This window comes from Triturus cristatus, chromosome 4_1, assembly GCF_964204655.1.
Source record: "Triturus cristatus chromosome 4_1, aTriCri1.1, whole genome shotgun sequence".
Lineage (NCBI taxonomy): Eukaryota > Metazoa > Chordata > Amphibia > Caudata > Salamandridae > Triturus > Triturus cristatus.
The window spans coordinates 262,066,817-262,210,995 of record NC_140585.1 but is presented as its reverse complement, the minus strand read 5'-3'; the positions used below and the strand labels follow the sequence as shown (position 1 = coordinate 262,210,995).

The 144,179-nt window shown below is 46.7% G+C and overlaps 1 long non-coding RNA gene across 2 annotated transcripts; it reads left to right on the top strand.

Moving 5' to 3' along the window:
- Positions 1 to 27,949: 27,949 nt before the first annotated feature.
- Positions 27,950 to 29,896, top strand: LOC146854227 (uncharacterized). 2 transcript variants are annotated; one of them, XR_014980749.1, is made up of 4 exons: positions 27,950 to 28,051; positions 28,209 to 28,349; positions 28,438 to 28,555; positions 28,635 to 29,896. It is a non-coding gene; the product is annotated as an uncharacterized LOC146854227 (long non-coding RNA). The 2 variants fall into 2 exon arrangements; XR_014980750.1 differs by having other exon boundaries at positions 27,963 to 28,041.
- Positions 29,897 to 144,179: the final 114,283 nt, after the last annotated feature.

The window sequence follows — 144,179 nt, the reverse complement described above, 5'->3', positions numbered from 1 at the left end:
GGCATGTACGAGTGCTTTATATATCGTTCTAGCTATGAATGCACTGTGTACACGCTATTCTGCTTCACTACGCGGGTTCCATTTTGGAAGCAGTGGCCATCTTGTCATTGCCCTCACATAGGCTATAATGGAGTAAATACGGGCCTCACAGTACATGGGCTTCTCCTCTGACTTCTCTGTGACCTGGGCAGCTGGCTCTGCTGCCCCAGGTCAAACTGGTCTCACGAGCTCCCCTTCCTCCGTCCACCTGTGATTAGCATCAGGGCTTGACCCGTCATAAAACCCTTTCATTCTACACAACCCTCCGGCTAATCTCTTTCACACCTGCTTGTTCCTGCTTTATGACTTGTTTCCCAAAACAGGAGATGCTCATGTTTATTGGGGGGTCTATTGACATCCGATGTGGGATCTGAACCTTACTGTGTAAATCATTGTGGGCTGGCCGAACTGGAATGTGGGATGGTCATCATGACTCTGCTTTTTCGTTTGTAATGTATACTTGTAATGGCCATATCATAAACCTAGGAATGTATGCTTGAGGCAGGGAAAAGTGTATTTAAGGTGAAGTCCATTCCTATGATTTTCAGCAGTCTCCTGAGAACATACACGCTGTTGTACTTCTAGGATACCTGTAATTGGTCTGCAGCCAATAAACGAATCTTTGACTTCACCCAGAAGACTCTGTGTTTCTGTAGGTCTGGAACAGGGTGAACCCAGAAGTCATAGGGTGTGTGCCCCTGCACCGCTGGGTCTAAAATACCCAGTACTTCAGTTTGGCGCCCAACGTGGGGCGATTTCAGCGGTACCAGTCCAAGCCAGAGGTTCGTGAGGAGCTTCGTGTGGAAATTCCGGAGGAAGGCCGCCACTTCATCGACCCCTGCATGTCGACGTGGTCCGAAAGTCTTTTCTGCGAGGTTCTCCGCGTCCCGACGGCTACGAAGGACTGCTGCCCTGATTAATCGACCTGTTTTGGACCCTTGACGAGTTTTGAGAGAGCGAAACAATCGAGAGAGTCTTCTGGTGACGCCATCGATCAGCAATATTCAGTTAAGTATAAGTGGAGCGTCTCCCATTTGTTTTTGGTATCCTTCGGGATCGTTTGATTTGGTAATTTGGTAATTTGGAGATTGCAAACGCCAAAGCCAGAGGACTCGTGTATTCACGAGAATATCGTAATCGATAATCCTTTGACGTTTGGATCTAGACTAGTGAGCAAAGATGCCTGGTTCTGGACTATTTGGTAGATTATTCTGTTTGGGTTGTGGAAAAGATTTCCAGCTGGAGGAATCATGTCCGGTTCCTCCGGTTGGAACTCCAACTTATGAGCTCTATGTAAAACATGGTGTAGGCCCCATTGCATATAACGAAGTGTGGATCCACTACACCAGGAAAGACGGTGTTTTAAAATGGCCCCAAAATGGTAGTTTCGATACCGATATTTTAGATAATTTGGAAATTAAATTGTTCAAAAAGAAAGCCCGGCCGGCGATGTTTGACTCTTTCCGCTTATGGCGAAAGGAAGCCAAACAGAAGGAAATTAAGCTAGCGAAAAAGAATAAGAGAGAGAAAGGTATGACAGTAATGCAAGCAGCTGTACAATTTAAAGACAATGAGGAGGAGCAGATGAGTGAGCAATTGCACAGGCAGCGCAAGTTAGGGATTGACAAATGTTACCCAGCTTTACCACATTCTAAGCAGAATGAGTTAGAAGAAAAGGAGAAAGATCCCCTGATGTCACATTTGTTGAGTTCGCCACCCCCGTATGCTCAAAATGCCACGGCACCTCCCCAGCTTGTGAATGTGCCACCTCCAGTCAATATACTGCAAGCCTTGCCGCAACCGCCAGCTGCTTTGCAGCCGGCTCTTATCCATGTAGCGCAGCCCTCTCAAGGGCCGCCAGTTGTGCTTCCAACTGCCCCCGCACTTCCTGCGACTTTGCCTAATACAGCAGCTGCCTCTTCTGACACTCTTCCTTGCACCACTCCAGTACCTGTTTCTACATCCTCTTTTCTCCCCTCTGTTTATCCCCCTGTTTTCGCCTCAGCTTCTCCTTCAGCGCGACAGCGCTTAGCTAATGTGGTTACTACATTAATGTCTCCTCTCTTTGAGTCATCTGGTGCGACTCCTGGTTTACAGCGTAAGCAACTGCGCAGTCAATTGCCTAACCCCGATGAGAAAAAGGTAATAGATAACATGGCGCGTAGATGGATTGTTTTCCCTTCACTGTATGATGTGGAATCAGTTGTCAACGTTTTCCATCAATGGGATGCCCCAAAACAGAGATATGTGTTTGAGAAAATGTGCGAAATTCTCTGTGAAGAATTGGAGGATAGTGGTAAAAATCCGAGCCCGCAGGAATTGTGTAGAGTGAGGTTTGATTTTGGAACTGGTATAATTGTGGACCGCGAAGTAGATAAAGCAGTTGCGGTTGTATTGTCCTTCAGGAATGATGATTGTCAACAGTCATTGTTTGAACAAGATGTCCTTGTGGGGAAAAAGGTAAAAGCGCGACAATACCCCATGAGAGAAGTTCCCCCGGTATGGAAGGAAGCAATTGCAGCGGATGCTAATGCCGGTATCGCCGCTGTGCCAGCGCATTTCCAGCGTGTTTGGGTGCATGTTCCATGGAAGCGCTCTGAGGTGTTAGCACTTAAGCAGTCCTTACCTGATCCCCGTAAAAACCCAGCAGGTTATTATAAAGAGTTGTCACAGACGGCAGGGTCATGCGTTATGAATCTGGCCGACATAGACATGTTGTTTGGTAATGCTGTTCCACAGCCTCTATGGGGATCAATTCGTAATGTAGATCACGATGCAGAACTAGGGGATATATGGGCTAACATTATTGCTGCTGATGCTAGACAAACTGGTGGCGCGAAACCAGACCCTTTAGTAGCTGAACTGCCTGGTAGAATCATCACGTATATGAAGACAATAATGCCTGCGATGCGCGTAAATTGGGACAAGCTATCTGCATGTAAGCAGAAGAAAGATGAGACAGTGTCAGACTTCTTTACTAGGTTTGAAGAAACGTTTATTGATCACAGTGGGCAGGATATGAGTACTGAGGGTGGCCAACGGTTATTTGTGGATAAGTTTGTGCAGAATCTACTTCCTGACCTGTGTAAAAAGTTAAAAGATTCAGAAAGTTCTTGGGCTGTTTCTTCTTCAGCGCAAATACTGGCTACTGCACAGTATTATGAAAATAGAGATAAAGACGAGAAAGATAGAACAGAAAAGAAAACGAAGGAATTAAAGACAAAGGTCCTTTTACAGCAGGCCTATCCGCCACGTGGAGGTCAGAATAATTATAGGCAACCCCAAGGTGTCTATCACCAACCCCAACAGTTTCAGAACAATCAGCAAATGAATGGGTATTATCAACCACGTGTCCCTGTAGGTCCCAACCAATGTTCATACTGCAAAGAGGAAGGTCATTATAAATATAGTTGCCCTAAATTAATGCAGCGGAACGGTAATGCGTATGGAGCAAGAGGTAGGGGTGGTCAGCAAGCTCCTAGAGGCAGAGGGCGTGGAAATGCTCCCCAGAACGCGCGTCCTCTGCCGCCTCAAAGTACCATCAATAGCTTTGATCAGCAAGCTAACACGACTAGTAATACGGCCCAGTATTATAATAATGATTATTATGCAGGGGACGGTGATGCAGAAAGTAATGATTACTAGGACAGCCATAGACAGAGAGAGGGAGTTGTTTCAGTGCCAGTGGATCAGAGTGGACCGTATGTTGAGGTGACTACAGCAAATGTAACGGAGCCTTTTCTGCTAGACACTGGTGCTGCAAAGAGTTCAATCATGCATTCAAAACTCCCTGGCGCACCTTTGTCTGGCGATATAAATGTTTCAGTAGGTTTTTCTGGCGCCCCGGTTAGGAACCCGATTTCTAGTCCCATGTCACTTTCTGTTGGACCTTGCGAGCTGAAAGCACCCCTGATCCTAACAACAGGTTGTGGTGAGAATTTACTGGGATTGGATTTGTTGAAAAGATTGCATGCTACACTGTATTGTTCTCCTTTAGGAGTACAACTTACATTAGGTAGGAAAGTGATTTCCCCAATGTATTTGTCTAAAAATACAATGCCACCTGAATTATCATCCCTTCCGGATGCCCTTTGGGCTACTGGTCCCAATGATGTGGGCCTCTTGGAGATACCACCATATGTGGTGACTTTAAAGGCTAATGTCAGACTGCCACGTATTCCCCAGTACAAGATCTCTAATGAAGGGCAGAAAGCATTGTTAGACATTGTCAGCGACTTGATTAATGTTAATGTTAATGTTAATGTTAATGTTAATGTTATGGTGATTTGTATAGCGCACGGCTGCCCCAGCCAAGGGGCGTCCCGGCGCTGCGAAAAAACCAAATGCAGAGAGAAAGGGACACAAAGAAAGAGAAGCAATTATTGAAAGAGGTGAGTTTTGATAGCCTTTCTAAAGGTCAAAAGGTCCTGCATGCCACGGATAGATTCCGGAAGACTATTCCATAACTTGGCAGCTAAGAAGCTAAAAGATCGGCCGCCTACTCTGGCCAGTCTGGTGCGAGGGATGATCGCAAGATGTTGTCCCTCTGATCGAAGCGACCTCCTAGGAGTGTACTCCGACAAGAGGAGGCGGTTTTAAGGATTTTAAAGGCTAAACATAGTGCCTTAAACTGTATCCTTTTACCCACCGGGAGCCAGTGTAGTTTTTTCAAGGCTCCGGTCGTCGAGGATTGGCGAGGAAGACCTACCAGCACCCTGGCAGCCGCGTTCTGGACTCTCTGTAGTCTGGAGGTTTCGGCAAGGTTCGCCCCTAGTAAAAGAGAACTGGCATAATCCAATCTCGAAAGAATAGTCGCCTGAACAATTATCTGGCGGGTGTGGCAGTCAAAGAACCTCAGAATAGGTCTGAGGTTACGTAGGATGCCGAAGCAGGTGGCCGCCACCTTTTTAGTATGGTGCGTGAACCTCAGTGCCGAGTCCACCCAGACTCCCAGATTCTTAACGCATTCTTTAGGCTTAGGAGGTTGGCCCAAGACATCAGGCCACCAGCTATCACCCCAGGACGCGGTATTCTTCCCCAGGAGCAGTATCTCTGTTTTCCCCGCGTTAAGTTGGAGAAAGTTCGCCGTCATCCAGTTGGTGATGTCAGTGAGTGTCTGTTTAAAGCGAGAAGCCTCCAGACCACTGTTGTCATTAAGAGCCACCACCAGCTGGGTATCGTCAGCGTAGGATACCAATGCCAGTCCGCTCCTTCTAGCTACCTCTGCAAGGGGGCGGACATAGACATTGAACAGGGTAGGGCTCAGGGAAGAACCCTGCGGCACTCCCTGTCCGATGTTATGCTCCTTCGAGATGTAAGGGGGGGTAGAGACTCTGAAAGACCTGTTGGAAAGAAAGTCTCTAAACCATCCTAAGGCTATCCCTGTGATACCAATTTCCTCCAATCTCATCAGAAGGACCTCGTGCGACACCGTATCGAAGGCAGCACTGAGGTCCAACAGGACCAGTGCTGCCGTTCCGCCGCTGTCAAGAATGGTACGGAGGTCCTCTGTAACACTGAGCAGGGCTGTCTCGGTGCTATGACCAGCTCTAAATCCGTGTTGGGAGTCATCCAGAATGTTATTGGATAGGAGGAAATTGGTCAGAATGTTATTGACGTGTGCCTCGATGATTTTGGCTGGCCAGGGAAGCAGGGAGATGGGCCTGAAATTTTCAGGGAGCATGGGATCTAAAGTGGGTTTTTTTAAGATGGGGGAAACCCATGCCTGCTTCCATTTAGAAGGAATACTGGCAGTAGAGAGAGACAAGTTAATAGTGCCTCGAATATGTTCTGTAATGAGTTCATGGGCATCACAGAAAGTCTCCGGTTTTAAAGGATCCGCCGGGGAGCCAGATTTAATTTTCTTACAGATTTTTTGGAAACTCTCTTGCTCAAGAGTAGGAAAAGAGGAAAGAGAAGGTCTGGTAGAATCCAGAGTAACCGAAAGCTGTGGACATTTAGGGAAAGTGTCATAGATTTCCCTAATCTTATTGGTGAAAAAATTAGCCATATTATTGCAAAGGTCAGGGGAGACAGTGGTAGTGGTTGCAATTTTTTTCGCCGTAAGGTCTTTCAGAATTTTAAAAACAGATTTAGAGGTGTTGGAGCTACTGTTGATTTCATCGGCATAATATGCCGCTCTTGTTCTGCACACCTTTCGGTGATAGGTTTTCTGGAGTAGGGCATAATTCTGTTTAAGGTTGGCATCGTAGTTTTTTCTCCAGCCCCTCTCCGCCTTTTTGCATTCCTTTTTCAAAGTGGCTAGTTCAGAGTTGTACCAGGGACTAGCCGTATGGGTACGGGCCTTGATCCACCTGACAGGGATCAGGGTGTCTAGTGCCTGGGTGATCCAGAGGCAAAACTGGTCATACCTTACGTCAGGGTCCTCACTTAAGGGAGGAGGGTTTAACACCAGGAGTTTCTGCAGATCTTCTAGGCGGAGTTTTCTCCAAGGACGTTTTTGGACTAGCGGAGTGGGCACCAGAACAGGGCTAGAGTTGCAAGAGATAGACAGTGTGACCAGATAATGATCCGTCCAAGTCATAGGAATAGACGGGTATGCGGATCCACTCGTAATATTAGTAAAGATGGGATCAAGGAGGTGTCCCGCTCTATGGGTGGGACCACTTACGAGTTGATTAAGCTGAAAAGCAGCGAGATCCGCAAGAAAGGTGGCAACTTTAGGCTCGGTGACTCTGTCTAGATGTATGTTGAGGTCGCCTATGATCGTGAAATTAGCTGTTTTAGTGATGTTAGTGCCCAGATACTGTAGAAGAGCGTTAATGAAGGGTGCGTCGGCGCCAGGGGGTCTATAAATCACGAGGCCAGTTGCGCAGAACTGTGAGTTGGCTTTAATTGAAAAGCGAGCGCTTTCGCTGCCCTTGATGTCCACTTTAGTTAGTTGGCAGGCAAGGTGAGATTTGACTATAAGTGCTAGCCCGCCCCCTCTTGAGCTCCTGTTCACCGTGTGAGTGGTATAACCCGTAGGAGTAGCTAAGTTGCAAACCGAGTCCATGTCATCTTGGAGCCATGTCTCGGTCATAAACAGGGCATCAAGGGAGTGGTCAATTAAAAGATCATGGATTTCCAGATGATGTTTTTGCATAGATCTAACATTTAGGTGTCCTAACCTAAGGGCCTTGGGCGATTTAGGTTTCAATTTAGTGTTGGAGCAGAGTTTGGAGGGGTGTAGCAGGGGATTTAAAATATGGGCTGGATTCCTCCTAGTACAAGAGCAAGTAGGGTGCTGGAAACTCAGCAACTCGGTCTTAGAGTAGCACATCTTACCGTAAACAGTATAAGAGGGAGAACAATATATCTAGCGCCTAGCGCTGCCTAAGCGCGGACGGGCGCAGACGGGCAGCTCTTTGGCGGGTCTTCGGCGGGGCTGCGCGCGAACGCTGCGTGCTCGTGGTTCTGCGAGGGCTAAATAGCCCCGAGGTAGTCAAATACTAGAGCTCTAACCGCTCTTCGTGCAGGCCGACCGGAAGTGCCTGGAGGCCCCCACGATGATTAGCAGGTAGGCGGCTCCGCCAGAGAAGGCAAATCAGTGATGGCGTGTGGTGCAGGGGGATTTTGAATTTTAAAAAGTACAGAGTAAAAATATCACACAATTTTCCAACATAAAAATACCACTGCACATTAATACAGAAGCTCTATCGAGCTCTTACTGCCCAGGTTTAGATCGCAAAGCGGGTCGGGGACACTGCCACTGTCTCCTTCCCGGGTGTGATTGAAGAGACAAGAGGCAACGTTTGCAATAGTCCGATTTTACCTGTCTTAAAACGAACGGACCCTTCACAGCCACCTGTTTACAGATTTGTGATCGATCTCAGAGAGGTTAATCAGATTGTTGTGCCACAGTTTCCGGTTGTCCCTGATATAACTGCCTTATTAACGATGATTCCAGCCTCTGCTGCATGGTTTTCAGTGATTGATTTAAAGAATGCTTTCTTTAGTATCCCAATTGCAGAAGAGAGCAGAGACATTTTTGGTTTTAGTCTGGGAGGCCGAAGCTTCCGCTTCAAAGGCGCTCCCCAGGGCTACTGTGAAAGTCCATCAATATACAGTCAAGCTTTGAAAGCGCAGCTTGATGCACTTGTTTTACCTAGTGGCGCTTTCCTGATTCAGTACGTGGATGATTTACTAATTGCCGCGGATACTGAGAAGATCTGTAAAGAAGCCACATTGTCACTGTTGCGCCATTTATCCGCTTTCCATCACAAGGTGTCTCTCTCTAAGCTGCAATATTGTCGACAAGAAGTGACCTACTTAGGTCATCTCTTATCGAAGGAGGGAAGGAAACTGACCCCAGAAAGAATTCAAGCCATTGCACAGTTGAGTGTGCCAAAGACACAGAGAGAAGTACGTGCTTTCTTGGGTATCACTTCATACTGTAGGCATTGGATACCAAGTTTTTCCTTGCTGCCAAAACCTTTGGTAGCCTTAACATGCAAAGACACACCGAATCCTATCCCATGGTCTGAAGAGTGCCAGAAAAGTTTTGTGGAATTGCGCAATGCATTATGTTCAGCACCTGTGTTGGGCACTCCTGACTACAGCAAGCCTTTTACATTGTATGTTCACGAGAAAGATGGTTGTGCGTTGTCAGTGTTAACACAGCCTTTTGGCGACAGACCGCGCCCATGCGCATATTTTTCATCAACCTTGGACCCTGTAGCGAGGGCATTGCCAAGCTGTCTGAGAGCGACAGCTGCTGCAGCAATGTCTATCCGACAATCTGCTGGTTTGGTAATGGACAACACATTGATTGTTATGGTTCCACACGCTGTAGACACATTATTAAATAGGACCAAGACACAACACTTGACTAGTGCGCGATTATCAGGCTATGAGCTTACACTGTTAGCAAATCACATACACATAAAGAGATGCAATACGCTGAATCCAGCTACATTGTTGCCAATTCCAGCAGACTCAGATGAGATTGAGCAACATGACTGTCTGTTCAGAACAGAAGAAGAGACGAAAGGGAGAGTAGATCTAAAAGATACTCCCCTGACTGAGTGTGATGGCACTTTATGGGTGGATGGTTCGTGTTTCAAACTCCCTAATGGTGACACGACTGCTGCATATGCTATCACGACTTTACACACGGTCGTGGAAACTGCACGAGTGCCACATAATTCGGCCCAAGCAGCAGAATTAATCGCCCTCACGAGAGCGTGTGTGTTATCTGAAGGAATGAGAGTAAATATATACACAGATAGCCAGTACGCCTTTGGCGTGGCTCATAATTTTGGGCGTTTGTGGAAGGAGCGTGGGTTCCTGACGTCGCATGGGGCTAAAATTCAGAATGGCAAGTTGGTGAATGATCTCCTTGAGTCACTGACCCTACCGTTGCAAGTTGGGATCATGAAATGCAGTGCGCACAGGAAAGTCACAGATGATGTTGGACGTGGGAATGCGTTTGCTGATGAGACGGCGAAAGAAACAGCACAGAATGTGAAGACTAGAATGTATGTTGCAGGCCCCGCAAGATGGGTTGACGATGTTGGGATGTGTGAAAACACAATAGAGAGTGTGAAGTCGCTTCAAGCTGAAGCCACAGAGAAAGAGTTAAGCAAGTGGAGAGAAAGTATGGGTAAGTTGGATGAGAATGGTTGTTGGATTGATCTGACAGAACATAGGCGATGGTTGTTGCCTGATGCATATGTGCTTCCAGTGGTTACTATGGCACATGGAATGGCACATATCAGTACGAAAGGTATATGCAAGTTGTTGGCTCCAGTATGGCAGAATGCTGGGATTCCCAAGTGTGCAGAGAATGTGGTCAAGAATTGCATAGTATGCTTGAAGTACAACCCTGGTAGGGGAACCCCAACTCCAGCTGGTCACTTTGCACCCCCATCATGTCCATTTGAAGTTTTGCAGCTGGACTTTATTCACATGGAAAGATGCAACAACCTGAAATATGTACTGGTGGTTGTTTGTGCTTTCTCAAAATGGATAGAGGCTTATCCTCTGAAAGATAACACTGCCCTATCCACAGCCAAAGCCCTTGTGAAAGAATTTTTCCCTAGGTTTGGAATGCCAAGAATGGTGTGGTGTGATAATGGAAGTGAGTTTGTGGGTAAAGTGATGAAGAATGTATGTGAAGGGCTGGGGATAAAGCAGAAGTTCCATGCTGCAAATCACCCCCAATCAGCTGGATTAGTAGAACGCTACAAAGGAGCCTTAAAGCTCAAGCTGGCCAAAATTCAGGCGAGCACCGGTCTTAAATGGCCTGACGCTCTGCCTTTAGCACTCCTGTCCACCAGAATGACCATACACTCACGAGTGGGACTTAGCCCTTACGAGGTCGTTTTTGGCCGCCCGGCCAACGTATGGGGTGTACCGAGGCCTACGAAGTTTAGTGAGATTGAACATCCAGTACTACTCGATTACCTGTATGATTTGACTGTTAAACTGCGTGTTTTGCACCAACAGGTACATGATACTCTTCCCCAAGCTTCTGAACCTCCTGGACACCTTATCAACCCTGGCTCGTGGGTCCTGATCCGAAATTTCCAGCGTAAGAGCAACGACGAGCCTCGCTGGATCGGCCCTCACCTTGTACTTCTGTCGACAAGGTCAGCGGTGCGAGTAAAAGGGAAGAAGCACTGGATTCATGGTACCCACTGCAAAGTAGTCCCTTTGCCTCTGCCATATGACCAGTGGGTCAAGGAGGGTATCGCCGACTTTGAGGCAGACACTGTACCTCGTTTTGTACCATTCAGTGACGCACGCATAAGAGACACAGTTTCAGACCAAGAGAGTGACAATATTCTGCAGGAAGCTGTGCCACCATCAAATCGACTGGACACCACTGAGCCTGAACTTTTGTTTCAAGACCAAACAGCACCTGGCCGTCTCCGCTATAATTTGAGACCAAGGCCCATGGACAAATAAAGATTTCCTTACTATTTCCTTTTTGACATTTTTGCTCTCCCATCTGAAGGACTTTCTTGATTTTTGTTTTTCGAACCATCATCCGGGTTCTGCCGCAGGGTCGCGGTGCCAAGACTTTGGGGTACAGGCCGAAGACGCTAGGTCAACGGTTCTGGTTGGTCTAGGGCGTTTCCCTGGACTGACAGGCGTGCCCCTTAGCAGAAGACACTCATCCGCCGCGAGCGGCCCGAGTAGAGGATGGAGTTTTTTAAGATGGAGAGACCGATTGAGGAAATGAACTTTAACGCAAGGATGTGTAGAATTGTAAAAAGTAAATGTTTTGTATTTTTGTGCCTTTTTACACTGTGTAGTATCACAATGTTTATCGTAGGATTTGTGTTTTTCTCCGCTCAAAAGCCCATTACACCCACTGAACAGCCTATACCTCTTTCTACCGCCTCCTCTCACTCTTTTCACCCTTTGCCTGAGCACGAACAGACCAGACGATCAGAGTTTGTAAATAACTCGTTTATCCAGCTCTTGCACCAGCACCAACTAGTAATGAATATGACCAATTGCTGGGTGTGCGGGTTAATGCCACATACCATTAACAAGGGTATTCCTTATTTAGTGCTGCCGTATAGTTACAATGGATCGTCATGGGCATTCCAGACCATGTTTCTCTATGCTCTAGATACATACTCCCCTCGCCAACCGCGTTCCATCAGACCTATCACCAATAATAAGGCTTTGATGAAAGGAGTTGCCGATATGAGTAGGGATATTGATGCATACTCATCCATTCCCAAAGAAGAGCTGAGACCTTATGTAGGATGGAACGCGACGGGGTATAGTATTAGTCTGGGTGAAAGACAGCGAAAAATCTCATCTCCAATCTGGGTCGTACCCCACATGGGTCGGTTCTGCTTACAAGGTAATGGTCAGAATCCTAGAGCTCAACTGGGAAGAAGTGACTGTACTGAAACGTACACTTTCCCGTCACAGTTTTCCCGTGCGTTTTTGGCTGCCAAGGGCACATATTTCATCTGTAATGATCGAGCATATACATGGCTGCCCCCTGATTTCTCGGGCACATGTTATATTGCGAACTTGCTACTGCCAACATTTACTGCCGCCTCCGACTATCACAAGACCAGAGTTGTGAGAGGCGTGATTAGTAAGGAGGACACTGCGGGTCAGGAAGCGGGAGACTTCTTCTTGGGTTTCCTGCCGTTTTGGGGACCTATGGTCAATAGTAGGAACCTGAGACAGCTGACTCGTGTGGTTGAATCCACTGTCAATGTAACGGCTGGTGCCCTTGGTAATCTGACAGCTGAGCTCCAAGTGGATCGCCTTATGACTTTGCAGAACCGCATGGTTCTAGACGTTATTCTTGCAGACCGCGGTGGGGTATGCAAGGTCATCCAATCCAGTTGCTGCATTTTCATACCAGATAATGCTCCAACAGTGTATCAAGCCATCTCCAAACTCCATAAAATATCTGAATCCATACACGTGGATAAGGGAGACTGGTCACTGGTGGGGTGGTTCTGGGAATTGATATCCGCCTGGGGTTGGAAAGTTCTGATGGTCATTGGAATGATCTTAGCCATTCTTTTCCTGTTCTGTCTGTGCATACAGTGTGCTCCTGCGATATGTGGTCTCTGTGCTACCTTATGTATAAGGAAACCTGTATCGAGGGACGAGCTAAGTAATAGGATAATGCTACAGCAACATCTCCATGACTTCGTGAACATTGACCTAGACTCGGATTAAGATGAGTATAGTGATTGCCTATGTAAGGGCAAAAGGAGGGTCTGTCGTACTTTAATCTTTGTTACCGCGTAGGGAACAGGGCCCTACCCCTGTCTATCTTGGTATTAGCAAACCGCAAATGGTAAATGCGGCATGTACGAGTGCTTTATATATCGTTCTAGCTATGAATGCACTGTGTACACGCTATTCTGCTTCACTACACGGGTTCCATTTTGGAAGCAGTGGCCATCTTGTCATTGCCCTCACATAGGCTATAATGGAGTAAATACGGGCCTCACAGTACATGGGCTTCTCCTCTGACTTCTCTGTGACCTGGGCAGCTGGCTCTGCTGCCCCAGGTCAAACTGGTCTCACGAGCTCCCCTTCCTCCGTCCACCTGTGATTAGCATCAGGGCTTGACCCGTCATAAAATCCTTTCATTCTACACAACCCTCCGGCTAATCTCTTTCACACCTGCTTGTTCCTGCTTTATGACTTGTTTCCCAAAACAGGAGATGCTCATGTTTATTGGGGGGTCTATTGACATCCGATGTGGGATCTGAACCTTACTGTGTAAATCATTGTGGGCTGGCCAAACTGGAATGTGGGATGGTCATCATGACTCTGCTTTTTCGTTTGTAATGTATACTTGTAATGGCCATATCATAAACCTAGGAATGTATGCTTGAGGCAGGGAAAAGTGTATTTAAGGTGAAGTCCATTCCTATGATTTTCAGCAGTCTCCTGAGAACATACACGCTGTTGTACTTCTAGGATACCTGTAATTGGTCTGCAGCCAATAAACGAATCTTTGACTTCACCCAGAAGACTCTGTGTTTCTGTAGGTCTGGAACAGGGTGAACCCAGAAGTCATAGGGTGTGTGCCCCTGCACCGCTGGGTCTAAAATACCCAGTACTTCAGGAGAGTGGTCTTGGTGCTGTGGTTACTGCGGAATCCAGACTGGGAGACATCTAGGATGGAGTTCTCTTTGATGAAGTCGGTCAGTTGAGCGTTCACGAGTCTTTCAATTACTTTGGCTGTGGACGGGAAGAGAGAGATAGGTCGGTAGTTCTTCAGGTCCGTTGGGTTGGCCGTGGGCTTCTTGAGGAGGGGTTTAACCTCTGCTCGCTTCCAGTTGTCTGGGAAGATGCCGGACGTGAGGGAGGTGTTGATGGTCCGTCCAAGTTCGGGCGCGATGGTGGCTGCGGCCTTGTGGAATATGTGCGGTGGGGAGGGGTCCGTGGGGGCTCCTGCGTGGGTTTTATGCATAGTCGAGGTGATGTGTTCGACAGTTGTCGGTTTCCAGGTCAAAATAGTTGGCTGATCGGCCGCGTGGCGGGGGAGGGTGCTGTCACTAGTCGGTTCGTTGAAGTTGTCATAGAAGTTCTTGATCTTACGGTGGAAGTATGTGCTGAGTTTGTCACAGAGTTGCAGGGAGGGTGTGACGTCAGTGGCTTCGCTGGGTGGCTTTGTGAACTGTTGTACGACGCTGAACAGTTCCTTGGCGTTGATCGTGCTGGCCTGGATTTTGTCCTTTATGAAGGTCCGTTTGGTGTCTCTTATGTGCTGGTGGTATTCCTTCAGGGCACTCCTGTGGTTGTTCCGTGCTTCCGTGGATTTCTGGTTTCACCAGGTTTTCTCTAGGCATCTGCACGAGCGTCCTGGCTTCCTGTAGTTCCGTGGTGAACGAGGCAGCCTTCAGCGGGCGTTGCTTGGCGGGGTGTCGGAGGGGTGCGAGTATGTCAGCGCAGCAGACGATCCAGCGGTGGAGGTCTGTGGCTGCGGAGTTGGTGCCGGTTGTGGCGCTGGGGGGGGTCTTGGCATAGGGTGGTGTTGAGGAGTTCCTCTGTGATCTTGCTCCAGTTTCTTCCTGGGGGTCGCGGGACTGGTTTGGGTGCGGCGGTGGTGTTGAAGGTGAAGTGGACGCAGTGGTGGTCCGTCCAGGGTGGCTGGGTAGTGTGGCTGAACTGGATGTTCGTTCCTTCCGCGAAAATGGGGTCCAGAGTGTGTCCAGCTCTGTGCGTGGGTGTGTCGACCAGCTGCTTCAGTCCGAGGTTGGCGAGGCTGTCGAGGAGAGTGGCGGAGTGGGGGTCGTTGCGGTTGTCAAGGTGGAAGTTGAGGTCCTCTAGGAGGATAGGTACTGTGGTACCAAGCTGATGATGGCATCCAAGAAAGTTGGGGGGGCTGGGATGTAGCTGGCTGTGAGACTCCTCGGACTCTGACGTTTGTTGGTTGGGGGGTACCAGAGGCCAACAGGTGCAGCACAGCCAGCAGCTTTGTGTGGGGTGGGATGTTGGTTGTCCACTGTGTTGGTGCCGTCGGCCTGTTGGCCGATGATGTTCAGGATGCGTAGGATGGTTGTCCTTTTGAGCCTGTGGTGGGCAATGACATCCTCTGGTGTTAAGTCTGTGAGGCTGGAGCGTTTTCTGTGGGTCCACAATCTTAGTCCGTGCTGCCTCTGAGATGGTCCGGGTGAGGATTCCGGGGGGGGGGGGGGGGGGTTGTAGTCCTGGGTGTGGTGGCGGTGGGTGTTGTTGCCCTCTTGGGTGTACGGCACGCATGTTCAGTGGCTCCATGGCATCTGTTGTTCTTCAGGTGTGGCTGTGGGCTGGGCTCCCTTTTCTGTTGCAGGCTGCCGTCCGACTTTGCACCAGGTCTGAGCAGGTGTTAGTTTCCTGGTACTAACATGCCTTAACGCATGTTTTGTGTTCTTATCGCCGAAGTGCCTGGTCGTTGTGAATGCTGTGGAGTGGTGTTGTTGTGGCTTTTTGCTCGGGAACGCCTACTCTGCATCTCATTAGCAATAGTTGTCGGGGTCATCTGTGGCGATGTTGAGGATACTATCGCAGGTATACTGGTGTTATCGGCTGTTAGCACCAGCTTGTGAATGGGGTGGTAAGTTTATCGCAAATTTAGCTGCGTTAAGGTGCCGATAACTCGGCGATAGCTCCTTGAGAATATGGCCCTTAGTCTCTTATTGGTTTGTGGTGAGTTACCGGTTTTGATGTGAATAAAAAGGCTACGCCTTCGACAACATACCCTGATTCTGAGACTTCTTGGGTACAGCGGGGAGGAAAGGGGGCAAAAGTTGGCGAGGAGTGAATGTCACGTTGTGCGCATACTATTCTTCTGGGTTTATGCTATTTATTGAAAAACATCCTGCCTTTTGAGTGACTGTGCCTATGACTGTGCCTATGACTGAATAGAAAATATCAAATTGGATATGGCCACAATCCTTGCAGTACTAGCATTTGCAATTTTGCAAATTGTCATTGTTTTGAGCATAAGGTGATAAACGTGGGTCGCAAATCCTCCTCCTCCTTCGCTTTGGCATGAGTTTCAAACAGTAAAGTAAGACTTGTTGTGTTCTTGCCTTTAGAAGATCTGAATATTTTCTCTAGCTTACATTCATTGACATTCGTGCAACCGCTCAGAAATATCGGCTGTGTCGCCAATGTTAGGCAGGATTCTTCAATAGGTGATTTTAAGAAACGTATCTCTTAATTCCTGCCCAGCCTGAAGTTAATAGGATGCTTCTAGTTTCTCGCTACCAGTAGTGGCCAATAAAAACCAGTCGCTTGCCCAGGGACCTTTTTAGCATGGACAAATGACTTCTTCATAAAAATCGGCTAATTTCTAGCTCTCAGCCTTTTTGCAGTTCTGAAGAGAATTTAAACAAGCGCAGCCTTCGCTAGCTGAGACCTAAAAAGGGCCACCCCAAGAAGGATAGGACTTCAGTGTCCCTGCAGGCCACCTTTCAATCCTCCTTTGCTGATCTTCTTTTCCACTTAAAAGGCCATTATGGTGCTGGAGATGATTGGCCAAGCTCCATCACTGCTAAGGGCCTAATAGCTTCTTTAAGAAATGTGTATCCTCACGAGAGGAGCAGTAACTGGCTCTCGCTGGAGCTGGTGCAATTGAAAAACAAAGGCAATTGAGCCGAACTCTATTTGGGAAAGACTTATTCTGTTAATGACCAAGAAACCTCTCTTGTCGTGGCAAAGCCGACAGCTAAACATCCTCCCTGTAGTTTATCAGAAGAGTCTGAACTTCTTGTATCCTAGAGAGGCTTTCTGTGAAATGGCAGAAAATCAGTATTTAGCAGCAAAGTACACTCACAAAAAAAGAATGGAAATATCTCTGCCGCTATTACCAATCTATGGTTATGATTGTGTAATTAAAAAAAGAGTTTTCACCACAGAGAGTCAGTTTTGTATCTGCACCATGAGTTCCTTCAAAGAGACATGTTTTTACATTGACCCCTGTCCAACACTCAAAGTTTAGAAAGAGTTTCAGAAGGCAGAGTTGGCAATCAGAGGGAATATTGGGGTGCATAGGGAAAGATGTAACCAGAAAAACACATGAATATTTTATAGCGTTGTACATATTAATAGCTAGGCCTCACTTAACTTTTGTGTCTAGTTTTAGAGGCTAGGCTCACATGTTAGTGACTGTTTAGAGGATAGCTACCAATATGGTGCAAACTCTGGATTAGACATTGTTTAATGAGAGATAGTAGGGCTTCAGTGTCTGTATCAGGGAACAGAGGCGATGAGGAGAGTTATGAGAGACATTTTTGTATTTCCGGAGCATGAATAAAGGATATGTTTAAAAATAAAAATATCTCAACAGGTATGTGATGCTAGAAAAAGAGACCTTGGGGAAAAAACCCAAGGACCTGATTGGGAGTTAGGTGTTATTCATCACACTGTTAAGTAACAGCACCATGGGATATTCTATTTATCGGGGGCGATGAATAATACCTATTATGAGTTTGTGGGGAATACTATGTGTAGTTTGGTGTCTAACGCACCAAAATCCACCTGGTACGGTAAGTACCATATGATTTTACCCCGCTAAAGTTTCATAGGTTTGACCTGCTGAAATTTAACAACAGTTGAGGTACTTAACACATCTGATAACTATCGGATGCTTTAAATACAGCCAAACTAGTAATTCCGACCCATGCCTAAAGAGAGGTAGGTCGGAATTAACTGATCCACTCGTAATCAGGCCCTAACTGGTGGGCGAGGGAAGACAATTAGACCGCTGGCACAGACAGCTTTTTTTTGCATAATTCCGAAAATGTGCTTTTTTAATTATTTTCTTCTCATAGTGCCTGTAATTTAGGATATGGCAGGCAGGCCATCTGTTTGAAAAAGGATTGTAAATGCCTGGATCCTTCTCCAGCAAGAACCACTTCTTAAAGTGTGAAAAGCATTTCAATAGCTATATTGCAAGCACAGCAGTGGCGACCCTGCATTCATTTCGCCTGGATACCCTATCGGGTGATTAGCCGCCCTTTATAAATCCTGATTGATTGATTTACAAAACCAAACGGTCTAATCTGAGAACGAGATAAAAAATATATGGCCTATTAATACCCCAGAAGCGGCCAAATAAGAAGTGTCATTACCGCCTTGTCATTCTCTTCCTCGTCCCCTTAATTAGACGATGAGGCCGAAGACAGGGGCTGAGCCACGAGTAATGAGATATTCTGTCCATCAATGGAAATCTGTATATAATTTCTCAGTCATCAGCAACGCTAACGTACCTTTCACTGCTTTCTAAACCAGACACTGAGCCATCATATAAGAACCTGATACAGACCTGTCAACCAAATTATAAAAAATCACACAGCGTAAGAAGGGGACGAAGCCTTTGAGGGGCGGGGCCACGTGCTGCAAAGCACCTAAGGGACACTTGTGCCCTCTCCCGCCTCCAAACCTTCTCCTAATAAAAAACATTGGGGCATATCAACAACAACCGGCGATAATTATCGCTAAGCGCACTTAGCGCTAGGATAATTATCGATAGCGTTGATTTTTATTGCTGAGATAGCGTGCTATTAGCAACGCTTATCTCAATAGCGATAAAAATCCTCACGCTAAGTGGCTAACGTGAGATTATCGCTGGAAACCCAGCGATAATCTCACGTTAGCTTGTTGATAGGGACAGACAAACTTAGCCATGATATCCTCCTTCCATAGGATATCATGGCTAAGTCAGAAAAATACCAGACGTAAAAAAGCAGCATTAACCGCGGTTAGCGCTGCTGTTTTTTTGTCTCTAACAGGGTTAGCGATATTCTTGATAATAGGAGAAATGTCGCTTAGCGACATTTCTCCTATTATTTTAGTCTGGAACGCCCCCTTTGCATCTCATTAGAGATGCAAGGGGAAGCGTAGAGTAAAAGGGTGCTAACATGCGAATTTGCATGTTAGCACCCTGTTGTTGATAGGGTGCTAGTTTTATCTCTGCTCTTTTGGCTTTTAAAGCCAAAAAAGCAGAGATAAAGCCCTTGTTGACATGCCCCTTAATACGCTTGCTAGCTTGCTAAGGCTGATGCCACTCTCCTCGGGTGTTTTCACACCCATTAATGGACATCGGCAGTTCAAAGCCTCCGAATATGAGCTGAAAACCATTGCTTGCAGTGGTTTTCAGCTCTTTTTCCCTGCCTGCCACCGTGTGATATTGGCTCCTCACCGGGTGACTGTATGAAGGGAGTCGATAAAGTGTGTCACACGGTGGCATCGTATGAGTTGGCAGGTCTGCCGATACCTTACAGCCTCTTGAAATCCATTCAACTGTCTGCATTGTGATGTTAATAACTCTTCCATTTTAGCTCTTGTGGGGGGGGCCTTGACATGATTTGGGGTTCAATTGGCTGAGGAGCAGAGAAGTGAGTATGGTGTTAGACTTTGCTAATTTGTGTAACACTGAAAAACAGTTTTCTAAACCACATCTAATCTTGATGAAATTAAGAGCCTTATTATGAGTTCCTCGTAATATTCCAACCCATACATAAACTCCTGTTCACGCATGAGTCTGAATTATGAGTTTGACGGTATTTAACGAATCCGATAATTTTTGTATGCGCTAAATAACTTAACCTTCGTTAAATTTCAGCAGGTCAAGCCTGCCAAAATGTAACAGGGGAAGACATATGGTATTTACGGTATCATGAGGATTTTTGTGTATTAAACACCCAAATCTGCATGTTATAACCCATGAACTTGTATTAGGTGTTATTTATCGCTCCCGATAAATAACATACCCTGTGGAATCATTATCAGTCAGGGGTTATAACTAATGCCTCAGCTCACAATGACTAATCATGCTCTAAATGGAATCAAATTCTCATTTAGCCTCAACTAAACATTTCCCACAACCAGGTTCACTCCAACACCATCTTTAGTCTCAAACATCTGAAATGATAACTAGTTTGCCTGGCCAGAAACTAACCACCTTAGACAAACAGCTCCATACCAGGAGCCAAGATATCTCTAGACTGTAGGCTAAAATGCTCAAGAAGAAAAAAAACAGAAGTCAGGCCTTCTTTCTCCATACCCGCAGGATGTGAAACAACATCTCCACCGACATAGGAGCTGCTCGAACAATCCTGCAAACCATGCACAAACTTGCCCTTATGTAAAGACCTTGGCGCATATTCTCAAGAATGTGTGATAACTACCACAAAATTAGCTTAAGGCAACATCGCAGTCTATCACGGGAAAACACCTCCGTGTTAACGTGGTATTCTCAACTTGGCGGCACCATGCGATAGTCCCACAATAGCGCATTAAATTAACGTGTTAAAAGTAAGATGCCGAAAAAATGTGAAACACGAATGCGAAAATAGTAGCGATGAGGCCTATCGCGATACAAAAATCAGCGATAACCAGCGATAGGCCTGCAATTCCCACACGCCATGCGGGAACATGCACCATAAAAGCAGAGTAAGAAATGGTGAGATGACAATGTATGAGCACAACCCCACATCCGTGACGAAGAACAAATGACCATTGCCTCATATCAAATAGGCATCTCCTCACAGTCACAATGTGCATTGACATGCAGTCTGCATGTAAACTGAGCCAATGCTGAAACATGCATGGAGCGCACTGTGAAACTGCATCTCCCGTTCACATTGTACAGGGACAAGTAACCCCTCCTGCACACAGTCGTGTCATGACCATGATCATCATTTATGAAAGCGTGGACGAATGTAGGGGCAGTGACTCCTGCTTACGTACATGTTGCCCGTGTTGTGGGACTTGAGTCACAGTGGGCATCCCTGCATCATGGTGGTACACATTTGACCCCAAAAGGAGCCCTGTTGTCACCTGTAGGACACAAATGGCAGCCAAAATTGAATGACTTTGGACACATGTGAAACGCCGAAGAGTGGGATTCCCTACTAACTGTGACACACAGAACTGGCAGTTCGAATACGTGACGCCCGAAACAGCCTCTCAGCACAGAGGTTACACACCCACCATCCAAGAACAAATCTTAAAATTGTTAGCAATACATGTCGCAATCACACTTGTCTGAGTGATGTGCCTGTACAGATGAGTGACATGCACTCAGGGAATGTGTTTTTTGAATGCATTTATGTAAATGTAAATGTAAATTGATACTTGTATAGCGCACTACTCACCCGCAAGGCGCTTGTACGAATACCGCTGTGGAACCCATCCTGGCTTTCCCTGTGAGGTGTCCACTCCTGGGCACCCCCAAGGTGGAGGCCAGGCATCCTTAGCATTGTGGGGGACGTTGTGGAGATTAAGCAAGCTATTGCCCAGAGTTGCAGAGTGGGACTCCATGATTGGAATAGGCACCGAGGCGAGAATTGTCAGGTCCGTGGAATTTTGAGCGCAAGACCCGCCGAGGCAGGGAATTGAACCCTGGTCCCAGGCCAGACCTCTGCATCAGGGTCTGCCGCTCTAACCATTGAGCCACACTTCTCCACATCACATTGTGCATGCGGTGCCTGTGGTCATTTTGTACTGTCCCATAATTGCCAAGGACTGTCACAATGTGATGTGCTCATGTGAAGAAATTGTCAATGATGGTGTTCCTACGGGCTATTCCCTCTGCGGCTGCAGTGGGGTGTGGTCCACCTGCCTCATCTTCATCATCATTGTCCGGTGCATCTGGCACTAGTATCCATGGGGCCTTGCTGCGTACACACATGTTGTGCAACACACAACATGCAACGATCATCTTGCAAACGATGTCTGGGCTGTACAGGAGCCTTCCACCTGTGACGTCCAGGCACCTGAAACGTGACCTCAACACGCCAAATGTACGTTCCACGATGCCCCTGGTGCATTTGTGGGCCGCATTGAACTGCCTGGGCCAGTGTGTTCAGGGCTTGGAGGGGTGTCATTGCCCAAGCATAGAGTGCATATCCTTGGTCACCTGTAAAAGTGTAGAGAGACATGAGTCAATAGTTGGTTCTGCATGATGTGTTGGCAGGCTCACTGGTTCGTTGGTGTGTGATATGTGTGACTTTGTGATTCCTGCATGACATGTACTGCTTGTTGCAAACGAGCGGCATCACTGTGTATTACGTAGCCTCACTGCTGCTCCTCCCTCCCCCCGAGTCTATTCACTAGTGTGCACAGCGCAGTTGCATCACTTGCATCCCTACGGCACACCATTGTCATGCCCGTCTGCGCATGTCCACAAGCCTGACAACGACACAGAGATGTTGTGCGCTGAAGCCACTTGTGTGAAGGCCTATGGTAAGGACAGGGCGGACACAGATGTAGAGTTCATGCCTGGCTGAACTCGCCATGCGGTTGAGGGTAGACTTTTGGCTTATGCTGCGGAAATAGCGACACACACTTCAGTTGGCATGTCTGATCCCTGATCCCGAGCATACTTGCTCACCCTCATTTACCCCTCGGCCGAGCCCGCACTCCTGGGGCATGCTACATAGCAACATTGTATATTGCATGTCGGGTGGCGCCGACACTACACCAGAGACACACCCATTCGTTACTTCCATGGCAAGGCCTAAACTTAACCACACCCATAGCCACGTGTTGAACGATCACACCCCTACGCCGTACTGCCGTAAACCGGTCGACTCCCTCCCGCTCATAGGGGGGTCCGACACAGCTACATGTCCCAGGTCTACCCCACTGCCTGAGGTGACAAGGTTGCATCCGCTGTATACAGCACAATGTAATGTGGTATGGCCCGGGGCCCTTATGAATACATAATGACCACGCGGGCACACTGAGATAATTTGTGGAACTGGCTACGGGCATGTGCACCTGGCACCTTTTATTGCCAGGGTCACACGTCTAGTGACGCCTGTGCTGGATGGGTGTTGGGTAGTGTAAGCCACACCTCAGGGGTTGGTTGGTGCTGGCAACAACTACAACAGTGATCAGACAATCAGAAGTTCAAAGTACAAACAGAAAGGGTCCATGACTTGAGCTGCACAGAGTTGGTGGCCCCAGATGCACAGTGGCCAGCACAGGCACACCGCCACGGGACAGTGACTTGCGATGTACTGAGGTAGGGCCACGAGAGCTAAGCGGCTCCTCGTTGATGTCCAAGGAGAATGTCGCAGAGTGTTACGGGGGACAGTGGGAGGTGTCTATCCAGGGCATGATGCACAGAGCAGAAGCAAACAGAAACAGGCAATATGGAGGAGTTGAATGCCACAGTCTCCTTTTTCCCACAATGTCAGTATCAGCTACATGATGATGAAGGCAACCCCCAGGCCATAGACTCAGACGCCACCAAAGTTCGAGGCATAAGTCAGCATGGGCCCACAGACACGTGTGGTCGGAATACTATGCACACAGTTGGTGACACCACATTGAAGGGAGTATAGGGATTTAAACAATTCCATAAATATGTACTCTGCCATTGTGTAATCAAGACTCAGTTCCAAATGTGTGACCTACTTGTCCGCTGTGTCTGCTGGTGGAGTACGTCAACGAGAAAGGAGTACTGCAGGCCATGCTCGCGGAGGCCGTGATGGTCTGAGGAGGCTTTCCAAGTTCACAGGCCTATGGCTTGGAGCTTGCACCGGCACGTGGTGGGCCCTCTTGGAGACACACGCCGGTGTCGGCAGGTGAGCAGTGAGGCCTGGATGCGCCGGGGCGGACGAGAATGGTCCGGGGACCAGCGGCCCGGGCTGTGGCAGGCTCACAGGATCGCAGGCACCGCCGCACATGGCGTCAGCCTTGTGGCGGGGTGAGAGGTGCCGCCCTGGCTACCACGTTGGCCATTCCGGAAGAGAACCACGCCCAGGGCTACGTGCTTTTTATTCACACCCCTACGCTAGCCTGGCATACACTGGGCAAGCCCACTCCGCACACGCTTACAGGGGGGACGTAAGAAGCTACATTTCCGAGATCTCCCCCACTGACTGGGGTGACATGGTTGCGCCTACTGTCCACAACACTCCCACCAGCAGCAGTATATGTCGACATGGATATGTCTATGCTCATAATACGGCAGTCTGTCCAGCACTTCCATGCCACACTTGGTATTGTGTGCATTCACATTCATGGGTAACTTGCCTCCTTCTCACATGCCTGGTTCCCACCTCACCCCACATTCTGCTATTGTGTGGCTGAGGTGCCATGCCGTTGATGGCTCATGTACATGGCTAGCCCAGGTTACCACAGTACGTTGTGCTGTTGTGTTTGGTGGGTGGGCATGTTGTATGTGAGTTTGTAACGTGTGCATTCCCAGAGTTGTGAGTTGCACGATTGTGGAGTTGAGGTTTGGGGTGTACATTTGGTACTTACCAACGAGCGCTGCATTCCCATAGGTGCCAGCCTCAAAGCGCTGGTTTTTGGTGGACTGTCGGAAGATGTATGAATCATGTACACTGCCTGGGTAGTTTGCGACGACATTGGTGAAGAGTCCCCGGTGGGCTACTATTGCCTGCACATTGATGGAAAGCTTTTGGTTGTGGCAATTGTGTGCAGTGTCAGCAGGGGGCACAAGTAGGACATGTGTGCAGTCAGTTGCCCCTAACATGTGCGGAAAGCCTGCTATGGCGTAGAAGCCTTGCTTGGTATCCAGCTGTTCCTGTGCAGTGTGGGGGAAGTATAGGTACTGGGGTACCAAGCTGATGATGGCATCCAGGACAGGTTTGAGGAACTTGGATAGGGCTGGCACTGAGACTCCTCCGACTCTGGCGGTTGTTGGTTGAAATGTCCCAGAGGCAAACAGGTGCAGCACAGCCAGCAGCTTTGTCTGAGGTGGGATGTTGGTTGTCCGCTGTGTTGGTACCGTCAGCCTGTGGGCAATGATGTACGGGATGCGGACGATGGTTGTCCTTTTGAGTCTGTAGTAGGCAATGACATTCTCTGCTGTTAAGTCTGTGAGGCTGGTGTGTTTCCTGAAGGTCTGCTGTCTTTGTCTGCGCTGCCTCTGTGGTGGTCCGGGGGGAGGGTGGGGGGTCCGGAGGGGGTGGCTGGCCTGGGAGTGGTTGCGGTGGGTGTTGTGGCCCTGTTGGGGCCCTGAGCTGCATGATGAGTAGCTCCATGGCATCTGTTTGTCTTCAGGCGTAGATGTGGGCTAGGCTCCCTTTTCTGGTGCAGGTTGTCGTCCGACTTCCATTTCCAACAGGGCAATCACGGGGATATTCAAACCCAACGACAGCACTACAGATGGTAACACATACATCTGACAACCCTGTGGTCAATCTGTCCAACTATTCCTTGAACCCCAATGAGCAGGAAATCTTGGCTAAAGGATTATCCTTTGTTTTCACTGCTATGCCTAATAATTTCAGTCTCAAGGTAGAGCTCCAACAATTTTTTCGCAAAGTCAGGCTCAAACATTATTTTCAAAAAATGTCAGCCCAACCCATTTTTTCTGGTAGTGGATTAAGACCTCCCTCGAAATGTAACCCTCCTTCACATATGATGGCGCACAAAATCCTTGCCTATGAACAGGTAGTCATGCGTGACATTAACAAAACCCTTGCCCAACTGAAATACATAAACTATAACATTACTAAAACTGAACCATTGGCTCTTGAATCTCTAAAAAAGAACAGAGACATAGTCATCAAACCCGCCGATAAAGGCGGGGCCATCGTCATACAGAACACCACAGACTACAAACAGGAGATTATGTTCCAGCTAGATATTGAGGGCAATTACATGAAATTGAGGGCAAATCCCACTAAAGAGATAAGGAAAACTATCCAGCAGATCACCCTTAAGGGATTAGAAAGTGTTTTTTGAATAAGCACGAGCACGAGTATCTCAACAATAACCACCCTAGAATGCCAACCATATACACTCTGCCCAAAATTCATAAGCGCATGCAGGATCCCCCAGGGAGACCCATCATCTCTGGCTGTGGAACCACTATGTAAATACACAGATGTGTTCCTCAGACCCATCGCTGAGAATACTACCACCTATCTGAGGGACACTATGCAGACTATTCAGTTAGTGGATGAACGCCCATACAATTCAAGTACCAACTTACTGGCCACAATGGATATAACTTCGTTATACATGAACATCCCACAAGTACCAGCCTTAGAGTGCATGAGAGCAGCATTAGATAAACGCCCTAGGCCACATCTAGTACCGACTGAATTTATCATCGAACTGCTCGAAATTGCGATGACCAAAATTATTTTCTGTTTTCAGGGCACATTCTACTTGCAAACCAAAGGCCATGGGGGCAAGCTTTGCCCCAAATCTAGCCATAATATTCATGGATGATTTTGAACACTCACATAACAATCCATATAGCGAGTGCATAGAACTATGGCGTCGATATATAGACGACGTGTTGCTCATATGGAAGGGTGATGAGGACCTTTTGAAATCTTTCCACACTTGGCTTAAGACACGGTCTAGTGACATTCAGTTCACTTTGGAATCTAGCAGTTCATCTATACACTTTTTGGACATCACTATAATTGCAGAACAAGAAAGATTATACACTAGCTTGTATAGAAAAGAGAGTGAGCGTAACACGTTACTTAGGTACTCCAACCACCACCCCCGGAATCTCAGGGACAATCTACCCTTTGGGCAGTTTCTGAGAATACAGAGGAATTGCTCCAAACTAGAGGATTACTTTTTGGAATCCACTGATCTGCAAAAACACGCCTCAAAGACAGGGGCTATCCCATCAGACTCCTGAAAAAGGCACGCAAACGTGCGTGGTTTAACCACAGAGAATTCCTCCTGACCCCTAGACAAAAACCACCTGAAGATAAGGAACGCATAGTATGCGTCACGACATTCTCTACTAAGAGCAATGCCATCAAAAAAATTATCAACCAACACTGGCATCTAGTGGCTGACGAGATAGGATGTATACCTGCCCCTTTACATGCATTCAGAAAAGGCAAAATTGTAAGGGAACATTTAGTAAAATCCTTACTACCACTAGCCGACAGACAACAAACAGCTACTCTATGGGGGACCACACCAGTGAAAGGGCACTATACATGTGGCCATTGTAGGGCCTGCCACATGACCAATGAGATTAAACAATTCACCCACAACAATCACACCAGCATATTGCAGGAGTACAGCAATTGCAATACGTCAGGAGTTATATATGCCATCATATGCCCATGCAACTTCATGTACATTGGTCAAACAACCCAGAAAGTAAAGAACCGTATTTTACAACACTGTAGCCGCATCCACTGTAGGGTCCAGGGAGCCCCCTTGGTGGAGCATTTCACAACCCTTGAGCACACCCCTGAGAGCCTTAAATGGTGGGTCATTGAAAGAGTAAAATCCAACCCCAGAGGTGGTGATTTCTCGAACATCTTGAATGTTCGGGAATGCAGATGGATTCATTTCTTTGACACAGTAGCTAGGGGATTGAATGAGTTTGAGGAAATAGGCAGACAAGTAGCAATACTTAACAATGTCTGATATCAGACCTTATCTTTTACATCTGATTAATGACTGTACTCCTTATTACCTTTTCGGTCCAGCTTTGCTACTGTATCCACTGTCAATATGATGCAACCATTGTACTGTACTGTTTTTATCTTAATTTAACTTATGTACATAATTAATTGTCATCTATTGTTTCTTTTTTCTTTTTTTATTTATTGTCGTTGGGCTCTAGCCCCATTGAGCTTCTGGTACACTGTTAATATACTCATTGATACCATGGTACCTGTATAATTACACTCTACTGTCAGTGTGTACTTCCACTTCAAGGTCTCTTCCTACGATAGGCATAGACGAATATTATGATCACCATCGGTATAGAATGGAGTACAAAGCTTGTATAACAATGTCTACTGTCTAGGCCACTGACTGCAATTACAGCAGTACCCACTAACCAATAATGCCAAGTTCTGTTATGCCTTGTCATAATTCTCATACGTGCCATCACCATGTTTTTTAGGGTATTGACAACCATACATGGATTAGTCTTTTTTCTCTTTCTACTATGCTACGCCGACGCGGCTAGCATGAGTCTCACGCCTCCTTAGTGGATGCGCGTTGGTGAACGTCCTCGCTACTCATGAGCACTTGATAAACGGGGGATGATCAACCCCAGTCCCTCGTTACCGGAGTTCGTGGATGACACAAGTAAGTCCAGGTAATGCGGTTCGCGCTGCGCGTTGTCACCGGTTAGTTTTTCCCTTTAGCATCAGGCACTTATGGGCATCTATCATTGATGCTCTAGAATCAGCAGTTGATTAGTAAGTAGCCCTCATCTCTCTGGCTAAACTCTTTCCCTCTGTATTCTTTCACAGTTCCCAGGCATTCATTGCCTTTTCACTGACCTTGTGCGGTTGTAATTTGGATATGGATTATCTATTCCTTTCGGCGGCGAACGATTGTCTCATGCCGTGGCTATAGGTTATCTACCTCGGCGCCTTCGTGTGTAGATTCGGGTAAGCCTCATTCATGGGCCAGCATCGATACGTTGCATTTATGCATGTTGTCACGATTTACCCCTCTTAATTTAATTCCAATCTCCAGACTCCCCTGAACCATTAAACCGACCCTCGAGCGGTCCACGAGCACAGATATTCAGGTGAACGACGGTTCCCTGATACCGGGATTGCCACACTGGTCTTCTCCGCCTAATTAATTGCGGGTAAGCTCCTATATATACTAATTAATTATAGGAGTCTTACAATTGTGCATTCTTATGACAGCCATTATTCTCACTTTAGATCCATCCCCCCTGGTTGCCCCTCCCAGTCTTGAGGAAGACCAACAGCCCAAGGCTCCTACCTTCCTTTGCGCCACAATTCGGGATGAAACGTCGACAATTCTACCCCTGAACCTGGATCCTACAGCCCCCACGTTCCGTGCCCACACAAGATACAATCTGTGATTGCTAAATATTGTAAATAGGCCATGTAAAATAATTCTGGGCTAGGTTACTTTGATTGATATTCCTCTATCAATCCTATGTTTTAACACTTTTTCTAATATTTCCCTCATCCTGTACTTGGGATTCGTCCCACCCACCACTTTTTGAGCACTTATTCCAATGCACGCTTTCTCTTGGCGCAACCTGTTTTTGAAATTTTATTGATTGTTATATATAATTTGTTTCCATTAAAATGTTCTAATATGACGGAATAAATTGATACAATTCCGTAGTAGTTTGGCTGCTGCACATTTGTTTTTCCTCCCTTTTGTTAGATTTATTAATTCTATGAGCGACACGAATTCATGAGCTCAAAAAGTTTGGCTTATTATATTTATTTATACCCACTAAAGGATAGGTTTGAGGACCACTGTCTTCTATATCGTATTTCACCCAGGTCCAAGAACTGTTATTGGGTTACCTCATTTTTTGTAATGTCTTTGCACCAGGTCAGGCCAGGGGTTAATTTCCTGCTGCTAATATGCTGTATTGCCTCTTAACTCACAAATGTTGATTGGTGGTATTTTTAATATACTAGCATAAAGTTTCCATAATTACTGAGATTTGGGTTACTGGTATTTTGTATATTTTTCCTTCTGGTTGTTATGCTTTGAGAACATAAAATTGTATAATCACTTTTGTTTGTATATAGGACTGTGACGTAATTTGTGTACCTTCTTAAAGCTCACTCACTGCACTGTCATTTTCTTATCCCATTTTAGCACAACTATTTTAGTAAGCGTAGCCTCATTCTGAAGTTGGCACAATAAAGTGAGAACTACAGAAACTAGTGAAGTTAGCCATTTAGGTCACAAAGCCTGCATCTAACTTTAAAGGTCTTCTCGCATTCTTCCTACAAGAAGAGCTTGAAACCTGCTCACTCTCGCCCTTCTCTAGTTTCTACACATCATATGTTCTTTCTTCCCTCTGTTTGCATTGAGAAAAAGTGAATAAATGGAGCACTGAAATGTATGGTTTTAATATTAGATGCTCCAGCTTATTACTGAGCGAAGCTCCTCCCATTGATAATACGTTTTGCCCTTCGCTTATTTTTGATGCTTGCTGGTTATTTCGCATTAAACGTATTAGACTTCTATGAGCTATCCGGAGTGTCTGATTTCGTTTATCTAGCCTAGTGCATTGTGTGCCCAGAAACATCTGTACTCAGTGAAGAGAAGGCAGGCACTTGACTACACTCCACAAGACTACTGCAGGGGGCTGAGGTAACAGAGATCTCTCCAGGGTGACTGGGGCGGGCAGGAGCTCAGTACTGAAGCTGGTGATTTGACCGACAAGTGTAAGCATGTTGAACTAAATTTAGGTGAAGTCTAAGTGTGTTGACTGTATTGTACTTACTTGATTTGATGTACAGTTTGGTACTGTTTGTAATGCGTTAAAGTGCACGGATGGTGTTGTCTGGGTAGGAGACTACTGGATAAGAGACTGGTTGGATAGGGAGAAATGGGAGGACTCCTATAGCAAAGATGGAGTGTTCAATCCATGGTCGCCAACCTTTTCTATGATAGTCCTGGGCCACTAATGACATTGATCATGATTCCAGTTGTGATCACATCCGATACAATGAGATCTATGGGGCATATTATCAAGCACGGCGTTAAAATTATCGCTGCTTAGCAGCAGAAAACTGCAGCTAAAGCGGCGATAATGGGCTTGATAATATGCCTCAAAGAATTCCAATAGAAGCCCATGTTGACACTAGAACATGGGCTTCTATGGGAATTCTCAAGGGCATATTATCAAGCCCATTATCGCCGCTTTAGCGGCAGTTTTCTGCCGCTAAGCAGCGATAATTTTAACGCAGTTTCTTGATAATATGCCCCTATGTAACGATATTAAGTGACAATGGGGCATATCAACAACAACCGCCGATAATTATCTCTAAGCGCATTTAGCGCTAGGATAATTATCGCCGGCTAGCGTGAATTTTTATCGCTGAGATAGCGTGCATTAGCAACGCTTATCTCATTAGCGATAAAAATCCTCACGCTAACAGGCTAACGTGAGATTATCGCTGGAAAGCCAGCGATAATCTCACGTTACCTTGTTGATAGGGACAGGCAAACTTAGCCATGATATTCTCCTGCCATAGGATATCATGGCTAAGTCAGAAAAATACCAGACGTAAAAAAGCAGCGTTAACCGTGGTTAGCGCTGCTTTTTTTGTCTCTAACAGGGTTAGCGACATTCTTGATAATAGGAGAAATGTCGCTTAGCGACATTTCTCCTATTATTTTACTCTGGAACGCCCCCTTTGCATCTCATTAGAGATGCAAGGAGAAGCGTGGAGTAAAAGCGTGCTAACATGCAAATTTGCGTGTTAGCACCCTGCTGTTGATAGGGCGCTAGTTTTATCTCTCCTTTTTTGGCTTTTAAAGCCAAAAAAGCAGAGATAAAGCCCTTGTTGATATGCCCCTAAATACTGTCAGACAAAATGTTGTACCTAGAATACTCACTACATAACATCATGAAGGTACTTACACGTAGGTAAGTATAGATTTACTAGTCTGAGCTCTTTTCATGTACCTTGAAGAGATGCATGATAGATAAATACAGAGATGTTATCAAGGTAAATAGATGTGGAGTTAAGAACATAAATATAACTATACTCGCCTGTAAATACATAGATTCATCCTGATATCGTGGTTGTCAATATTCTGGATACAATATTTTGGCAAGACGACATTTAAAATTCAATGTTGTGATAGCACATGGACTACCCCCCAAAAAAAGACAGGGATTTCAAGAGCAATCTTAGGAAAAACTTTATCGATGTAAAAAGCCTCCAGATAAATAATGAAATACCAGCGACAAACAAGTGACCATTGGCTCAAAGGAAATTCTAACAGCTATAAATCTCTCAAACAGACTATGAATTATCCTTCATAGAGCAACTTTAAAAAAAAAAAAATGATTTTCAATCATTTTGTTTTAAAATATCAGCATATCATTTTCTCAAAAAAACTTTTTTCTACTAAATATGCCCTTTTCGTTTTGGATTTAAAAAAAACACTACAAGAACATCTTATTTTTTTCACACCTGCTGTATGACTGATAGAGAGGGCCTTGCAATGTTACAAATCTCCATGTGGCTTTACAAAATTGAAAGTGGAGATAGGTAGTCTTGTTGTAAGTCCCAGATGTTGTCATAGTGTGTGTTTGTGTGTAATTGTGTTGCCCTGTCATTGATTAGGCTCCTTGCCACTCTAGTTGTCCAGAGATGGGAAGTGCTGCCTTATTTAATGTGGCATGGTGCCCTGAATTATATACAGTGCTGGACTGTACTGCTGGGGGTTACAGCTAGGTACTGGCAAGCTTCTAATTGCTCCTGAGTACCCGTGGGGGACCCCTGGTTTAGAGAGAGCGAGCTCTGGAAACAGTCCAAAACCAGGGAAGATAGGCCGGAGCATCAAGACCCAAAGCACAGACTCTTGAAGCATGAATGTGTGTGACAAAAAGGCTCTCTGATCCAGCTGCCCTGGGTGCCCCTCCAGGCACACAACAAAAGGTTGGCCGCACCGAAGGGATCTTGGAGCGTGAGCATATCTTTACTCCCTTCGCTTACCTCCCCGCCCCCCACCCCACCACGAGATCAGTTAAAAACATAACTGAGGGATCCCTTACCCTTCTTTCCATTCCTTTCTCACCTCCTTCCACGCCGGCAGACCCTTCCTTGTTTACTGTGTATGCATGAAGGGGTGGAGGGCTGCCTGTCTGCATTGGAGGCATCAGCAACATGTTGACAATTGAAGCTGAGGTACATAAATCAATGTTGCTACTGACCCTTGCCCTCTTACACCTCCCCCTCTTACAAAGAAGGGTACAACAAAATCGGATATCTCCTGTAAAAGTGTCCCTACACAATCAAATATGAAGATGTGAGACACGTGGTTGCAATTACAACTCGATGGTCTGTTGATAAAGTACAATGATTTGTGGAGCCATTGTTTAGAAATCATTAAAATAGTTGATCTAGTTTAGAAAATGCAATTTATGATTTCCGATCTGACCTCTCACTTACAAAGATTTTTCAAGGTACTTCTATTTCCTCAGGCGTTTTTTGCCTTTTAGTAATGTGCAACCTACAGATAGTCACACCAATGCCTCTAAATCATGAGCTGTCTTGCCCTTGTCTGTCAGGGCATCCAGTAATATACATCAAGGTAATTTACATCCCTCTACTTACCGGCCCTCTGGTTCTATTCAATAATCCCCCAGTCTTTACACATTCCAACTGATGCTACTGCTACCCACTTTTGTAATGGCTCTAATTAAAGTAGCTCCTTTGGCTACTAACATAGGAGAAATAAATGATCAACCTGAGAACAAGGTAGTTTATTGGTTAGATTGTCAAACAAGATGCAAACGCCCACTCTTTAATGAAATCATCATGATACGGTGTACTTGGTGGATTGGTCCACCTCCCAAACTCGACCCTTGTGATTGTGCGCTTTTTAACTTCAGATACCCTTTTATCATTCAAAACCTATTTGGTAGGCTGAACCCTTACGATTTAGGTCCTAAATGGATTCAGGCTCTGCCTCTGAGTTACTTTTATAAGCCAATCAGTTTTCCAAAAAGTAATAAAAAATGGCCCATTATTAACAGACAAAGCTAAGCCCCCAAGAGCTGTACCAACCATATTGACATTTAATCATTCTTGCCAGGCAATAGAGGACATGACTGACTTCTTCGTCAAGATTATGGTTCTGATTTGTTCTACTTGTTCTGGTGATACTAACAGTTTGAATGACCCTTTAGCTACTCATGATGTTGCTAACGTTCCAAGTAATTGCTCCCAATGTTTCAGCCAATAGAAGTTTCTTTCTTGGAATAAACCTGGGCTGTTTTTAAAACTGCAGAATGAGCTCTGGACCCATGGATGGACTGGGAACCCAAAGCAGCCCTGGCAATGTTCTTGGACCAGCCCCTGGGAAAGAACTGCCTGGCCCGGCAGGTTGGAGCTGCTTGCTTGCTGCTTTTGTTACTGGGGGCCAATATTGCAGCATTGCTGTAAAACCTGCCCCGGTAACAAAATAGTACCCCCACTACTGCAAAACCGGCCCCCACCTATCCAGCCTCTCCGGGAAATGCCAGACTGGCCCTGATTGGACCTCACTAATCCAGCAATTTGATGTTGTTCTTTTACAGAAAGCCTGGCTTACCTGTAACATATTTATTGATGGTTTCTCTTCATATGGCGTCTCTGTTATTCCATCCCGCTCAGGGGGCTATAGGAGGGCTTATGGTGAGGCTGCCTGGGCCTTGATGTAACTATTATACTCTCAGACAGTCCCAATTTTTTTAAATGCTGCCAGTTTTTTTATTATCTATCAGCTAGGTCTTAATTCGTTATTGTGCTTGCTTTTAAAAAAAGATAATAGGGGCGGTCCCTGCTTTTACCATCCAATGTTCATATTTATTCAATAGTTGCTGGAAGGGTGATTCTGGATATATTGTTAAGTTGCACCAAAGTTTGATTATAACAGATGTACTATATGGTTTTAGGAGGTCCTGGGAACTATTGAACAATGTTTACATTTGCACATACCTATTGGCAAATATACAACTGCTATGCAAGGTTAATTCATTTAGCCTTGTGGACCATACCTCTGTGTTTGGCTGCATCAACATAACTAAATTATGGTCCATTTTGGCTTCCCTTGGCATTGATCCTTCTCACCTAAATTTCTGCTTAATTTGCACGCAAACCAGAGTAAGGTATGATTCTTAGGTTGAACGTACAGAGCTCTTTAATGTGGCAAGAGGGGTTCTTGCTCCCATTTACTTTTCTTTTATATCTTATTATGTTGAATTCCTCTGTAGTTTCTAATAGACAACATACACCTCATTTGGGAAACTCAGCCTCATCCAGCACGTTGCTGAACCCACCCACACCAAAGCTATCTAGAACTTCAACAGCTGGATAACTGCATGAACTGACACCTGGCTTCCCTCAAGCAAACCCCAAAGGCAAGAACCCGACCACAGGCCATCTGGTCTGTAGAGGAACTTAGGCTGATGAAATCCCACTGCAAGCAACAGGAGCGCAAATGGAGAATAAGTCAAGACACCATGAAAAAAGACATACTCACATCCTAAGATGCTACCACCAACAGTTGGAACACCAAGTGTACAGCTCTTTCAAACCACATCAATGCCGGCACAAACAACAGCAAGGAAATCTTCACCATCATCAAAGATTTCATTGCACCTCATCCTGCCTCCAGCAACACCAACCCCTCACAAGACCTTTGCAACAAGTTCTCGAAATTCTATAATAAAATCACCTCATTTTATGTCAATATCTCCTCGTGGTCGACGAACGAACCTTGACCTCAAGACCTGTATTGACCACCATTAAAACTGTTGTTTCCATGAAGAACATTACTTTGAGGATCCATCTATACCTTGCCCCCCACAATGCAGTCATTAAAGGACTCCTACCAATCAACGAAGCACTAACACCCCTCCTCAACACCTCAATAGACTCAGGCACATTCCTGTACACCTGGAAAGACGACACCATCACACCTGTGCTCAAGAAACCATTGGCTGGCCTAGCTACTCTCTCAAACTATGGATCATCTCCCTCCTACCATACAAGGTCTTAGAGAAACTAATCAACTGACACCTCACCAACCACCTCAGCTCCTTGAAGCCACGTAGTCGGCATTCAAGCCCAACCACAACACAAAAAAAGAACTTATCGCTACCACATTTGACATCCTCATGATCTCTGACAGAGAAGACACAGCAGCCATCATTTTCTTGATTCAACCTCACTGCAGTATTTGACACAGTCTCACACCCTATCCTCCCCAGATGCGTTTACGAGATTGGCATCCAAGGACCTACTCTCCACTGGATCTGCTGCTTCCTAATGGATAGAACACAAGATGTTAGCCCAAAAACACATCTGCGGAGTTCCTCAAGGTTCATCGCTCACCTCAACCCTCTTAAACGCATACATGATCCCTCTTCCAAATGTCATATGTGCACACATCAACATCCTCTCCAATGACACACAACTCAGACTCTTTCTCTCAGACAAGACCCCCAGCGCAAGAAACAGTTGATCGTCTGCATAACCAAAGTCACTTACTGGAGGAAAGCAAACTGTCTCAAGATAATCACTGACAACACACAAGCAGTGATTTTTGGCAAGAACACCTCGCCATGGGACTCCAACTGGTAGCCAGCCGAACGTGGACCAACACCTATATCCAGCACCCAAGCCAGGAACCTCAGAATCATCACTGACATGAAACTGGACATGACCACACAACTCAACGCCATCACTGCATCCTGATTCCACACCCTAAAGATGCTGAGGAAGATCTTCAAATGCCTCTCAAGCAACACCAGAAAAACTGTCACTCACACCCTAGTCAACAACAAGTTGGCCTACAGGAACATCCATTACGCCGGGATCACCAAGCAACTCATAAGACGATTACAAACCATCCAGGCCTCGGCAGCTAGACTCATCCTCCCTCACAGAACTCACATCACACCACACCTCAGGGTGCTCCACTGGCCACAAATGTTCTCATTTCATACTCCACCCCCCCCACACACACCCACCTACACACACATATATATGTAAGGTGCTACACAACTGAGGCCCCACCTACCTGAACAGTCACATCACCTTCCACGAACCACCCAGACCCTACGCTCCACAGGACTCCTATTTGCACACATCCTACACATACACAGAAATAGATCAGGAGAACAGGCATTCTTTTACATTGCTCCAAAGTGTGGATCACCCACATACTCCACACAGAGCCTCCTCCTCTGTTTTTGAATTCTGCAAGAAGCTGAAGACCTGCTTTTTAAATAAACCAACCTACTCTCACAGGGCTAAGCACACACATCTGCTGAGTGCCAAGATATCCATGTGGATGGTAGTGTGCTTAACAAATACACTAACATAACAAGAGAGCAATTTTTGCTTTGCTCTATGTAGACAACGCTGTCTTATTGTCATGCATTACTGATGGCCTTAATAAACATACTGATTCTTTTGTCACTTTTGTGGATGATTTAGCTCTTGCAACAAATATTACCAAAACAGAGGGACCATGTTATACCCACTGAAAAAGTTACATTCTCAAGTGTAGTGTGAAGAGTTCCATTCGCTGTGGAGGAGGCCGCGAGTAGCAGGGAGAGCGTCGCGGACGGTCATCGCTGTAGCTCGAAGAGCAGGTCGGGCATCGCGGACGGTCATTGCTGTAGAGCGAAGATACTGGTGGGTGTTGAGTTTGGTCGTTGCGGTCACTGCAGGCTATTGATTCTCTAGGGCGCAGTGCAGATCTTGCATTGCTGGTGGTCACTAGTGGTTGCTGTAGTCTGAAGAGTCGGGTCCTCTGGAGCTTCACGTTGGAGGGTGGCCCGGGCAGCAAAATCTTGGCATGAACAGGCCTGTATTTGTGATTGTGAAGAGGCCAATGCATTGGGGTTTCTCCTTTACTTCAAGGAAAAGCTCAACAGATGTCACACGAAGAATCCAGGACCTGAGGGACACCTCTTGGTGGTCAGGAACTCACTCAAGCAGAGTCCAAATGGGCTCAGGCAGTTACAGTTGCAGGTCCAGATAACAGGTCAGCTGGACACATGAAGGGAGGCCTTTGGAGATTGTTACGCCCCTGTAGCTCAGAGCAGGAGGCCAGTCAGCTGACCCTTGGAGTCACATCAGACTGAGATGTAGGGTGCAGGTCCAGTCTTCCTTCTCTGCAAGCAGGGCAGGCCTCAAGCAGCAGAGCAGCAGGTGGTCTTCTGTAGTATCCACAGGTTCAGGAGTGTACTGATGAGTGGGTCTGGAGGTCCCGTTTTTACACCTGGTGTCCACTTTGAAGTGGGAATGTTTCTGGAGTTTCCCCTTTAGTGGTGTCTGGAGTTCCCTGCCACTCTGCCCTGGTCCCAGTCTGTCTGGGAGTACAATAGGCTACTGTGAAGTTCTTTGTATGTGAGCTGAGTCAGTGCCTTTGTAGTGCAAGTGTGGGAGGGGACAGTTATTGCCTGCAAAGCAAATCTGTTAAGCTTCTTAAATCATCTATGAGATTTTATATTATGCTGAGGACATGAAATGGGAATTTATTTATTCATAGTGTCCAGTGGCTTAGTGTGATATATGCTAACTCGTTTTTGATTAGAAATTACCTTGCCTAAGGGTTGGGCAGCTACTGATTATATTGCTTGTTTTCCCTGTAATGAAATGTGCTCACTGCATCAAGAGAATTAATTGCTCGGTTTGGTATGTGAAATAATTTGTCAACCTGATACAAGTAATAAAGAAACACCTGAAGACTTAGTCAATTTGCTTTCTCAGGTGCCTTCCATGTTATGATCCACAGGGGCTAATGATTTGGGGCACATTTCTTCTGTGGAGACTGTAAAAATGAAGATCACCTAGATGAAGTGCTTACCAAAAATTCCTTCATATCATATAAAGCTCGAAGCCAAGGCAGGGATGTGATCCATCACTGCTGACTTAATGAAATAGGGAGTTCTGATTACAATTGATAGTAGATCTAATAGGCCTGTTCTTCCGATAGAGAAGGCGGGAAAAGCAGATGTGTGCAGGATCTGCATGCAAATCATATTTTGGTTATTCCTAGTTTCCCTGTGATCCCTAACATTTCTACAATCCTTTCTGGCACCCCTGACAATACCCAATGGTTTACTGTAGTTGATTCATGTTAAACCTTTGTCTCCCTACCTATATACAGAGACAGTTCCTCTTTGTATTTTCTTTGGACGGATGTCAGCCTGCGTGAATAGACATCTTTGGGGCTTCACAGAGTCTCTGTCGATCTCTTTGAAAGATGTAGACACTTTTCCGGGGACTCCACTTTGGTGCAAGGCATTGATGATTTATTGGTGGCGCTGGTATTTAGAGCACTGGAAAGCTGACTCTGTGTACAGTAGTGGTTGCTACCAGACGGGGGTGGTGAGGCGGGGGAGAAGTAAGGGGAAAAACGCACTTACCTCGGAATGGCCAGCCGCCACTTTTCCCCGTCCTCTTCCTTCTTCCTGTCTCCAGTTCCGGCAGCAGGTAAGCATCCGGGTTCAAATTCTCCCCTAAGCCAATCACAACACTGTAATGCAGCCTTGTGATTGGTCTGAGCACCGCGGTTTGGCACTCAGACGGGGACAGGGAGCATGTGTATGTTCCCCACCAGGCTGTGCATCACAGCCTGGTGAGGAACATGCAAAATGCGCATGACTGTTTGGCCGGCCAAGCAGTCATACGCACTTGGGGAGTGAAACCACTCCTCCCTTGGTCTGGCCAGGCCCGTCTGACCTGCATGAAACAGACTGCAATAGGAAAAATACAATGATAATACGATACATTGTCATTTTATTTTTCCTTTTGAGCAGTGAGGCGATGCTCCTCTGCCATAGCGGAGGAGCCTCCACTGACTGTCTACCTTCTCACTGAATTGGCACAGAAAGGCGTAAGGCTTCAAAAACTGCAATTTTGCCTTTCCTGGCTGTATTATTATGTTGGCCATGAGATCTTTGCAGAAGAGAGCGCCACTCGTCAACAGAAGTAATTGTAAGTTGCCTCATCCAGTGACCTTCTCCCCGGTAAGAACTTTCTTCGGTATGGCTACGTACTGTAGACAAATGATCCTTAAGTATGCCCCTATTGCAAAAACTCTACAAAATTATGTCAGAAAAGACACTCCTGAACCTTTGAAATGGTCTAGCAAAGCTGAATATGCATTGGTACACATAAAACAAGCTCTTGACTCTAAACCCACTTTGGGGCTCCCTTACTATCAATCAATCAATCAATCAAATAATTTGCAAAGCGCACTACATACCCGCAAGGGTTTCAAGGCACTGAGGGTTGGAAGAGGGGGGTGCTGTTGCTACTGGTCGACCGGCCAGGTCTTGAGTTGTCTCCTGAAGGTTAGATGGTCTTCAGTTTGTCGTAGGATGAGGGGGAGGGTGTTCCAGGTCTTGGCGGCGCGGTGGGAGAAGGATTTGCCTCCGGCTGTGGTTCTGCGGGTGCGTGGGATGGTAGCCAGGGAGAGGCCTGCGGAGCGGAGTTTCCTGTTGGGTACGTAGAATGAGAGTCAACTGTTGAGATAGGCTGGGCCGGTCTTGTGGAGTGCCTTGTGTGCATGGATCAGGAGCTTGAAGGAGATTCTTTTGTCGACAGGGAGCCAGTGCAGGTTCCTCAGGTAGGGGGTGATGTGGTCGCGGTGCGGGACGTCGAGGATCAGGCGTGCAGAGGCATTCTGGATTCTTTGCAGTCTATTCATGAGCCTGGTCGGGGCTCCTGCGTAGAGGGCGTTTCCGTAGTCGAGTCTGCTGCTGACTAGGGCCTGGGTGACTGTTTTCCTTGTGTCTGTCGAGATCCATCTGTAGATCTTGCGGAGCATACGGAGGGTGTAGAATCAGGTGGGGGAGACAGTGTTGACTTGTTTGGTCATGGTGAGTTTCGAGTTGAGGTTGGTGGGTGAGTGGTTGGTGGGTGCGGATGGTGTCCCCAGCGACGCGGGCCACCAGGAGTCGTCCCATGCTGAGGGGTTGGGCCCGAGGATGAGGATCTCCGTCTTGTCTGTGTTCAGCTTAAGGCGGCTATCCTCCATCCAGTCGGTGACGGCCTTCATTCCCTGTGGAGGTTGGATTTGGCGGTGAGGGGTTCCTTGGTGAGGGAGAGGATCAGTTGCGTGTCGTCGGCGTAGGAGATTATGTTGAGGTTGTGATGTCGGGCGATGCGTGTGAGAGGCGCCATGTAGATGTTGAACAGCATCGGGCTGAGGGCGGATCCCTGCGGGACGCCGCAGATGATCTCGGAGGCTTCGGATCAGAATGGGGAGGCGGAGTCTCTGGGTTCTGCCGGAGAGGAAGGAGGAGGTCCAGTCCAGGGCCTTGTCTTGGATACCTGCGTTGTGGAGTCGTGTGAGTAGTGTGCGGTGGCAGAGAGGTCCAGAAGGATGAGGGCCGCCATCTCGCCGTTGTCCAGTAGAATCCTGATGTCGTCTGTGGCGGCGATGAGGGACGGTCTCGGTGCTGTGGTTGCTGCGGAATCCTGACTGGGAGGGGTCCAGGATGCTGTTGTCTTCGAGGTAGCGGGTGAGCTATGCCAATCATTTTACTCTGTATTGTAATGAACATGATTATTTTTCCCTTGATGTGCTTGTACACGATCATCATACTGTTCTTCTGGATTAGGCCCAGTAGTAGCTGAGTTTCCTTCCTATCTACCGCCTGTAGCTGCTGCCCATCTTGTTGAAGCATCTGAAAACATTGATCTCCAACCTGATTGTCAGTGTCATCCATGCTGTTGTTGCTGATCTCCTCCCCAATAAAACCCAATAACTTTCCACCACCAAGTTGTCCCGATACAATTGTTTTCACTTTCTACCTCTCATATTATTTTTGACCTTTGCCCCACCCGAAACCGAGCATCTCGGTTGGACACCAGTGAGGAGAGAAAACCTCATGATTTTCTTATGGCAAGTAAACATTTAACAAAACCCCATGCTGATCTTATAGATGCACCTCTATCAAACTGAACTAGTGTATTTTGTGGATGGGCCATGCCTTAGAAATAATAAAGGATGGCTGGTTGCAAACTCCTTTGCTGTTGTCCCATAAAATAGTGGTTGTTGCATGTGGTGCACTCGAGCACAAACATGATAAATCATTTACTATCATCCATCAGCACAGGAAGTGACATCAATGGATCTCCCATCATTCACTTGAACAGGAAGCAACATCACTGAATTTCCCACCATCCATCTGGACAGGCAGAGACATTACTGGTTTTCCCACTAAAAAACATTTTTAAAAGAAGAAGCCAAGCAAGAGGACTTAATTTCCCATTAACCATTAGCACATGAAATGACATCACGGCACCCTACAGTCCTCCCCCTCCAAGGACCTACTTAATAGCAGCTGCAACATAGATATGTAGGGAAAACACACAGTGGGTGAGCTGCTAGTGTGACAAAGGCAAAACTATCTCTGCCTGTCTGCACCTGGACTGTGCTCAGCACCAGGATCTCTGGTCCGATCACTGCCCAGCTATACTCTTCAGCACTTCTTAGGTTGCTGGACCTCAGATGCCATTCCATCAACTGCTGCCACGCTGTTTCTCACACCAATCTAGGAGCTTTTACATGCACACACTGCCGGTTCTCCAGCAGCATCCACCCAAACCCCCACGCAAATACTATCATTGCCCTCAACACCCCCTCCCAACACACATGCCATACAAGCACCAATAGCGCTTTACACCACACGCCACAGCAAACCAGCACGTCAAAACCCACTCAAATGCATGCTTCAGCACACGATCACTCAGCAAATAAACAGCCAAAACACGGGACCTGCTGAGCAGTGAAGCACCCGACATCCTCTTCGGCTCCCAAAATCGCCACAGCAATCTTAGAGGATACAAGATTTTCTGACAGTACAGCCTTCACAGGCCAGGTAGAGGGCTTGTTATCATCTACAAGGAATCCATCAAACTTACAACATTCATAGAGAATGCCACCCAATTCATGGGGCACCTACACTTCAAGCTGCAAATCTCTGAAAACTTCGTTCTGAAGGGAACTCTCACGTACTGACAACCCGGACCATGAGCCACCTTTACCAACCTCATCACTGACTTTGTCGCTCCCTTCACCATCAACTCCAGATCTTACATTGTCCTTGGTGACCTCAACGTTCACCTTTAAGACTGAAATGGCCCCTGCTCCATCAGCACTCCTCGAAAACCTGAGCAATGTCAGAATCACCCGGCTCCTCTCAGAAGCAACACACACCACAGGACACACACTGGACCCCATCTTCACCACAAGCGAGATAAACAAATACAACTCCACCACACCGCACATGGATTGACCATTCCATTATCCACTTCCAAATCAACACACCTCAACTCAACACCCCTACCAGGTTCTGAATTCTAAGCCACAGCTGGGGCAAAATCACAGTAGCAGACTGGCTCAGTGCCCTCAGCACAGAGCAACCTATCCCCACAGGCAACCTCGACAAGGACAGCAAAATCTTCAACAACTGGATTAAGAAGTGTGGGAACTTTCTCACACCCATCAAACCCAACAAGCATAGTAGATCTAACAAGCAGTCCAGCTGGTACACAGTAACACCAAACACTATAAACAGCTAGAAAGGAAGTGGAAAGCCAGCCACGACACCACCAACAGTACTACCTACAATGTTGCAGTCAGACGCTATCACCAGCAAATAAAAGACACTAAGAAAAAAGCACTGGTGGACCACATCAAAGCAAGCTCCAACAGCTGCAAGGAGATCTTCTCCATCATCAAGGATTTCACCTAGCCCTCAGCTACTGTCAACAACATTGATGCCTCCCAACAACTCTGCGACAATCTATCTAACTTTTTTAGCAGTAAAATCGCAATCATATACAGCAACTTTGCACACCAACTTAACCCCAGAGAACCCATCTCTAACCAACCTACGACCAACCACAACGAATTAACAACCCTCAAAAGAAACGAGACAGTGCCATTCACGATGACCATCTACTCAGAGGCCCCAATGGACTAATGTCCCCACCACATCTAAAACCTGGAAACATCACCAATCAGCACCACCCTGATCCACATCATCAACACCTACATCACGTCCACAACTTTCCCGGAAGAATGGAAACTTGCAGAAATCAATGCCCTCCTCAAGAAACTCACAGCTGACCCGAATCAATTGAACAACTGTTGATCTATCTCCCTGCTCCCCTGTCTATTCAAAATTATGGAGAAGGCCACCAACAAGTAACTCACAACCCACCTTAAACTTCACCATCTTCTAGACAACATTCAATCCAGACTCTGAAAGAACCACACCACCAAAATAGCAATCATCACACCCACCATCGACATTTAAATCATCCTGGACTGAGGAGAAACAGTGGCCCTGCAGGAGCGAAAAGTTTGCACCTTCAATTACGCCGATGATTTCCAACTTATCTTTTCCATTAGTCACACCCCTGAATCGGTCCACGCATTTCAATCCACCATGCTGTTTATCAGCACTTGGAATCACTTGAAACTTAATCCGGATAAAACGGAAATCCTCTTAACCGGTGGTATTGCTAAAAACCCCTGGGGACCCCACTTCTGACCCATAGAACTGGGTCAGCCTCCCATCCCCTCCCCCACAGCTAAAAGCCTGGGGGTGCTCATCAGTCAAGACCTAACTTTGAAGCCCCAGATTAGCTCTGTGGTATCCACCTGTTTTTTCCAACTCCGGAAAATAAAGAAAATTTGCAAATATCTTACCTATGATGCTCGCATCCAAGTTATCATTGCCATGGTCCTGTCACATATCGACTACGCTAACTCATTGTACTTCGGCATTCCCCTCCATTTATCTAAAAGTCTACAGCTTATACAAAACCAGGCAGCGCGTCTAATCACTCACCAACCTAGGCATCTCCATATTACTCCCATCTTGAAGCATCTTCACTGGTTGCCTGTCGCTCAGCGTAGTGCTTTTAAAATCGGCTGTCTCATTTTCAAATCACTTAATGAATCCAGCCCGAAATTTGTTAATAACATGATCACAAAATATGCCCCTGCGCGCCATCTGCGTTCTGCTCGCAAAAACTTTCTTTTGACTGCCACTTTCAAACTCAAACGCACCGGCGGAGCCAGGTTTTCTACCCTGGCCCCCCCGTTTTGGAATTCTCTCCCTTCTGAAATTCGTCTCTCCTCCACTCTTCCCATCTTCAGTTGCCTTCCAAAGACCTGGCTTTTCCGACAGGCTTTCTAACTCTTCTTTTTAGATCAGATTTCGGCTTAACCATCGCCATGAAACCTTCTCGTTGAACGTGCGCTTTATAAATTCTTATTGACATGACATGACATGACATGACATGCCCTCATACTGCTCGATCTCTCTGTGGCCTCCGACACTGTCTCCCACAACACCACCATCAGAAGGCTCCACGAGATTGGCATGCAAGGATCCGCTCTCAAATGGATCTGTTCCTTCCTCACAGGAACAACCCAAAGGGCTATGCTGCCACCCCTTCACATCAGATACCAAGAAGTCAATATGCAGAGTCCCACAGGGATCGTCACTCAGCCTCACCTTTTTCAACATATACATGACACCGCTACGCAACATCATCCAATCACAAGACATCACTGTCATCTCCTATACCAATGACACCCAACACATCCTCTCCCTGATGGACAAGACAACCCCCACCACCAGAACCAAGTGCATGACTATGGTAGCAGACTGGAGGTGAATTAACTGCATGAAGCTCAACTCTGACAAAATGGAAGTACTGGACTTTGGCAACAGGAACTCTCCATGGGACTCTACGTGGTGGCCGTCGGACCTAAGACCAATGCCCACACCCATAGGCCACACAAGAATTCTAGGGATCATCCTAGACGACAAGCTCAACCTGATGGCTCAAGTCATTGCAGTGGGCACCGCCTGCTTCCACATCCTGTGCATGCTGCAAAAGATCTTCAAATGGTTGTCTCAGAACACTAGTCGGACCGTCACGCAAGCACTCATCGCCAGCAGGCTGGACTACGGCAACACTCTCTATGTAGGAATTTCCAAACAACTCCTACACAGACTCCATGCCATCCAGAACACCGCCACAAGACTCAATCTCGACCTTCCGTGCTGCACCCACATCACACTGCAACTCAGGAAGCTTGACTGGCTCTCCATTCACAAGCGCAGCCAATCCAAACTTCTCATGCACACAAATATAGCCCTACACAACACAGGAACAGAATATACTTCCACCAACCCACCAGACACCTATACTCTGCCTCACTCTCACATACTCACCGCATCTGCAAAAACAAAACTGGAGGTCACTCATCCTCCTACATTGCACCCAAAACATGGAACGACCTCCCTCAACACATCTGAGCCTCCTCCTCATTTCTTGAGTTCCGCAAGAAGCTGAAGACCTGACTCTTTGTTTAAGCACCTAGGGGAGCACACACCAACACACCTGACCTCTCGGGTGATTAGTGGGCTATACAAATCAACAAGTGTCTTACAGAAATGCCCCGTTGATTCTGCTACTAGAATAACTGCCTTGTCACAAAACAAGGACACTGCTAAAGCTGTTGTGCAAACTGAATAAGTTCCTGTACCCTTCCTAAAAGACTTGTACGGGTGCTGTCTCTGTTACAGGAGCTAGACTCTGAAAGCGAAAACAAAGTTGCAAAAAGGATCCATAAGGAGTGTGGAGAGACACCTAAGTGTGTGCATTTGCACCAACATTTCTAAACCCCAACCTTTCATAGTTGTACACAAGCAACTGCAATCCATTGATATGGGCTCTTTCTGCTACTTTCATGAACTATCGCCACTCCTATGTCACTAGTCAGTTCCATAATGCTAGGAAAGAGATGAAGCCCATCCTCGCTGCTCACTTTAATTCAAAGGTGCTTCTTATATGCTCATAATTGTATGTTTTCGGGGCAAGTAGAAGACTATTGTTGTGGAAAAGCGGATGCCATTGCTGTAGCTAATAGCTTACTTATATCTTTATTCCCTATTTTTAGATCCCAGATCTCCCTTCGAGTGACCGAGAAACATACTTCATTTCGTTAAGAATTTGAAAAGTTTTAGGGATCAATTAATAACTTCATTGTGCCTATCACCCAGAGTCAGAAGGTAGAGTTGAACAACAGCGCACTTAAGAATAAGATAGGTAAGTTCTGTTCTGAAACCAAACTGAAATGTCCTGATACATTCCCTCTGTGGTCCTTCAGAACCATACCAACTCAGTGACATGTATGGAGTTCCTATGAGATAGTTATGGGATATCCTATGATATTACCCTCACCTACACCTGTTGTTAAGTTAGATCTGTGATTAAATGATGATGCTGTCCTCCAATACTGCAAAAAATGTATTCACTATCTACAATTGCTGTTCTCGGGTTCAAGCCATCTGAGGTCTGCACACCTTCAAGCCCATGGTCTGGGTGTATGTCCGGGTGCATCAGCGGATGTCAGATATCCACCCTCTATCACGTGTGTACACTAGGCCCAGTTAAGAAACATCATTTTACATGCTCAAGTTCTTAAGTTGCCTTCTCTCCCTAAATACGATCACATTTGACACACATTGATTTGTGTGCACATGCAGGATAATACTCTGCAAACTCGGCTTTGCTTACACTAACACTTTCTAGACTTCCTATAAAAACACCTTGAACATTTTGTACAAGGTCTAAGTTCATCACACAAGATGTTGTTATATGTATTGGCTGCTCGGCAACAGAGCTATCATAATAGAATAAACAATAGCAGCCTGACTGGTGCTTTGGAATGGTAACATAGAGGATGTTATTATATATATGACATCAAGTCTTTGTTTAAACAGAGAAGCATTTCTCTGGCACGGAGTTCGATCAATGCCGGAATTTCAGCTCCGCTAATCACATTATTCTGTGTCCTTCTATTGATCATTGCATCGCAAGTATTTTACTCAAGAATCACAATGCTTTAATATATATTGAAATTCTTTACTGCGTATTTCTTGTTTATCTCTTTGGGTATGCATAAGCAATTAAGTGAAAGGGCTCTAGATCTGTTACCATGATTTCCTTGGGGACCCATCTGGATTGGTTGCTTAAATTGTGGGAGCTTGTGGGTCTGGAGAAGCTGACGGCGAGCATCAGGGTTGTCATGAACTGAGGTTGCACAATCCATTTGTTACCCTGTCAGGTTAGGGGTAGAGATGCCTTGCCATCTGCCACTAGGCTGGATCTCCAGGTCCCACCCTTCTTGTCTGGCCCTCCGCAGCCGCGCAATAATGAGCCTTTCATCCCTCATTGTTACCACCTCCGTCCGAGGTGGATGCTTTCTCCTGGATACTGGGTCCCTCTATAGGTATGGCCTTCCATCTTCATCACTGTCCCCAACCTCTTGACCTTGGTGCTTGGTGACCTTATTGCTGTGGAATGGCAGGGTGTCAGAACACCAAAATGTACTGTGAACGGAGAGGCTTCTCTATGTATGAGGACCATTCTAACTGAGCGCTGATAGAGAATTATCAGCAAATGATAATCGTTCCATGATGTTAGATGTGTATTCACTTGCCTGATGACGTTCTCATAGGTTTGAGAGCCCATCTGCAAAAATGAAACCTGCCATGATCTGTTTACCATTGGCACCAACAGTTATGAAGTATCAGCACCTCACCGGAGTCTTAGTAGGGTTTTGAAGAATATAACAGTCTCATTAGCTATTATCTTTCGATGGCCACCTTGCATATTCTGAACAAAGGGCAGTTTTGTGAGAAACCACTAACAGAAGTATCTTTGTAGGTCAAACTGAATGTGACAATATTGGAGACATCATACATCACTAAGAAATCCCCTTTTAACATCTTCTTCCCACTAACATGTTGTTTCACAAACTTAGATTAAATTCTAAATTTGTACTGTACTGCTGAATCTGAATTATTGTGTGCCTTGAGGGGCTTCCACTTCCTGGTTCCCCCGCTTACCAACGAGAGACACCATTTTGGGGCAGTGCGCTCTCTAGTCTTTGTGCAGAACGTCACTATCAATATGCGTGCTGCGCGGACGCAGGCACCTTGAGGGGTTACTCTGCCCATGTTTTACTGAGCATTACCTATTTTGCGATCCTTGCACATCTTGTTAGCTGCTATTTCCTGCTATGTTTTAATCGTTTTTAGGCCTTTTAAACTGAATTCTATATTTGTACTGTACTGTTGAATCTGAATTATTGTGTGCCTCGAGGGGCTTCCACTTCCTGGTTCCCCCGATTGCCAACGAGAGACGCCATTTTGGGACAGTGCGCTCTCTAATCTTTTTGCAGAACGTCACTATAAATATGCGTGCTACGCGGACGCGCCGCTGGCGCGCCTAAGGCAAGCCCTTCTGCACCCGTCTGCGTCCCAGAAGCAGCCAGCGCCAGCCACGTTGCCAGTCATGGTCCCCAGCAGGATGGCAAGTGGAGTTACAGCTGTGATCAATTGGTGGCACTATGCCCTCACCCATGCCCCTATCCTAGTAGGTGTTCATGTGCCATGATTTCGCTTGTGCATCTGTGATTTTAGGTTGAACTCTGGCTTGGTCGATTTAGTACAACTTAGGTCTCACATCAACAGGGATAAGCAGGGGCCTCTTATTCATGCTGCCTTGATTAATACCCGCTCACTTAGGAAGCATCATCAGGATGTCTATGACCATTTAGTGGATAAACCAGTAGATCTCCTGTTTATTACGGAGACATGGCTGGAGTTTTCCAATCCTACTGTCACGCTGGCCATTCCTGAAGGCTATAAGATCTCTAGGGTCGACCAGTCAGAGGGAAGAGGGGGGCGGGAGGTGGTTATTATATAGAGGGACAAGTGTGTCCTCCAACGGACTGAGGTTTGTCCATGGGGGGAATGCGAAGTCTTGGATTTCAATGTCAGCATTTCGGCACACTTCACTTTGGGTGGCTCCCTGACCTATAGACTGCCGGGCCCAGCAGGGGCTTTTCTAAAAACACTGGAGGATGCTATTGTTCCTTGGGCTCCCCGCTTTTCCCATTACATTATCCTTAGGGACTTAAATATCCACCTTGAACAGACAGCCGCTGGTGATACCCATGTGTTCCTAGACACCCTGAACCTCGCCCAGCTAGGTCCGACACACCTAGGGGGCCATATTCTTGATCCTATCTGCTCCAATTTGAAAGAATTAAAACAGGAATGTAAGAAATTAGAGCGTGACTGGCGTAAGGAATTTTGTCCTCTGGCTCATGCTTAGGAAAAAACAAAAAACGTATTACATTGCCATAGCCCATGCCAAAAGCATCTACTATTCAGCCCGTATTGATCTGGCTAGGAATAATACGAAGGACATTTTCTCCATTGTCCAGAGCTTCCTGGCTCCCAAAGCCCAATTAAGCTCTCTTCCATCCTCATACTCCTGGTGTGACAATCTTTCCAGTTTTTTATGGACAAAATTCATACTCTTCAGGCCACATTTACCCCCTGCAGCATGGACATAGCCGCCCCCTTGCCCCCTGGGGCTCGGCCTGTTGCCTCCCATCACTCACTGTATGCCTTTGAATCCATTGATTTATCCAGCTCTCTTACAATCCTTAAGGGTTTGAAATCAGACTCTTCATCAGACCCCTGCACGGCCAGACTACTGGCACCCATTGCGGAGACCGTGAATCCAGAAATTAATAGACTCATTATTATGTCCCTTCAGGAGGCCCTTGTCCCAGTAGTCTGGAAGCAGGCTAAGATTTTACCTTTACTGAAAAAGCCATCACTTGATCCTCTGAGCCCAGCGAACTACCGCCCTATCTCCCTTCTTTCCTGTGTGGCTAAGGTGTGTAAAAAGGTGGTCACCAAACAGCTAACAGAGTTCATTGAAAGTGCGGGCCTTTTACATCCGGCCCAGTCAGGGTTCAGAGCTTCCTATAGCACTGAGGCAGCCCTGGTGGAAGTTTCTGAGGCCATTCAGGAGTGTTTGGATGCCGGCGAGAGGGCAGCCTTAATTTTCCTTGACCTGACGGCGACGTTTGACACTGTTCCACACTCGCTGCTACTCACTCGATTTGCTGAGATTGGTGTATCTGGCACTGCGTGGGGATGGCTCAGGTCCTTCTTGGAGGGACGTGTGCAACAGGTATGGCTTCCCCCGTCTTCCTCATCTCCACAGAAGGTGTCTACGGGGGTTCCTCAGGGGTCATCCCTGAGCCCCCTTCTTTTTAACATTTATGTCACCCCCTTGGTTCAACTGGCAGAGAATCTGGGCACCAAGGTAATTGCCTTCGCGGATGATACCCAGCTCTTGTTTACATAGGGAAAAAAAGAGTGCTCGACCACAGCTGTAAAGATGTGTCTGACCACAGTTTTTCATTGGTTGGCTGGCACACAACTTAAATGTAATGAGGAGAAGTTGGAAATCCCTCTTTAATGGAAAGTTTCCCCCTCAGTTCAGAGAAGTGCTCTGGCCATCGGGTTTCGCCATGACAGCCTCTACCGGGAAGCCTGCTAAGAATTTGAGGATCTGGTTTGAGGAGAACCTCTCGTTCTCGACTCAGATCAAGAAGCTAGCCGGGAACTGTTTTGGGCTACTCAAAACCCTCAGGAAATGTCTTCCACTTCTCCCGAGGGCTACTAAAGAAATGGTCACCCGAGCCCTTATTTTATCTCGATTGGATTATGCCAATGCCCTGTACGCAGGCATCCCTGGTTATCTGCTTAATAAACTACAAGTAGTTCAAAATGCGGCGGCCATGCTTCTTCTTAACATCTCCTATTGAAGCAGCGTGAGACAACATCTGCGCGCCCTACACTTGCTGTCAGTGGCAGAAAGGGTTACATTTAAATCTCTAGTTATTGTACATAGGGCCCTTCATGCTTTATGTCCAATCTATTTACAAAAGCGTTTTTCCTTCTACACCCCTTCGAGACAGCTGCTCTCCACGTCTCAACTCCTGGCTCTGGTGCCCCGTTTCAGACTGCAAAGTATGGGTGGCAGTTCCCTTGGCCTGAAAGCCGGCCTAGCCTGGAACTCGCTGCCTTTTGCTCTTCGGAGCATTCAGGATCCCTCGCTTTTCAAGAAAAACTTGAAAACATTTCTCTTTGTCTAATCAGGCTCTACTTACTCCTCAAGGTTCATGTCGGGACACTCTTCGGAGTATCTGTGCGTATTATAAATATAAATTACATAACATAACATAGATATCAAAAACAGTATGCACATTTAAGCGGTAGCTAGAAAACTTATCACTGGTTGCCCTGAGACTCGTCCTCCATTGCAGATTATATGGTCCTGGAGATCTGACATTCTGACATTCGCTCTCCCCAACAGCAGTGGATGAAGCACAAAAATCTCCTAAACTAACAGATTATTCGCTATTATATTCGCCAGCTGTGGTGTAGCACAGGCCATCAGAGAGACTATGCACAATGCTCAGATATTGGAAGCATTAGCCAACTCATTAACTGGCACATGTATCAAGCAAAATTCCCCTCACAAAAATTGCGAATCGGTAAAATAGCCCCCAAAGCGACCGCAAAACAACACTTTCCAATGCATCAACCCCAATACCGAAAATTCAAGATAATCGCAAAAAATGCCCCCACAAATTTAACGATTAGCAAAATAGCGATTATATAATAGCAAAAACTAAAACTGCTCCTGCAAATAGCGAATAGCAAATAATGAATCGCAACCCAATGCATCAAAACTCGCAAATAGCGATTTTCAACAAAATCGCTATTTCGCAAGAGTAGAATATGGGGAATCTCAACCAGGAGGTAAAGTTGAGAAAACACACCAAAAAAAAATAATAATAATTTTACAGGTGCTACCAATCTGAACCCCTTTAAAAATGCATCAGGAGACCCCGTAGGCCATTCACAATGGTAGCCCTCTACGTCCTTGCAAGGAGGATGAGGATAAATGCAGCAGCCCAGGAGGAGGATACAGGAGAGGGTATTCCAAGTGCACATAACATTGCTGGGCCAAAATGATGAAGAAATATATGATAAGTACTGTCTGAATGGTGCAATGATAATGCGTCTAATTGCAGATTTGGAACCCCTACTGCAGCACCAGGCCCGTAGGACCAATGCCATTCCTGCACACGTCCAGGTCCTATGTAGCCTGCACCTATTGGCGTCCGGCAGTTTCCAGGGGGTCGTAGCGGTAGCCGGAGGTGTATCCCAAAGCGCACTCTCACGCTTCTTCCGGAAATTCCTTGATGCCATGATGACAATGATCCATACCTACATCACCTTCCCCACAACCCCACAGGAGTTGAATCAGACCAAATTGGAGTTCTACCAGGTGGCTCAATTCCCACATGTCATTAGATGCATTGACTGCACGCATGTCCCCATCTGTCCACCCTCAGCCAATGAGTACATCTTCCGAAGTCTTACCACTCCATCAATGTCCAGGTAGTGTGCAATGCTAAGCATATAATAACAGACATCGTAGCACAATTTCCCGGAAGCACACATGACTCGTATATATTCCGCCACAGTGGCATCCACAGGCGTCTGCTCGGCGGTGAATTTGGAGAGGGACACCTACTTGGTACATACATATACCTATTTGTTACATCATTATACAAAATGTGATTGCATTACTGCGGCTAACCCTTTGCTTCCCACCCTGTAGGTGATAGAGCATACTCCTTGCGCAAATACATCCTGACCCCTAACCTCAACCAAGCAACACCACAGGAACAGCGCTATAACGCGGCACACATTCGCACAAGGAATGTGGTCGAAAGGACATTCGGGATACTAAAAATTCGCTTCAGGATCCTTCATAAGACTGGTGGGGCGTTACAGTACAACCCCGAGACCTGCTGCAGGATTGTGGCTGTATATGCCATGCTGCACAACATTGCCACAAGAAGAGGCATACCCATGGAGATGGACGAGAATGACAATGATGGTGACGACCAACCACCCGCACAACACCGACAGGCATATGTGGCAAACACAGCCGAAGGTCACAGGAGACGTGCACACATCACACAACATCATTTCTGAGGTAGGTAAGAATGAGCCATCACAAGATATCATTTAATGTGAATGTTTTATTAACATGAGCACATGTCAAACAGAAGAATTATGTTTAGAAAATTATGACGGTGATTGCATAGGTTGATTAAGTCAAAATAAACTAGTTAACAGCACTGGAGGGCAATCGCAATGTTGAAATGGACCATGGTTACACCACCATGACCAAAGCGGCGGATATGCATGGCTCACACCTCTTGCCACGTACCCCCAGCCTCCTGTCGCATGACTCTGCAACATCAGCCTGATGTGTGCCTGTGGATGTGGAGCTGCGCAAACTGCGCCTCCTGTTAGTGGTCACTGGCAGAGACACGCTACTCAGGCTCAATGCCTCCTCACTACCCTCCTCCCCTTCCAAGTTGCTGGCAATCACAGTCCCAGACTGGAGGTGTTCCACAGCAGTGGTCACTTGGCCTAAGGCCCTTGAAACATCCCCACAGAAATGGCCCAGATCAATCTGCAATGACACGGAGCACCGTGCCAATACTGCAGTGGTGTTGCTGAGCTTGGTGATGCCCCTTGTATTGGCTGACATACGTAACAAGCTCTGGTGATGCCTCCGACGCTTAGTGCGTTGTCCTGCAAGAACGGCACGGGTGAGCTCCTGTAGGCTCTGGTTTGTCTGTCAATTTCCCTCCGCAAAAACTGTTGTTAGGTCATGCACACGGTCTGACATTGTGCTTATGTTTTTGAGCAGCTTGGAGATCAGCATGTTGATTGTGCCCATGTGTCTCCCCTGCAGGCGCTGCACACGTAGCATCTGCGACTCAACACCGCCATATACATTTGGCGCCTGTTCAACATCGGCCGCAATACGGGTCATGGACCTGCGCCGTTGTACTAGTCGGACCTGTGCTGATGTTGGAGCTGGTGAAGGGTCACATGGCTGGCTGGGGACTGTTGTAGGTGCTGGAGTCGGCTCTGTTAGCATTTCTTGCAGTGCGGGTACATGTGCCCTGTGTTTTGGTGGTGGGGGTGGTGTACATTCATGGTCCACAGGAGTCTCTACATCCGTCTCTGCAGGTATCTCCGAGATGATGAGCCGGTCACTGTTCTCGGAGTCCACCTGAGCTGCATCTGTGTGTGAAACAGTGCAGTGTTAGTCTTGTTTGGTCCTAAATCTGTTTCTCACATAGCCTACTCTGTACATAATAAATCACTGATTTAAACACACCGTATGACATGAAGTGTTGGTATGTTTTATTACGCATTGATGATTATCCATGGCCACTTGGCTAACATGACTACAACTCCCATGATGCTTTTTGTGTATGAGGGAAAATGTGGAATGGACTTCTCCCTGCACACTGTGATTTACCTGGGGGTATGTGCATGGATATACAGTACGCAGAGTATTAGCGCTTGCATGCATCTTACCTTGTTGTGTACTTGCTCCGCCGGATGTGTCCAATTGGGTGACTCCCACGACTGCCTCGGGCTCGATCGTCCCCTCAACAAGGTCCTCCAGCGCTGTGTTTGTGGGTGCTTTCTATGGTTCCCCTCCTGTGCCACCTGCTTCCTTCACCCTTTCGGCTATGCACTCCTTGGCACTTTTTCTGAGGTCGTACCACCTTTTCTTCAGATCATCAATGCTGCGGTGTGTGACTCCCACAGCATTCACTTTCTCCTTGATGCGCAGCCATATTTTGCGCTCTCCGCCTCTGGCATCTTCAGGGACAACTTGCCAAACGGTTTGTCGTGGCTGCTGCTCACCCCCTCAATCAGGTGTTCGAGTACCCTCTCAGAGAACTTCATCTTCCTCTTCCTGGGCGTGGCACTCTTCCCTGCAGCATTTTTGTCCACCCTGGCTATGTGAACTGTAGCTGGATTGTGAATGTGATGTGTCTCTGCTCAGCTTCAGTACTCTGCCTCCTCCTCTGAGCTCCTCAGGGCACTGAATGAAGCATGGACTGGATGACTTCCTGGTTGTGATGTCATCAGCCTGCTTCTAAAGCGAGCCAGTTTTTGCGAATTCGCAAATACCGAAATCGCTAATATCGATTTCGGTATTAGCGGACTAGCTATTTGCTAGTTTGTGGGTTAGCGACTCACAATCATGTATTTTTTTGCGATTTTTAAGGGATCGCTAAAATGTACCGAATCTGTACATGCATCCCAGTTTGCGAGTTTTTATTTGCAATTCCTTATTTTTCGCTAATAAGGAATCGCTCTAGCGATTTTTGATGCATGTGCACCTTAGTCTGCTATTTATTCAACTAGATGCCAAGGAAAATCATGTTGCTCCAATAAAATGGGCTCCAACTATGTCCTCGCCTTGAAAGGAAATTTTGTGTTATAGTAGGGGCAGAATGTTGCACTCGTCTTCCCAACACCTACAGAAGCATCCACGAACAGGCAGATCAGATTAAGAATAATGCACTGAAAATACATGTGTTTACACTGGCTCAGGGCCAGATGTAGAAAACATTTTTCTGGTCGCAAATGGCCCCATTCGATGTGCAAAATACGATTTGGTAACTCGTTACTGAATTGCAATTTGCATTTGTGATTCGGTATTTGAAATGCTATGGTATTTATGCTGTGCTGTGAACTCTGGTCGCAAAAGAGCAATACTTTACCACCATTTTAAAAGTGGTGGTAACCATTTGCAAATGGGCAGAAGTCCCCTTGGGACCTCCACATTTCCCTGAAGACGTTGCCCATGCTTCTCTGCTTGATTCTATTGAGGAGGAGGAGGAGGAGGAGGAGGATGAAAAATGCAATAATGAACAATTCAAAACTGAAGTCATAAGACTTTAAGTTATTTAATTGGTGTAAGGTGAAGAAAAAGGGCCTGAAGGCGCGAAATTGCATATATCACTTTTCTTGCGCCTATTTGTAGTTTTTACTCATTTTGACTTCTTCCTTCAATTTGTTTGCATGGAGAAAAGGTGTCTAAATGTAAGACTGATATGTATGGATTTTAGTCTTATATGGAACAAATTACTTGGGGTAGAAGCTCTAGTGTGTTGATAGGACGTTTTACCCTTAGCTTATTTTACATAAAACATGTGTTAGACGTCTTTGTGCTATCCCAAGTGTCTGTCTTCTTTTACAGATTTTTAGCATCATTTTCTCTTGCAGACGGGTGGTTTGGGCACAAAATGTTTTGCACGTACAGAAAAAATAATGTGTGCTGCATACAAGGCACTTTCTACCCAAACCAATTTCTCACCAACATCTCATGTGAATTGTGTATGCAAGATACACTCTAGCGGAAGATTTTCAAGCAGATAACCACTGAAATGCATTTCACGCAATATGTGTAATTTTTGCAAAAAATAGGTTTATTTCATAAAGAAAACCATTTGCAATTTCACCAGCCCCTAACTAATGTTACACAGGGATTGATGGCACTATTGAACTGAAAAGAAAGAACATACTGACTGTAGCAATTAAGAATTATTCAGAAAAGATGCCGGGTGTATCTTTACATCAATCATTGGATATGTGTATGTGAATATTCCACATTTCTTACTTCCGGAAACCATGCCTTTTCCCCGACTATCCCAAACTCTGTATGCACACCACATATACACAGCTTGCTGTCACACTACGTCAAGGAAAGTCTGCGATGACCTTTAGTTGAACACACAGAGCTTGCTTGGCACCAGAATTCAGGCACAGAACTGGTGCACCTGGGACCTACAGGCCAGCTGCCAAGGACTGGAACTGTGGTGTTCATGCCACCTTGCTGTCAACATGTAAAGGAAAAAGGCTGATGTCGGCTGTGCCCAAATCATTCAACGCTTCAAAATAATTCGTTTTCAGCCGTTCCCTCGAGGATTAAACAAAGTGCATGTACCCATGCTCTCAGATTCAAAATGTGTAACAAAGTACAAGTAGTTGGGCTCTAAAAGAGCACTCAGAAAAACAGCATCTCTCCTGCAGATACTCAGATGGCCCCCCGGAGTCCCTGAATAAAGTTACTTAATGAAGACGTTACGTAATGTCTTGAAGAAGGGATGTTGGGCCAATTGTAATAAGAAGTTTTATGGTCACAAGGCATGATATTAGCAAAATCACAGACTTCCCGAGAGAAAATCGAAAAGTAAGGTACTTTGCTAATCATAAATGCCTTTCCTGTTTGCAAACTGAACTGTCAACTCAGTGTGAAACAGAAGGGGAAGTAGGGGTGAAAGCGGTGTCCCACCTATTTTGATTCACAATGCAATTTATCAAGGCTTCATGACCGCATACCATTATGGGCAGGGGCATAGCTGAACCAGTGAGATTCGGGGGTGTGAGTCTTAGATTTCCCAAACTAAGCAGTGGGCTGCAGGGTAGAGGGATGCGATGGCCAAGGTTTGAGATGGACTGTTTCCACGAGGAACAGATTCAGTACTGACATGCATTAGGCAGGCCTCTGTCTAGAGTGGCGCCGTAGGCCGGGGGCGGGGGGGAACTACTCCAAGTGATTACCACTGGTTAGACTATTCACAAGCATTCATCCCATCACCTTTTGGATGTTGGATTGCCAGCAGCATGGCTGGAAATTTAAGACTGGCACAGCTTCCCAAGACTACTACTGTCAATGTCTGTGAATTCCAAACAGTAGTAATTGTACAGCCATTCAATGAGTGCTTTTGTGGTTATAAAGATTTGCGAGTTTTTTGGTAAACCGGTCACTATGTATATTTAAGATCTTGATCCCAAAATATCAACCAGTTACAGCTTCTTATTGAAATGAGAACACTGAGAAAAACTGGCACATGAATATCAGACCGGCTCAGGGTCCCCAGATCCAACTAGCAAACCAAGAATGTATTAGAGGGTTGTCACACCCCAAATACCCTGCTGAAGCTACACCCTGCACGTCCATTTTGGGCCTCTTAGTTCTCCCTACGAACTCATGACTCTCAGGCTTCGCGTACAACACAACGGTGTGAATTGCCGACCCTAGGATCACGTATTTTAAATGCATTTTCACTGCACACACTCTTCTTCATCCTTGCTACAAGAAGCCTTGATGGTAGAGTTGTAAAATCAGTGCATGTGGGCAGGGCTCCATGTTACTATTCCTCACCGTTTACAAATCAATCTATCAAGTGATCGATAGCCCCATCTACTAAGCCCGAGTCGCAAATAGAGGCGGTAGCGCAGGCAAATAATTAGGGCGTGCTGAGCCATGGGTCTGGATTGGCTCTAAGAGTCTGTGCCCTGAACGACCCATTAAAACGTTCAGCATGTATATAGTGCAACAAACATAACGTAATAATATGATGCAATCGCTTTAAAAAAAAAAAATCTTTAACATGCGGATGCATTTTATCTTGTTACATAAGATTATATCGCTGCATAGATAGACATTTATTAAACTTGATGTTTTTCAGAAACATTAATGGCCGACCTGTCAATGAAGGTGGTACTAATTTACTAAATGGAAGCTGTTCCTGACAGCCAGTTTCCACTTTCCCTGTGAATCACAGCTGGGGCCACTGGATGAGCAGGCACTGTTCAGCAGGACCACTGTCTGCTCCCCCTAATACAATCTGCAGAATGTCTATTTCATTTTTAGATTGAGACATGCTGTCACTGCGCATGCAAGGGTGGAGGTCTGCTGTCCCTCTCAGGCTTCCATCCCTACATTCTCAGCCATTCCCAATGAGTACAAAACAGGAATCTTGCCTCACTCATATGAATGATGGAGGGCATTTTGTTGCTCCTTGAACGCTTTTGTGCTGAGTCTATTTAGTACATCAGGAACAGTGGAAAATGAGGTTGGATTGTCGAGTAGTTGTTTGGTTTGCCACTGCTTTGTGAACTGTCCTTTGCACATCGGACACGTAGTCAGGGAATATTGGAGGAAGGATGCTCTCTGCCCCGCCGTTCAACATCTATGGAAACTGTACCACACCTGCCATTTCCATCCAACAGGAACTGATGTATTTAAATCTATTTTGAGGGTGTCTGAGGTTTTTGCATTAAAAGATATTTATTTTTCATACCAACACCATGTGTGGGGTACTCACAGAAACCCACAAGAGGCACATGGCTTGAAACAAGATTTATATAGACCCCAGCATTATGTCTATGTCTATGTAGGTGATTTATAAAGCACAACTGTAACTCCCAGGAGTGTCCTGGCGCTGCGGCATAGGAACCGTCAGCAGGCAGGGAAAAAGAAAGGGTCTAGATGGAAGAGAAGGGCCAGGTCTTAAGTTTTATCCGGAATACCGGTGTTGTCTTGGTGGCCCTGAGAGTCAGCGGCAGCTTGTTCCAGAGAGGGGCTTCGGGAGCAGAATGATCTCCCCTCGCCCTCGTCTTCCTAATCCGAGGGACTCTGGCCAAACAGAGATTTTCTGAGTTTCTCTGGGGAGTATAAAGCTTGATTTTGTCTCTAAGGTACCCTGGGCTGGTACCGTAAAATGCTTTTTGGGTTAGGAGCAATATTTTAAAAGTGATCCTCTTCCTGACCGGAATACTTAGCATTATATGGGCTGAGTACTGCAAACTGCTGCTGACTATCAAGTGGCAGAGACACAATTTATGCTTACTTGAATTATCATAATTTTTAAAAGTAAACTTGAATGACAATATTCTTCTTTACTTATTTAGGTTACATGTCAGAATATTATATAGTGATATTAATATATAGTGTCTAAAACACTGGGGCATATTTACAAGCCCCTTTCGCCACAGGAATGTCACTGTTAGTGACGTTCCTGTGGAGATATGGGCTTTGCATTATTTGCAAGGCAGTTTTAAGCCACGTAATGTGGATTAACGCTTCACGCTATACTTAGCGTGAAAGGGGCGGGCAATGGGTGTTGTGTAGGGCATTCCACTGCAACACCCACTGATTTTGATGCTGCCCCATAATTACAAGGGCAGTGTAAATATGGGGCAGTGCCAAAATTGAGACCAGGTAGAACCTGGTCTTAAACAGGGGCAACAAGGAGATATGTTTCATTTCTCCTTGTTTTTGCTGTTTCTATGTGTGCTGCATTGTACAGCAAACCTAGAAAAATAAAAAGACCATTGATTGTTTATGTGCAGGAAGGGGATCCTTTGCATTAAGCAGCACACATAGAAGTTTCAAAATGCCATTTCAGATTGTTTATGTGCAGGAAGGGACACCTTCCTGCACATAAACAATATTCCCCTTCAACGCAGACACTATAGTGCAAGGGTGCCTGAGTTGGCAATAGGCAGCTAAAATAAGCGACAGCGCAGGATGAAACGCAGGGCTGCACCGTAAGCTACAAAGCTACTCTAGTACTCAGATCTTATTTATCACAATTTATATTTTTTGATCCCAACATCTCAAAATTCCATTACATTGTCTAGACATGCCCGGGATGGCTAGCTTTGCATAATCATGCATGCAGCGTAACAGCCAGAGCTGCTGACTTTGGAACTGGGGAACCAGGATCGAGTCTCAGCGTGTGCTCAACACCCAGTGATTCTGGGCAAATCACTCAATCTCCCCATGCCTACCAAAAATGAATGTGTCCTTGTGTAATGTTAACTGGTGCGTATGCAAAGTACTCCAATACCTACGGGTCGAGTTTGCGCTATGTAAAACTGCAAAAACACAAAAAAAGTGTGTCGCTACTTCAGGCAAAAAAAAGCTGCATACAAGACTAGTGACAAAAGCAACTGTGCAAATGCCAATAAAATAACAGAATGTACACTGGCAAGGGTATTATAATGTCCTCATAGTGATTGGTAAGAAGAGTTGAGGGCCCTGGAAAAGATCCGCCTCCCCACTTCTGAAGCGGGTGGTCAGATCTTACCTCGCGAGCTCGAGGGTGTTTCTTAATTTTTTTGCTAGAAATATGTAGCGGGAGCCGCGATATTCTGTGAACATAAGACAAGCAGCTTTGAACTAAATCCATTTTGCAACCATTTATTAAATTCTGCAGTCGTTTAAGACTTTTTCAGGGTCGGCTAAGCTAGGCTTTAGGATTGAATTAATGAAGAAGAAGGGAGGGATTCAGTACAGGTGTTTGGCTCCGGTTTTGGGACAGTCACGTTAATTTGGAATATGTGACTGTCAAATTCGTCTCTGAGGTTGGATTTTTTCTGTGAAAAGGTTAGCTAAGTTGTCAAGTAGCTCTCGAGAGGGTGGGACTTTGCTTGTAACGGCTAACAGATATTAGAGTGGGGAGAAAACTGTATTTTCGGACGAACTGGGGGACTTTTGGAATGGAACTGCCTACTAGTTTGTCTGTAAAGACAGTTATACTTACGGTTGTGTGACTTCATACAGAATTCGCAATTATGATGCTCGACCTAGTCGCACCTGATAGGATATGATTACGTCTTTCATGAGGGACCCTTTACTGGACACAGAAAAGAGAGATTCCAAGCCTTCTGCCTCACCCACAGAGATCCAGATGACTGGTGCCTTAAGCTAGCCGACATAGCTTTTCACTTCCTGTCAGCAATCAATAAACCATTGTCCACCAGCCTCAACATACTTATCATCCAGCAGCCAAGACACAAGAAATATGTCGGAGGGCCTCTCTCCATGTTCAAGGCTCCTCCCTGTGAAACGCCACAAGTGACATGATTCACTTACATTAAGGACTTTCTGAAAACTCACGTCTTCTTCCAGGCCTTAGATTAACCCCTCCTAACATGCATGGATGGCTATATAGACGCAGAATAATACTTTATAATGCACTCATACTTGTCAGAGGTCGAACACCTAAAATGTAACTTAAAAAATGAATTCCACAATTAACATAATTATCAACTAAATAATTAATATGAATTAAAAACGAATTATTAATTATAATTTAATGACATCCCACCCTGTATCCCCAAAAATTCATAACTTGCACCTACAAATGTAACTTAAAAAAATGAATTACACAATTAGCATGATTAATTATTAATTACATAATTAATATTATTAAAAACAAATGATTAATTAATTATAATTAAATTACTTCCCACCTTGTGCCCACAACCCACTACAGTACTAAAAATCACAAAAATGTATTGCATTAAATTGAATAACTACTAAAAATGTAACAACAATATTTAAAAATATAAACAATAATTATACAGAAAATGTACAACATATACATTTAAATTATATACTAAAATGCATAACAATTTTTTTTAACGATTTTATAGACTATATATTTGTAAACAATATTAATGACTTAAATATTTGCAAAATCGATATTCCTTACCTTAAATTGATATTCTTGACAATGATTTTCTTGCAGACGATATTTCCATATAAGGATATTTTGGACACAATATTTTGGTAGCATGATATTCTTGGTTTGATATTTTGTCTGAATATCTCACCTGGGGCCAAATGTACAAAGCAGTCTCTGGTCGTAAACGCCCCTATTCACAGAACTGGGCCGTTTGAGACCTGAACAATGCTTTTTTAAACGTAGAAAATGTGAAATAATTGGTAATGAATCGCATTTCGCATTTGTGATTCGGTATTTGGAAGGGGTGTGTTTAGGGCGTCCCTTCCAAATACCGAATAAGTATGGTTTTTATAACTGTTTTGTAACTGAATTCTGGTCGCAAAACAGTAATACTATACCAGCAGTTTAAACTGGTGGTAACCAATTCGTAAAGGGGAAGGGTTCTCCAACTGACCCCTTCCCCTTTGAGAATGTAGGTCCAACGGATCACTACCTACTATTAAAAAATGAAACTGCAAGGTTTTATTATTTTCTTTTAAAACACATCTCCTTTTTCTTTAAGGATGAAGGGTTGCATTAAAAAAAAAAGATAGCTTTATTAAAAAGCAATCACAGACATGGTGGTTTGCTGACCTCAGCCTGTCCCTGTGTTGGCTGTGATTCCTAATAGGTCACACACTGAGACCTACCTCATTAATATTCATGAGGTAGGTGGATTTGTGACCCACAAGGAATCCCTATATGAAACTCAATGAGTTCATATAGGGTTTCATACATTAGGAATACCGATTTCTTCATTACGATTTAAAGAGAATGGCAATTAGGAAATCGGCATTCCCAATGTTTGTACATCTGGCCCCTAGTTTGCTTCCATGTTGCACTGAGGAGGCAGACTGTGTAGCTAGTTTCCGGTAATGGTCAACTACAAAATTTCTGAAATCAAGAGAGAGACCCCTTCAGAGCCAAAGGGATAGGGTACTTTGAACAAGTAGAATATCAATTCCCTCTGGAACAAATCTTAATAATATACCATCACATCAAAACTAATTGAACATAAACAACACATTAAACACATTAAAAACATCCAAATTCAGGAAAACAAAACCAATTCTTGACACAACAACACATGTAATTTAGTAAAAAGGTATTTCTTTAATTAAAATTTCATGAAAATTTAAAATATATCCACAGAGACAAATGTCTCTTGGTACATTCACTCTATTCAATACAAACGGATCACATTGACATAAAAAACCAAATATTTTGTATATAAAAACATAAACATCAATCCATTAACACTCAAGAGAAAACAAAGTTGACAGACTACTCTCATTAGTCTTTCTCAGAACACATCATCTAAGACAGTGAATAAATGGTCTGTTTCAAGCTTTTATTTGTCCAATGACACAACCATATTCCAGTAGAGATTGTGTTACTTAGAATTGCGTCGACGCGTTTCGATGGATTATTTCAACTTTTTCCGTCTTTTTCAAGACAACAAATATATACAGTTTTCTCAGTTGGTTGATTCCTAATTCTGCACGATCCTGCATAGAAATGAATATATAGACAGTATCAATATACTACTACTATTGTTACTATGTGTCATCACCTCTATACATAGTATCCCTTTATTTTACCACCTAAGTGAATTTTCCACACATAATACACATGTATAAAAACTGTTAAAATATAAAACATGTGAAGACTTATTTAGTAGGTCCTTATACCATTGTTCCTTCATACAACAATCATTTTGCACCTAATCATTGACATTATTTAGATCCATCATTGTCATTCTATTGTTCCATGAGATGATTGGTATTCATATCTCTTTGTTCACTACATGTTACCTATTTTAGTATTTAACTCGCACCCCCATAACATCGGAGAGTTGCCTTGTTCTGCTTAATTGAGTAAGATCCTCCCCTATCTAATTAAAACAAATAGAATCCTATTGAGTCGGTCATTGTATCCTCACACTTTCATGTCAGCATTCAATTACACCTGTTCTTTGCCCTCCTCTTATTTGATTTGAATTCTTTCTTTGTGTTTCCACTCTATTCACTAGTCCATGCATATACCGTATATACTCATATCAACCTCTCTTAGAGATTTACTTAGTCTTCTCAACATGATAAAACCCTTATTATCTGATTAGTCGATTTCTATGTATAACCTACTTCGCTTCAAATAGTAACTCATACAGTTATATGTAGCTCACCTACACGTTTGTTACCTTAGTGAGGGAATTTCAGTTTCAATTATGTTTCGTTTTCCAATATCTTCGATTTCATTCAGAGGAGAGGAAAATTATGGAGCTGGCACCTCATTGCAACCTGCAAAAGAAGTAGTGTTTGCCTTTTGTATCTCTCTGCCATTGACAAATGCTATCAATACTTATTATTGCTATTGGTCATAACTGCATTACTACCTTATTCTTGTGTTTGCCTTATTCTTATTGATCATCCGTGTTCGTATCGGTATTTTTATTTATACTGTCCCATATATTTTCCAAAGTATCCTATGTATAAAATAAGAATAACATTTTTTTTAAAAAAAGAGTACAGAAGTCATGTGACATCCAAGGTCCTACACCTGCAACTCGATTTTACTTAAATACTAGCCTCATTAAGCAAGTATAGTCTCATACCTTAAAAGGTTTTTTGCGACTCCACCTCACGTGACTGTATTAGGCGAGCAGCTCGGGGTACAGGAAAATAATTCAACTCGATTCCACTGAATGCTGTTGGGATGAAATATACACCCAGGTCTTACTAATCAGGCTTCGTTAAACTGTCCACTATATTTTTTTTTATTTTTTTATGCAAGTACTCATTTAGTTTAATTATGAATATGTGGACACCAATTATTAGCTTTCTTATCACGGATAGTCGACCCTATTCGAATACCGGTATTATCTTGATAATGGCGCCCCCAGCTGTCGATTATCCTATTTCAAGTTGCCGTCCGTATTTCTATACCGGACACAGATAGTTTACGCTTTCCCCATCCCCCTTTGTTTCCAACTCAGTGAAGCTCCACTTCCTTGGTGTGTGTAGGCCTGCATGGTTGCATGGCTCTGGTTTCAAAGCATCAGACAGTATAATGGGAATAGTGCAGAACACACAGAGTTTCCTGTATTATACTTAGGATGTCCGGTTTTAGGTTTAAACCTATAATTACTGATAAAACCCCACTGAAAGAGAAATAGCCCTCACCAGTGAAAACATATAAACGCTGAAAAAACACCTGCACAACCACAAACTAAATGCCATTCAAAGAAAGGAAAAATAGTGAAAGAGTCATTTGTTTTCTTCCTGAAGGGGCCAATACAATGTATCTTTGTTATACAAGCTAGCAGTAAGAAAGTCTGGGCTAACATTATTCTGCTTGAGTTTTGTTGTTTGGGGATGCCACTAAAATATTGTTTGTTCTTCCTTTGTTTTTTTTCAGTTTTGTGGTCTTTGGTCTAAAGATGCAGGGTTTAGAAGCATGCTTTAGGTCCTGTTTAATATTTTATAAACTATAGAGAATCAGGAAATATCAAAATCATATTTGATATTTTGGCTGTGTTTGATTCTTTCACTGATAGGTAAAATGGCTGGTTTCATGAGAATCTTTCCCAATATGTGTCAGCACATTTACCCACAGAGAATGGGTAAACATCCTTAATACATCAGCCCCCAGTTTCTAGTGAATTAGTATTGATAGTAGGTGAATTGCCAACACCTCAGGCTTTAAACAATCAATGCAAGGTATAGTGACAAGTATATGTGACAAGAGTGCTATCACCAAGCATCTGGGATAGTATTTAAAACATGACACCAGACTTTAGGAAAACACGGAACCCAGTGTCACTTGAAATGCGCCACAAAAACGTTCTTTCCAAGTTCAACAAAGATTGGAGTGGTATTGTTTGTATTTGCAGTGATTCATCTACGTATATGAAAAAGTTGTGTGATGACCTGTCAAAATTGATACCTGAGCTGAGGTTTCTTCCCTGTAAGAGATCCTTGCCACCTGTTAGAAAGCATCTTTACAATCTTCAGAGTTAATGAGAACTGCTACTGACTTTTTAGTCCATCCTGGTGCACTGTTTTCTTATGCACAGGAACTGAAACGCAAATATTTATAATTTCGTGCTTTGTGTGGCAATAAAGAAAGAGTCATCCCAACTGTGTCCCTTAGCTGATGGTTCTCAGTCCAAGGGGCTATGAATGCTATATTATCCATGTGGCAAGTATTTACAGAATGTTTGCTGAGAGATGATGCCAAAGGCAAGAAATGTGTGGATCTTTGGTCACATATTGATAGTGATGTGAAAAAAGTACACTCTACTGCATTCTTAGATTTTTACAAGAAAACATAACTGCTGTAGTGGACATAATAAAAAAACTATAGTCTGAAAACACCCTTGTCTGCCAAGTGTTCAGCATAATTGGTGTAGATGTGAAACATCTCCTTGAGAGTAGGCTGGGCAACACCTTTAGGGAGTTTAGGGACTTTGGCACTGCAACATGTTCCATGATAGAGTGCTTGCCACTTGGTAAGCAAAGCAATGGTGAAGAGTAATTCAGGAAATTTTATTTGACAATTTATGAGAAATGGCTTGCAATGATGCATAGAAATGTCCTTTCACAACCAATGGCGTTTGAAGTCAATGGAACCTAACTGTGGTACTCCGTTCTAGAGCCCTTCCGTAAAGGCAAATTTCTTCCGAAGTTTCGAAAGTGCTGCTTCATTTTTGACCGCTTGAATAACTCTGAGGGCATAACACCCAGATCAGCGCAAATGTTGCAGAACCTGCCCTGAGAATCGCGATCTTCAAGTGAACCAGTATTGGCATGGAAAGCTATGTCAGTGGCCAGAGTTAAATTGTGTACTGGCTGTTTTGGCATTGCCTATCTCAAGTGCCAATGTTGAGATGGCCTTTTCACAGAAGTTTACATGGGAAGGAAAGAGGGAGCGCACAAGACTAAAGACTCACTGAAGAAGTATTGTATGGTGTACTACAATAAGTTTAATTTGCAAAAATCCATTTGGACCTCATATACACTATACCTACACTGTCTATATCCCATGCGCCATCAGTGCAGAAAGCAAGCAATAATACAAGCAAAATGTTCCATAAACACCGGAAAAACACTGTTTCTGTAGTTTTTAATGGCGCGAAAATGTGTAATCACTGATAACCACTGTTTTTTTAAGGTATTGAAATCGCTTGAAAACACTGAAAAAAAACCACCAGAATTTACCAAAAATAGAAACTGAAAACAGGAAAGCCTAATTATACTATTTATGGTCCTGAAGTTGCAATGAGGATTCTTGCCTAGCATTCAGAGTTCTACGCAGCACAAACGTATTTTGGCTTCCATGCTTTGTAAGCGCATTTACACTTAAAATATGACGGTAATGCTATTTCTAGTAATATTAGAATTGTATTTAGAGGAGTGTGTGCCCGCGCCTCCTTCATCTACATGGTTTAAAGGGTGTTGGAATAGGTACACCTGCTACTAGATGTATTTTTTTCATTTTATTTATGTGAAATGTATCAGAGAGAACCATTAAAGGTACTAGTACTACTATTCATGACTACTTGTTTTTTGGACATTTACCGTTGCCAGTGAGGCCCAGGGTGTTATACTGTATCAAAATGCCATTCTATGCCAGATTTAGTATGGAACATGCACATTAATAACACAGTAGTTACCTTGTTCTTTGGAATGTGATAGTGCCAGACAGGTGTCAGCACACTATCAACATGTCTCTTCCTCTGCCTTTGGGAGCTTGCCCATACAAAGATGGACACCCTCTAAAGGTGCTATGCAATGCCAAACCGCATGAGGGCACAGGTGCATCCAGAGAGAGCCATGAGTGATACTGCAACCTTTTTAGTGCGCCAAGGTCCATTACTAGCGCAGTGTACTCAACGTAAGTGCATTCAATGTAAGGCTACCTCAGATGGAGTATGCCTGAGGTTCACAAGTTGGGTGAATTTGGATTTAAGTGTTTTTAAAATGTTCTTCTTGTTAGAAGGTGTAGGTCAACGTGTTGTCTAGAAGCCCCAAATAAGGCGAAAGAAGTACAATTTCCAATTAAATTTATGGGTAAGAAATCCCTGCATCCTTCCACAAGTTCCTACTGAGTCATGACTATCATCGTCGATGGTTGTGAAATATCACCCCTGTTATAGAGAAACATATGTTACCTAAGCCAAATGTTTTATTAACTACAATCTGCTTTTGCATTAGCTAAATGATAAAGAACATTCCCAATGTCATTTATAAGAAGATATGCAAATAATCGTGATAAGTTGTTCATCTAACTAGCACGAACTGTATTCATCCTGCTGCTATTGCCTCAGGTAGTCGATGGACCTCTCTATAACTGCCTGCTCTACATGCTGCCTCTACCTTCAAACTACTCATTATAAACATGTATGCTCTCAAGGGGAAGGACCTAACATTAGTGTAACTCAATATTAAAAGAGAGTGCCTGAGGAGATGGACAGAATTACCTTCCTACAGGAATGAGGGGACTAAATATTAATGAAAGACAAGACTGTGAGGTGGACGAAAGATGCATTAATTTCCGAAAGGATTACAAATGTAATCTGACAACATAAAAATATTGGGCACTAAGGTAACATATTTAGGGCCACATGTACGACCAAATCAATTTACGAGTCTCTAATTGTGATTTGTTGGTGACTCGCAATTAAGAACTCTCAAAATGCAATATATAAATGCGTCTCAGACACATTTAGTGATTCAAGTAATCAATATTCATGAGGTAGGTCGGAATTGAAAAACACATTGGGAATCACAAAATTACAGGGATGGTGGCCTGCTGAGGACAGCAGAACACAATGTTTGTGATTGCTTTTTAAATATAGCAATTAATTTTATTGAAGTACAGTCAGGAAAACGGGATGCATTTAAATAATAAAAATGAAGCTACATTTTTATTTTTTAAGAGTAGGCAGTGGTCCGTAGGACTACTGCCGGCTCTTAAAAAATGTTGGTGCCCACATTCACGAAAGCAAAGGGGTCCCAATGGGACCCCTTCCTGTTTGCAAATCGGTTACAAACTCCTTCGTGGAGACAGTAAAATATTAATGTTCTGCAAAAATATTCCGGTTGCAAAACATTCATACATTAGGAAAGGACGCCCTTGAAATGCCCCTTCGTAATATCGACTCTCAGACCTTATTTTGCGAGTCGATAATAGGTTACCGACTCACAAGAAAGGGTTGGTACATGCCAAAAAGCTCCTTAGTGGTCACAAACGGTCCGATTCTCCGCTTGCGACTGCTAAAACCGGTCGTACATGTGGCCATTTTTTGCCTACGACTATTAAAGAATAATATTTTAGCACAGAGATTATGTTATTTGGACAAAAATACATCCAATGAAAGCCAAGCTTACAAAACAAATCTTACAAACATTCATACTCATGCGCATTCATATTGGCTATACACTGGGCTGCATTTTAAAATTTGTGAAATTGAAGCAAGGTCATCATAAAAAGTAAGATTTGGAACCCAAGCTCTGAAGGTGAAAGACAAAAAGAAAGGAAAACAGGGAACTACCAATAATAACCAAAACCAAGAATACAAAATGTCCTTAGAGTAGCTGTAACACATATAATAAGGATTTATAACAGGCATTGGCAAAGCCAATTGGTGTTGCTGCAACATTCTAGAAAATGCACAAATTCTATTTGCATGTATTAGCATATTAAAGCAAACCTATTACCAGTGATAGGTGTTCTAAGAGTGAGCAGAACAAGAGTGCAGCTCCACGGCTATTAATTAGGCCCTATTAGAGGTATGGATGCTTGCTTTCTTATTTTGTATTATTATGTCTTTTTTACTTACATCAAAAATATCCTGGACCATTGCACGAAGCAGTATTGCATCATTAGAAAATAAATTGCAGCGCAAGAGTTAGTGTGGTAATATTTTATTCTTATTTCATTGCCTGTGGCTTTTTCAAGGCTGCAAAACGGGTTTTTCCCCAAATTCTAAACTCAAGGACATCATAAATTGGAAAAGAACATGGACTCCTTTTGTAAAGAAATGCTGTTCCACTGTAGCTGATGAAACAGCTTGGTGCACATCACTCACTGACACAACACAAATGTGTAAAAGTATTTTAAGGCTCGTGGGAGCAACAACACTGCTGGGGACATGAAGTGAAGGAAAGTTGTACACCAGCTAGAATAATGTAATGTAAGGCTGTAAGAAGTTGGGTAACTGGATGAGGTGAGTAAAATCCTACTCAAGCACCAACCACAATCCATTTGAGAGTAAAGTCTCAAGCAAACCCCAAATTAACCAGTAGTCAACCCTCTGGTAGTTTGGCACAGAGCAGTAAGGCTTAACTTAGAGGCATTTTGTACAGTATTTATGCAGCCCTTCAAACAGTATTAAAGTGAAAGCACCAAAATCCCACAGCAATTTGGAAAGATAGAGTAACGATTAATAAATTATTCAAGACCAAAACAACAAAAATAAAGTCAGTAGAACCAGAGATATGTAAGTATAAAGATTTCAATATAAATAGCGCCAAAAAGCACCAAGTGGCAACCATAATTATCTGGTTGTACTCAACCGGGACAAAGTCACAAGTTCAGTCCGACCACGAGGGAGATCGGGCCGGCTAGAGGGACCCAGTTAGGGCCGCTAAACACAGTACCTTAATCCTGGTTGCAAAGAAATGAGAATCCTGTGTTTAGGATATTTTGCACAGCAGAGATGATGTGAGGTCCAAGCGAAGAGTTGCGCCATACAGCAGTGGTTCCAGAGAACTGTTAAGCAAAATCCTTGCATGGAGATGCGTCACACAGCGGTAGCTCCGAGGGCTGCATTGGGCGTGGCAATGTCCTTGCGTGGAGATGCTTGAATGGGTTGCAATGGTGATGTGAAGTCCTTGCATCTAGAAAAATCTGCTCAGCAAAGGCGATGCGCTGGTTCTACAGGGGATACGCTGCTCAACGGAGGAGATGCGTTGGTCCTGACGGATGCACAGATGGGCTGGCAAAGCACCTTAAGACCAACTTCAAAGGTTCCAGGAAAGGGATGGCACCCTTTGGGAGGGCAGGACTCACAGATGGCAGAGTCCTGATGCTGGGTTTCAGGTTGTTGGAAGTCCATTATGTCCCTGAGGTGTCTGATCAGGAGGCCAGACAACTAGCCCTTGGAGTCACTCTGGGGTCTTGGGTTTAGAGTTGCAGGAAAAGTCCTTCTCACCTAGGCAAGAGGGCAGCAGGTCAGCAGAGTAGGGCAGCAGTTTTTCAGAGCAGCAGTCTGGCAAACTGGGAGTTCTTTCAGCAACACATCAGTCCTTCTTATTGGCAGTGTCCACAGGCCCAGAAGTGTACTGAAGAGTTGTGTCTAAGGGTCCAATATTTGTACCTGGTGTCCACTTTGAAGTACAGGAAGCTTATAGAGGTTTACACCCTGAGGTGTCAGCCTCTTCCTCTCAGTCATGACCCCAGCTTTCTGTGGTTACAAAAGCCCAGTGTCAAACCCTTTACGAGAGTGCCCAGACAGAGCCTTTGTGATATGTAAGTGTGGTAAGTGACAGCCTCCCTCTCATTAACCCAGAGAGGCTCATCCTGCCAATACGTATGTTTCTTTTGTTTAACTGTCTGGGAGCAATGCACAAAGACCAATTGCCAGATACACCTAGTCATGTGATACAAGAACAGGCTGCAGGCACCAAATAGAAAAAGCCAACTTTCTAAAAGTGCCATTTTCAGAACTGTGACAAAAAACTCGACAATACCATTAAAAAAGGCTTCTAATCACAATTCCATAAACACTAACCTTTACCTGTCTACCTGCTCTCAATTGGAAGTTATCACTTACTAAATGTAATAAGGTAACTCCAATGCTATCCCAAGGGAAAGGAAGGCCTTGCAATAGTGAAAAATGAAATTTAAAACTTAAAAGTACATGTCCTACTTTTATTTTTGAGTACCATTGAGTTGGGTAATAATAAAACATCTGTTATTCAGCGCCAAGATACCCTTGGGTGAATGTGAGCTTTACAAATACACATATTATGTTATGTTAGTACACCTTGTCGAGGATGGGGAGGTGTTTTTATAAGATTTTATCGATAAAGGATGGAAAGTACCCACTGTTGTAAAGCAGTAAGGAGCTTATTTATGAGAGGCTTGCGCTGCTGGAGCGTCACTTGGTTTGATGCTCCTGAGGCTCAATCATATATATGAGGCCACCCCAAGCCACTTTGTGTCCCTTTGCATGTCCTAATACATGCAGAGTAAAACAACGCAGCACAAGTCCCTGTGTTGCCTTATTCTGCACCAGGGAAGCGTTCCATGGGCGTTGCGGTGAGTTTTCACAAGCAACACCCATGGATTTTGACGATGCCCCAGATTTACTTAATGACGTAAACCTAGGTCAGCGCCAAAACATTACGCCTCCCCAGATAAGTTCTAACGAGGAGAAATATTATAATTTCTCCTTGTTTTTCCCTCTTTCCATGTGTTCTGCACTTACTCTTGCCCAATACCATGAACTTGATTTTCTCCACAATTAGTTCCAAGCAGCTAGATACACAGAATGCCAGAAATGTATCTAATAATTTCTGGAGGCCCATTGGGGTCCTGGAAATAACTCAAGGATCATCTGTGAACAGCATTATTGGTGTTTTCTTGCCATTCAAAACCGGAGTATCGTTTGCGCAGTCCCTCAGTTCACGAAGTACTTCATTAACGTACAGGGAGAATAGTGTAGGTGCGAGTAATCATCATTGGTGCACCCGCGCAGTATAGGGATCTTAGTGGTTAGTTTACCCTGTTTCCCTTACCTAACCTGCGCATAATTTCCATCGTTGAACCTTACGAGCAGGTTTACAAAATATATAGGGGCTCCCATCCCTAAATGAACTTTCCAGAGCAATTCTTGAGGCACAAGGTTGAAAACAGCCGGTAGATCGACAAAAGCTTCGTACAATTTGTGTTTTGTTTAACAATTCGTATTTCCAGGTAAGTAGTGAGAACCTTAACACCTGGTCGCAAGTGATGGTTTTGGTGCGAAAACCAGCTTAGTAGGGTGACAAAACCTCATTATGTTATATGCATGCTAGTAGTTTGTCCAGCACTTGCCTGGCAAAGGTTTTTTGCAGGTTATCTATTAAGCTAATAAGCCTGTAATTTGAGGGAACTGAAGCAACTCCTTTCTTATATATATTGATCATGGCTGCCCCTTTCCAAGTCTCCAGGACTTCTCCCCAATAAACTATAGCATTGGACAGAAGGTTAATGTATGGGGCCCATACCAGGGCCTCAGACATTTACAGGTCGCTGGGTATCCGATCAGTTCTGGGGGCCTTTGCTGTTTTTAGTCTGCCAATGGTCTTGAGGGTGTCATCCAAACTGAAAATGGGCCATTATTGAAGGCAGCAGAGGCCATCCTAGTGCATAGACATTGGGTTTTATTCCCAGCAACATCCTCAGGAAGAATAACTTCTTCCTTATCACAAAGCGAGGTAAAATGGTCAACCCACTAGTGAGGCTGGATGTGATAGCAGGGTGTAGTAACACCTTCCAGACTCCAATGGGCTATAATATGCCAGAATGAACAATTATCATTGGACCTGGCAGCAGCCAGTAAGCCGTGCCAATTCGTATCAGCCCAGTCATGCCTGGCTCTAGCGAGAGCACATTTATATCTATTTTGTGCTGGTACCACATCTAGAGTATCGCCACCTCGAATTGCCATCTTCAACTCATGATTTGCCTGTTTACACTTGTAGTTGGACCATACATCTTTCCTCCCTTCAAAAGGTTTCTTCCTAGCAGGTTTTGTTAGAAATAAAACTTTCAATGCCTCAAAGAATTCCCCGTGGGCTATTAGAATTATCTCAGGTGGTAAAATATCTTTATCGATGCTGGTAAAATATGGTAAGAATCGTCCATATATCTTTACTTCTAATTTACTATGCTTTTGGATCTTGGACCAAGATACTCTTTGGTGATTATTTGTTAGTAAGGGTTCTTGAGTTGTTGATTGGCCTCCGGGGGGGCCTTTTTTAAAAGGAGTACTTCCCAGAGTTAAAATCAGGGGGTTGTGGTCGCTATCTGGCCGAAAAGGAATTATCATATCACTAACCAATTGCCAAATTCTTATGTCCACCAGGATGCAGTCAATAACACTAAGACTAAAACCTCTTTTAAAGGTAGTCTTCCTATCGAGGTCTGACCGAGTCATGCCAATGCAAGCCCCTACGCTCCTCCCAACAACCAATGAAGTAAGCTGAAAGTCTGCACTGGTAGAATGATGACCGCATGCTTTGTGTGTTAGGTTGGGGATTCCCCAGAACTCATCTTCATCCTCGGTCAGGATACTGATGCGAGGAGATGGTTAGAATGTAACATAAAATTCCCTGCTACGAAGACTTTGGTTTGGAGCTGGTAGGTACCAACCAGATCATCTAACATAGTCAATACTATTGAAATCTGTCCCTGAGGAAACAAATCTTGCGCAAACGTTCAAAATAGTCAAAACTAATCGCAAAGGAAAAGTGATCTGGATCTCTATTAGATCGTATGATTTGATCAGCAAATGTTTGTGGGCTCTAGCCATAGAATTCCTTACAAAAATAGCTAGGCCTCCTCTGGCTCTCAGTAATTTCTATGGAGCTAACGCTTCAATATGGTATGTAATGTATCCATTAATAAATATCCTGTCAGTAGTCCATGTCTCTTGGAAAATGCAAGTGTCATATCCTCCAATAAAAGTAAACCACCCTGGATCAGAGAGTTTTGAATGAATCTCTGCCAGACTCCAGGAAACAATGGACAAGCTGGAATTGACTTCAGGGTCTACTACAACACTACACAAAGAAAGCCCTACCTCAAACTTGCAATTAGCCTCGATCTTGAGTTTGATTTTGTTAGGCCCCCACTCGAGATTATTTGTATTAAGAGGTATGGTAACCGGGACATCATTCAACTTTTTGAGTGAAAAAGACATCTTAGATTGACATGCATTGCTTGAGCATTGCCCTGTAGGAGAGAGATACTCAGAGGCAGTAATGACCTCTTGGACAATAAGAATCTCAGTGGATGAGGCAGTTTTTACAGCCACTCTTATTGCAGTAAAACTGGACGTTCCAGGAGGATTACACAATTCAGACTTGGCATCCAAAGTGCAAGATCGAAAAGCTGGAATACTATCAGGCCCAGACCTAGTCTGTCTGTCAGAATCCTCAGATATCGAACATGTTAGTTGTGACCCAGGTTTAGTGAATGCCTCAAGTCAATCGACATCTGTCAGTGGTGTTAGCATACTCGCTCTATATTGGGCGCCAGAGAGCAGGTCAGTACCAGGCCTACAGTATTTTAACTGAATGCCAGAATTATTAGATGGACTACACATAGCATAAAGGGCAACTAGATTATCCCCTGTCCTCCCATCTTCCAGTCTCAGCTCGATCATATCATACAGTGAGTTCGATGTTGGGGTCCTCCGGGCTCTAAGAATGTCATCACGAATCACCGAACGGCAACCCCTAACATGCCTAATTCAGTGCATTACCTTATTGGTAAGAGAGTCCTCAGACTAATATCTACTGTGAGAGAATTTCGGGACCTTAATCATTGCAATTGTATTCTTAAAAAGATTGTGCCTTCAATCAGAATATACAGCAGGCTTTTGTCTCCCCCACCCTGGACCCTCATTGCAACTAGAATTTACATACTCGGGTGAACTCTTTGGTTGGCTATCAGGGTTACAGTTTACCATGTTCCTCAGATTTAGTTTAGGTGCAAAGCCAAGTCCAAACTGGGAGCAAGTTGCATTCTCTGAAGCACGTTGGTCTGTACACGTCACCAGTGAACGGGCGGTGTTCAGGTGGGGTCTGGGTTTCTGAGCTTTTGGTCTACTGGCCAATAGAGGAGCTATGACATGGGGGTAGGCGCATTTGTATTTTTAATTGACTGGAGTTTCTTAATTGTAGTTGACAGCTGCAAAATAATGGTTTTAAGCTCTCCCACCTCAGCCTTCAACTCCATGATCAAAGAGGTACAATCACTGTTAGAACGAATAGAAGGAACCACTGCAGCAGTGGAAGAACGGTTGGTACAAGTAGAAGACAGTAGTGATTCATCAGTTAATTCAAGCAATGACAAAAAATGGTTACTGCAAGGGAGAATATCTCCAAGGGAGGGCATGGGTAAGGAGGAAAAAGCAGCTGAGTTAGGAGATTTATTTGGGTCCGCAAAGGGCGGTACTATCTCAGTCCGAGTTTTAGGATTCACGAACATGTTGGGAATTTGGACCTTTTGTCGGTTTGAAATGACCGACCTAGGGGGTTACTTAATTGTTGAGGCAGCAGGAGGCTGTGTTGGCTCATGGTTTAACAATTCACCCAAAAGATCGTCTACACGATCAATGCCACATTTACCTCCTGCCATTCTTAGTTCTATGTGGAATTAACAGTACCTTTGATAGAGGCTGTTGGGGGGTAGGACCCTGCCCTGCCTCTTCCTGGCGCTGATGGGTGCAGGACGGGTCTGACCTTGGCCTGTGCTTTGCCCGGCTGCAGCCCGTGCCGTGGGAGATCTTCAGGCGCTATAAGCATATGTTATGGCAAGCGGGAGGTGGCTGGTGACATGCCCCTATTTCATTTCAGGGCAGCTGGACCTTAGAGTCCATGAGCAGAGGGCAGTAGATCCGGCCCCACCACTCGTCGTCCCATGACGCGGGAGATCCTCAGGTGCTAGAAGCGCACCTCACTGCAAGCGGGAGGCAGCTGGTGACAGGGCCCTCCTTGGTTTCAGGGCAGTTGCACCTTGAAGTCCCTGAGCAGCGGGCAGTAGATCCGCCTCCAGCACTCAGCGCCCTGTGTCTCGGTAGATCTTCAGGCGCAATAAACGCACGTCACGGCAAGCGGAAGGCAGCTGGTAACAGGGCCCTCCTTGATTTCAGGCAGTTGCACCTTAGAGTCCCTGAGAAGTGGGCAGTAGATTTGCCTCCAGCACTTGGCATCCTGTGCCTCGGGAGATCTTCAGGCGCTATAAGCGCACGTCACGGCAAGCGGAAGTCGGCTGGTGACAGGTCCCTCCTTGATTTCAGGGCAGCTGCACCTTAGAGTCCCTGAGCAGAGGGCAGTAGATCCTGCCCCAGCACTCGGCATCACCTTTACAATACCCTCAACAACAGAACTCACTTTGCCTTTATTTTTCCTGTAATGGTCTGACCGCAACAGACTAGACAAAAAAGAAATCTGAGCCCAATCATTCGACAGTCAAAACCAATCTTAAAGTCCTCTCATTCTGAGAGTTTCTGCTACAGTTGTTTCCAATTTTCCTTTGCCAGTTCCAGGATTGTGTAACCCCAGACGTAGTGTGCGTAGCGGGGCTATGCGCAGGTCCACGGAGCTGCAAACAAACTCCGCTACGCCACCCACCTCCACCACCCACTCCTCTTCTTCGCCGTCTCGCTAATCCGCGCGTATGAGCAGTTTTCACGAGGATTAGCGAGCTGGCGAAGAAGAGGAGGAGGGCAGCCCAGGGACGCCATAGTACAAGTAAGTGGTTTTAAATAAATTTTTTATTAATGTTTAATTACTTGGTATAATAGGGGGGTGGAAGCGGGGGCTGGCCAACTCCGCTCCGCTGCGGAGTGGGCGGAGATTTGCCTTCTCTGCGTTCTCCGTGGAACGCGGAGAAGGCGAATCTCCATACACTCCGCGGGCGGAGCGGAGGTCTCCGCCCGGGGTTAGGATTGTGTCATGACCTTGTGCAACACCTGGTTCATATCCCCAATCTAGCCTGTCATGTCTGTTACAGGCACTTGCACAATACGTCACAGACATGGTACGCTGCTTTGCTCGATATGAGCATCATTTTCTGCGTGCCACCCTATTTATTTGCCATGTTAACATCATCTCCGACCACACCATTCCTCGCAATCCACAGGGTCCCCAGGAAGAATCCTCTGTCAGTGGTGTAACGAAACTTGAGGGGGCCCCCCTGCAAAGTACAAGGAGGAGCTCTTCCCACACAGCCAGAAGCTCTTAGGCTAGGGGCCTGCTGCCTGTTCACAGTGCCAAAGGAGGCCCCTTAGAGCTAGGGGGGGCAGCCCACAGTGCGGGGGCTCTGAGGGCTAATGTTACGCCACTGTCCTCCACCCATAATGGATCATCCCTACCCGTGACAGCAAACATGACATTCTTCCAACCATAGCAATGTTAAAAACCACAACCGTTAAGCAAAAAGCCATGGTTATTAACCAGTGTTCTGGGGACCCCTGAGGTTCTGTGGCACCTACTCAGGGGCTCTGCGACTTCTTAGAAAATGAAATAATATTAACAGATTAATAAAGTGAACATAAGTAAAGAAGCAAAATATAAAAGTGAATATTTTAAAATGTTATGTTAATGTGAAGACATTTTTAAATTGTAGGCTTGAAATTAAGTATCCTCAGATTGATTACTGGGAGCAGCTCAAGTGCATCAAACAGAATATAGAATGAACGATAGGTGCTCTCAGTTGAATTTAGAAAGGCTCCAAGCTTCCCATTCTAATGTTTTTTTTTATATTTGTGGAATACATAAAATATTTAATCATTTGTATACTTCCTTGATGAATGCTTGTTTCTTTATTTCTGTGTATTGTTTTGCTGTTCAAATCATAGAAATTGCTTAGGCTGGGGTCCTCGACTTCCAGTTATGATTCAGTTGGGGTCCCCTGCTTCCAGTGATGATTCAGTGGGGGTCCCCAGCTTACAGTAAGGATTCAGTGGGGGTCCCAGGATTACAGGAACTATTCAGTAGGGGTCCCAGGATTCCAGGAATTATTAAGTGGGGGGTCCACAGAAGTTGAAAGTTTAAGAACTATAGCTGTAGGTAATCAAGCACTAAACAGCCTAGCTGGTAAGAGGACATATATAGCCTTTGAACTGAAAACGCAGGCACTTCACTGCTAATTGGCTGACAATGACTGTCCTTGAACAAACAAATGGCATGCTAAAAGATGTTATCTACCATAACGAAACAAGCTGCAGCAGCTGAAGATATCTGAAGAGACACTATGATAGGAAAAACAGGGGGCGTGGCCAGGGTGGAGAGCCGGACACATGTGTCCCTGATGAGGCCTCTGCCTGCTGACCTATATATCCCTGATTTACCTCCCCTATCTTCTGCAGAGATGTCGCTGTCATTCACCAAAGGGGACTTTCAGATGCTGATGTCTACATTTTGCAGAGAACTCTCCCCACTGTGTCAGGATTCTATTCTATTCTATTCAAGATATGTTGTATAGCGCACAGCTACCCTGAAAGGCCTCCCGGCACTGAGACAGACACACTTGCAAGGCCTTGGGCAGCCACGTCTTAATTACAATAGATAAGTCTTTAGAGGTTTCCTAAAAGAGATTTCTGGCTTAGTCAGTCTCAGATTGACAGGGAGGTCCTGCCACAATTTAGCGATCAGAAAGGCAAAAGAATGGCCACCACACCTAGCCTTTTTGACCTTAGGAACAGGCAACAGAAAGGAGTTCTCAGAACATAGTGATCGCTTCGGCATGTAAGGGCAGAGTAGTTTTTTAATCAAAAGGGGACCTTTACCTTACTTTGCTCCATGAACCTTGAAATGTATCCTCTTTTGTATTGGGAGCCAATGCAACGCAGCCAATGCTGGGGCTGCTGAATGATGTTTGGGGAGCTTAAAAAGTAAGCCTTCTGCAGAATTCTGAATTATTTGTAGGGGTTTTAGGACATATTGAGGACTTTCCAAGAATAAGGAGTTGCGGAAGTCAAGCCAGGAATGAATTAATCCCTGTATGATCACCCTTCTGGTAGAGGATGGCAGCCACTGCATGACTTTTCTGAGTGTTCGCAATAGTCCGAAACCCGTTGTGGAGAGTTTTGGCTTGGGTTTCCATAGTGAGCTTACTTTCCAGACAAAAAACAATACTTTTTGCTGCAGGGGGGTGGGGGGGTACTGGTCACTCCCCAAGGTATTGAGGCCAAGAAAGTTCTCTCCAACAGGACATGTCTCTGCTGACAACCAGCACCTCTGTCTTTCCGCCATTAGCTTTGAGGCTGCTGTCTGTCATTTTGTTACTTCTTTAAGATAGATATTTAGGTCTCTGGATGCCTGCTGAGAATCAGGGGTAAGCACAAGGATCAATTGAGTATCATCAGCATATGATCCAAGATCCAAGCCATAGGCCTGTTGTATTCTTGACAAACCGAGTCTATTCAGAACCCAGTTGTTGCTTGACTTGGAGAAAGTATTCGATAGGCTAGACAGGCATTATCTAGTCAAAGTTCTGGGCAAGACAGATGTTGGCCCTCGATTTAAACAATTAATGAAAGCGAATTTTGCCCACCCCTCCACAATATATTAAAATCAAATAACCCACAGTGGAAAAATAGATCTAGCTAGGGGCACTCATCAGGAATGTGCACTTTCTCCTAGCTTATTTTCCCTTGGCTTGGAAGAATTAGTACAAAAATAAATCCTAAGAGCCCTGTCATCAACAACGTCACTTACAAATTAGTAATATCAGCAGGCAATATTCTCGGCTTCATCACTAATCCCGCAACTCCACTCCCGGCTCTTATCCATCAAATTCTCAAGTGTTTTGAGATTTAAAATTATTTATACTAAATCTATGGCATAGAGTGTTATATGCATGCAGGATAACTGGGCAGAGTTATTGAATACATTGGGCTTTTGGGATCTAACCGGAGTGTCTGGAATATTTAGGGATTAAGATCACAGCACAAAGGCAAAAATTGTATGAGGCTAATAATCCTCCTCTGATTGAAGTGCTTTGCAAAGATCTCTACAGGTGGGGAAAGCTCGAGATTTCCTGGTAAGGCAGAATTGCTTGTATAAAAATGAATTTCATCCTCAGATTGCTTTATCTGATCCAGACCTTACCTCTCATCTTACCTGAAGGGTCACCTGCGAGGGTGAATCTCCCCGCAATGGGCAATAACTCAGAATACTCCCTGATGACAATGATAGGAAAGTGTGTCACTCAATTCAGCTCGGCTCATGCTAGTCCAATTCTGGAGAGCCCATATTCGTGAACCTGCCCCGATGGTGTGGATGTCCAAGGTCTGGTCAATTTATGCTATGGGAAGGCTTACAGCTCTATTACAAGAAGAAGCACAGAAATTTTAAGACATTTGACTCTACTTCCATACTTTTGTTAACCATCAGGAAAGAGTCACTTACCAAAGCTCCTGGCTGTTTCTAAATTGTGTGACCTGACCTGACCTTGTCAGAGCCGGTTGCTCCACCTGCCGCGTGGCTCCTCCAGAGTGCACCGGTGTCCCCGCTGCTGTCTCCTGTCCGCCGCTGCCCCCAGGGCTCAGGTGTCCCTGATTGTGCTTTCTGTGATTCTTCCCGTTTTTTGTGCCTCGCTGCCGCCTGGTGTGCTGTGTTTTCACTGCCGTGTTTTTTCTTCTAATACTATTGTGCCCACTATTGGGCTCACTGCGTGATCGTCGTGCCCTGTATTTTCCTGTCTTGTGCCTCTCTGCCGCCTGTTTTCCCGCTGCTCTTCCCGCTCCCCGCTCCCTGCCGCTGCTCCCCCGTGGCCCTGCCCCCTTCTTCATTCTGTATCATCGCCCCCTCCTTGCTGCCACCCCGCTCCCGCCTCCCAGCTGCTCCTCCCTCCCACTGGCTACTTAGGCGGTGGCACACGCAACGGGGAGCGGTGACCTGACCTGACCTCGTCAGAGCCGGTCGCTCCACCCGCCACGTGGCTCTTCCAGAGTGCGCCGGTGTCCCCGCTGCTGTCTCCTGTCCGCCGCTGCCCCCAGGGCTCAGGTGTCCCTGATTGTGCTTTCTGTGATTCTTCCCGTTTTTTGTGCCTCGCTGCCGCCTGTTGTGCTGTGTTTTCACTGCCGTGTTTTTTCTTCTACTACTATTGTACCCACTATTGTGCTCACTGTGTGATCGTCGTGCCCTGTATTTTCCAGTCTTGTGCCTCTCTGCCGCCTGTTTTCCCGCTGCTCTCCCCGCTCCCTGCCGCTGCTCCCCCGCGGCCCGCCCCCCTTCTTCGTTCTGTATCATCGCCCCCTCCTTGCCGCCACCCCGCTCCCACCTCCCGGCTGCTCCTCCCTCCCTCTACGCCATTTATGGCGGAGCCCATGTGTACGCGCAGCGTGCGCGCCGATTGTGCGCCGAAGGCGCGCCAAAGGCAAGCCCGCCTGCGCCTGTCCGCGACCGGACCGCGCCCAGTGCCAGGACCCCTGGCCCCCGCCGACGCCAGACCACACGTCGAACATACGATGCCGCCACCCTCCACGCACTCAACGACGGCCGGTACCCCGTCTGCTACCAAGCCACCCCGAAGCGCACCCACGGACCCTTCGCCTGCCAAGCCTGCCGTTTCACCTGCCTCCGGACCTGCACCACACCTGCCAAGCCGATCACAAGCAGCAACCACCTCAAGTGCATCCTGCTCAACACCCGCTCCATCCACAGACACGCCGTGGAACTCTGGAACCTGCTCGACACAACATCACCGGACGTCGCCTTCCTCACGGAAATCTGGATGAACGCCTCATCAGCGCCCGACATCGCCATCGCCATCCCGGACGGATACAAGATCACCCGGAGGGACAGCGTCAACCAGACCGGAGGAGGAATCGCCATCGTACACAAGAACACCATCCGCATCACGACCAACTACGACGACACTCTCACCACCGCCGAACACCTCCACTTCCAGATACACACCGACCCCAAAACGACCCTCAGAGGCACCCACATCTACAGACCCCCGGGACCGCGCACACAATTCAGCGAAAACATCTCAGACTTCATCAGCCCGCACGCCCTCGCCTCCTCGGACTACATCCTCCTAGGGGACCTCAACTTCCACCTGGAGAACAACAACGACAGCAACACCACTACCCTGCTGGACAACCTCGCCAACCTCTGACTCAAGCAACTGGTGAACACCCCCACCCACTACGCCGGCCACACGCTTGACCCAGTCTTCTCCTCCAGCAACCACATCATCTTCAGCCACTCCACCGGACTTCACTGGACTGACCACAGCTGCGTCCACTTCAGCTTCAGAAGGACCACGACCCACCACCACCCGCAACAGGCTCCTCGCAGGAGCTGGAACAAGATCACCACCGACCAGCTCACTACCTCCCTCAGCCAGAACCCGCCCGCCAGCACAACGGACCCCAACGAAGCAGCCAGCAACCTCACACAGTGGATCACCTACTGCGCAGATGACCTCGCACCACTGAAGACCCCTCACAGCAGACCCGGCAGCAATAAAGCCTCCTGGTTCACCGATGAACTTACGAACTCCAAGAAGAACTGCCGCACCCTCGACAAAGCCTGGCGCATCAACCAGACCACAGACAACATGACAGCCCTGAAGCACGCCACCCGCAAACAAAACCAGCTGATCCGCACCACCAAGAAGACAGCATTCAAAGAACGACTGGACAACAACGCCCACAACAGCAAGGAACTCTTCGGCATCGTCAAAGAGCTCTCCAACCCCAGCGCCGGGAACAACGACATCACTCCCTCGCAAGACCTCTGCGACTCACTTGCCTCGTTCTTCCACCGCAAGATCACCGAGATACACAACAGTTTCGGCAAACCAACCACGCACCCAACCACCGAACCAACGCCCCCCACCACCACCACCCTCTGTGCCTGGATTCCAGTCAGCACCGAAGACACCACCCGCACGATGAACACCATCCACTCCGGATCCCCAACCGTCCCCTGCCCCCACCCCGTCTTCAACAAGGCCGACTCCATCATCGCACCCCAACTCCGGGACATCATCAACGCCTCCTTCAACACCGCCACCTTTCCGGAAATCTGGAAGCACGCCGAGATCAGCGCCCTCCTGAAGAAACCCACAGCGGATCCCACCGACCTCAAGAACTTCCGCCCCATCTCGCTCCTCCCTTTTCCTGCCAAAGTCATCGAGAAGACCGTCAACAGACAGCTGGCCGCCTTCCTCGAGACGAATGGATCCCTCGACCACTCGCAGTCCGGCTTCCAAGCAAACCACAGCACCGAGACCGCCCTCATCGCAGCCACTGACGACATCAGCTCCCTGCTCGACTACGGGGAAACAGCGGCCCTCATCCTCCTGGACCTCTCCGCAGCGTTCGACACTGTCTGCCACCGCACCGTAGTGCAGCGCCTCAGCAACATCGGAATCCAAGAGAAGGCACTGGAGTGGATCATCTCGTTCCTCGCCGGAAGAACCCAGAGAGTCCGCCTCCCCCCGTTCAGATCCAAGGCCACAGAAGTCATCTGCGGCGTACCACAAGGATCATCACTCAGCCCCACCCTCTTCAACGTCTACATGAGCCCCCTCGCAGCCATCGAACGCCAACACAACTTCAACATCATCTCCTACGCCGACGACACCCAGCTGATCCTCTCCCTCACCAACGACCCAGCCACCACCAGAACAAGCCTACACGAAGGGATGAGAGACGTCGCCGAGTGGATGAAGAACAGCCGCCTGAAACTGAACTCAGACAAGACGGAAGTCCTCATCCTGGGATCATCGCCCTCCACCTGGGATGACTCCTGGTGGCCTTCGGCCCTGGGCACCGCACCCAAGCCAACGGACCATGCACGCAAACTGGGCTTCATCCTGGACTCCTCCCTCACGATGACCAGACAAGTCAACGCCGTCTCATCGCATGCTCCGAAAGATCTTCCGATGGATCCCTACCGAAACCAGGAAGATGGTCACCCAGGCACTCGTCACCAGCTTACTGGACTACGGCAACTCCCTCTACGCCGGAACGACAGCCAAACTCCAGAAAAGACTCCAACACATCCAGAACGCCTCCGCACGACTCAATCGCTCAGCCCTCCACAGGGCTTGGTCGCCCCACTCACTGCTGCCGCTCCTGCCTGCCTTTGCCGCCTCCTGCCTGCAGATTCCTTCGCTCGCTGCCCGCTGCTCCTGGGAATTTCCCGCTGCTCCTGGGAATTTCCCGCTGCCCGCTGCTTCTTGGAATTTCCCGCCGCTGCCTCCCTGCGGCCCTGCCCCCCTGTGATTCCATTCGCCGCCCCGCTCCCGCCACCCAGCTGCTCCTCCCTCCCGGCTCCTTACTTATGACGCCCCCAGAGCGACCGCGCAGCGGACGCACGCACGCAGCGGGAGCGCCGATTGAGCGCCGAAGGTGCGTCAAAGGTAAGCCCGTCTGCGCCCGTCCGTGCCTGGACCGCGCCCAGCGCCAGACCCCCTGGTCCTCGCCCTCGCCAGCACACCCTGCACATCTACGACACCAAAACCCTCCACGCACTCAACGCCGGCCGAAACACCGCCTGCTACTGAGCCACCCCGAGACGCACCCACGGACCCTTCACCTGCCTGACCTGCCGCTTCACCGGCCTCCGACCCAACACCGCACCTGCTAAACCGAGCCCCAGCAACAAACACCTGATGTGCATCCTGCTCAACACCCGCTCCGTTCACAGGCATGCCGTCGAACTCTGGAACCTCCTCGACTCGACAGCACCAGACATCGCCTTCCTGACGGAAACCTGGATGAACGCCTCCTCAGCGCCCGACGTCGCCATCGCTGTCCCGGAAGGCTACAAAATCACCAGGAAGGACCGCGTCAACCAGACAGGAGGAGGCATCACCATCATCCACAAGAACACAATCCGCATCACGACCAACTCCGATGACACCTTCACCTCCGCCGAACACCTCCACTTCCAGATACACACTGACCCCAAGACCACGCTCAGAGGCACCCTCGTCTACAGACCACCGGGACCATGCACACAGTTCAGCGAAGACATCACAGACTTCGTCAGCCCGCACGCCATCAATTCCACCGACTACATCTTCCTGGGGGACCTCAACTTCCACCTGGAGGACAACAAGGACCACAACACCACTGCTCTGCTGGACAACCTGGCCAACCTCGGACTCAAGCAACTGGTAACCACCCCCACCCACTACGCCGGCCACACGCTTGACCCAGTCTTCTCATCCAGCAAATACGTCACCTTCAGCCACTCCACCAATCTCCAGTGGACTGACCACAGCTGCGTCCACTTCAGCTTCAGTAAAACGACGACCCATCACCACACTCAACAAGCCCCCCGCAGGAGCTGGAACAAGATCACCGGCGACCAGCTCACCACCTTCCTCAGCCAGAACCCCCCCCACCAGCTCAACGGACCCCAACGAAGCCGCCAACAACCTCACACAGTGGATAACCAACTGCGCAGATGCACTCGCACCACTGAAGAAGAACCCCCCCAGCAGACGCGGCAGCAAGAAAGCCTCCTGGTTCACCAACGAGCTCATCACCTCCAAGAAGAACTGCCGCTCCCTGGAGAACACCTGGCGCACCAACCAGACCACAGACAACATGACGGCCCTCAAACACGCCACCCGCAAACACCACCAACTGATCCGGGCCACAAAGAAGACAGCCTTCAAGGAACGACTGGACAACAACACCCACAACAGCAAGGAACTCTTCAGCATCGTCAAAGAGCTCTCCAACCCCGACGCCGGAAACCATGACATCACTCCCTCGCAAGACCTCTGCGACTCCCTCGCAGCCTTCTTCCACGACAAGATCGCCAACATTCACAACAGCTTCGGCCCACCAACCACGAACCCCACCACCGAACCGATGCCCCCCCACTGCCACCCTCCGCACCTGGACCCCAGTCAGCACCGAAGACACAACACGCACAATGAACACCATCCACTCCGGATCCCCTACGGACTCTTCAACACGGCCGACCACATCATCGCACCCCACCTCCGCGACATCATCAAGGCCTCCTTCAACACCGCCACCTTCCCGGAGTGCTGGAAACACGCCGAGATCAGTGCCCTGCTGAAGAAACCAACTGCAGACCCCTCCGACCTCAAGAACTACCGCCCCATCTCGCTCCTCCCGTTTCCTGCCAAAGTCATCGAGAAGACCGTCAACAGACAGCTAGCCGCCTTCCTCGAGACCAACGGATCCCTCGACCACTCGCAATCCGGCTTCCGAGCCAACCACAGCACGGAGACCGCCCTCATCGCAGCCACAGACGACATCAGATCTCTAATGGACAATGGGGAAACTGCGGCCCTCATCCTCCTGGACCTCTCTGCAGCGTTCGACACTGTCTGCCACCGCACCCTGGTACAGCACCTGAACAACACCGGCATCCAGGAGAAGGCCCTGGAGTGGATCACCTCATTCCTCGCCGGAAGAACCCAGAGAGTCCGCCTCCCCCCGTTCCGGTCAGCGGCCACCAAAGTCATCTGCGGCGTTCCACAAGGGTCATCGCTCAGCCCCACCCTCTTCAACGTCTACATGAGCCCCCTCGCAACCATCGCACGTCAACACAACCTCAAGATCATCACCTACGCCGACAGCACCCAGCTGATCCTCTCCCTAACCAGCGACCCGGACGCCGCCAGAGCCAGCCTACACGAAGGGATGAAAGACGTCGCCGAATGGATGAAGAACAGCCGCCTGAAACTGAACTCAGACAAGACGGAGGTCCTCATCCTGGGATCATCACCCTCCACCTGGGACGACTCCTGGTGGCCCCCCGCCCTGGGAGCCACCCCCAAGCCAACGGACCACGCACGCAACCTAGGCTTCATCCTGGACTCCTCCCTCTCGATGACCAGACAAGTCAACGCCGTCTCGTCTTCATGCTTCAACACCCTGCGCATGCTTCGAAAGATCTTCCGGTGGATCCCCACCGAGACCAGGAAGACGGTCACCCAGGCCCTCGTCACCAGTCGGCTGGACTACGGGAACGCCCTCTACGCCGGCACCGCCGCCAAACTCCAGAAGAAACTCCAACGGATCCAGAACGCCTCAGCACGACTCATCCTGGACATCCCCCGACACAGCCACATCTCCGGACACCTGAGAGACCTGCACTGGCTCCCCGTCAACAAAAGAATCACGTTCCGACTCCTCACCCACGCACACAAGGCCCTCCACGACCTGGGCCCCAAGTTCCACAACAGCCGCCTGACCTTCCACAAGCCTACCCGCCAGCTCCGCTCCGCCAGCCTCGCTCTCGCCATCCGCAGAGCCACCGCCGGAGGAAGATCCTTCTCCTACCTGGCAGCCAAGACATGGAACTCCCTCCCCATCCACCTCCGGACAACGCAAGACCATCTCGCCTTCAGGAAGCAACTCAAGACCTGGCTGTTCGAGCAGTAGCGTTCCCCCCCCCCCCCCCCAGCGCCTTGAGACCCTCCGGGTGAGCAGTGCGCTATACAAATGCCTATGATTGATTGATTGATTGATTGATTGATTGATCCTGGACATCCCCCGACACAACCACATCTCCGGCCACCTGAGAAAACTGCACTGGCCCCCCGTCAGCAAGAGGATCACGTTCAGACTCCTCACCCACGCACACAAGGCCCTCCACGACCAAGGCCCCAAGTACCTCAACAACTGCCTGACTTTCTACACGCCCACCCGCCAGCTGCGGTCGACCAGCCACGCCCTCGCCGCCGTCCCACGCATCCGCAGGGCCACCGCCGGAGGAAGATCCTTCTCGTTCCTGGCAGCCAAGACATGGAACTCCCTCCCCATCCACCTTCGGCGAACCCAGGACCATCTCTCCTTCAGGAAGCTACTCAAGAGCTGGCTTTTCGAGCAGTAGCGGACCCCTTCCCCCAGCGCCTTGAGACCCTACCGGGTGAGTAGCGCGCTATACAAATGGCATGATTGATTGTAATTCAAGTCTGTCTGAGAGCTCCAACTCACATCATTCTGGGGACTCAAATGACTTAGAATCATTTCTGCATTGAAATAGCTATAGAGGTGCTGGGTGCTGCTCTCAGGGTCCTCGGCATACAGGCCCCTCCACCAGGAACCTGGAGCCCCAATGAGAAATGTGTGGCGTGGGATGATTGTCCTTGTTTGACCTGACAACTGGAGTGTTTTCATAACAATGTTAACAGGTCTTATGATGTTAGATTTCAAAATCCAATCTAACTAATTGATCTATGTAACCAAGTCCACCAATATTTTGATGAAGATTCTGTATGCAGTTTTTCTTTTCTTAAATGTCAATAAAAGCAATTTCTCCAAAAAAGATAGGGAAAAAAATGTGCTGGCACCATTCTTCTCAAGCCCATCCTTTGCCTAAAGGTTGGTGTGATTTAGGAGGAGCACCCACAACGTCAATGTGATGATGTCTTGACTTGAACAAGTCTAGCACATGCTGCAGGTGTTGCCCTGCGAAGGCTGCCAGTGACAGCGGTAAGAATTGCATCAAATACAATCACAAAAGGCAACCCTTTTTTGAGACAATGACCAATGGGTAGTCAATAGCTCATGCATCCACTTGAGCCAGTCAATGTTTCGGCCCAGTCCGGGGGTCGTCATCAGGACAGGCTGGATTTTTAGTGGAAAATGTGTAAGAGCCAATGAGAGGATACCAAAAAGCCCCTCATATGCTTCTGCTGGACATTAATGGCGCAGCATCTAAATAATGAGGTTATTTTACCTAGATCCCCAATTTAGTAAGCAATTTAAAGTAAGCACATTGAATCGACCCATTTGAGTGCTCCTGTACTATCCGCGGAACAAAAACTACAACAGCTGTGCTTGGCTGTGTGTTAGCATTGGAACTGGCCTCCAATAAATGGAAGTTCAGCAAGAAACTTTCTGTTGATTTTTGGGCTATTGGATTCAGGCGCATTCGCTACGGTGATGACACCGAGCTATTGTCGAGAGAATGTCCAGCCCCTTCCTCGCGCACCTCCGTATCTAAACCACACTCTAAAAGAATCCATTTTTTCAGCCTTGAGCTATCAAAGCCTTCCGTTGCAGGACCTCTCCTCTGACACATCACGGCTCACACGTACCACGATGACTCAGGGGTAGCATTCCAGAGGGTGGGGGTGTGTGCTGTCAAGTGTCATGTCTAAATTTAAAAAACAGACGGAGCCTGGGAAATATACGTGCCACTCGGCCCTGTCATCCCCATGCCCGAGAAGGGAAACTCATCTTTGTTTCCGAGTTGACAGAAAAGCAGACAGCCCGTCAGCATCAGACGCTGAGAGCTCTTCACCGCTTAAATGCAGAGCTGGAGATGAGAGGACCGGGCCCAGCCGCCAGAGGGCGGCAGAGGCAGAAAAGCAGGGAGTGATACATGTTCAGGAACAAACCTGCAATTTATAGAGCCAGAAAATAAATAAAACAATGACCAGGGCAGCCAGTTTTACAGCTAAAGGACTACAAACGATACAGCCATTAACAGTTTAAAGAATAGATAAAATGTTAACCAACACACAACAAGTGCTTGACAATAACATTCAGTATGTCAGGAAAATTAACTCAAGACAAGTAACTCCCCAAATAAATACCATAGGAGATATTTTAATGTTCTTGAGGGTTTAATTAAGAAACATAGGGGGATATTCTCAAGAACGTGTGATAATCATCACAAAATTAGCTTAACGCAACTCTTCACATCGCAGTCTATCGCGGGAATTTAACTCTGTGTCCAGGCGTTTCCCCGGTAGGCCGTCATGGTGGGGGCCGGTTTTGGGCTCCTGGGGGGGCGTCTTTGTTACCGGGGGCCTGCAATATCGGCCCCCGGTAACAAAATCGGCCGAAACCGGCTCTTTCAAACAGCTCGGCCAACCCCCTCAGCCCCACCATGGGGACTAGCCGAGCAGTTTGCCAGGGCCGATTTCGATTCCCAGTATGGCCCTGTCTGTGTCAACGTAGTATTCTCAACCCGGCGGCACCATGCGATAGTCCCACGATAACGCGTCAAATGACCGCGTTAAAATCAACGTGTCCTTGCAAAAATGCGAAAAAAGTTGCGATGAGGCCAGGCGCGATACAAAAATCAACGATAACCAGAGACAGGCCAGCAATTCCCACGCGTCATGCGGGAAAATGCACTATATAAGCAGAACAAGAAAAACACACCAAAAACAAAATAAACTGCGTAGCAACAGGGATGCACCCGGACCGAGTGCCCAGGTCAACGCGAACCCCACAAGCCCCACAGACCACCAGCAAGGAACCTCGGTGTCGGGGAAGGCCAAGGAGAAGAGCAAGAGGAAGACGCGGTTCAGTCCACATGACAACCGGATCGTTGTCACGGAGGTGACAGAACACCAACAACTGTCCGTCACCTCCACCGTGTCATTGGCAGCACAGATGGAAAAATGGCATTCCATCATGAATGCAGTCGGAGTGCCAAGGAGGCCAAGATGCGCGGGCATGATGTGAAAAGACAAACCAAGCAGAAACCCGCTGCCAACAGGAAGGCAGCAACGGCGAATGGAGGTGGGAGTCCTGCGCCACAGGAGGGGCTGGAGCAAATGGTGGCCGCAGTCATCAGTGTGTAGATGGTGCAAGGAGTCGGGAGTCCGGACACTGCCCGACATGACCTGACACAACATCAACAGGGTGAGTAACGAACAGGGACTGGGAGGACAGGGGGTGACGGGCACAATGGCACACATGCACAACGACGTGTAGCACACCGCACACCCACAATTACCCTGGGTCATGTCCCTGATCCCCGTAACACACTGCAGCACACATACAAACATCAAGTAGGCCCCCGTCCACCATGTGCCCAAAGGGGTCCCACCCCACACATCACCAATTCCACAACACACACATGCACCCATGCGAAACACAGCAAAGATGCGTATTTGTGAGCCACACTGACAATGGAAGGGACACTACATGACGAGCAGCATGGCTGGAGAACAATCACCATGACACTGTGCACGCCACAAGACTGAGGTGGATGAGTGTGGACCACATTCATAAAGGAGCAGGTCACACTCTGACACATCCACGTGCACAAACAACCACTGACATCAGCAATACATTTGCACACAAACAATGCACAAGAGTACAAAAACCGTCCAAGAGCACAAATGACCCAAGTCGCCAACATCACAGCACCTGAAAAGCACAAAAGTCAAAGGCACGCCACCTCCAAGGGATAAAGGGCAGCAAAATCGCAGGGGCGACTCTCCCACAATGCAGCTCACATACAGCAATGACAGCACATCCACATGGACGACAATGTGGTACACAGTGCAACACTTACACTGCAGAACAGAGGACACAACTGGGTCAGATTGTGCATAGAAAATGGCCAATCACATCTGCCATAGCAGGAAACTGTGAGATGAGAATGTACGTGTACAACCCCACTTATGTCATGCAGTCCAAATGTCCCCTGTCCCGCATCAAATAGTCCGCTCCTCCCAAACAGTCACAATGTACATTGTCATGCAGTCTGTATGTAAACTTGAGCAATGCGTCAACATACATGCCAACACAATTTCAACAAGCATCTCCCCTTCACATTGCAGAGGGACAAACAGCACCTCCAGCAGAACAGACCAGACAACTCATCGGTGATGCTGAAGAGGACCTCCACACTTCTGACTCCGACGCCCTACAACAGTTCATGGACATCTTAGGCAATCGACCACCAGGAGCAGGGCAGCCCAGCTGCATCAAGGATACCCCACCCCCTGCACAGACCACACAGCTGGAAGCACCCACCACCACGGCTGGCTCCCAGCAGCCCACCGAAGTACACATCGCATTCCAAGGCCAGATGTCAGACTGCCAGAAGGGGTTGGCCGAACAGGTGCGGGTGGAGTTCTACCTCATGGAAGCCGAACTGGATCACATACGTGGGTGTCTAAGTCCCATCAGGGACCACCTACACTCCCCAATGGAGACCCACACTGCGACAAAGACACATGCTTTTGCACACTTGCAGTACTGAACCACGCCCAGAGCCACGGGATAATCATCCACACCCCCACGCTGAACTGCCATACGCTGGCCCAGTTCACTCCTCTTACGTATTGAGTGGGGGACGACAAAGCTACATGTGCAAGGTCTCACCTGCTGCCTCTGGTGACATGGCTGGGTCCGCTGTACATGGCACAATGCAATGTTGAAGGGCCCGGGGCCCTAATGCATACATCGTGAGCACACGGACACACTCAGATAGTTCGTTGAACTGGCTACGTGCGCTCGACACATTTATTGCCAGGGTCACATGTACAGTGACGTGTGTGGGGTGAGTGTTAGCCAGCCCTCATGGAGTCGTTGGTGCTGGCAACAACTTGAACAGTGATCACAATTAAAGGCGAAAAAGAAAACACCAGCAAAACATAAACAACTGTGAAGCATCATGGTGGTAGCCGGAGAAAGTACAGTGTTCACCCAATATGTAAACACAATGGTCCATGAGTTGTGGTGCACTGAGTTAGTGGCACCTGAAGAGCTGAGCAGGGTATCAAGCTGATGATGGCACCCATGACAGGTGTGAGCAACTCTGATAGTCTGGCAGTAAGACACCTCCGACTCTGGCACCTGTTGTTTGGAGTTGGTCCTGGCGGTGGTGGCACGTGCATCCTGCGGTGATGCGACGTCCGGGCAGGCGAGGACTCGATATGATGTGTGAGCCCAGGTGGACCGCAGTTGAGGCCGGAGGCAGCTGACAGCGCTGGGCCACAGACACATGGCCTTTCTGACCCCCAGTCCATCGACCCAGAGGCCATCTAATATGCCATGAGACAGGGTCCTTGACTTGAGATGCACAGAGTTAGTGGCCCTGGATGCACTGCGGCCGGCACAGGCACACCGCCAAGGGACAGTGACTTGCGGTGCAGTGAGATAGGGCCACGCGAGCTGAGCGGGTCCTCGACTCCTCGTCAATGTTGAAGGTGAATGTAGCGGAGGGTTGTGGGGGACAGTGGAAGGTGTCCTCCAGGGAATGCAGAGGGCAGAAGCCGGCCGGAAGCGGCAAATGGAGGAGTGGAATGCTACAGCCTCGCTTTTGCCACATAGTCAGTATCACCGACATGATGATGAAGACAACCCCCAGTCCATAGACTCAGTCGCCACCAAAGTTCAACCAGAAAGTGTCCATGGATGTCGGGTAACAGACTTAGTGGCACCGGAGCTGAACGGGGATGCAGTCTGCGATGAGGCCAGTACAATGACATCAAATGTGCCATTAATAAATAAAGACTGAGTTCCCAATGTGTGACCTACTCGACCGCAGTGTAGGCCCAATGCAGCAGTCAGTAGGAGCCCAGAGCCATGTGTCGTTGGCTCGCGATGCACAAAGTTAGTGACATCAGAGCAGTTGTTGGCAGTGTCCGATCACCTCCGTAACGAGGATCCTTTTTTCCTCCGGACTGCACCACGTCTTCCTCATACTCCTCTCCTTGCGTACAATGATATGAACTCTGCCATACACAAATCAAGACTCAGTTCCAACTGTGTGACCTACTCGACCGCAGTGTAGGCCGAAGGCAGTAGTCAACAAGGGACCACAGACAGGTGTCGTTCGGATGCTAAGCACGGAGTTGGTGGCACCACATCGAAGGGAGTACAGTGACATAAAATTTACCATAAGATGTGTACTCTGCCATTGCATAATCAAGACTCAGTTCCACATGTGTGACCTACTTGACCGCTGTGTAGGCTAGAGGCAGCGGTCAGCGCGGGCCAACCGCTGTTCAGCAAGCTCCTCCTGGAACTCTAACACACGACGGGGAAATGGCATGTGGGGATGACCTGTGGTTGACGGAGGTAGAAGCAACAGAGCTGAGCGGGTATTTAGTCAGCGACTATGCAGTGTCCTGCCTGGTACGGACTGGATTGGATTTGTGTGAGGCCTGCACTGAAGGCCGAAGGCATAGTCATCAAGGGCCCACAGACACGTCTGGTTGGGAGACATGGTGTCACCACATCGAAGGGAGTATAGGGATTTAAACTCTGCATTGATATGTGTACTCGGCCATTGTATAATCAAGACTCAGTTCCAAATGTGTGACCTACTTGACCATAGTGTAGGCCAGAGGCAGCGGTAGAGTAGGTCAACGAGAAAGGAGTACAGCGGGCCTGTGTCGCGGAGGCCGTGATGGTCTGAGGAGGTTGCCAAGGTTGCGGGCCTCGGGTTTGGAGCTTGCGCCGGCACGTGGTGGGCCCTCTTTGACTCACGCCAGTGTCGGCAGGTGGGCAGTGAGGCCTGGCTATGCAGGGGCGGGCAAGACAGGTTCGGGGACCAGTGACCCGGGGTGCAGCAGACACACAGGATCGCAGGCAACACCGCTAATGGCGAAGGTGTCGGCCTCATGGCGGGGTGGGAGGTGCCGCCCTGGCAGACACATTGGGCATTCCGGAAGAGAACCACGCCCAGAGCGACGTGCTTTTTATTCACACCCCTGCGCTGGCCTGGCATACGCCGGGCCAGCCCACTCCTCACACGCTTACAGGGAGGGACATCACAAGCTACATTTCTGCGATCTTCCCCACTGGCTGGAGTGACATGATTGCGTCCACTGTCCACTACACTCCAAACACCAGCATTGCATGTAGACATGGATATATCTGTGGTCTGCATACTGCAGTCTGGCCAGCACATGAAGGTCACACTTGGCATTGTGTACATTCTCATTCATGGGTCACTTGTCTCCTTCGCACAAGACTGGTTCCCACCTCTTCCGACATTCCGCTATTGTGTGGCTGAGGTGCAATGCCGTTGAAGGCTCATGTATATGGCTAGACCAGGTTGCCACAGTAAGTTGTGCTGTCGAGTCTGGTGGGTGGGCATGTTGTTTGGCATGTTGTATGTGATTTTGTAATGTGTGCATTGCCAGAGTTGTGAGTTGCATGATTGTGGAGTTGAGGTGTGTGGTGTGTTCATTAGGTACTTACCAACGAGCACTGCATTACTATAGGTGTCAGCCTGGAAGCGCTGGTTGATGACGGACTGTTGGAAGATGAAGGAATCATGTACACTGCCTGGGTAGTTGGCGACAACATTGGTGAAGAGTCCCAGGCGGTCCACTATTGTCTGCACATTGCTGGAATGCGTGAGCTTTCTGTTGCGGTAATTGTGTGCAGTGTCGGCAGGGGGCACAAGTAGAACATGTGTGCTGTCCATTACCCCCAACACGTGCGGGAATCCAGCTATGGCGTATAGTCCTTGCTTGGTTTCCAGCTGTTCCTGTGCATTGTGGGTGACGTATAGGTACTGGGGTACCGAGCTGATGATGGCATCCAGGACAGGTGTAAGGAACTTGGATGGGGCAGGCTGTGAGACTCCTTCGACTCTGGCGGTTGTTGTTTGGGTGATACCAGAGGCCAACAGGTGCAGCACAGCCAGCAGCTTTGTCTGAGGTGGGATGTTGGTTGTCCTCTGTGTTGGTACAGTCAGCCTGTGGGCAATGATGGTCAGGATGCAGAGGATGGTTGTCCTTTTGAGCCTGTAGTGGGCAATGACATGGTCTGGTGTTAGGTCTGGGAGGCTGGTGTGTTTCCTGAAGGTCCGCTGTCTTTGTCTGTGCTGCCTCTTTGTTGGTCCGGGGGTGGGAGGTGGAGGAGGTCCAGGTGGGGGGTGGCGGGCCCGGGGGTGGTGGCGGTGGGTGTTGTGGCCCTGTTGGCTGTCAGTGGCTCCATGGCATCTGTTAGCCTTCAGGTGTGGCTGTGGGCTGGGCTCCCTTTTCTGATGCAGGTTGGCATCCGACTTTTCACCAGGTCAGAGCAGGTGTTAATTTCCTGCTGCTGACGCGCATTATCGCCTGTTTTGTGGTCTTATCGCTGATCTGGCTGGTCGTTAAGAATGTTTAGGTGTGGTGCTGTCGCGGCTTTTTGCTCGGGAACGCCTACTCTGCATCTCATTAGCGATAGTTGCCGGGGTCATCTGTGGCGATGTTTTTTGCGGATGCTATCGCGGGTAAACTGTTAGCTTGTGAATGGGGCGATACATTTATCGTGACTTTGGCTGTGATAAAGTGCCGATAACTCGGCGATAGATCCTTGAGAATATGTCTCATACTTGCTAGGAATTCGCCAGTTTCCCAACATAAACACCCACAAACAGCATACCATTTTACCTCTCCAAATGTACTGAAAATCTCTGCAAAATTTCAAATATTTTGTGGAATGCAGAATGAAAAAGCAGATTCTTTCTAACGGTATTCCATTAAATGTGCTTAAGGTGAACAATTAATTAATTTAATTTCCACAGATTCTGGGAGATGACTAGTTATACAGCTAAAAGAAAATCTGAAACTTTACAGAGGCAAACAGAAGATTTTCACAGACCTAGAAATGATTCAAAAGATTTTGACAACCTTAAAAAAAGAACGATTAATTATTATTCTATGATTATAATCATGAACTTGTGAAAGTATAGGAGGTGTAGTCACTCCATGAATCTAGGTGCAATTTCACGTCACCCAGAGGGAAAGAGGAGTAGCCTGCGGTGTGGACCAGGCTCGGATGCCCAGAAAAGAAGCAGATGGGATAGGACAGAAACGGTGATGGGTGAGATCTTTTACATTTATCTAATTTAATGTCAATGGTTTGAATCATAATTTCAGAAGTGAAACAGTGATGCGGTGGTGGAGAGACCACTGGTTGAAAGTAATTTAAATACAGGAAACTCCTATCCTAAAATCTAAAACAAAAATGAGTTTGCGTGCCTATGTGGATTGCTTATTCATATGCCTCTTTAGCCCAAGCTGCGCCCAGACATCTTTTTCAGGGAAGATTTTTAAGTTTAAGCGGTAGAATCCTCTTCAGATTCAGAAGGATAATGGGTTTTGTCACTTTCTGCACTACTAACAATCAACTTGTGTTGGCTAGTTATTATGGCCCAATTGAAAAAAAAACGCTAAATCTTTAGATGGCTTCTTGATTTCTTTCAAGTCAATGCAGGGCTCAGTAATTTTAGGGAGAAGGGTTTAAACTTTGTGCAATCCATGAATCTAGACTCCGTAAGATACACAGCAAACAAAATAAACCCAAAACATCTAGAACCATTACAAAGGTAAAACAAAAATTCGGTTTAATAGATACTTGATAAGCGAAACACCTATTGCCCAGCAAATTCACAAGTTATTCAAAAAGATTCAATTAAGGTGCTAAACTGGATTTTTTCTGGTATTATATCAGTTAAGGAACAGTGAGATTAAATAATTCACAATATCTGCTGAGATCCTGCTGCAATTCAGATTGAAGTAACAATTAAGGCCATTAAGAACAAGTCCAAAGAGAGGGTTTTAAAAAAAAGCCTAGCTACAAGGTGAGCATTGGTTTAGGTATGCCACTCAGTTATTTAAAGAGTTTCTTTCTAATCAATATGAGCTCCACCAAAGTAGCAGTGGTCTTGGAAACCTTTGAAGCAAGTACGCGAGGGAGAATTACATCCAACAATATTTCCCCTATCAAAGGGAAAAAGATCATGAATTCGAGAAACAGAGCAGAGGATTGCAAGGGCAAACAATACTCACTAAGAAATCTATTATCAAAAACAGATGTGTGAACAACAAAACTGTAGCTCATCAATGTTCTGAAGAAAGCAAACATATGGAAGAATTGCTACCTTCCTCAGCTAAAGCCAAGGCAAATATAATTACACTACTGAAAATCTATACACCGGTATTGAAACAAACAACAGATTATAGATCAGTCAGATACAGTATTATCTATATATATATATATATATATATATATTCACTGAAAAAAACATGGTTTACAGGGATGTTATAGTTAGTAAATAGAATTGAAAAACACATTCATTGAAATTACCTAAAAAACAAAAGTTACAAGTATGTTATAGTTAGCATCAGATTTTACACACATAAAACCATAGAAATTCAGCAGTTATAGTTATTTCAAGAACCCATAGCTCGTGCCCTAAGGTAACTCTAACTTGCGCCCCTGCCATGCACAGTTTTCTCATCAATGATTAAATAGTAAATATTGCAAATATTACCAAAGCAATGCATGGTGGAGGACCAAGTTATAGTTACTATGGGCCTGTGGCCTGGCCCTGTCGCCATCCCGAACATGCAGCCAACCCCACCCCATGCCGCGCTCTGAATTTGGCCATGCGCAGTGGAGGGTTGGCCACAAGACCAGGCTGGCGACCAGGCTCAGCTGCCAACCTCTGCATGCAGCAGACCCCAGGCTGCGCACAGCCTTTGGCTGTGCACAGTAGGGTGTCAGCCAGTACCTGTGGCCTACCCTACAAAGTTATCCAACCCACGGGCCTCATCCACTTTTTGCCCCAAGGACCGCATCCCCCAAGGCCCAGCAACATATTTCAGGGGGAAAGGGGCACGCTGCTCTCCTCCCCAGGCTGATTTCGGCCCGGGGACCCCAATCCTCAGGAGCCCACACATTTTGTGGGGGTGGGGCTATATGTCTCTTGCCTGGGTGAATTTTGGCACCGCAGACCCCATCCCCTGCGGCTTCCACTGAAATTTACGGCATTTAAGGCATGCAGGTCTCTGCCCAGGCCAATTTCGGCCTTGGGGAACCCATCCCCTGGGGCCCGACCATATTCCAAAGGGGGAGAGGGGAATGCATGCACCCTCCTGGGCCGATTTGGGCCCTGGGGTCCCATCCCCAGGGTCCTGGCAACATACAATGGGTGCCCTTTTACCCACCCAGGGCACTCACCACACCACGGTTGGGGGCTGTGGGGGGAGCACCAAGGCCCCCACGCCCCTAGCTAGTTCCTGCAGGGAGCAGCTGAAAATTCTATCTTTATATCTGTTTCACTGCCCACTTCAGTGCTGGCAGGGAAACAGATAAAAAGTCTGCTCCAAGTGGGGCAGGAGCATTTTTTATGCACCGGCCCTGTGGGAGCAGAGTGGTGTTTGCTCCTGCTTGGCTGTAGTTTTTAAATTGCTCCTGCCAAGCAAGAACAAACACAGGTTTATTTGCCAGTGCCAATGCAGGCTGGGAAACTGCTATGTCCCAGAGGTGGGCACCCCAGGATAGAGCATGAGCTGGTCCTGTGGGGTGGGGTCCCCTGGGCCATTAATATCTCACGGAGGGAGGCCGCATGCCCCCTCTACTTTGTAGATGTGGGATGGGGTCCCCAGGCCAGAAATTGGCCCGGAGAAGGGGCTGTTCGGCCCTCTCCCATTAGATATATGTCCGGGTCCCAGGAGATGGTGTCCCGAGGCAGAAATTGGCACAGAGAGGGGGGCTAAATGCCTCTCACCTCCTTTTTTCATTATGGTCAGGCCCCAGGAATGGGCTCCCCAAGGCCAAAATCAGCCTGGGAGGGGGCCACATGACCCCTCCCACTTCTCTCATAAGGCAGGGCCAAGGTGGAGGGTGTCCCCAGGGCTTAAATCTGCCATGGGGGGACACACGTGCCCTTCTCCCCACAAATATATATAAATGTCCCCCCACACCTGGCCAACCCGGGGGGTGGGCTAAAACAAAAACCGGCAGAGGAGGCCACCCTTGCTTTCTTATTTTTCATTTGCTGCAGATCCTAAGTGAATTGGCATTTTTTTTTAAAACGTTTTGACCCTCCGGGACCTCCCCACTGGCCTAGGGAGTCAGGATATTCCTACCCTGCCCCCTTGTGTTTTTTTTCCTTTTTTATCTTGGGTTTTGGCTGAGTCCCAAGATGGCTGCCACCACTTCCTGGTTGAAGTGGTGGCATCCAATCATGGTATTGCTGTTGTCACATGTAACCCCGTCTCCAGATGTACATCATCTTTTTTCTTTAATAACTTCAAAACTACCAAACATATTTACACCAAATTACAAAAAGAACTCAGGCACTGTTCTGTTTCCGGACCAAGATATAGCTTTCTGCCAAATTTGTTGTAATTCCATTCAGCGCTTTGAGCTGTAGTTGTGTCAATAATCCCTGTGGGAAATTGCATGGGGAAAACATGTTTTGGGATTCCCCCCTTTTTCTCCGCCCCCGCTTGATGAACCACCCCGAATCTTTCCAAACAGCAGCTTGATGCGAGTGACAAACTAGTTTTAAAAATGTCATGAAGATTCGTCACACGGCACCAAGGTATTAGCAAAACAAAAAACGCTTTTCCTATGGAAGTAAGTCCTAACTATAGCTACCTTCTGGCAACTGCCAGTAGGTAATTAATACACATATATGTATATATATCCCGAACGCAGTATTACAATGTGACTGCACATGGTGCGGTCACTTACTCCCATTTTCCTATGGGAGGTTGTGCTGTGTCCGTAAACCAGCTGTAGCACAAAGTCCCATAGAGAAATGGGAGAATCTGTCTATCCCTGCACCAAGTGGCAGGCACCTCAAGGTGCCTGCCTCACGGTGCATGGATTAATAGGGGGGCACCATATGCCCCCCTCAGCCCCCAAACGGAGGCCGCAGGGAGAAGGGGGCCCTGCTAGGGGCCTGCAAAGTCGCTTTCCGACAGACTTTCCATGTCGGAAAGCACGACATGGAAAGCCTGTTGGAACCCAACATTGTAATCCCAACTGCGGAAATGCCGTCCATTGGGATTACGGTGATGCCTCTGACTGGCTGACGGGCTCCTTGAGCCAGTCGGAATCTAGCCAGAATGACAGCTGGTTTCACTTTTGACTGCCTGTATTTTAATGCCGTGGTCAGAAGTGAAACCGACGATGTGACTTGAAAATCCTCCCACCTGGGGTCAGAGGCTTTCTGAGTCACATCGTAATGAGGCCCTAAGTATCATAGTGAAGCAATAGATTATTTTTATAATTCTCTGGATAAGCTGCAACAAGGCTAGATGCCGGGATTTAGCTTTGGTGAACTGGAAATGTCTGTCTTCTATTATGGAAAAATTCTGTCCAATGTTTCAAATGTTAGTTCCATCGTTCATTGGGCCCCAAGTAGCCTGTTTTCGAGCTGAAGTGAAAAGAGATTCTCCATTTGCTTCCAATGCAAAACTTAAACTATACACTGAAGAGATCATTTCATTTTTCAAAGCGAAACGAACAAATAATGAAATGACCCTTGATAAAATCCATACATTCCACTCAGTGGGGGATATAAAGTTAATCATCAGAAAACTGAACCTTTAGTCTTCTTCCTCCATCATTAAGGACAAGCGATGCATAGGATAAATCAATAAGATGCTTGGGTTCGATGTTCCAGAAGAGTATGACGATTTTTAACAGGCTGAATAACAGTCCTTTCATACAGGCAACATGCGTTTTAAGAATATTACTATTTAATTCAGAGAAAATCTGAATTTTAACATCTTAAAAATTCTCTATTCATGTTCGAGCCACCTTGGAAGAATGTGAAGTTTTAGGCCTCAGTTTAGCAGATTCACTGAATAGGAAGTTTTGCAACTTGGGTTATAAATAACCCATATATGGATTTTTGTACAGCAGCGTAATGGCTGTCATGGAACCAAATTAAGATGCAATGATGATAAAATTAGACTTGGTTGTCGTTTCAACAAATAAAAAATGGTCTAACGCCTAGCTTAGAAAGTGCCAGGAACTATTCACAAGGGGTAGCTAAGGACCTATTTTCAGAAGAACCAAGGTCCAGATGTACGACGGTGTTTGCATGCGCAAACAGGTTTGCGAACCTGTTTGCGCATGCAAAAACCAATAGGGTTATGTACCATTCCAAAATAGGGAGTCACAATTTAATGCGACTCACTACTTTGGAATTGCGAGCCGCTATTAGGAAGGGGCGTTCCCTTCCTAATAGCGAGTGCAACCCATGTACAAATGTTTTGTGAACGCAAAACACTCACAAATTACCACCCCCTTCAAGAGGGTGGTAATGGGGTCGCAGAATGGAAGGGGTCCCAAAGGGACCCCTTCCCCTGTGCAAAAGCAGGGGGAAATATTTTTTAAAGGCAGGCCTGCCCTTAAAAAATGATAGGTAAACGTTTAATTTTTTAATTTTTTTAAATGCATCCCGTTTTCCTTTAAGGAAAACGGGCTGCATTTAAAAAAAGCTGCTTTATTAAAAAGCAGTCCCAGAGATGGTGGTCTGCTGAGCCCAGCAGGCCACCATCCCTGGGAGGGCTGGCATTCCCAATGGGTTCGCAAACTGCGAGAGGCTCATTATTATTAATGAGCCTCGCAATTTGCGGCCCCATTGGGAATCGCAAAATAGTGTAATAACACTGTTGTACTTGCGTAATAGCACCTCACAAATTGCGAGTCACTATTTTGCGCATCGTACATATGGCCCCAAGAGTGGTGGGTATAAAATGTAGGTATGCAAATGAAAGGAAAAATTCATGATAGATATATCAAATATCTGCTGGATAAATAAGACAAAGAAGTCGAATCAGGATCACTAGGCAGATATGGAAGGATATGTCACAGTTTCATTCTGAGACTATTCATGGTGCCAATTTTAGGTGCATCGGTATTTTTTGCTAACTGGATGATTTATTATGCACCATTATATCATCTCACAGCGCAAGATGTCAACATTAAAAACTGTAAACATATGGTTTGGATCTGTCCATAATTAGAAGAGTTTTGGATTGAAACTAAGCAATCCACTTCACTTTAGTATTTAACCAGACCCTCTGTTAACACTCCAGGGCAGTTCAAATACATGTAATGATCATTGGTAGCTTACAACCTCCTGGCCAGGCCCTGCCCCAACTCCCTGCTGGCACCCAAACCATGGCTTTGTGCAGCAGGTCTTGGCTGCAGTGCCTTGCACAAGGCCTAGCCCTGCGCCTAACACCCCATCCCACAGGTGGCCAACCCCCTGCAGCATGCGGCGTTTGGTTGTGCGCACCGGAGGTAGACCACTGGGCAGCCAACCCCCCGTGGACACCCACCCCACATTTCTTTTGGTTTTTATTTTTTGGGTACTGTGGGGCTACAGTGATACACAACACTCAAGTTTTACCCTCATGAATCTGCAGTACCCAACACGCTTCATCAAGAGCCTCCAGCAAAGCTCTGCGGCCAATCCCACTCAGCTGGCCAACACACGTCATTTTTACATTTATTCAGGTACAGCAGAACTCCGATTGTACCTGTTGCTCAAGCTTTACCCCCATGATACTATGATACCATGAATGCTTCCCCACATGGCCTCTGATGAGCCAGTGCGGCCAACTCTGGTGGGCAGCTAACCCCCCACTGTGCATGGTCTTCGGCCAGGCCCTTTGTCCAAACCCGCACAGGTGACCAACCCCTTGCTGCGCATCGCCTTCAGCCAACCACGCATGAGCAGCCAACCCCTCACAAGCAGCCAACTCCTCACAAGTGGCCAACCCCTCATGAGCGGCCAACCCCCCCCCATCAGTGGCAAATCCGCTGTGGACTCCCAGCCAAGATTTCTTTTTGTTTTTATTTTTTTGTGATCCCCCCGAGGGATTACATTGTATCCCTCACCCCTCCACCCAAGTGCCTGGGGGGTCAGGGCATCCGTGCCTTGCCCCCATATACTACTTTTGTTAGCTTATATTAGGTTATGTTATGTTAAATACTTTTTTAAAGTGCAAACAATTACCTGGAGGTGTCTAGGCACTGCTGTGAGGGGAAGAAAAGCCAGCTGAACTAAAGATTGAAAAGCCACGTCTTCAGTGCCTTTCGTAAAGACAGAAGATCATGCATTGAACTGATGTGCAGGGGAAGGTTTATCCACAGATTCAAGGCCCCTGCCACACAACTCCTACTGCCCGGGAGGAGTGCTTGATTTTAGGAACAGCAAATACTTGGCCGCACTCAAGCGGAGAAGCCTATCTGGATGATACCACTTAAACTTGTCTTTAAGGAATTTAGGGGCCAAAATAATGCAATGCCCTAAAGGTAATGCACTGGGCTTTAAAGCTAACTCTTTGTTTGATTGGGTGCCAATGGAGCTTCCAAAAAGCAGGTTTGGCTGACTGAAACTTAGGAATTTACAACAAAAGCAATTTGAAGAGACTAAAGCTTGTTTTCAAACTGCAATTGCATGTCGAGATGAAGCCCATTGCAGTAATCCAGTTTTGACGGCACTCAGGCTGTCACCACTGTTTTTTTAAAAGATGGTGGAATATAAGGAAGAATCTTCTTCACTATCTATTCGAAATACTTTTTAGAAGGCGTATACTGAGTCAGTAATGGTATCTGCAAAAATGTTCTCTTGGTTGCGGAACAAGCAGACACCTCCCCCATAACATTCTTAGAACAATCCTAGATTTGAGAACCCTCCATCTGAAGAAGAAGGCCCTGCTGGAAGAAGACTCCTGACTTCTGCTGGCATAAGAGGACTCACACAAGGACTCCTTTTGGTACCGAGGGACTGGAACTGCTCTCCAGTAGCCATGTGGTTGTTCGCCGGTTTAACTGGTTGGCTACCGACTTGCCTGTTTCAGGGACACAAAAAGCAGTAGGAATCTGGCTCCAAGAGGGCCCAGCTGGCCACAGACGGCAGGGCACTGCGGGAAACCTGGCTTGAGAGACACCTGTGGCCCAAAGTCTGTTCTAAGGAAGTAGACACTTCAGCACTGACCAGAAGGGACATTCTCAGCAGTTGGAAGACTAGTTTGGTTTAATAGACCTCTGTTCCATCGTGGTTGGCCTAGGTCCAGGTTCGCTCTGAACAGTTTTTTTCAATTCTACTTAATTTTTTTCTAGGTGTTTTAGTGTTCTTTACTTTAACATTGTTGGTACTGCTTGAACTTAACACACACTTGGCTGGAGATTGCCTGATGTTAGTTTCCTGGCTATCATGGGTTGAGCAGATATTCTCTGAGAACTGTGCTTTGTAATTCCTAAGGTTGATTGATTTTACCAAATAAATAACTCCATTCCTGTCAACTTTGTAATCCTTTGTCCCATCTACCTGTATCTCCACCCACCACTTCAGAGATCTTGCTATGAAGAGGGCACAAAAGCTGATGCTTTGAGTGGAGCAGAAAACTGAGACAGGAACAGGAGCACAGGCAGTTTGACAAGGCTACCCTCACAACTTTGCTACCATAGCCTCCTCTGTACTGTAGGGGTTGTGCCTGCTGGAACGTACAACATTACAAAGCATGCCTTTTCTATGCAGCCTTTCTAACGCATGCCTTTACCAAACATGATAAGTATAAATGAGGTAAGTGAATCATATATATGTGTGTGTGTGTGCACGTGCATGCGTGCATGTGTGTTATTTTAATTTAATTTTTTTAATTAACTCCTAACCTCCCTTTACCACTACCCATCCAGAAATCCTCAAATTAAGTTTACCTCACTTTACCACTACCCACCCCTAAACCCTAAAATTAATATATATTTTTTTCTTTTTTGGGGGTAACCCCTAACCCCGTTTGTTTTTAATTTACTTGAAACCTCCCTTTACAAATACCTTCCCCAAACCCTAAAATTAACTTCATGTCCCTTTACCATTACCCACCACTAAACCCTAAAATTAGCCCTTTACAAATTGTTATCTGATACACTCACTCCAAACTCTGAGGCCCGACTGTGAACAGAAAAGGAAGCAAGGTCGTGTGGCCCCCTCCCAGAGCCAATAATTGCCCTGGTGACCCCATCCCCCAGGGTGAACTCCAGCTATGTCCCAGGGTTCCCACCCCCAGGGCATAGTGGTTTACCCGCCTGCACTGGGACGGGCAGGGAAACCTGTGTTTGCTCTCGCTTGGCAGGAGCAATTTTAAATCTCCCGCCAAGTGAGGGCAAGCACTAAGTCTGATCCCCGTGGGTGGGAGCATAAAACATGCCACCGCCCGCTGGTAGCGGACTTTACAAGTTAACAATAACTTGGGCCCTCGCAATACACTGCTAATTAGCTAACATATTACATCACTCATGATATCTTCTATGACATTTGCTGTAAAATTATTGATGAGAAAACTGTATATAGCAGTTGCACGAGTTATAGTTATCTCAGGGCATGAGTTATAATAACTTGAGATAACTCTATTTGTAACTGCTGAATGTCTATGGTTTTGGGTGTAAAATCAGAACCTAACTATATCGGCCTTGTAGCCTTTGGTTTATTAGAGAATTTCCAATGGTGATCGCCAATGGGTAGTTATAGTTAGGATTGCGTTTCCATAGGAAATGCCTTTACTGGTTTGCTAATAACTTTGATGCCATTTCATGAATCTTCATGAAACTTTTTAAAAAGTGCTCTTTTGAAGGGCAACAGGGGATGAAGAGAAAGGGGTGGTCCCAAAAACACATGCATTTTCCATTGACTTATTTGGAATGCAATACCGAGAAAACCTCTGAATTGAATTACACCAACTTTGACAAGAAGCTAGATCTTGGTCCAGAAAGCATGCTTTTTGTGACTTGGAGCAAATCCATTCAGTAGGTTTTAAGAAATTAAGGGGCAAAAATATTCGGGCGATTTTTGCTGCAATCCTGTGTACTCCTGCAGGATCTCGGCCCAAAAACTAAAAAGGCAGCCACCAATTATTTTAAAATAAAAATGACCACTGGGTTGGCCAGGGCGAGGGGCTCCAAATATATATATATTGATTTGGGGATGGGGCTGTGCATGAGGCCCCACTCCCCGAGCAGCTTTTGGACCCCAAGTACCCATCTCACAGGGCAGCTGGCTTTAATAAAAATGGGGCGTGAGTGCATGGCTCACCTCAATCAATCAATCAATCATCACATTTGTAGAGCGCGCTACTCACCCGTAAGGGTCTCAAGGCGCTGGGGGGAGGGGGAGCCGCTACTGCTCGAACAGCCAGGTCTTGAGTTGTTTCCTGAAGGAGAGATGGTCCTGGGTCAGCCGTAGGTGGGTGGGGAGGGAGTTCCATGTCTTGGCCGCCAGGTAGGAGAAGGATCTTCCTCCGACGGTGGCTCTGTGGAAACGTGGGACGGTGGCGAGGGCGAGATTGGCCGATCGGAGCTGGCAGGTGGGTGTGTAGAATGTGAGGCGGCTGTTGAGGTATTTTGGGCCCTGGTCGTGGAGAGCCTTGTGTGCGTGGGTGAGGAGTCTGAACGTGACCCTCTTGCTGATGGGTAGCCAGTGCAGGTCTCTCAGGTGGGCAGAGATTTGGCTGTAACGCGGGATGTCTAGGATGAGTCGTGCTGAGGCGTTCTGTATGCGCTGGAGTCTTTTCAGGATTCTGGCTGTGGTTCCAGCGTAAAGGGTGTTCCCGTAGTCCAGTCGGCTGGTGACGAGGGCTTGGGTGACCATCTTCCTGGTTTCGGTGGGGATCCACCTGAAGATCTTACGGAGCATGCGTAGGGTGTTGAAGCAGGATGACGAGACGGCGTTGACTTGCTTGGTCATCGTGAGGGATGAGTCCAGGATGAAGCCCAGGTTGCGTGCGTGGTCATTAGGCTTGGGGGCGGTGCCCAGTGCAGGGGCCCACCAGGAGTCATCCCAGGCGGAGGGGGATGGTCCTAGGATGAGGACTTCTGTCTTGTCTGAGTTCAGTTTCAGACGTCTGAGATTTCTCCATTCCGCGACGTCTTTCATTCCTTCCTGGAGGCTGGCTCTGGCGGGGTCGTTGGTGAGGGAGAGGATAAGCTGAGTGTCGTCGGCGTAGGAGATGATGTTGAGGTTGTGTTGGCGTGCGATGGCTGCGAGGGGGCTCATGTAGATGTTGAAGAGGGTAGGGCTGAGCGAGGATCCTTGAGGAACGCCGCAGATGACTTCAGTGGCCGAGGATCGGAAGGGGGGGAGGCAGACTCTCTGAGTTCTTCCGGCGTGGAACGAGATGATCCAGTCCAGGGCCTTCCCTTGGACTCCGGTGTTGCTGAGGCGCTGTGTCAGTGTGCGGTGGCATATGATGTCGAAGGCTGCAGAGAGGTCCAGGAGGATGATGGCAGCTGTTTCCCCGTTGTCGTGCAGGGACCTGATGTCGTCGGTGGCTGCGATGAGGGCGGTCTCGGTACTGTGGTTTGCTCGGAAACCGGATTGCGAGGGGTCGAGGGAGCCGTTCGTCTCGAGGAAGGCGGTGAGTTGTTTGTTGATGGTCTTCTCGATGACTTTGGCGGGAAAAGGGAGGAGCGAGATGGGGTGAAAGTTCTTGAGGTCCGTGGGGTCCGCAGTGGGCTTCTTAAGGAGGGCGCTGAGCTCGGCATGTTTCCAGCTCTCCGGGAAGGTGGCGGATGCGAAGGAGCTGTTAATGATGTCCCGGAGTTGGGGTGCGATGATGGAGTCGGCTTTGTTGAAGATGTGGTGTGGACATGGGTCTGTTGGGGATCCGGAGTGGATGGTGTTCATCACGCGGGTGGTGTCTTCGGTGCTGACCGAGGTCCAGGTGCAGAGGGTGGTGGTGGGGGGCGCTGGTTCGGTGGTTGGGTGCGTGGTCTGTGCGCCGAAGCTGTTGTGTATGTCGGTAATCTTGCGGTGACAGAACGAGGCGAGCGAGTCACAGAGGTCTTGCGAGGGTGTGATGTCGTTGTTGCAGGCGCTGGGATTGGAGAGCTCTTTGACGATGCTGAAGAGGTCCTTGCTGTTGTGGGCGTTGTTGTCTAGTCGTTCTCTGAATGCGGTCATTTTGGTGGCTCGGATCAGCCGGTGGTGTTTGCGGACGGCGTTCTTGAGGGCTGTCATGTTTTCTGTTGATTGGTCGTGGCGCCAGGTTTTTTCGAGGGTATGGCAAGTTTTCTTGGAGTTTTTGAGGTCGTTGGTGAACCATGAGACTTTCTTGCTGCCGGGTCTACTGGGAGGATTCTTCAGCGGAGCAAGGTCATTGGCACAGATGGTGAGCCACTGAGTTAGGTTGCGGGCTGCTTCGTTGGGGTCCGTCGTGTTGGTAGGAGGGTTCTGGCTGAGGGAGGTGGTGAGCTGCTCGGCGGTGATCTTGCTCCAGCTTCTACGGGGAGCCTGTTGCGGGTGGTGGTGGGTTGTCGTTTTCCTGAAGCTGAAGTGGATGCAGCTGTGGTCTGTCCAGTGTAGTCCGGTGGAGTGGCTGAAGGAGACGTGCTTGCTGGAGGAGAAGACGGGGTCGAGTGTGTGGCCGGCGTAGTGGGTGGGGGTGTTCACCAGTTGTTTGAGCCCGAGGTTGGCGAGGTTGTCCAGCAGGGTGATGGTGTTGTTGTCATTGTTGTTCTCCAGGTGGAAGTTGCGGTCCCCAAGGAGGATGTAGTCTGAGGAGGTGAGGGCGTGCGGGCTGACGAAGTCTACGATGGCTTCGCTGAATTGTGTGCGTGGTCCCGGGGGTCTGTAGATAAGGGTGCCTCTGAGGGTGGTCTTGGGGTCGGTGTGTATCTGGAAGTGGAGGTGCTCGGCGGAGGTGAGGGTGTCCTCGGAGTTGGTTGTGATGCGGATGGTGTTTCTGTGGACGATGGCGATGCCTCCTCCGGTTTGGTTGATGCGGTCCCTCCGGGCGATCTTGTAGCCCTCCGGGATGGCTATGGCGATGTCGGGGGCTGAGTATGCGTTCATCCAGGTTTCCGTGAGGAAGGCGACGTCCGGCGATGTTGTGTCGAGGAGGTTCCAGAGTTAGACGGCGTGCCTTTGGATGGAGCGGGTGTTGAGCAGGATGCACTTGAGATGGTTGTTGCCGGTGCCTGGCGTGGCGGGTGCGGTGCTGGTCCGGAGGCAGGTGAATTTGCAGGCTCGGCAGCTGAAGGGTCCGTGGGTGCGTTTCGGGCTGGCTCGGTGGCAGGTGGGGTTCCAGCCGGTGTTGAGTGCGTGGAGGGTGGGGGTGTCGTAGACCAGGCGGGTGGTCTGGTGTCGCAGGGGACCAGGGGTCCTGGCGCTGGGTGCGGTCCCGGCGCGGACGGGCGCAGACGGGCTTACCTTTGGCGCAGCCGCACCGTGGCCGCCATATGGGGGCAGGAGGGTAGGAGGGGCAGCAGGGAGGCGGGAGATGGGAGGTGAGGGCAGCCAATGGGATCTGGGGGCGGGGCCGCACAGGAGGCAGCGTCGGAGCAACGAGCCCGGAGAGCTCGCAAAAGTGTAAAAATGAAATAAAACAATCAGCAGGCACACGGGGAACAGATAATAAGGGGGAGAGGGCAGGCACACGGGGGTACAGAAGGCAGGGGGCACAGGCGGTCAAGGGGGCTAGGCGGTGAGACCGAGGAGAATCTGCGCCAATCAGATGAAGGAGGCAGCAGCAAGAGCAGTCAGGGCAGGCGGAGCAGCAGCGGTGGGGGAGCGACCTACCCAAGGGTCAAGGGTCGCTGACTCCGCCGTGCAGCGGCCGCCATATGAGGGCAGGAGGGTAGGAGGGGCAGCAGGGAGGCGGGAGGTGGGAGGTGAGGGCAGCCAATGGGATCTGGGGGCGGGGCCGCACAGGAGGCAGCGTCGGAGCAACGAGCCCGGAGAGCTCGCAAAAGTGTAAAAATGAAATAAAACAATCAGCAGGCACACGGGGAACAGAAAATAAGGGGGAGAGGGCAGGCACACGGGGGTACAGAAGGCAGGGGGCACAGGCAGTCAAGGGGGCTAGGCGGTGAGACCGAGGAGAATCTGCGCCGATCAGACGAAGGAGGCAGCAGCAGGAGCAGTCAGGGCAGGCGGAGCAGCAGCGGTGGGGGAGCGACCTACCCAAGCCCGCAAAGGTTTCGGGGACACCATCCCTTGGGGCCAACACATATATTGAAAGAGGAGAGGGGCATGCACCCCCCACTCCAAGGCTCTACAGGCCTTGGGGACCACATTTCCTGGGGCCGGCTCAATCACTGTATCACAGGGAGCTAGCTCCTGGGACCGTGTTTCCCTGCCCGCAAGATCATGAGCAGGGAAAACTGGTCTTTTCCCATCCAGTAGCAGCTGCACAAATGCTTCCACTGGGTGGGAGCAGACATTTTTTCCTCGCCCGCGCTCTTACGAGCAGGGAAACCCAGATTGTTCCTGTCTGTCGGTGCTGCGCTTCGGCGCTCCAACCACTTGGCACCCACGTGTAATGAGTTGTGCCGGGCCTCAGGTAGAGTTCCTGGGTAACTTGGTAGTCTCTGGAGGGTAGGAGTCACCTGTTAGCAGGATATCTCTTTTCACCAGGAGGAGGAAAAAGTTTGGGACCCGCAGTGTTGATGTCCCAACACGAGTACAAGTATCATATTGGATTTGGTTTCAATTTTGATCCAAGATGGTGGCCCTCATGCCAATAAAAAATTGCCCAATCCAATATGAAGGAAAGTAGTTCCTGTGTAGGATTTGTCACTTCAAGGTTGGATAGGACTATTTAAGTGGAGTCTGGGAGCTAATGTTTGTGTTGGAATGCTCCAGCTATGCTTTGTAGTGATTTTGATGCTCTGTGCTGCGAATGTCTTCCAGTTTAGGTACCTCTGATGGTGCTCAAGAGTTGGGATCTCTGCTATCATCTTCGGAGAGTTTTTGCTTTGGCTTTTTTCCCTCCTCAGCAGTGGTTTCTTTCCTTGGACACTTACCTGCTGCTGTTTACTCCAGTATCAGTCGGTACAGTCGCTGCCGAAAGGAATCACCCATACCTCTGGCTCAAATCCTCAAAGCTGTGAAGACCTCTGCTGCGTCCAGCCCTTAACAGATTGCAACACCAGCATATTCCAGAACTCGCTGTAGAAATGGACCCTGTCCCTGAGAAACAAATGACCATTCAACAACAAGAAGCTGAAATCATTTCTTTGAGGAATGAAAATGCAGCTTTTCAGTCTTTGGTGACTTGAGAATCCCTGGATCTCCCTCCAGTGTCAGGTGGGATGGTACAATTTGATGTTAATCAAGAGAAATTAAGAGAATTTTTGGACTCTCTTACAGTGCATATTACTTTCCCACCTTAACAATTTTCATCAGACAAGACCAAGGTGGGGTATTTAACTGCTTGTCCGGAGCTGCATCATCTTGGGCCATGCCCCTTGTCACATCTTCCGATGCCAGACTAAACAATTACAGCAAATTTGCACATGAGTTTCAGCAAATGTTTGGGAGACCAGATGATGAATTTTCAGACACAGAGAATCTCTGTAAGGGTCCCAAAGAGATATGACTGACATGACTAGCTTTCGGCGGCTAGCAGCTGAAACTCAGCGGTTGAAATAGATCCTGTTGACCCTGTCTCAAAGGTGATTGAAAGATGAATTTAAAGACAGGTTTGCCGGTTTCTCACAGCCATCTTCTCTGAAAGCAGCCATTGAAGTTGCTTTACATATTGTGCAAAGGATTAGTGAGCAAAGGAGGGAAAGATGGTCAGGACAAAGTCCCCAGAGCTCTCCGAGAGCCAGCCTTCCCTTCCCAAAGAAGTCAGAAGCAGTTAAGACCCCTCAACCTCGAGAAGAGAAGGGACAATGCCTTTATTTGCTGTGAGGGGGCTCATTTAAGTCATCAATACCCAGTCCACCCAACGAAAATGTAAAAAAACGCTTAAAACCAACCCTAGTGAGGAAGGAAGAGTTGTGTCAAAATCTTCCTCAAGCTTCAACATCTCGTTCCTGAAGAAGGATATCATTTGTTTCTACTTCTCTTTACTTTAGTCATGGAAAATGAAAGAAAGATCTCTCTGTAATTGTTTTTAGCAAATCACGCTTTTTCTGTTACTGGAGTAACTTCATGTGTGAAAATCCAAAGGAGACAAAGGTTTCATGCAGAGTGATGGAGATTTACTAACAAGAGGCTGAGCAGTTCCTTATACACTAAAAGTTAAACATGGTCGCATACAGAAAGTCTCATGAAATCTTTTCAGACTACTAAATCTCTTGAGATTATTGGTATCATCTTAGATTGGAAACATGACCTCTTAATAACAGGAGGTATATAAAACAGGGTCTTCTATGTTGGCACAGGAAACAAACTCTGTCGCGTTTATAGGTTTACCATGATCTCTGATGCTGATATCTGCTATTAAGAAGGAAAAAGAGAAGGACAACAGGTACTGTACAACAACTGCTAATGCCATCTGCCCATTTTTGCCACCACAATGGGTCTTCTTTTATGTGCAGTGGTTAAAGTATTTACAGTCTGCAGTTGCCAGACACTGATGTGCAATTATTAGCCATCACCATAGGAGGTAATTGTCTATGACATTCATACTGGATTTTGCCCTGTGCTGAGTATAGATTCTGTGCTGATAGTGCCTTGGAATTACACTGGCACTAGGATAGGCTCACATGGAGAAGTGGATCTTCATTTATTGGATCTTGTTGACACTTTTGAAATGGTTCACCATCACACCCTCCTCAGGAGACTACTTCAGAGGTACACAAGACATAATCTTTCACTAGATTGGCTCCTTCTGAGCAGAAACAAATTGTCAAATGGCCATGGCGCCTTTTTTATTTTGCCCATTTCCATCTATGGTTGGAGTTCAAAAGCCCCACTACTCTTTGTTTTCTACCTAACTCCTCCATCAGAGTTCATCCCTTTCTTCAACATTACCTGGTACAACTACACTGATGATACACACAATATACAAAAACGTGAGAACCTTTGTGATCTTGAATCCTGTTCCATCATCCTGTGCCTTCTAGCTGGTGACACTGCATGCTAATGCACCTCCTTGAATTACAAAATGAGATACTACCTTGTGGTAAATGGATATTTCACCTGTCCACCATCTCGCCCAAGAAATATTGCTTTAACTAGCTTCCAGCTTTCCTTTTCTTCATATCTAGATGCTCAGCTTCCATCCCATTGAAGGACAGGATTCAGATTGAAATGCTGCTCCCTGCTCTGGATGGTGATGAAAAAGAAGAGTGATTCATGTCTTCCTTATCCTAATTGTTCCTCCAGTGAGTTAGTCTGGGTTTGACGTGCTTCCTCCCCAGTCCTGAGAGCTTTCATTTGCTTATCCTTGCTGGACATGAAAGGACAATCTCTGTGATCCCACAAAGAAATGAAAAATTATCTGAATGAAAAACAAACTTATTCAATCAATAATGAGAAATTGTCAATAAAAAATTGTAAAGGGCAGATAATGGACTTTTCAGTCTTCATCTACTAATGTGAGAAAGTTTGGACATACAGATCCGCACAGTTGGTTAGAAACTTAACACTCACCTTTTAGTCTATGGAGGATATTATATATCTCATGTTTTTGTCTGACATTTGTGCGTCTCCCTTTGCTTTTACTACTTTTGTTGCACTGATTAATTCATAAATATATAAGTGCATGTTTTTGTATATTATTATGTATTATATAAGTATATTGAATATATTAGATATATTTTAGATAAATAGGTATATTAGATATTAATTTGGAGTTTATTGCATTATTATAGTATGCTATTAGTTCATACTTTATATGGATATTTGAATTATATTTTTTAGGTTTGAACTAGGTCAGCAATAGAACGAAAATACCACCAGATGCTGATGGTAGCATTGCACAGCAGTTTTACAGTATTTTGCAGCATGCATCGTGTTATTTGATATTTATAACTGGTGTCTGGAAATGTATTGAAACTGTATTGACAGCAATAATGGAGAAGGGGAATCTTCAAGCTTCTAGGGATTAGAAGGGTCTGGAAAGAATGCGTGCTGCAGAACCAATACCAGGGTCTAGCATACTTGCCAGTTTCTTATCAGAGCTCCTCTGAGCTCAGAATTTAAAACAAATGCATTGGTATTATTGGTCTGACACACTGTACTTAGTAAGCAGATTTTTTAAAAATATCTTGGGCCCGTTTCACAGAACTTACTTGAGACAAAATCCTAAACTTACTACCATTTCGGTATTCACAGAAGGCACTTACTCATTTTGGTATTCACAGAAGGCACTTACTCATTTTAGTATTCACAGAAGTTAGGAGTCCTAACTTTAGGACTCCTAAATGCCTTCTGTGAATACCGAAAGTCTTAAAGTTAGGATTTTTCTCAGTTTAGGAGTAGTAAAGTTAGGACTCCTAACTTTAGGACTCCTAAATGCCTTCTGTGAATACCGAAAGCCTTAAAATTAGGATTTTTCTCAGTTTAGTAATAGTATAGTTAGGACTCCTAACTTTAGGACTCCTAAATGCCTTCTGTGAATACCGATAGTCTTAAAATTAGGATTTTTCTCAATTTAGTAGCAGTAAAGTTAGGACTCCTAACTTTAGGACTCTTAAATGCCTTCTGTGAATACCGAAAGACTTAAAATTGGGATTTTTCTCAGTTTAGTAGTAGTAAAGTTAGGAGTCCTATCTTTAGGACTCCTAAACTGAGAAAAATCCTAATTTTAAGACTTTCGGTATTCACAGAAGGCATTTGGCAGTTCTATAGTTAGGACTCCTAACTTCTGTGAATACCGAAGAGAGTAAGTGTCTTCTGTGAATACCAAAATGAGTAAGTGCCTTCTGTGAATACGAAAATGGTAGTAAGTTTAGGATTTTGTCTTAAGTTAGTTCTGTGAATCGGGCCCCTTATGTTTATGGGGTATGTCATATGTGCATTAAAGCGTTTTGGTGCAGAGCGGATTTAGCTTAGAACTATATTATTGGGGAAGGATTCTCAGCATACATTATATCAAATACCATCCAATCTGTTGTTCTTTTTTCTTGTTTTCACTTTGATTTCAGTGACTGCCGAACAATTCTGTTTATTTTATTGGTAACATGGCCACATAATCTGCACTAAGCTAGGGCATTCATTTATTAAAGCCTTTTATAATACAAAGGGTGAATTTCTTGTGTGTGTTCATCCATGTGGGGCGAGGCCTCGAGAAACCACCTACATTTAATCCTGTAGTGTCACTTGGCTTATCGTTGCCCAATACACATCTCTCCCAGACAGGAGCTGGAGGGAATGTGGGTTACCGTCCACACATGTTCTTTTTCATAACCTTCAATGTGGCAAAGCCTGCATTTTATTGAATTAAGGTTTTTATTAAAGATTTATTGGAGATCTACAATATGCAAAATTACATTCCTTAATACAACTTTAAAAAGGAGCTAAACATTTAAAAAACAAATACAACACATTAGTTAATTATTTGGGCAATCTATCATCTTCATTGCAGCTCTTGCCGTTAAAATATTGTATTTTTTAAAATGTGGTTTTAAAAATCTCTGGTGATAATTTTGTTAAGGAAGGACAGACGAATATAACATGTTCAGTGGTCTGTAAATCATTATAACATTAGGTGCATATTCTTTCATCAGAATTTACATTCTGCAATGCATCTGTCCGTTTTTAATGGCAAACATTTCAGCCCACACAGCATTATGCATCTTCGCACTCTATGTTCCGGATTCCAGTTCAAATACACTTGAGGGACTGCAACCTCGCATGATTGATTACAATGGAAACAACATTTTGCCATACATATCTCTATATCATTTTCCATTGAGCAATTTTTCCTAGCATATTTTACATAATTTTTAGGATGACCGTAGGTCATATTATGAATATCAAAGATAGTCAAAGAAAAGTGCAGAGGTGCAGGTATACTATTAGGAAAAAAAGGATCCGGCCTCAACATTAGGGTTAAGACATTCAGAGGCTATGAGTCTCCTTAAGGAATTTTCTATGGCAGGTAAAATACTATGGTACCATCTTAAAATAGCAGCCAATCCTCTTGTGAAAGTGCTCATCAGTCCTAATTTCAACCTGAGGTCTTCTATAGAGACCATAGAATTCAAAGTTCAAAGAATCTTTCCCTCCACCATAAAGTGCAAGTGATTGGTATTTATTGTCTCTATAGCATGTAAAAATGTGTTGGTGGACTCTTCATTTTAAATCCTGTTAAGAGATGATTAAAGTACCTGAGACATGTTACTTTATAAAGTGCCTTTAGTGCATTTTATTGAAGGTCAGCATATCTAAGCTTGGGCTGTATTTATCTTAGAAAACTTCACAAAAATGTGTGTCTCTGTCCCAAAGGATAGAATAGGCATATAGTGAATATATCTATATCTATGCATTTCAGTAAATGAAAAAAGTTAGGCAAATTTGCATTGGCCTAATTTAGCAATTCAGAGACTGGTACAAAAAAACACCAAATATTAACAAGCAAGGGATTAAAGTCAAAAGGCTGGCTTGCATCTAGAGAGTCAACCGCATTCATTCAGAATCTAATGACTTGGCAAAACGATCAGCAGAATCATAGAAGGAATCCACCTACAATGATATTGACATTCAACATGCTATAGATGTAGCAGGAGAAGTTGAATATGGTGGTCTGCGCAGAACAGAAGACTATGCTGATGCCAAGTTGTGGTTGAAGACCGATGACGTGAAGGCCACCGAATGATGAGGTCCCTGTTGATGTCATCAAAAGCGGAGTTGAAGGTTCCGCTTCCATAACTGGATAAGGGAGTGAAGTGACACTAGATACAATGTGAGTTAAAGTCCCACAACATCAGTTGTGACACAGCTGTCAGCCCAGTGTCCAACATTTGTGATATATCATCATTGGATCTTCTGTAAGTTTTACTATTGGTAAATAATATTTTTACAGAATTGCAGAGCGTGCACAGTCACATTGTAAAGCAGTGTTTTAGTAGCTTTTGAGCATTTGCTATTACTTTAATTACAGTCTAACGAAATACAAATGGGTGCATGTTTGAACTATCCAAGTCCTGTAGAATTTAGTATTTTCAAACTTTTTTGGCGTATAAATGACAAAAATCATTCTGCTGTGGGATCAATGTAAATGTGAGTGAATTGTATACTTAAGGGTTTTCATAATTCACTATATAATACTTTATAAAACAGGGTTGAATACAAAGCAACGGATTAGCTCCCACTAAGTTAAACTACTTTGGGCCCGATATACTGACAGACTGTTCACAAAATGTGGTTGCAAATTGCGTACAAACATTTTGAAACCTGTCTCTGATTTTGAAATGTGCTATGGACTAGTAGGTTGCAGTACAAAACTTGAAGTTGCAAGGGGTCCCAGAACACACTGCTTAATGAATATCAACTATACAGCTAGCTGTTGGAGACCCACTGTGATTGGTTACAAGCACACAGATGGTGTCTTGCATCACTGTGTTTGCATTACGAAATAGGAAACTTTTTTTAAAAGCAGCTCATGTCCCTTAAAGGAGCCAGAGTTGTTTTAAAAAAAACATATTTTCCATTTGGTTATACAGTTGGGGGAGCAAGCAGAGGTACAAAAGACCACTGCATGCTACCCTCTTTAACATGACTAAAACAACATTAAAGTTAGAACATTCAATAGATAATAGCCCCAAACCACTTTAATAACAAGCACTGCAAATGCAATAGGTCATTTGTTGGCGTTGAAGGTATTGGTATTATAAATGGCAATTTTTTTTTACCTAGCCATGTGGCGGCGAGGTGCATCCTTTGGCCACATATGGTACTGCAACATGGCTAGCTAAAAAGAATTGGCATTTATAAAGTCAATATCTCCAACTCTAACAAAGGAGAGACCTATTGCATAGACTTGGGCGAGCCGCGCTGATGAAAAGAAAGTTGTGTTTCGCCAAAGACCATTTTTTAAATATTGTAAGCTTTTGGTAAGCAGCGCAGCATGCCGCCTGTGCCCCGCTGCTTACTAAAAGCATATAATATTGAAAAAACAGACATTGGCAAGCCGCACTGAAAAAAGAAAGGAAAAGCTCGCCAAAGTCTATTTTTTCAATATTGTAAGCTTTTGGTAAGCAGAGCAGCAAGCTGCCTGTGCCGCGTTGCATAGGGTGAAAGTTGGGCGAGACGCGCATTTCGAAAATATCATGCGCAGCCACCATTAATAATAATAAAAATATAAAAGAGGGGTGCCCTGCTGAAACCTACAGCATGGCACCCGGAGGCAGGAGGGTGATGAGAGTGGAAAAGAAGCAACATTGCAGAAAAGCATGTCCTGCGTGCAATAGGATACAATCATTTAAGAAAATAGTGCTCACAGACTGTAAATAAAACATAGTGAGTAACAATACAAGTAAAAGGGCCGGTCCTCATAGGAGGTTACAAAATCAAAAAAGGCCGTACTAAGTAAGGACTACTAAGCCTGTTTACTAATTAAAAAAGCAACCATTTAGAATGGTCGGTAACGGTAGCCAATTGAAGAGATGGGCGGGAAATGGGCGGAGCTTTAAGTCCATACCGGAATACAGCATGTGTCCAAGAGACCGTGCAAGTGCTGGCTAGGCAAGACCTAAAAAGGAATAGAATTGAATGCTTAAATTGGTCCAAACATGAAGTATACCTAATGTATCAAGGCCGAAATATTGGAAGAATATTAGATTTTTCAGAATAATTGTTACTTGTTTCTACTTTTCCAACAATTGTCAGTGAGATAGTAGTTGCATTTGGTTTTAGCACTGAAACAAACTAAACCATCACCAGAGAATGACTTTTAAAAACAATTCAATTCTTCATAAAATAGCTTCTTTCTCAAGATGGAGTGTGACCAGTGTCCTGGTTTCAAGCAGTGATGGTAAATTCAATTGTCCACCCCCTCAGAATTTGAAGAGAACACACCTTTGGTTGTAATCCATGCAGCTAGTGTATCCATGCAAAGTTCCGGTCCTCTCTCCTCTCAATATCTGCAGCACTTCCTCTGATTTAAAACAAAGACTACCCCAGAAAGAACCATTTTCTAGGTTTCCCAATATGTGCTCATTGATTTAACCATATTAATGAGGTACAACCTTTCCCCGGACCCTCCAATGGAACATGCACTAAAACTAGCCTCTGCCTTTTGCACACCCTAAGTGAGAGGAGCCAGTGAGTCTATGGGAAGTTCTGTTTCAAAGGCCCAGCAAACTGAGTCCTAACTCAGAAGTATGGATGAAAACACCAACAGGTCTTTATGTAAGTCTGTTGCCTCATTTCCCCTGCTTTCTCCCACAGCAAACTGATAAGCAGGGATCATGCTTCTTGTATTTCACTTTCCCTGATGGTGAAGAGCTCTCAGCAGGGTTGCTGTATAGGAAGGGTTATTGTATTGCCTACCAGTCAGAGAGCTAAACGACTGGACTTCACACCGCCCTGTGCTGAGCCCTGGGCTGGGAGAATTCAATTGTTTTCACTGAAAGAGGTGAGTACCAGGCAGAACATTTTTCATGGCTGCCACACATGAGGCAATGATAATCAATCTTTCCAGAAATCCTCATTGTAACATTTATTCCTAAGAGATTTCTTTAGGGGGTGGTGGTAGCAGAACATTTTCAGAAAATGGAGGATGCCCTATCAGTCCCAATTAGAGTGTATTAGAATTCACTCTAAAAAGGGTTGAAGGGATATTCATCACTTTTGGATAGATGCACCACATATGCCAAACTCTATATAAGGCCCTTCCTTTGATAATTAATTCGATTTTCTTTAATTATTAACATTATTTAAAGATGGTTGTTCATAAATAAAGTTAAAACATTACAGTTTTAGACATGTAGCAGGTTTGGCAATGGAAAGAAAAAGCTACTTTAGTTTTTGCTTTAAATATTGCATTGTGGCACAGTATTAAAGTGCTATTTGCCTATTCCTCCACATGGCCACCAGAAACCTCTAGACTGCAAACCCCAAAAGTTGCCTAGTATCAGACTGTAATGATTTTCAAGACCTCTTTGAATTCTCTTACCCCATGGCTTCGACATGATGGAGCAACCCATTTGGTTCTTATACTAAGATAGGTTGGGCAAAAGAATAGAATGTGTTTGATTGTTTCAGACCATGAAGTGCAGAATGGGCAATGACCATGTGTTAGGTTGGCCGGTCGCTCCCACTTAGCTGTGAACGAGGCAAGTGGAAGAGTCCCATATCTAAAATACAGGTAGCGCTTTCTTGCATTACTGAGCTCTATTTTGTCCAGAAACTGCTTATCGCAAATTCCTCTTTTTGCATAAGAAAAACCAGCATCAAAGAGCCCAAGTTGGGCCGGCTTTGCAGTGAGCCCATTTGGTATGACCAATAAGCCCTCTGTAGTTGGTCTTTAGGGATCACACATGCCTCTTCTGGGACAGCCCATAGGCCCTTGAGGCCAATAATCACAAGTGTTGACCTCACATGCCTAACCCACGGGAGATCTCCTGCTCCCTGTTGATAAGAACTCAATTCCTGGGTTTCCCCAATCCTCCCCCAAAACAAAAGAGGGCATAGCTAAGCTACATCAGAGACATTTTTAAGCACTAGATGCAAGGGGAGCAATAGTGTACTTATTGGCAAACCAACCAGTTGCCGCATAAAGCGATTCTCTGCAGCAACCAAGGAGGATGCCCCCCTGTGTCGACAAAGTTCAACCCCAAAAAAGCAGATCCCAGAGCCTGATAGTTGTAAACCTGCAAGACAGAAACAATAGTGTGGTATTGAGAGGCCTCAGATGTCTTCAGTACCCCCTCCCCTCCAGTGGTTTGTTCTAATTTTAGTCCACACCTTGCAATATGGGTCAGCCAATTAAAGTGAACCGTCAGGATAACACCCAAATATTCAAAAGTATGAAGTCACTCAAGGGCGTTCCCTCTCAGCATGGGGTTTGGGCCGGTGGAATGACAAAGATTAAAAACCATGTACTTTGTTTTTGCTAGGTCAATGTCTAGGGCCCTTGTCCTACAGAAACTATCAAATCTATCAAGGATTTTTTGCAGTCCCATAGGGGATTTTGAGAGGAGCAGCGTGTTGTCGGCAAACACTAGGGCATGAACCCTGATGTTTGCCTGGCGCGGTGCATCAGACTCGCTATGATCCACATACATTGCCAGATTGTTTATAAAAAGCACAAATTAAGTGGGTGCGAGGATGCACCCCTGTCTGACTCCCCTATTGACTGGAAACTGGTTTGTCAATTTCCCCGCCTGCCCACATCTGGTTTGGGCGAAGTTGTTATCATGGAGTCTTATGATCAGGTTCAAGAGATAGAGGGGTCCTCCATATCAGCTAGAATTTGCCACAAAATTACATAGAGGGACGAGGTCGAATGCTGCCTCTGAACAACACTTTTAGTTGCTCTCATTGCAGAAACTTGTCAGTCAAAATACTTTGAATATTCCACTTGTAAACATTATGCAACAGGAACCTGCAGACTACACTTTACTGTTGACTGATCTAATGTGGGAATTAGGCTTAAACATATCAAAATGCATTTAGTCTGACCTGTTAGTGGGACAGATAAGCAAAAATTGAGTGAGTGCTGAGGGACAGTCATGCTGCCATGTTTTAAAATCTCCATTGTGGGTGCTGTAAGCCGTACTGAAGCCCTTATAGGACATTTACCTTTTTTCCACTTGTGCAGTCTTTGCTCAGTTTCATTGCGGACCTACCAAAAAGCTTATTATGCAAGTTTGTGTTTCCCATTTAGTTGCCATGTTTAGAGGTCATTAAACAGAACAATGGCTGCCTTTAGTAATAACAACTTACAACCAGGGGCAAATTAACACGACTTACAACCAGGAGCAAATTAACACTTGTAAAACAAAGGTTTCATGTGCCAAAGAGACCGATGTAAACCAAAGCAAATGATCGTAATAAATTGGTTACACATTAATAAAAATAGACACACTTTGCAGATGTAAAACACTTAGGGGTATAGTCACAAGAGCGTGTGCTAAATATCACCAAAAAATGTTAACGCAACTTTACACATCGCAGCCTATCGCCGGGAAAATAACCCTGTGTCAACATGGAATTCACAACAAGGCGGCCCTATGCGATAGTTTGCCGAAACCGCGGCCAATGCCCGTGATACAACCACCCCGACAGAGATAAAAACACAAACCCCAACGCGAAAAAACCTGCGATGGGCCAAAGCGCTATGAGGAAATCAGTGATTTGAATGACTTTTCGAGGCTGTGTGTGTGGTCGACTTTCGGGGAGCTGCTAACACCTGTTTGCATTTTTGCACTGCCTGGGGGGTTTCTGAACTCACAAAGATATTTGGACAATCACGGGGGCTTTTAACATTTGTGTCTTGTTTTTAAAGATAAAGGATAAAAAGAAACTTTGATCTTTTTTAAAATATCCCTACTGATTGTTGTTGGGGTTGAGCAGCATTTCACTTACATTCTGCTTGATCCTTGCTGGTGTCCGATTCGTAGCGGAACCGCCATTTTGCTAGGTTAGCGGTCCAGCTTCTCGGGTCCACACCGGCATAAAGGAAACGCTGGCGCGAACGTGCAGCGTTTGAATGACTTTTCGAGGCTGTGTGTGTGCTCGACTTTCGGGGAGCTGCTAACACTTGTTTGCATTTTTGCACTGCCTGGGGGGGTTTCTGAACTCGCGAAGATATTTGGACAATCACGGGGACTTTATACATTTGTGTCTTGTTTTTAAAAAGAAAAGAAAAAAGAAACTTTGATCTTTTTTAAAATATCCCTACTGATTGTTGTTGTGGTTGAGCAGCATTTCACTTACATTCTGCTTGATCCTTGCTGGTGTCCGATTCGTAGCAGAACCGCCATTTTGCTAGGTTAGCGGTCCAGCTTCTCGGGCCCACAACGGCATAAAGGAAACGCTGGCACGAACGCGCAGCGGATGAACGCAGTGGGCGCACCTAATGCAAGTCCGTCTGAGCCAGTCCACGCTAAGGTCGCGCTCAGTGCCAGCCATGCTGCCCCGGGCGGAGGAAGGTTGGAATCCGGTGGAGACAGCCGTTTAGTAAGATACACCAGCATGGAATTATGTACTATTGGTGAGGCTGCAAAGGGTATGGGCGAATTCACATTTGAGCAGACCGCTTTCCCTGCTTCAGACTTTCTAAAACAGGGTATTCTTACCTGTGGGCTGCTTAATGTAAGATCTTTACCCAAGCATTGCGTGGAAATTCAGCTGCTGCTGGAACTCCAAGAATCAGACGTATTTTTTTTTACAGAAACGTGGACCGACTCAGAGTGTGAGGTAGATCCTGGTTGGGCTTGTCCACCTGGGTATAACATTTTCCACAAACCTAGATTGAGTGGGAGGGGGGGAGGAGTTGGTGTGATTTACAAAGACTCTTGGAACTGTGTGATAATAGATACTGATATAATTGAAGGACTTGAACTACTCGGTTTTGCTATTAAAGACGTTCATGGACACATCTTAACTGGGGTTGCCTGTCATAGACCCCCGGGGGCGCTGAGTGTGCAGCAGCAGCAGTCACCGATGGAGACCATCACCAATTTGGCTGCCACTCATGCTAGATTAGTGTTTCTGGGGGATTTTAATCTGTGGATGAATGGGACTCTTGATTCTGGCTATAATAATGTCCTTCAGTCGTGCGAAGGCCTTGGCCTCTACCAGCGGGTGGCCAAGGCAACGCATAAGGGTGGACACATACTTGATTTAATCTTCTCAGGGGATCAAGTCCTTAATATCGTGTACATTTTGCCGATGAACTGGTCTGATCATTTCTTGATTACATTTCTGGTGCCTAGTCCTAGCCATAATACCCAGGCAGTTAGTTCTGTGAGCAATTATGTTAGCAGGGACTGGAAAGCCCTCTTAAGAAAAAGAGGAGTAGTTCCTGTGTTTTACCTGGAAGATTGTTTTTCGCCAGTTAAGCAAGTGGAGGAGAATTATGCCTCCCTCCGCTCACAGCTTTCCTCTGTATTAGACTCTACTGCCCCACTAAAAGATCATAAGAGAGTGGGCAGACCTTCGGCCCCCTGGTTTAATGACAAACTAAAAAAAAATAAACTTGATTGTAAACAGGCGGAGAGAAAGTGGAGAAGGGGATATGATGATAAGGAGAAACTTATTTGGAAAAGTCTGACGGTGTGTTATAAGAAAGAAAGAAATTTGGCCAAAGCAGACTATTACTCCAGTACTATACTGAAGGCTCATAATAGACCGAGATGCATTTTTAAAATATTGAATACTTTAACTAGTCCCGACTGTACTAAGAATCTGACACCCCCCTCCCAAGATCTATGCGATAGTCTGGCAAGATTCTTTCTTGACAAAATTAAAGCTATTATTGCTGATCTGTGTGAGGATTCTCTGCACTCTGAGTTAGTAAGTCCAGAACGTAACGGTCTCAGTGGTTGCTCTTTGGGTGGTAATGAAATGTTACCTAGAGGCTCGGAGAGCCAGCCCTTTGATAAGCTAACTGAGTTTGCGATCCTCTCAGCAGAAGATTTTAGCAAGGTGGTCCTAGGGATTTCTTCGGGTTCACCTTTGGACCACCTGCCACAGAGATGCTGGAAGGAATTTGAAGCAGAGCTGTTTCCCACACTTCGGCTGATCAGTAATCAGTCTCTCCTTAGTGGTGTGGTTCCGTCTCAGTGGAAACAAGCACAGGTGACTCCTCTGTTGAAGAAGTCCACTCTGGACCCTGCCAGTCCCAACAACTATAGACCTATCTCCCTCTTGCCTTTTCCGGCCAAAATTGTAGAAATAGTGGTTGGAAGCTACCTCTCAAAACACCTCGAAAAAAATAAAATCCTAGAGGATGTACAATTTGACTTCCGGCCAGCGCATGGCACTGAGACAGCTTTGGTGACCGTGATGGACGAGCTTCCGATGCGGGCAGACAAAGGGCAGGCAGCAGTTCTTATTCTGTTTGACCTATCTGCCGCATTCGATACGGTCAACCATGCCATCTTGTTGAGGAGGCTGAGGGAGGTTGGGGTGACTGGCCTTGCCCTGAGTTGGTTTCAATCCTTTCTCTCGGAGAGGAGTCAAGCAGTGGCCCTGCCTCCTTATTAATCTCCCTTCACTAATATCACGCATGGGGTACATCAGGGCTCTGCAATTAGCCCTATTCTTTTTAATATTTATATGTTACCTCTGATTGCTGTCATTAGGGCGCATAATATTAATGCAGTAATTATGCCGATGACACACAACTGACTCTCTCCTTAGAGGGAGATGAGTCGACCTCTTTGGAAACGTTTCATAGCTGTCTGCGGGCCATGGCTCACTGGTTGAGAGGAAACTCTTTGCAATTTAATGCTGGAAAGACCGAGGTGCTTTATTATTCAGTCGGGAAGGTTCCTTCGGTGCTGCCTGTTAACTTTTGGCCTTTAGATTTACCCACCGTTCTACGACCGGTGGAGAAGGTTCGGAACCTGGGCGTTATGTTTAATAACAAGTTAACGTTGGAAGCTCAGGTTAACCAAACAGTGGGAAGTTGCTTCGCCATTATACGAACTCTGCAAAGGATCTTTCCCTTAATGCCTTCCCAGGTGTGAGCGCTAGTAGTACAAAGTACTATATTAAGCAGATTAGATTATTGTAATGCGCTGTTACTTGGGTCCCCGAAATATCTTTTAGATAGACTTCAGCGGATTCAGTCAACAGCGGCTAAGCTAGTACTAGGCTGGCCTAGAGATGCATCATCCTCACTGGCTATGGCGGAGCTGCATTGACTCCCAATTAGACAGAGAATCCAGTTTAAATCTCTCTGCTTGGTGTTCAAGGCCCTGCATGAGATCGGACCCATCTCCATGCAGAGAAAGTTTGAATGGTACTCTCCAGGGAGATGCCTGCGCTCTGCATCAGCTAGACTGGTGAAAATACCTAGAGTCAAGAAAGTTAAATCAGGCGGTAGAGCCTTCGGTGTATCAGCTGTCAGACTATGGAATGAGCTTCTGCTGGAACTGAGACAAGTCAGGGATCTTTTCCCTTTCAGGAAGAGATTAAAAATCTGGCTATTTCCCATTATTTAAGCTGTTGTCTGCTCCTCGGTGTTTACCCACAATACGTGCACTCGTGTTTGTCAGCGCCAGGATGCAAGGTGATAGTGCGCTCTACAAGTGATATAAATAAATAAGCAGCGCCAGGTCTGCAACACACACCTGGCAGGTGGGAAAATTCACCATAAAAGTAGAAAAAACACCCAAACACAAACTGACCAGCACCCAAGCACCATGGAGGCAACTGGAGCAGCCGCAGAGGACGAGCGCAACCCCACAAGCACCCCGGATGACCAGCCCGGGACCTCGGGGACAGGGAAGGGAAAGGACAAGAAGAAGAGAAAGACGAAGTTCAGTCCGCAGGTGAACAGGATCATAGTCACGGAGGTGATGGAACTCCAACGTGTCATTGGGCACCAAAACTGGAATATGGCGTGACATCGTGGACAAGGTGAATGCCGTCGGAGAGCACAAGAGGACAATGGACGAGGTCAAGAGGCGATGGAATGACATCAAGCGAAAGACCAAGGAGAAACTCGCAGCCAACCAGAAGGCAGCAATGCAGACTGGAGGTGGGGGCCCAGCGCCACAGCTCATGCTGGATGACATGGAGGAGCTGGTGTCGACAGTCATCAGTGTGTATACTGTGGCCAGATTCGGGGGCCAGGACACTGCTCAACAGGACAAAACATAACCGCAACAGGGTGAGTGACCACCAGGTATTGGGGGGATGGGTGGAGATGGCCACGATGGCACACATGCACAATCAAGCCGAGCACAGTGCACACCCTCAATGACTCTGGGTCATCGCCTAGATCTATAGACTGTCACAATGAACAATGCCATGCTGTCTGAATGTCAACATGTACCATGCGGCTACATACATTTGGACACATTGCAATACACCATCTCCCCTTCACATTGCAGGGCCACCGTTAACACCGCCTGCAGAGCAGTCCCAGCTACTCTTCACTGATGATGAGAATTACAACCCCAGCATCGACGCACAAGCCCTCCTAGACATCATTGACATTATCCGCGACTCACCTCCAGGATCATGGCTGCCCAGCTGCATCGAGGAGACCCCACCCACCACCCAAACCACCCAGCAGGAGGCACCCACGGACCCGGCAGTCTCCCAAGACCCCCAGGAACAACACACGACCTTCCAACGCCTTGTGCTGGAGGGCCAGAGAGAGACGGCTGAGCAGGTGCGGGTGGGGTTCGACCTCATGGCTCCCAAACTGGATGCCATCCATGGGTGTCTAGGCCCGCTTACTTGGTCTCCAACGAGCCCTGACTGACATCACTGGAGTCATGACGTGGAGCGAAGAACACCTGTCCGCTCGGAGGGGCTCCAGCGATACCAGCCGTGAGCTGGCACACATGCGGAGGCTCATGGAGGACATGATGCGGATGGAGGCGGAAAGGATGGCAGCCATCGCTGCACACCAGCGAAATGTAGCTGGGATCTACCATGCCCTGCAGATCCTCATCATGGCATTGCTGCCACAAGGCGTGGCGATGATGAATGCTGCTGCCCCCACACCATCCTCATCTCTGCCCCCTGGTGTGCCATTGACTCACAGTGTTGCAGACGTATCCACTACGGCACCTGATGTGTCAGTGGCACACAGTGCCTCAGCCGGTACTGCAACACCCACAGGTGAGGCAGAGCACACATCCGGGGCGAGGATGTGGATGGGTTTGTGATCAGGAGGCACTAGCATTCATTTCCGCCACCTGGCCTGTTTCTGCCTTTTGCCGCACATGGCCCCATGACCTTCCACTGACCCCCGATACACTCCAATGCACTCGCCTTGGACAGCGACATGGACTACCATATCCTATTTGATGACCAATGACATGGCGACCAGACTGCGGACTGTGCCTTTCCTCTTCCGCATTACTTGTCATCCCCGGATGGACTCTGACTGGCCCTCCACGGCCCATATTATGTAGTGTGCATGGCATTGTCCTATACCGCTCCAGCTGCAAAACTGCACTGGATGTGCAATAAACATCCAGTAACTCACTGCTGTGTTATGTCTTTTAACATTCATGTATGAATGTGTGGATGAATGTAGGGACAGTGATTTCCCTTGCGTCTATGATGCTCATCCTGTGGGATGCCAGTCAGAGGGTGCTACATTGAATATTGTGTTTCGGGTGCCGTGGACACTATAACAGGGACACATGCATCAGTCACTTCCATGTCGGGACATGGACTGAACCACGCCCAGAGACCATGTGTCATTGTTGCAAGCCCTGCGCTGGTCTGGCGTACGGCAGGCCAGACCACTCCACTTACGCTCCGAGGAGGGGCCCTCATTGCTACCCATCGCAGATGTATTCGCTGGTGGTGTGCAGGTCACTGGTCTAGTTGTCAGCATGTCACAGCCAGTCCCTGAGGGCAGGTTTTTACACACACCACACCCATCCGGCACAGGCGTCACAGGCCTTGTGACTCCGCCAACATAAGGGGCCCATGAAGTCACATTCCCCTCTGCCGGTGGTGACTGGATGACGGAAGCTCCATGGTTCTCAATCATAAAGGGCCCATGAGTTGTTGTACACAGGGTTAGTGGCACCCGAGGCCTTGCGGCCGTCATAGGCCTACCACCACGTGGCGCTGACTGGGGTTGCACAGGGTTAGTGGCACCCAAAGCTTTGCGGCCTGGCACAGGCACCCCGCCACGGGACGGTGACTTTGGGTGCACTGAGGTAGGGGCACCTTAAGTGCTGAGCGGGTGTGCAGCCTGCGATGATGCCCGTCCTGGCGGTCTGGACAACTCAGGTTTTGTGTGCCCTGCTGGACCGCAGTGTAGGCCAGAGCCAGCGGGCAGCGCGGGCCTACCGCCACGTGGCGTCGCTTCCGGGATCCCACAGTTAGTGGCACCTATTGGACCGAGTAGGTACCCTGCCTGCGATGAGGCCAGGTGCACTGGTATGTCCTCTGCCATGGAGTAATCAAGACCCAGCACCAAACGTGAGATCTGGTGGCCTGCGGAGCGGAGCTGCATGATGTGGAGGGTGCCATGTCTGCGGGCCCCGGGCTTGTGGCTTCCAGCGGCATGTGGTGCGACCTCCTGTCTGCACGCTGATGGCGGAAGGTGAGCAGTGAGGCCTGGGTGTGCATGGGTGGGCATGCTCCGATGGGCGGCGGGAGGGGCTGGGGTGCCTCTCATGGGCGGGCATGCTCCGATGGGCAGCGGGAGGGGCTGGGGTGCCTCTGCCCGGGTGTGCATGGGCAGGCAGGCGATGTTGTCTTGTGCAATTGTGTGTACTGTGCCAATCATGTATCTAGACTCTGTTTCAGATGACGGGTCTGTCTCAGATGTGTGACCTGGTGAACTGCTATACATACCAGCAAGTGGTTGGAGACACACCGGTGGCAGCAGGTGAGCAGTGTGGCCTGGGTGCGCAGGGGCAGCACTCTCTCTCTCTCCCCCTCTTTTCTTATCTCTCTCTCCCCTCTCTTCTTCTCTCTCACTCCCCACTCTTCTTCTCTCTCTCTCCCCCTCTCTTCTTATCACTTTCTCCCCCTCTCTTCTTCTCTCTCTATCTCCCCCTCTCTTCTTCTCTCTCTCTCCCCCTCTCTTCTTATCTCTCTCTCCCCCTCTCTTCTTATCTCTCCCCTTCACTCTCTCTCTCTCCTTCTCATCATGAGTTTTGTCTTTCAGGCTGTGACTTACGGATTGTCCCGAGGGGAGCCGCCATGTGTCTTCATTTCAGTTCAGTGTTCATGTTAATAAAGTTTCATTTGTTGCTTCGAAATTGAATGTGTGATCCTCATTTTTATGACGACACATGCATGTCACCAGTTGTGATTGTGCGACATCATGCAGATTATTTTGTACATGTTTAGGTGTAGCTGATGTGGCATGTCTTTGGTCGGGGGGTGATGGGGATGGGGGGTGCTGGGGGTGGTGGCGGCGGCGGGTGTTGTTTTTCTTTCGGCCCTCCGGGTTGCATGTTCAGTTGCCCGGGTGCATCTGTTGTTCTTTAGGTGTGGCTCTAGGCTGGGCTCCCTTTTGTGGTGCAGGCTGTGGTCCGACTTTGCACCAGGTCAGAGCATGTGTTATTTTTCTGCTGCTAACGTGCCTTATTGCCTGTTTTGTGTTTTTATTGCAATTCTGTCTGGTCGTTGTGAATGTTGTGGAGTGGTGTTATCACGGGAATGCCTACTCTGCATCACATTAGCGATAGTTGCGGGGGTCATCTGTGGCAATGTTTTTTGGGGCTGCTATTGCGGGTAAAGTGGTGCTGTGGGATGTTAATCAAATGAACTGCCTATACATGGTTGATTGGACAGTGAGCAGAAGAAATACATTGAAGTTTTTATATGCCGTGTGCGTCAACAGCGTTTCAACCCTACTTGGTCACGAGGACATCACCAGGACTTAAGATATTTGCAAAGGAAGGGAGCCATGTACTATCAGAGAATCCAAAGTAACAATCCTTTAATGTCATTATTTGGGGTTCCAAGTTTGAAAGAAAAAGAAAGGTCAGTTTGCCAAAAAGGCTACTGATACAGTAGAATAAATCTGAAAAAACATAGGGACAATAAAAGTAAAAAGTTAATAGGAAAACAGTATGGGGTAGCAATTTCTGACAAATGCAAAAACAACAATTGATGGACAGAATGCAGAACAATATCATACATTCACCCCAGTACAGAGATCTGGGCCTAAATACATCTTTTTTTGCTCACCATGCCATTCCAGTTTGGACGCAGCCATATGCAAATCAGTCTTGACCCTGCGCCCAATGTGAACAGTCCAGCCCGAACTGCCAGGTCAGGTCCTCCCTGGACTGGCAACAAGTATCCTACGACCGGTTTCAGGCTTTCAGCCCTCATCAGCCAGGATAGCTTGACTCCAGTGGCATGGAGAGCACAGGACCCACGTCTGGGCATACCCGTCCCACTCGGGGTGACAAATGCAAAAACAACAATTGATGGTCGGAATGCAGAACAATGTCGTACATTCACCCCAGTACAGAGATATGGACCTAAATCCATCATTTCTTTGCTCACCATGTCATTTCAGTTTGGACCCAGCCATATGCAAATCAGTCTTGACCCTGCGCCCAATGGAAACAGTCCAGCCGTAACTGCCAGGCCAGGTCCTCCCTGGACTGGAAACAAGCATCCTAGGACTGGTTTCGGGCTTTCCGCCCTCATCAGCCAGGATAGCTTGACTCCAGTGGCATGGAGAGCACAGGACCCACGTCTGGGCATACCCGTCCCACTCGGGGTGACAAATGCAAAAACAACAATTGATGGTCGGTATGCAGAACAATGTCGTACATTCACCCCAGTACAGAGATATGGACCTAAATCCATCATTTCTTTGCTCACCATGTCATTCTAGTTTGGACCCAGCCATATGCAAATCAGTCTTGACCCTACGCCCAATGGGAACAGTGCAGCACGAACTGCCAGGCCGGGTCCTCCATGGACTGTAAACAAGCATCTTAGGAACGGTTTCGGGCTTTCAGCCCTCATCAGCCAGGATAGCTTGACTCCAGTAACCGGTCCCAGGATGCTTGTTTCCGGTCCAGGAAACATGGCATGGCAGTTCGGGCTGGACTGTTCCCATAAGGCACAGGGTCAAGACTGATTTGCATATAGCTGTGTCTGAACTGGGGTGGCAAAGTGAGCTAAAGAACGATGATGGATTCAACCCAAATCTGTGACTGGGGGTGAGTGTTTGAAAAGTTTCAGCACTCCGTCCATCATCCCCTTGTGTTTGCCTAGCAATTTTTGACTCAAGTGCAAAGGTGAAGACCACCACCATAAACTGAAGATCTGGAAGTGCAACAGCAGTGAATGCATAGAATGGGGGTTGGGAGCACACTGCCTCACAGTCCCAGCACAGTTCGCCCCTTTGCATCCTGGTAAATGCAGTACACAGTTCAAACTTACTTCACAATTAGCTGGAGTTTTTCACCAATGTTGGTGCAGACGTTGCTGTATATCTGTAGACATGTGTTTCTGGGTTGAGACGGTCATCAGTAGAGAGCAGCAGTATTAGAGAGCAAAGAAAAATCGTGTGGGTTGCTGGAAATGCTGCCAAGTTTCTCTCAGGTCACAGTACCGCTCACAGGCACACAAGTGCATCTCCAAAGCTCGTCAGCTTGCTGGCTCAAGGGAGCCTTTTAAACAGAATGGGGGTTGGGAGCACACTGCCTCACAGTCCCAGCACAGTTCGCCCCTTTGCATCCTGGTAAATGCAGTACACAGTTCAAATTTACTTCAAAATTAGCTGGAGTTTTTCACCAAAGTTGGTGAAGACATTGCTGTATATCTCTAGACATGTGTTTCTGGGTTGAGCCTGTCATCAGTAGTGAGCAGCAGTATTAGAAAGCAAAGAAAAATCATCTGGGGTTGCTTGAAATGCTGCCAAGTTTCTCTCAGGTCACAGTACCACTCACAGGCACACAGGTTCATCTCCAAAACTTGTCAGCTTGCTGGCTCAAGGGAGCCTTTTAAACAGAATGGGGGTTGGGAGCACACTGCCTCACAGTCCCTGTACAGTTCACCCCTTTGCATCCTGGTAAATGCAGTACACAGTTCAAACTTACTTCACAATTAGCTGGAGTTTTTCACCAAAGTTGGTGAAGACATTGCTGTATATCTCTAGACATGTGTTTCTGGGTTGAGCCTGTCATCAGTAGTGAGCAGCAGTATTAGAAAGCAAAGAAAAATCATCTGGGGTTGCTTGAAATGCTGCCAAGTTTCTCTCAGGTCACAGTACCACTCACAGGCACACAGGTGCATCTCCAAAACTTGTCAGCTTGCTGGCTCAAGGGAGCCTTTTAAACAGAATGGGGGTTGGGAGCACACTGCCTCACAGTCCCAGCACAGTTCACCCCTTTGCATCCTGGTAAATGCAGTACACAGTTCAAACTTACTTCACAATTAGCTGGAGTTTTTCACCAATGTTGGTGCAGACGTTGCTGTATATCTCTAGACATGTGTTTCTGGGTTGAGACGGTCATCAGTAGAGAGCAGCAGTATTAGAGAGCAAAGAAAAATCATGTGGGTTGCTGGAAATGCTGCCAAGTTTCTCTCAGGTCACAGTACCGCTCACAGGCACACAAGTGCATCTCCAAAGCTCGTCAGCTTGCTGGCTCAAGGGAGCCTTTTAAACAGAATGGGGGTTGGGAGCACACTGCCTCACAATCCCAGCACAGTTCACCCCTTTGCATCCTGGTAAATGCAGTACATAGTTCAAACTTACTGCAAAATTAGCTGGAGTTTTTCACCAAAGTTGGTGCAGACGTTGCTGTATATCTCTAGACACGTGTTTCTGGGTTGAGACCCTCATCAGTAGAGAGCAGCAGTATTAGAGAGCAAAGAAAAATCATCTGGGGTTGCTGGAAATGAGTTTCTCTCAGGTCACAGTAACACTCACAGGCACACAGGTGCATTTCCAAAGCTCGTCAGCTTGCTGGTTCAAAGGAACCTTTTAAACAGAATGGGGGGTTGGGAGCACACTGCCTCACAGTCCCTATACAGTTCACCCCTTTGTATCCTGGTAAATGCAGTACACAGTTCAAACTTACTTCAAAATTAGTTGGAGTTTTTCATCAAAGTGCACTTGCGATGTACAGCACTAACCTGCACCAACTTTGGTGGAACACTCCAGTAAATTCTCAAGTAAGCATGTATTAAGAACTGTATTTACCATAATGCTAAGGGGCGAACTGTGCTGGGAGGTGAAACAGTGTGCTCCCACCTCTTCCTGTTTTGAAAAGGCTCCCTTGAGCCATTGAGCTGAGGAGCTTGTGGAGATGCACCTGTGCGCCTGTGAGAGGTACTGAGACCTGTAAGGATTGTGGCAGCCTGCTCATCAACCCCATATATAAAATTAGTTTTTATCTCTACTGATGACAGATGAAATCCAGAAACACGTGTCTAGAGATATACAGCACTAACCTGCACCAACTTTGGTGGAACACTCCAGTAAAATCTCTCAAGAGAGCATGTATTAAGAACTACATTTACCATAATGCTAAGGGGCGAACTGTGCTGGGAGGTGAAGCTGTGTGCTCCCACCCCTTCCTGTTTTGAAAAGGCTCCCTTGAGCCATTGAGCTGACGAGCTTGTGGAGAAGCACCTGTGCGCCTGTGAGAGGTACTGAGACCTGTAAGGATTGTAGCAGCCTGCTCAGCAACCCCATATGAAATGTGATTTTATCTCTACTGATGACGGATGAAATCCAGAAACACGTATCTAGAGATGTACAGCACTAACCTGCACCAACTTTGGTGGAACACTCCAGTAAAATCTCAAGTAAGCATGTATTAAGAACTGCATTTACCATAATGCTAAGGGGCGAACTGTGCTGGGAGGTGAAGCAGTGTGCTCCCACCCCTTCCAGCAGTGAATGCATTGTTATTGGAAATCACTGTGAAATGCAAAAAATCGTGAAATGCGTGAAACGGTGTGTTGAACCTGTAGTTAGAAGATCCACCAAAAAGCTGAAGATAGGTGACCAGAGTGTGTCCTCGGATCACCTGCAAGAAAAATGCCAAGGTCAGTTGAAGTTCCAATCAATAAAACCGGATCTAAACAGTGGGGAATGATTCTCACAAAAGTAAGCGCGCATGGACTTGTACCATTGTCTCAGTAAGCGGCACAGACGTCTACAGCTCAATAGGAACTGCTGTATGAATCAATGTCTCTATGCAAAAAGATAAAATGCGTGCATACAGGGCTATTGGATACATCCAAAATGTATGATATCTACTGACTACAGAATCGATCTTTTTCTTGTCAGTAACAGCAATCTGAGAAAGGGCTCATATCTGGAGAGTCTGTAATGTGGAAGATGTTTTTCATCATCACCAGTTTGGAATCTGTTAGGCTGCTGCAACAAAGAGGCATGCAGGCCCTGATGACAACTTGCACTGACCACTGAGAATTTCAAAACAAACACTTTAAGGACTAATTGCCATCCAGAAACCAAGGCATCAGTCAGTCTGGGTTGAGTTTGGAACCTTCAATGAAGAAGATGGGTTCAATGTATGTTGATAATTCTTTAGGGTCAGTTATTGTTTTCTATTTCTATGCCCTTGATGACCATGGAGTGGTTACATGAAAATTCATCTCAGATTTGTGGTGTTGTCTGAAGCCTTGGTACAATCAATTGCAACGAGTATTCGCTTAACACTTTGAAGTTGCAGTGATGGGCAGCCAAAGAACAGTATGAGGTGGTCATTCTGTTGAATTCTAAGATTGCCATTCAGCACAGAGACAGGTTTTGTGGCTGATGACTGCTGAAGCAATTGACATGTCTAGGGCACCATCAGCTACAGAGCCAGTGGTAGTTCTTCTGGTATCTGTGGATGTTTTATTAAACATAAAAGGCAATTCTCTAAAATAGTATATCAAGGTTTGAATCACATGCACTGGTTCCTATCATAAATGCTCAATTCAACATTTTCAGTCAGGGATTTCAGTGGGATGGGTGGATACACTTTATTGTTTGCTCCTCGAACTCAACATGAGTTGTTTCTCAAAAGACCTGTGGAGTTGAATGTGTTTCTTTCCTCAGGATGTTGTGCTGCCGACAGTTGGTAATTCTATGTGCTGAAGGCGCATCATACTGAGATGGCAGAGCATTTGCCAAAATGCATGAATGTACGATTGACTACTGTTTGCTCTGTATTTGCTCTCCGCTTGTAAAGTGCCACCGTCTCAGCAATGAAAGAGATTTGCTGTATTGTCTCATACTATTTGGCTTGTGTGATGGACAGGGGAGTGCACAGCCTTTCCAGTCACCAGCAAGGCCTTCCCACTATCTGGCTGCCCACGATTACTGGCTGCCTTTCAAGTCACCGGCTGCACTGGTGCCTACTTACTCACCAGCTTCCAGTGGTGCCATCCTGGTCACTGACTGCAGTGGTGCCTTCCCGGTCACCGGCTGTAGTGGTGCCTTCCCAGTCACCGGCTGCAGTGGTGCCTTCCCACTCACCAGCTTCCAGTGGTGCCTTCTTGGTCATCGCTGGCTGCAGTGGTGCCTTCCTGGTCATCAGCTGCAGTGGTGCTTTCCTGGTCACCAGCTGCAGTGGTACCTTCCTGGTCACCACCTGCAGTGGTGCCTTCCCAGTCACCGGCTGCAGTGGTGCCTTCCCACTCACCAGCTTCTAGTGGTGCCTTCTTGGTCACCGCTGGCTGCAGTGGTGCCTTCCTGGTTGTCAGCTGCAGTGGTGCCTTCCTGGTCACCGGCTGCAGTGGCACCTTCCTTGTCACCGGCTGCAGTGGTACCTTCCTGGTCACCAGTTGCAATGGTGCCTTCCCACTCACCAGCTGCAGTGGTGCATTCCCAGTCACTGGCTACAGTGGTGCCTTCCCGGTCACCTGCTGCAGTGGTGCCTTCCCACTCACCAGTTCCAGTGGTGCATTCCCAGTCACTGGCTGCAGTGGTGCCTTCCTGGTCACTGACTGCAGTAGTGCCTTCCAATTCAACGGCTGCAGTGGGGCGTTCCCACTCACCAGCTGCAGTGGTTCCTTCCTACTCACCAGCTTCCTGTGGTGCCTTCCTGATCACCGGCTGCAGTGGTGTCTTCCCACGCACCAGCTGCAGTGGTGCATTCCTAGTCACTGGCTGCAGTGGTGCCTTCCCACTCATTAGCTGCAGTGATACATTCCCAGTCACCGGCTGCAGTGGTGTCTTCCCGGTCACCGGCTGCAGTGATGCCTTCCCAGTCACCAGCTGCAGTGGTACCTTTCTGGTCACTGGCTGCAGTCGTGCCTTCCCACTCACTGGCTGCGTGGTGTATTCCCAGTCACGGGCTGCAGTGGTGCCTTTCTGGTCACAGGCTGCAGTGGTGCCTTCTTGGTTACCGGCTGCAGTGGTGCCTTCCCATGCACCAGCTGCAGTGGTGCATTCCTAGTCACTGGCTGCAGTGGTGCCTTCCCACTCACCAGCTGCAGTGATACCTTCCAAGTCACCAGCTGCAGTGGTGCCTTCCCAGTCACCAGCTGCAGTGGTGCCTTCCCAGTCACCAGCTGCAGTGGTGCCTTCCCAATCACCGGCTGCAGTGGTGCCTTCCCAGTCCCCAGCTGCAGTGGTGTCTTCCCACTCACCAGCTGCAGTGGTGCCATCCTGGTCACCAGCTGCAGTGGTGCCTTCCCACTCACCAGCTGCAGTGATACCATCAGCTGCAGTGGTGCCTTCCCACTCACCAGCTGCAGTGATACCATCCCAGTCACTGGCTGCAGTTGTGCCTTCCCAGTCACCGGTTGCAGTGATGCCTTCCCAGTCACCAGCTGCAGTGGTGCCTTCCCGGTCGCCGGCTGCAGTGGTGCCTTCTCGGTCACCAGCTGCAGTGGTGCATTCCCAGTCACCAGCTGCAGTGGTACCATCAGCTGCAGTGGTGCCTTCCCACTCACCAGCTGCAGTGATACCATCCCAGTCACTGGCTGCAGTTGTGCCTTCCCAGTCACCGGTTGCAGTGATGCCTTCCCTGTCACCAGCTGCAGTGGTGCCTTCCCGGTCGCCGGCTGCAGTGGTGCCTTCTCGGTCACCAGCTGCAGTGGTGCATTCCCAGTCACCAGCTGCAGTGGTGCCTTCCCACTCACCAGCTGCAGTGGTGCCTTTCCACTCACAAGCTGCAGTGGTGCATTCCCAGCCACCGGCTGCGGTGGTGCCTTCCCACTCACCAGCTTCATCTGTGTTACACTAAGAGTGCCTATTATATTTGTTTGCGAACTCTAACTGCAGTATGTGAGGTGCTCAAACTGTTGGTGGTAGAGGGGAAGAAAATCATTCACACATTGGTGGGAATACAGGGTGAGGGGATTCTCCTTTGAGAAACATAATTCCCTTGTGAAGGAAAAAACGGGGAAAGGTTTTTAAGGAAATTTTCCTTTGCACTTGATATTTTTTCCACACACAAAAATATATATGCTAACATTGACACAGACAATAAAGGAATTCACAAACCTTTCTAGGTCTCGCCTAGCATTGCAGCCTTCTGATTGGTTTGAGGCTTGTTAGTCCCTCCTCATTCATCATTTGTATCCTTCCATGGCTATTGGTCCCTTTACTCCTAACACTATTTTATTTTAGGTGTCGCCTAGCTTTGCAGAGCGAATGTGCTGCAATCGCTTTGCGAGACATGCAGTATATACTGTAGTGTGGAAGCTTTGTGGAAGCTCCACCCACTCTCTGCCCATTGGCTTTTGTCCTAAATGCTGCCTTCCGATTGGTTTGAGGCTTATTAGTCCCTCCTCATTCATCATTTGTATCCTTCCACGGCTATTGGCCACTTTACTCCTAACACTATTTTCTTCCCCGTCTCCCCACCCCACCTCCCCCTCTCCGTCAGTCTGTGACTTCTCACCATCCCCCGCCTCGCCCCCTCCCGTTCGTGTTTTCTTGCCTGCCGGCACTTACATTTTCATCTTTATTATTGCCATCTTGAAATATGCGAGTTCAAGATGCGTGCTGTACAAAAACTTCTCGTGTTTAATGAACTAGATTTTAATGTTACTCTAAATATAATAAGACTCTAGGCAACATTCGGGGTATGCATGGCAACTGATGCCTCTTAGTTCACAAATTGCATTGTTGTCGGGCGGGAGGAGCGGCAGTATTTTAACTCATGCTTAAAATTAGCACTTTTAATAACTTTCTCTCAATTCAGTGCTATAATCTTGTGTACTCAGGTGACGCACTAAAGAAATGCACTTTTTTGAATTCTGAAGAGATATTATCGCACATTTACATCATGTTTACTGTATGATTAACATGCCGATCATTTTCACGGCTCACCCACTGGCTCTTATACGCTTGGCTCATCTCCGGCTGGCTCTACCTGTTAATTAATATATTAGCTCGCACACCTCTAACAAAGAGAGATAAATGGATACATGATGGTGGGCCCGGTAGATGGTAGAGAAATAGACTGGTGCAAACAAACAGACAAAGTCAGTCTCCATTGCCTCAAGTCAGAATCATCACTTTCAATAACCTGGAAATCAGCCGGCAACTCCTGCATGCCCCAACCTCATCCCCCTCACCTATTCTTAGTAGAAGCGGCAGAATCTGAGCTGTGCCCTGCTGGTGCAGAGGAGCACGGCAGAGTCTGTAGAAGCGCTGGGATCCCTAGTCTCACCGGGCGGGCACCTAAGCCTTCCGGGTGCCTTTACACTCAGGATAAATGAATACATTTTGTTCTGTGCTTTAGTCGCCCCTCTGTGAGCACTGTCTGGTAGATGAAGCTCTGTGTTAATAAACACATTCAGAGAGGTGGTTGTGTACAAACAAACAACAGCCACAATGCCGTACGTTTTGAACGTGTAGTTAAATACCTGCTCATCGAGTACCTCATTGGCTGATCTTTCCATGACACTACCAAAATTACATTTGGACACATTTGCTCAACTGTAAAACACTCCCTTCTATGGATCATTTAATAACTCGGGGCTTTGGGGGTAGGTAACCTACTTTGGATGCAGTGTAAAAGAGTAAATAGAAAAATTAATGCAATGAAACTAAGCAAACAGTACTGTCTAAAACACTGTGAAAACTGACACGCATTCTGGGATTTTGTTTAGCTAATGTCGATCTTCTCATAGATGCGAGTAAAGTACTCTTAATATCTTAATAAAATCTGCACACTTTTAACTAATAGCACCGGGCGACCTTTGACAACTAGGCAATGAATACATTTTCATGTACACCCGAAGCCCTCCTGCCCCCCGCCCCCTTGGCAAACTTCATTGCCTCCCAGTGTTTGGGGGATAACCTAGACGCAGGAGAGTGAGCCAAATAGTCTAGAAAATGAAAGAGAAGCAGGGATTCGGATTCACATGCTCCGATCCCGATCGCGTTGGTTAGTCTGTAAGCACTACTTTTATTAATGAGTTTCGCATTAGTAAAGCACCACGGTGTGCATGTGTGGCGACACTACACCCATGAGGTACGTGCCAAGCAATTGTTGACACAATCCACACTTCGCGTCTTTTTCAATATATTTATTACGAAGTGCAGGACCTTTCCAAGGTATTTTGCACACTACATACATTCACTTCAAAAATAAAACATGTAGGTAAAAAACATTGCCATTTACAACGTCAATAGCTCTAACTCACAAATGTGAGACCTATTTGCATTGCAAATGCTTGTTTAGGCTTCCAGTCACACATCAGAATGTTTTTGTGAATTACAACAGGTCAGAAATCTGCACCAATGTGAGTTTGGAAGTCTCTGGGTGCATTTTTATTTACTGGTTTTAAGAATTGGACCCACTGTGTGCCATTTTCATCACACAAGAACCCACATTGAATTTAAGCTTTTTTACTAGCTTTAGCGCTGGCTAATAGGGCGGAGCCCAACTACACTGTCTGAGTAAAAAAAGTTGGAGAGTTCCCTGACAGAAAAAATATTCAGAGTGCATCCCAAAGACTCTACTGCAGGTTCACTTTAACTCAGCAAGTCTCAATATACTGACTAACCAAAGACATGAGAGGCCGCTTGCCATGCGCCTCAGTAATGCTGGTAATATTTGCCACCCAGCATTTACGAGGGGCTTATAACTCTGGGTTGCAAGGGATTTACCTGCTGGTTGCATATGGACCATAAGGATCCCCATAGGAAAGTGGCGTAACAACAGCCTGCACAGCCTCTGAGGTGCGGGGGCCGAGTTCCAGGAGGCCCATCCAGCACTGTGCACAGATGGCGGGCAACTGGCCTGAGAGCTGACAGGGTCTGGGGCGGGGTCCCCCTCCATGTACTTTGCAGGGGGCCTCCTTAAGTTTCGTTATGCCACTGCCAGGGGAATGAGGAATTACCAGGAGAATCAGTAATTCAGGTGCTGATTCCCTTGGTTATTGGCCATTTCTCTCCAGTGCTTCACTCAAAGACTCCACCTTCTTTCATCACCTGAAGTCTACTGGTGACACACGCCGGATCCGCAGTATGTCTGCAGGACTCCTAGTTCCAATGGGGCAGCCACTAACCTTACCCGCCTCGCCCAGATTAAGTGGTCACTCTTAATGAGGGTCTAGGTGGCACTGAAGGCCCCATTTATGTTGGATGGAAACTTCAGTCTATGCAGTAAGTCCTAACCCCTCTCTTGGAGGATTCTTCTCCTTGAGTTATTATCTCTCTTGTACTATCCCCATGGCAGAGGCGATTCTGCAAAAAGATTCTCCACCTGGAGAATCTTTCAACAGAAGATGCAGCTCATCTTCCACACATTGGGGAATTATCCATTACCACCCAATTCTCAACCAGGCTTAAGATATTTTAAATAACTTTTACTATTGAGTGTTCCAGTGTGAATTATAATAAGGACAATTCATTTTATTCCAGTTGGACTATTTCTCAAGCATGTATTCATTCCATATGTTTCAATATAAATGGACATGTTCAATTTATCCAGATTGCTATGGTTCCCCTTTCGTTATTACATCTTTACAAGTTTTGCATTAGTGATTGCATCTGATTTAGAACTGGGTGGTAATTAAAAATAATCCTTAAATATCTGATGGAGTGCCAAATCCATAGGATAATCACAGTTGTAATTTTTTCCACCACAGGGATGCTGTCGGACAAAAATGTCATTGACGTATTTTTCTCGGAGTTTAGCGTATTCTTCCAGAATTTTGACAGAGGATTTCTTTCACTGGTGAGGACTTCCTTACAAGTGATCTTGATTTTGGCCTTATATTGTCTCCCTCAGAAATGACTGATATGGGTCATTTTGAGGTGGTGTGGAGGTGATACTGTGGGTTATGAGATGTGTCCTGAGGGTAATTTCAGAAATGAGATATTACTAGTGAATTGGGAATACTGCACACAATTCATGACTATTTGTTTTAAACTGATGTACCCAGGCAAAGATCAGGGAAACTCCTATTTTTCACATGCACAGATTCAAAAAGCAAATATATTTATGAACAAAATGTACTGTATGCATCCCAAATGTGTACGCGCATCTGATCTGCTGCACTTTCTGCATGGGAATTGAAGGTTCCACCACATCCCTCTTTCACAAAGGAGGTGTGGGGATGTGCTAAAACATCCACTTGTTAGTCTCACTTTGCCCTATGGCAGTCTTATTGTCTTGATGCTGGGCTGCTGCTGGGAAAGGTGCAGCATAGGCAGGGGATCAAAACATTCCTATCTTCATAGCATATCCTCTACCCCACTGCACACAAAAATAGTGAGCTGTAGAATACTGTATTAGAATGTGCTTGTTGATTCCTGAATCCCACACTACTAGTCCTGGCAGAAATATGATTAGATGGCCAATAGATGCGCTTCTAGGTCTCGTCGAGACAGTATTCAGATATGGACTTGAAGCTCCGCCCATTTTCCACCTATCTTTTCAATTTCCTCCTGCTACTTTCCTTTGTAAATGATGACTTTTGATTTGTTAATAGGATTAGTAGTCCCTCCTTAGTGCCTCCTCTTCTCTTGTTGTAACCACCCATTAGGACTGCCCCTCTTACATGTGTTGTTACTCTGTATGTTTTATTTAC